Raw genomic sequence first — 118,003 nt, forward strand, 5'->3', positions numbered from 1 at the left:
TTTATCTAACAAAATTAAAATAAAAAATTATTAAAATTTATCAAATTAATTTCATATCAATACATTGCTCATTTTTTTCAAAATAAATCTTTCCTCTCAGCGTAATGAAGAAGAAAAAAAAAACTTGAACGGCCGTGGCTGGAGGACCCAGTTCTGGCTAAAGCTGGGATAATCATTGGTTCATCCAAGGCTTGGTTGCCCAGCCTTTGCCCAAGGATGAGTTCTTTTGCCTCACCCATTCTATCGCGAATCAGTCTTGGCTCAGACTCGGGCAATCATTGGGTTAGCCGAGGCTGATTTTCCCGTCTTGGTCCAACGAAGAGCTCATAAACATCATTAGTGCAATTTTAAGCGCCTAGGTATGGAATTAGCGGGAAGTTGCAGGGATGGCCTTCAGGGTCAACCGTTTTCCTAATTTTTTTTATTTTATTTCCAGCATGTTGAGATATTCAACACAGTAAAAAAATTTTATGTTAAATATTTAACATTTTTTTGTGTTAATTTAACACAATAAGTGTTAAATTTACACATAAAATATTTAACACAAAAATTTTTAACGCGAAGACTCAAAATTGTTTACTGTGTATTTTATCCGAACAAAAACAGTTTCACTGTAAAAAAATTGCGCCAAGTCCACGTTCATAAAACTCATCTCAATAAAGTTTGCACTTTACAAAAAAAATAAGACTCGATATGGCACAGAGTCAGCTTAACTCAGAATTTCTTTACTCCAACCGAAACGTTACACCTTTATTCAGAGCCATCTATACTTCAAATTGACTTTACTCAAATTGTATGACATGCTTATTCAATGAGAACTGTACCCAATAACAGCTTTACTCCATTTATCGCAAGGTAACAAACATTGTCGGTAATAAAGGAATGTATATAGGTTAGAGTTATGTTGATGATAAATTTAAATTTAAAATAGAAAATATTAGTTTGCCAGCGGAATTATAAGAAAATATCTAAGTCGTATTATTAATTATAATATCTAAATCGTATAATTAACTATACTTAAATGGAACAAAAATAAAAATAAAAATAAAAATTTGATTTAAGACATTTTTTATATTATTAAGTTATTTATTTTATTCATTTATAAATAATTACTATAAAAATGAATGATTTTCATATCACATCAATATGATTGTAAACTTACTAACATTGTAATTTATTATTAATAAAATATTATGACATGTTTATAAAAAAAAAAAAGGAATGTTATAATGATGATTATAAAAAATTACCCTCAACAATAAATAAAAACTTCAAATCTTCAATAATCTTGGGTATTTAAAATTTATTATAGATAGCACTCTCACAAAGCTTCCTCATCAACCGTGTTTAACTGTGAATTCTGGCAATGTTTTGACTTGGAGCACGGCAGATGATACAATATATTATGTAATTAGCCCGGTGACGATTCTCAATTCGATATTTTTCTCTTAATTTAAACAAACATTCGTCGCATATGCAATGATGCCCACAGGGAAAGAAAGCATTTTTTTTAGCATTTAAGTGACACACAGAACATAAATCCAAGTCCCGCTTGGCTTCGTTGTCATCAAACACTTGCTGAAGAGCTGAATCGTGGATATAATTATTTTCATACGGCTCATCCAATAGCTCTAACTCCCCAACATAAAAGAGCTCGTCTTTATCGACTAAAACTTGTTAATTATGAGCAATTAAAGCAACAGGTACTGGAGCAGCCATTCCTGCTGCTTCAGCATCATCGTTTCTTCCTTCATGAGCAGGTCCAACTGAATTATCTCGAACGATTGCCATGCCAGGAATTTCAGCATCATCGTTTCTTCCTTCATGAGCAGGTCCAACTGAATTATCTCGAACGATTGCCATGCCAGGAATTTCAGCATCATCGTTTCTTCCTTCATGAGCAGGTCCAACTGAATTATCTCGAACGATTGCCATGCCAGGAATTTCAGAGTCATCGTTTATTGCTTCATAAGCAGGTCCAACTGAATTATCTCCAACGATTGCCATGCCAGGAATTTCAGCGTCATTGTTTATTGCTTCATGAACAGGTCCAACGGAGTTGTGTTCAACGATTGCCGTACCTGCTACTTCGGCGTGTTCTCTCGGCGCTTTGTCGACTACTTCAATTGGATTGAAATGTGGCAATTCATCAAGATCAGGGATCGGTCCCATCGGGTTTCTGTCTACCATCATACGATACCCATCAGTGAAGTCGTCATAGAAATCTTAAAAAAAATTGAATTTAATAATAATAATTATTATTATTTTTAATCATTGTTAATTGAAAATTTAAATGTAAATACTTACTTAATCGCCGATCAATTGCTTCGATGATAAAAGCATTTATTAGAGGACGGGTATAACCCATAATTTGAAGGAATTCTCGCATACAAGAGTTATTTAATAATAATCTCTTGTGTAACATTTCTGCAACCTGGGAAATATTAGTCATTTTCTTAAATTCTTTTTCCATTAATGACGAACCTTTTTCGATGAATGCTGGTAATTTTTCTAGAATTATATAAATATTTATTTAATTAATAATTTAATTTATTTTTTTTTATTTACTTATTTTTGATAAAAACTCACCAATAAATGTTTTCATGGAAGGATGGTTTTCTTTAAAATGAGTTAATAAGGCGAAATTAAAAATTTCTCCTGGACATCTATCCTTCCAAGGTACTGTCCAGATTGAAAAATTGTTGGCTTGTGGTACTATATCGGTTCTTATAAATTAACTCATTTCTCTGAACTGACAATGATTCTCCTCGTGAGCAGCAAACATTCCCTCGATGACAGTTGTTGCACGCTCCATCATCCCAGGAGGTACGAAGGGTAGTGCACTTGTGTAAAACAGCATCTTGTTTAGCGCGCTACCACGCTTTGGGAGATCTAAACTATTCCACCTCCTGTGTATAGCCTGAAATATAAGTTAGTTAATAAATTTAACCAAAAATTGATTGAACAAAAAAAACTAATTATAATTATAATAAAAATATGACTGAAAATATACAAAGACATAGCAGCTAAAGAAAATCACAAGAAAATTATGAAATCCACTTTTAGCCCGATTTTCAAATTTGTAAGAACATGTGATAAAGTTGAGTCCTACTGGCATGATAAAACAGTTGAAGGCTAGATGAAAGAAATCTGGACCAAGATCAGATGCGGATATTTTGGAAAGAACAACAAAAAAGGTTATAACAACCAGTACTGCAGAGTCTGAGAAAGCGAACCTGAAACCTTGAATCATCTCATTTCCTGCAGGCAAGCCCTAAAATTATGCTCCGAAAAAATCCAGTCTGAGATTCTAACAATAACAGACAGAAAGTATGATGCAGATCTAGATGCACTTTGGAGAACACTCCTTAGAGGCCCACCAGTAAGTGCCATCTGTGTCCTCTTTAAAAAAATCAGCACGAAAGAAAATCAGCTGGTAGCTGAAAGAAGCAACATCTGAACGAGCGAGGTATGCGGTGCAATCTGGGTGACAGGGAGGACTGTGATATTTTTATATTTACTAAGAAAAGTGTTACACTATAAACAAATTATTATCCTTTACTGTGTTCTTAATAACTATATGAAATTTTCTATTTAAACAAAAACGTAACAAGGTTTGTGAAACAGACTGTACATCTAGTAATTAATAAATAAATAATAATATAATAAAAATATTTCAACGAAATAGAATATTACCCGAACTACAATAATCCATGTTCTTTTTATTTCTGCTCGTGGAATCGACGCACGTATTGAATGTTCCAATGCATCATCGCTATCACACACGATTGTCTTCAAGTTGGAATAAACATTGGGGACTTTTGCACCAATCCACTGCCATAAATTGCTGAACAGCCCTGCTGACTTCTCGCTGCATAAAACAAATAACATTGGCACCACCTGTAAATAAAATTAATAAATAGTATATTACACACCGAGGGAAGTAAAGTAAGAAATGTCTCAGATCACATGTAATTGTTGGCCGAGGCGAAGCCGAGGTCAACAAACATGTGATCTGAGGCTTTCTTATTTACTTCCCGAGGAGTGTATACTATTTTTTTCCCTGACGAAGGTGTAAAGCGGAAACTTTGTTTAGCGCAGCGGGGCTAAAGTTGACGCTTTACACCCGGAGGGGAAAAAAATTATTTATGACACTTTGATTGAAAAAAATAAAAAAATATTTATGGTAATAATATTTCTATCAGTAACTGCTTACCTCTGCTCCTCGGCGTATCATAACCGTGAGCAACAGCGAAGATTTCGGAATCATAGGAGTGCACTGTAATTAATTAATTCAATATAACATTTTTTTATGATTACTTTTTTTTTATTTTGACAATGGAAAAAAATTTACCTGAAAAGTCATATCAATATGCCACTCCTCGATATCTCTAATTTGAAGAATCAGTTGTGGATCACCAAATAAATATGCAATTGAAAAATCACAACTCTCAACTTGGCCTAAGTATGTTTTTTCAGTACTGGAATGAAACAAAAAATATTCATGCAGTTGGTTAAAAAACATTGGCGTTGGTTCGTTCCGTCTTCGACGCGAACCGCTGCTTCCATTGCTAAAATAAAAGGTTATTTATTGAGAATTGTGAAACTTAAATACTGGACAATATCTAAGTGTCGGCCATTAAAGTTTTCCCTCCATCACTGAATTAAAGGCACCTTGTTCCAATATCTAATCTTCTATAAAATCAATCCATTCAAGAAAGTTTGATTAACTGAACTATAATTAACATAAAATACCGTTTAATAATTAGTATCACTTAAGTACTTAAAAAAAATTCTACTAACTATTTATCAACATTTACTACTGAATTTGTGAAAATAAAAATTATTAGTTAAATTATTGATAAATTCACTGTCAAAAAAAAATTTGTTTACTTTTTTATTCCAAATTATTAAAATTTAATGAAAAAATTTTTAATTTAATTTGTAAATAATACTTTTATGTGTGTGAAACGAATCAAAGAAATTAAACTTTTTTTTCTATTTTTAACTTTGTTTTTTCAAATTATCAATAATTAATTGTTTTTAAAACTATAATTTAAAGCTTGCAAAAAATAATATTGAATTACCTGGATTGGCGACTTGAAGATGCTGCCATTCTAGAAGACGTAGGTAAATGATTAGATGACATTGCTGTTGTTGCTGGATCATTGTGATCTCCTATTTCTAATATTGTACCAGAGTTCATACGCCACAATTTAGCAAAACACCGTTGACCGTTATCAATGTACGTACAAACGTATCTTTGGCCAGCATCATTATTATGCCTTAGATCTTTCATAAATCTAAAGCCGTTATTCTGTAGATACAGAGGATTCATTTTGTAAGTTTAAATTTCTGAAATTAAAAAAAAAAATGATTTATTATAAATATTTTAATCAAATCAATAAAAATAAAAACCATGTAGTTACTATTTCAGTATAATTAACAAGTAGTCAAAAATGTATTGAAAAATTTATCATGTAATTTGATGAAAGAGAACGCTACGGATATAACAAACAATTCACTAACAGCCGATCCCCTCTTTTTATCGCGTCGCACTCATTGCGAGAAATGGTACAGTCCTTATTGCACTCATGATTATAAAGCTATTGCAGTTTTGTACTTTTTTTTTTTTTTTTTTTTAATAAATGAGAATTTTGAAAAAAAAAAAAATGCTCTGCTACGAAATAGATAATTAAAAAATCTATTACATAGCAGAGCATTATTTTCAAAGTCTTCTTTGTCTAGGTGAAAAGTTTACAGTTGCAATTGTAGAGACCGGCTGTTAAACTAGCCTTAGCGCTGTACTGTCTACTGTCTAAACACGTGAAGCTTATTTTGAATAAATCTTAAATTGATTAAATTATTATACCAATTTTTATTAAACTAATGAAAATATCAAGTAAGCGCGTCTTTTAAAAAGCTACTAATGAATTTTCTTAATGCAATTTTCCTTCTTTTATTTTTCAATATTTTATTTATGTTAATATAATAGGAAAGTGAACAAAATTGAAAATAAATAATTCATCACTGGTTACCGTTTCGATAGGTACCTAGTAGTCAGTAATAACTCGAAAAATTTAATTGGTGCATGGACAAAAGAAAAATAAAACAAATGACTGAGACTATAGTTCTAGTGCGCCTCAACACTGTCTACTGTCAAAATACATTTTTTTTTTTTTTTTTTTTTTTTCAGCACATTTTATTTACTAATGTTTTCTCGGAAACAATGAATCAGTAATACTATTGTTGTTATTTTCTTCAATCGTTATAATACGCTAATTCGATTAATTTCATGTGTAAAAAATTAATTTTTAATATTAAAACAATATCTTGAACTATTGTAGATAGTAAAAATTCCGTACACGACTGAACTACTTATAACAAAATTAAAAAATAACATCTGATTTCCAGCATGACAATTAACACAATGTTAATTATAATAATTTAATCCACAAAATTACATTCATTATATTATAATATTAAGTACGAAAATCATTTAATAAAAAATATTTAGACTGTTTGAATTAAAAGATTTATCAACTAAACAATAATATATTAATAAAAATTAGAAATGTAAGCGCATCTTATAAACAACAGTTTATTAGCTTTCTCAATGCAATTTTTGTTTTCTTATTTCTCTTATCTACTGATATTTATTTTTTTAGATGGTTATACTTTTTTATTTAAAAATAATAACTTTTTTTTACCTTGTAAGCACGATGTTTGTCTGCAATATGAAGCCGATTTGAATAAAACCTTTCGTAAGAAAGTCGACTGAACGAATGGACTAATAACTCAAGGCATGTGTCTCAAACTACTGGATTTTCCGTCGCTCTTGAAGTTCACAGCGTAGGACTATTTTACCCCACCTAATGATAAAAGAACTATTGTAACACCCTCTTTTATTGCGGTGGGAGAATTTTTTGGCGGGAAAAATAAATCAACATTCAGATGGTCCAAGCGGTACAAAATGAAATTAAATTTTGATCAAATTATTTTTATCAAAAAATCAACAATAACTTATTTTTAACTTAAAGTTCATAAAATTTTAAACAAAATTTTTTAACAGAAGATATTTGTCTTCTGTTCAGTGAAGAAGTTCTATGGTTGGCTGATTCACCGTGGGCAGGACTAATACAGTCTTGCGCAGTCGAACTTAATTTTTCTACATTAAATGGAATTATGTTTGTGCTACAGACAGTTTAGCTTGATATATCTTAACCACCTTAACCGTTGGTCCATTCGAAGATGGAAACTCCTGGACAACGGGGGAACACTTGTCGTCTAGATCAAGGTGGCTTCACTTTTCATTTTGACTCGAGATACGTAACTAAAGTTAGGAAACGCTATGTTTGCTCGTCTCGAATAACTACTTATTGCTACCGAGCAAAGCTATGGAAAAATGCCGATGGTACTATTGAACTAAATGGTGAGCACAACCATCCAAGACCTGAAATTCAAAATCGGGAACCGGTCATAAGAGAGCTTCAAAATCGAGCAATTATCGATGATAATTTTCCGAATGATATAATCAATAACGTTATCAGAAAGTAAGATGGAATTTTTTTTGTTGAATATTTAATTCAACTGTGGTTACTCGCACGTCGGCACGGGCTGCACAATAAACATGGGCGGCACGGGTCAGACGGTTGACACGAGGAAATGAATAGTTGCAGTCTATTAATTTTGATAATCACATGTGCCATGATTATTTTGCATAATGGTTTTGAAATTTATAATCAACAGTATGCCAAACGGTGTCAATAATTCAATGTCAGCATCCCGACAAGTAATTCATAGAGCACGGCGCCGTCATCGTCCTCCACTGCCGTTGAATTTTGATGATCTGGGACCAATGCTGCTTGGTTATCAGCGGATTTCTAATATTTACCTGTATGAAGTGATAGCTGAGGACGGTTCAAGAGCATACATTTTTGGTAACAATTATATGCTACAGAGACTCTGTCAAACGAATGAATGGCATGTAGATGGCACTTTTCAGGTAAATTTATTTTACATATATATATATACTTCTGCTATACGCTCGCTTCATAAACAAAGAAAAAATGTAAAGAAAATTATGACAGTTATATATCATAACTCTGGATGTAACTATTTATTTTAGTTAATTTAATATTCAAACATTTGTGTGTATAGTAATAAACTTTGAAGTATAATACATTATAAAAGTCAAAAAACAACATCGAAAGTTTGTTTCTGGATTACAATAATCAGATTATCAAATTTTTAGTAAAATATTTCATTGTACGTATCATTTATAACTATGCACAAATAAATTAGACATTTTGATTTAAGTGTGTGCCACAACGTCCCCGAGCAGCGCAACTGTTTATGATTCATATGCGTCGAATGGATGTGGTAAGTAAATTGCATAATAAATAACAAAATATATTTGAAAGCATTAGAAGATTATGTACATACTTTTATTTATAAAAAACGAACTCAATTTCTAAGAAATAATTACTAATTGTGATTAACGTATGTAAATACCAACTTAATTGTAATATTTAAATAGGGAGACAGTTAAAACAAAATTTGAGTTCATAATATTAATATTTTATTGAAAATTTTGCGGTTTATTTATATTTCTTAACACTAATACTAAATAAATAATTTCAGGGAATTCCAGCGTTATATATATTGTGCAGTCGTCGAACTACTGAAATGTATAATGGAATTTTTCGATGGATCTTAAGTCATAATCAAGAACAAGTAAGACAAAATTTGCGCACTGTAGTATCAGATTTTGAGGCGGCTATTTTAAGTTCTGTCGAAACCTGCATGCCGTGGGCTTCTAGACGAGGTTGCTGGTTCCACTTCGCAAGAGTGAGTAATTTATTCAATGAGCTAGAAAAAAATTAAATTTTATAAAAGTTATTTAAATGCTTATATTTGCACAGGCAGTTACAAGAAAATGGAATTCACTGGCACTCGGTGATCGTGACATGCCAGAATACAGGATTTTGTGTTTAACTTGGGCATTACCACTCGTTCCAGCTAATCGTTTTCAAGAAGCTTTAGATGTTATTGTCAATTTAATTTTACCGTTAGAAATGGACCATGATAATTATTATTTATTTCGTCGATATTTGGAACGGTATTGGTTACTGCATGCCAATGTAGTTTCAGTATATAATTCACCGTGGCGAACTAATAATATTTCTGAAGCTTTCAATCGCCATTTAATATCGAAACTAGGAGAACATCCTAATCTGTTTAGTTTTTTACGTAAGTATAAAATTCTTGTCTATAAAATATTTTTATTTTTCGTTTTCATGAAGCATTGATATTCAACTATTGATTGTATATTTTCAGATCGTCTAACTGAAATGATCAAAGATGATAATAATTTATGGACTCTTCTAGACAATGGAAACGATCTTGGACGAAACAGACGTCATAGGCAATATTATATGGATCGATTCATTCAGGGGATACAAGAAGCTTTAGAAACTAGAAGGTAGGAGTTATTTTCAAATATTAATTATTGCAATAATCTTTACGGGAGTATAGACTGGGCAATTTCCGGAGACAATATTTGGTCAGGTTTAACTTAGATGATCATTAAGAATATTACATGAATATATAAGAGTACATAAAACGTAAGTGTATGTACTTTTCAAGGTTTTATAATACGTTTTGTGTTTAATTTTATCTAGCGCTCATATATAGCTAATGCCACGATTCATCTTATAGCTTATTTCTTAAAAATTATACCAAGTACTCTTATTCAGAACACTAACTCCAAATTATTTTGTTAAAAGATTTATGAATACAGAAACTATTAAGAGATAGAGGCTTGATTGTTTATTTTTTATTGATAGTTTAAAATGTATACAGCTTATATATTCTAATAATATGGAGAGAATTTTGCTGAATGTTTTATTGATTAATTTTTAAAAGTTTATATTTTTCATATAGGACAATAAAGAGGGAGATAAGAAAAAAACACTACAATTGTAAGACATTATTTTATGAAATTTCAGCATAATTGATAAAAAAATTTTGAAAAATGACATTACTAATTTTTTTTTTAATATTATGTTAAATAAAGTAAGATATGAAAATCTTTTTGGATATTTTTCACAAAGATTAGCTTCTTGTAGTTTTTAGTAAAACCTCAGGTGTGTATACACCTCAGTAGTAAACACACATAGTGTGTATACGAGTTAAGGTTCATGATAATTTTGACAAAAATAAGAAAATTTAAATAAAAATGCATAATATATTCATAAATATCTTGATTATCTGCCTAGGTATACTATGGCTGAATTTCTGGAAATGGCCGCGATTCGGCGTAATGAAGTTCGGTTTCAACTGGATGTGGCCATTGCGAGACGACAATGTAAGTTTATAAACCATATTTCTCATGTTTATTGAACAATAGAATATCAAAATTTTTAATGAAATTTAAATTTATGAGTCTGTTCGCATTATCAAATTTTTCATTAATTAAATTTTAAAATAAGCAATTAACAATTGTTATCAAAATTCATCTAATTGCATGTGTTATATGTATACAAAATAGGAGAAAGGATAATTTAAAATTTACTATCATTATTAATCTCTTACGAAAAGTGATTAATTTTTTTTGTTAAGATTTCGGTGATAATTTGCAAATAGAAGAGGAGTAATTACTTTTACAATATTTGCCAAAGTTAGGACCAGTAATAAATGCTGCTAATGAAGATGAAATTCAATATTATGGTGAGAGTATGAAAAGTATTTTTTAAAAAACAAAGAAAATAATTTAATAACATGTTTTAAAATCCTATTGTTTTTTCAGCAAATGAAGTCTTCATAGAAGATGCACCAGAAGATGAAGCATGGATCCAAGATTCAGGAGACGGGATGGTATTTGACGATCAACCTGCACCTGAAAACATTAATCCATGCTATGTTTGCCATGACAACAAGCCTCAAGCAATTTTCTTACCTTGTGGGGATTTGTGTTTATGCTTAATGTGCAAGCATAAAGCGGAAAGGGCGGTTCGTGACCGAAGATATATTTGTTATGTTTGTCTACATCCAAGTACAGGAATATTTCGAGTTTATTGATATAACAACATTACACGTCACAACTTTTTCAGTTATAATTGCCACCCAATGAATAGCATAAAACAGACCTAATAATGATTAAATCATAATTATCATAATAACTTTTATATATTGTATCATCTGCCGTGCTCCAAGTCAAAACATTGCGAGAATTCACGGTTAAACACGGTTGATGAGGAAGCTTTGTGAGAGTGCTATCTATAAAAAATTTTAAATACCCAAGATTATTGAAGATTTGAAGTTTTTATTTATTGTTGAGGGTAATTTTTTATAATCATCATTATAACATTCCTTTTTTTTTTTTATAAACATGTCATAATATTTTATTAATAATAAATTACAATGTTAGTAAGTTTACAATCACATTGATGTGATATGAAAATCATTCGTTTTTATAGTAATCTATATATATATAAGAGATTCTCACGTATGTAGTCACTCATCACGATATCTCTGGAACCATGAGACCTAGAGACTTGAAATTTGGTATGCATATTCCTTTCCCCGAGTCTAGGTCAGCTAAGAACGGATTTTTCGAAATTCCACCCACAAGGGGGGTTGCGGGGGTGTTAACCTAAAAAAATTAAATTTTTCAAATATTGCTCCTACGGTCTTGAAATTTGGTATGCATATTCCTTTCCCCGAGTCCAGGTCAGCTAAGAATGGATTTTTCGAAATTCCACCCAGAAGGAGGGTTGCGGGGGTGTTAACCTAAAGAAATTAAATACACTGACATAACACGAGATCTCTGAAACTATAAGACCTAGAGACTTGAAATTTGGTATGCATATTCTTTTCCCCGAGTCCAGGTCAGCTAAGAATGGATTTTTCGAAATTCCACCCAGAAGGAGGGTTGCGGGGGTGTTAACCTTTAAAAAATTAAATACACTGACATAACACGAGATCTCTGAAACTATAAGACCTAGAGACTTGAAATTTGGTATGCATATTCTTTTCCCCGAGTTCAGGTCAGCTAAGAATGGATTTTTCGAAATTCCACCCAGAAGGAGGGTTGCGGGGGTGTTAACCTTTAAAAAATTAAATACACTGACATAACACGAGATCTCTGAAACTATAAGACCTAGAGACTTGAAATTTGGTATGCATATTCTTTTCCCCGAGTCCAAGTCAGCTGAGAACGGATTTTTCGAAATTCGACCCACAAGGGGGGTTGCGGGGGTGTTAACCTTTAAAAAATTAAATACACTGACATAACACGAGATCTCTGAAACTATAAGACCTAGAGACTTGAAATTTGGTATACATATTTTTTTCCCGAAGTCCAGGTAAGCTAAGAATGGATTTTTCGAAATTCCACCCAGAAGGAGGGTTGCGGGGGTGTTAACCTAAAGAAATTAAATACACTGACATAACACGAGATCTCGGAAATTATAAGACCTAGAGACTTGAAATTTGGTATATATATTCTTTTCCCCGAGTCCAAGTCAGCTAAGAACGGATTTCACAAAATTCCACCCACAAGGGGGGTTGCGGGGGCGTTAACAATGAAAAATTTCCGTTTTTAAACTATAACTTATATCGACTTCAAATTTGGTAGGCATCTTCTGTAAGAGATGTAGAAATAATCTATAAACGAATTTTACGATATCTCACCTCACAGAGGGTTGCGGGGGTAGGTATTAACAATCAAAATTTTTAATTTATAAGCTATAACTCTTACAGACTCCAAATTTTGTAGGAATTTTCTGTAAGTGATGAAAAAATAATTTATGAACGAATTTTACGATATTCTAGCCCAATGAGGATTGCGGGGGCGTTAATAATGAAAAATTCCCGTTTTTAAGCTATAGCTTCTATCGACTCTAAATTTGGTAGGAATCTTCTGTAAGAGATATAGAAAAAGTCTATGGGCAAATTTTACGATAACTCATGTCATAGGGGTTTGCGAAGGTGGGTGTTAACATTAAAAATTTTTGATTTCCAAGTTATAGCTCCTATAGACTCCATATTCTCATTTCAAATTTTTTTCTTCGAGTCAATTATTATTCATTTTTGAAAAAAGCCACGCAAACATTATAATGATTGCACATTGAAAGTTACAATGAATATTAGCTGGAATAATTCCATGGATAAAAGGTATATGCTAATTCGATGAAATTTAGAATTTGTGAAAGTCAAAACAATACTTTAATTAACTTTCAAGTTTAAATCTAAAAATACAATTTTATAAAATGCCCAGCGAAGCGGGCGGGTAACAGCTAGTTATTTATAAATGAATAAAATAAATAACTTAATAATATAAAAAATGTCTTAAATCAAATTTTTATTTTTATTTTTGTTCCATTTAAGTATAGTTAATTATACGATTTAGATATTATAATTAATAATACGACTTAGATATTTTCTTATAATTCCGCTGGCAAACTAATATTTTCTATTTTAAATTTAAATTTATCATCAACATAACTCTAACCTATATACATTCCTTTATTACCGACAATGTTTGTTACCTTGCGATAAATGGAGTAAAGCTGTTAGGACGTGGCTAAAGGTACGGCGACTGGGAGATACGGATCCGTTCACATACGGCTCCGTACGCATACGGACAACCTTAAAGACCCGGGGAAATTCAAATTTTTAAGTCGTACGCATACGGAGACGTACACAAACGGACTCGTATTTAAACGGAGCCGCGTATATACGGAGTGTTATACATACGGACTTGAAAAATTACGTGCCCGGGAAATTTAAATTTTTTCAAGTCGTACGCATACGGAGTCGTATGCATACGGAGCCGTATAATTACGGCGTTATTTTTGTAAACTTATCAGAGTTTCAGTTTTGTATGTACGACTCCGTGTTTATACGGAGATTTACGAATTTTTATTGGTTTTGACAACACTCATAATACAATAACTTTCTTCGTTCCGTCCATTAATTATGGGAACACTAAAAACTAATATTTTTCTTTTAATGATTAAAAGAAAAACTTTTTACGTCCAAGTACACACAAATAATATCTTCTAGTTATAAATAGTTTTTAAAACAACAAACTATTTGTTCATTCAAATTGATTTAGAAAATTAAACTCGCAGCATTAGAACTCAAATTAGCACAACCAGAGTACAAAACAATACCCAGAAATTGAAAAATAAAATAACAGAAGAAAAAAATTGTTAATGATTATTTTTTTTTCAGCATATTACTTTGTGATTATTTTTGCTGCAATTATTTAAGAGTTTTGTGTAAATTACAATTGCTTGTTTTTTTTTTTTTTTTTTTTTTTTAATTCCATACGGTATATCTCAAAATTATGAAGAAATATAAATTTTTTAACTAATAGTATATGAAGCTGCATGACCTGTTTAGAAATAGTTACATTAGCTATATTCAGTGAAATTTCGCACTGACATGTAAAAAAAGTAATAACAATACAGTATGAAGATCCTGTAAAATAAAATAAGATTTAACGTAGTTATATGTATATGTCGAAATTATTATTTTGTATTAAATATTCTTTTTATTTCAATGTTCATTATTAATCTCAACTTTTTTGTTTAAATTTTTCCTCACATTTAGCACAAAACCAAGAACGTTGAAGATTTCTTTTTAAGAAGACACAATTAGAATGATAATAGTTTAAGCAATTATCACAGCATACAAATTTTACCTTAGTATCTTTTAAAAATGTTCCTTTACAACTGTTACAATAGCTAACATTACTTTTTTTCTTATTTTCGACTGTTTGCACAAGAGTTTCGAAACTTGTTTCATCAAAATAGTTTTTAAGAACATTGAAATTCACAGATGTATGTGTGAAGCCATTTTCGAGGTTTTCAACTGTACAAATTTTAGAGATATCTTCATATTTAATAATGTACTCATTTCTCAAGACGTTATCAATAACTATATCAGGTAATTGCAACCAATTTAATAAAACAGTGGCTTGTTCATAATTACTTTTTTCCGAAAAAGTACTTAACTTACGTTTCTTCTTTGGAACTCCTATAACAGTTAACAATGCTCCTTTTGGGCGACCTCGAGTGTTTACTTTCACAGGTATATTTACGTCAGAAACTTTACAATCATAATCAAGTTTGATTGCTTGCCCACCATTGTTAATTTTTTTAGAATTAGAGTTTTCAATAGCAGCTGCAGCTATTTTGTTTTGTTTTTCAAGTACTTCTACTTCAATAGATTGTCTCCAAAAATTATCTATTTCTTTTAAAGTTTGTAATTTAGACTTCCAATTATTTAATAACCAGTTATTTGATGACTCAAAAATTTTATCGGTTAATGATTTGATTATTTTTCGTTTTTGAAAAACTGACTTTACTTTTGATTCTGTTACCATCGTACCTCGCAACTTATTTTTAATAGTAGTCAAAGATGGAACTACCTTTCTAATTTCAATATCTGATCCTTTTATAAAAGAAGAACTTATGTCACTGAGAATTTTCATTTTATTTTCAAAATTTTGAGCACAATTTAAGCTCATGGTATGAGTTATATCATTTATTATATATTTCAACTGCTTTTGTAATTCTACCCTGCTATCGATATTCTCTCCGGATGTAACAACCTGAGAAACTTGAGTTTCTGTGACTTCAACAGTTTCCTCTTTTAATCTTCGAAATGATCTCTGAGTTGATCGGTAATAACTTTTTGTCCATCGTGTCGCACACAATTCTTCCGAAAATAATGAAATACCATAATTCTTTCTGATCAAAAAAATATGTCGACAAGGTAAAGACAATGTTAACCAGTGAGGACATTGACAACTTTTGCATGCGGTAGTTATCACGAGTGATTTACACATCATAATATATTTACACATTATAATATATTTCTCTTCGATATTATCTGGATTAATAGTATTTTCTACATTATTTTCATTCCAAAACGTAATGTGATTATGATACTTAAGCTCAGTCTGAACATACTCAAAAGCTTTTATTGTCAAATAATTCAAATACAGTTTTTCCCACTCAGTAAAGTTATTTGCAGGAAGTTGTATTTTAATAAAATTTTTGGAAGCTTTGAAGTCATTATTACGGTTATGACTAGAAAGCCATTTGAAAAAAGCTACTATAAAACTACTTATGTAATTATTCAAACCAATCTCATCTTTAACTTTTCCATTGAGTGACTCTAATCTATTATTCGAATAATTGCCCAAATTTTTTTCCATTAAATAAGTGCACCATTCTTTTCTATTAATATGCCAATTATCGTTAAAATATTTAACAACCTGAAGAGGTGCTTCTTTTGATAACATAACGTAATAATCATTATATTCGGCTTCTGATGTACTGTATACAATTTTAGTGAGTAGGGACAGACAAAAATCTTTTTGATCACTGGTAATGTTCATATTTTTGGTTGTTATTTGAGTTGAAAATATTTTTAAAACGTGAAATCGACATATTTGTAAAAGTGAGTTAGGGAATAATTCTTTTAATACTTTTCGCTCTGTCATATCTTTATCTGTCATAAAACATTTGATATTATTGCAAGCCTCTTCATTTTCATTTTTCACCGTATTCAAAAACCACTTCATCGATAAATAGTCCTCATGTGCTAATAAACCAATCCCAGCTACTTCACTAAGTCCATTCGAATCTTCTACAAGTAATATCATTAAAGATAAATTAGTATTAAAAACTTTATACGTTCCATCAAGAAATACAATATCTGGCCATGCTTTCAGTGATGACCTCATATCAGCGGTAGAAAAGTATAAACCTTGATATTCATTATTCTTATGAAGAATATGAACATCTGCACCTAGAAAAAATGAATGATATTAAATTTTTGATACAAAAAAAAAAAAAAAAAAAAACCATCGAAAAGTTAATGAATGATTAGATACGACATTAAGGGGGTATTCTAGTCTAGAAGCATGAATTTCAGGTAATTTTTGACGTGCCGTAAAAAAGGCAATCAATATTTTTACTACACATTTTTGTATAAGTTATTTATTAACATTACAAGTGTACAGAAAAAAATTAAAAAAGTTGAAAATTCAAAAAATTAGCAGCTGATGAAGTGTCGAGGAGGGGGGGGGGGTAAGATCTCAAGAAATTGGTACGTGAACATGACCTCAATTCCAACCCTCCTACACGCAAAAAAAAATTGGGGCTGCCACAAGATTTTCATGTGACTGCCACATGATATTTTCTTGTGGCTGCCACATAATTTTCCTGTAGCAGCCACATGATATTTTCATGGAATAAGAAAAATTTTATAGCCCGTGTATTTATATGATAAAATGGATTAATATGGTTGAATTTTGTATCATTGGAAGAGTTTTGACCTGGAGTTGTGCCTTTTCAAGGTTTCATATAATTCTCATCAATAGTCAACAGTGTTTATTACGATAAGAATTAAGGATGCATTCGAAAATGCTCTATCTCTAAATACATAATCAAGCAATGACCTTGCATCTGGTGAACTATTGCCATTTTTAACGATATACGCTCATCCTGACTTTACACTTATCGAGATCTTTCATTTAAGTACCCACATCAACTTTTTATATATATATTATATATATGCATATATGAAAATATATTGAAATGCATGTGAGTACTCAAATAAAAGCTCTCAATGAGTGTAATGTCGGAATGAGCTTATATCTTTAAAAATGTCAATAATTCACTAGATACAAGGTAATTTGTTAATTATTGACATTTTTGAAGATATAAGCTCATCCCGATGTTACACTCATTAAGAGCTTTCATTTGAGTACCCACATGCATTTTTGATATATTTTTCATATGTACATATATATAATATATAATATATATAAATATATGAAAAGTTGATGTGAGTACTCAAATGAAAGGTCTCGATGAGTGTAATGTCGGAGTGAGCTTGTATCTTTAAAATTGTCAATAATTCACTAGATACAAGGTAATTTCTTAATTATTGACATTTTTAAGATATAAGCGCATCCCGGTGTTACACTCATCAAGAGCTTTTATTTGAGTACCCACATGCATTTTTGATATATTTTTCATATATACATAATATGTATTACGTATATATAATGTATATAAATATATGAAAAGTTGATGTGGGTACTCAAATGAAAGATCTCAATGAGTGTAAAGTTAGAATCAGCTTATATTGTTAAAAATGGCAACAGTTCACCAGATGCGAGGTCATTGCTTGATTATGTATCGAGAGATAGAGCATTTTCGAATGCAGTCTTTATTCTTATCATAATAAATACTATTGACTATTGGTAAGAATGATATGAAAGCTTGAATAGGGACAACTCCAGGTCAAGACTTTTCTAATGATACTAAATTTAACCATAAACCCATTTTATCATATAAATACTCTGGCGACTAAATTTTTTTTATTCTCTTAATAATATAGATTATTATTGTTATGATAATTATTGTTGCTGAGTTTAAATATTATTGCCTGCCACATGAAAGCCATGTCGCTGTCACATGAAAATATCATGTGGCTGCCACAGGAATGTATCATGTGGCAGCCCCAATTTTTTTTTTGCGTGTAGACTAGAATACCCCCTTAATATGCCAAGAAAAATCGTGGCATATAAACAGTAATAATAAATAGTTTACCTTTAGATTTCAGTATTCTTTCTACAACTTGTAGATCATTAGTCATCAAATCCTTATGTTTTCGGTGCATATTGGATAAATCTTTAGTTCGAATATTAATCTTTTTATCATCCATTATTTTATTTTGTAACAATTTTTTGGAGCAATTTAAATCCATGGCGTTTAATGCCATTTCATAGGTTCCTGGAGACAATCGTCTGTTTTCAGGTACATCCCCAATAAACGCCTGAAATTAAAAATAATATATGTTATGTAAATTATTTTTTATATACCTATTAATACAGAATCATCTAAAAACCACTTCGTTCTAATAAATGTAGTACATTTAAAATAAATATTCGTTACTCTGAATATTTAAATTTAATAATACTAGGGTAAAAGATCTCATTAGTGGCGGGGAAGTATCAATTACTGATACTTTCTTCAATTTTGGTACTGATTCAATTAGTGAAATCATCAATTTCTATAATGAATATATTATTTCTAATCTTTAAGACCGTTAAATCAAAAAAATTTTTAATTTTTGTTCCAAGTAGAACATTTTTTCATTAAAAGAAAAAGTACCACTAATAAAGCTTAGATCGAGGTACAACAATTGAATAATACATCAAAATATGGGTTCATATTAAAAATATTGTGTTTAGGGATCAACTTTTCATCACTTGAAGTAAAATAAAATGCAGATGTTGTATAGAAAACAAAAAATTTTAATTTAATGTAGTTTTTTAAGTATTCAATAGAGGAAGGGGAGGGGGCAAAATAAGCCCCTAAAATTTTTATGCCTAAAAATATTTGGGGGCAGAATGAACCCTCGACATTTTTCACTTCCAAAGTATTTGGGAGGTAAAATGGGCTGATTAGACTTTGAAAACCAATGAATATTTTTCATTTAAACGCGTTTTTAGAATTTGTGTATTATACAAAGAACGAACTCGGTCACGAGTTAATAAATAACTGCATTATTAACTATATTTTTTGATAGAAAACTATCTTCACATTTATTTTACAGAAGCTTTCCTGATTATTTTTACGATGGTGTGTGTGTGTGTGCGTGTGTGTGTGTATGTGGTTGTATGAAGGTAAACCTTTCATCACTTTTGAACGGCTTGACTGATTTGAACGGGATTGACAGCAATCGAAAGAGTCTCTTTGGCCCTAGATATTTTACAATATTTAAAGTAATTCAGGCTGGTAAATTTTGAATAATCGCGAAAATAAAATTTTCGAAAAATCGTTTTTTTGCAATTACTCTTAATCTGTTAAATCCATCGATTCCAAATTCTAATCAGCTCTTAAGCATAATTTAAAATACTGCGTCGATTGCCGTTAACGTGCACGTGTTAATGTCCACGTTTTAATCATGATTAAAAACGGTTGATTCGTTCGGGAGATATCGTGAATGAAATATTTGGGATTAAGTGTTTTTCTTACATAACTCTGACACTTATTCCTGGATCGTTTCTGATTCAATAAGATGATTTTTAGAGCTCAACAAAAACTACGTTAATTGCTGCCAATGATGTCTAAATCGGTTGAATGGTTCGAGAGAGAAAAAAAAGAGAAAGAAACTGAAAATTCTCTTATTATAAAAATTTTCTGAATGTGGCCCATTTTGCCTCACATTTTCAATTTTTTATTTTCAATGAATATAGCAAATTGAGGTCAAATACTTGGCAAGGGACTCAAAAAAAGTAAAACCACACAAAAACAATAAGGATTTAAAAATATTTTTCTTAAGGGGCCCATTTTGCCCCCCCTCCCTCCCTTCCTCTATAAATACAATGTTTACCTCAATGTCTTCATGATTAATGTGCTCCAAATTCACTTTTGTTATTTCCAATAAATTTTTGTCTTTAGTTATATGTGCATAAATATAAAATTCACATCCTAGTTTGTATGAACTGCAAAAAATTTTGACAAATTACTTTAGACATAATGATTTAGGTCAAATAGTGACTTTTTTAAAAGTAAATTTACTAAATTAACTGGAAAAGTATGTATATACGAATGTATTTGTTTATACTATCCTAGTTATTTCTGTAAGTTATATAGAGAATTTAAAAATTATATATATTTACCTTGTATTTCGCACTTTATCTATTTTGGGAGTATGAGTTGCTTTACCAAATTTACAACCAAATTTTACATAAATATATTCTAAATCAGCATTGTATGTAGGATCTTGTGTGTTATCACTTGTTAGTTTTCGACTATCTCGAGTAATATAAACGTCATTTTCTTCTTTTTGGAACTGTTTTACGAACGTTAATAATGATTGAAAACTGTTGAATGTTGATCCAATCAATTTTTGGCTTTTGTCATCAACTTTCAATTTTTTAGTTTCTACGGTTGCAATTGAAGAAGGCTATTAAATAGTATAAAGGTTAACAACTTTTTTTCATGAAATTAATAAAAATATACGCCTTAAATATCCCGTACAAAAAAATTTTGTTTCAGATGAACTTCAGATAGTGAAACAAATATGAACTTTCGCTGGGAATCCAGCGAACTTTCAGAGGAATTTGAAAATTTTATTTTGCATATTGAGTTCTCCTACTCCAAAAATATATCCCCACAAAATTTTGAGAATCTTAAATGATAAGTCATGACTTATTTTAGTAAAACTCACAGTGACTTATCATTTAAGATCTTTAAAATTTTATGGTAATATATTTTTGGAGTAGAAGAACTCAATATGCAAATTAAAATTTTCAAATTCCTCCGGAAAGTCCGCTGGATTTCCAGCGGAAGTTCATATTTGTTTCACTATCTGAAGTTCATCTGGAAACAAAATTTTTTTTTGTACGGGTAGTTACCTCGAAACTTCTGCAGTTGTGATTATCATTCCAAACGTCAATTAGTAAGCTATCAGAATGCATGTGAGCTGTGAAACCTGCTTGACACTTGGTTCCTGAGATATAGCTAAAAAAAGGAAATTAATGATTAATTAACTTCAGTATATACACTAGAGAAAAGTTATGTTTATATCACTAAAAATAGTTGATTTATTTAATAAAATTTAATCGATATTAAAGAACAATCTTTGATAAGCAGTAATTCTGAATATTATTTACTGAAATTGAAGTAGATACATGGAAACTGAAATTAATAAGATATGAACTTTTTTTGTATTCCTCTGTTTGTGCTTATATTTACGATCAAATGAAAACAATGGCAAACTGAGAAAAGTTATTTTTAAATCAATTTTTGGTATTTTTGCTGATTAGGGATTAGAAATCAAACGATGCTATCAGAAATAAGTTATAAAAAATCAGTATTATGTACTCGTACATTTAGCAATTTGCAAAAGTTTGATTCACACTAAGTTTTTTCATCAAACATCCTGATTTATTATATTTTTTTCACTAGTGGAAACAATCAATTTTAACAAATTTGCATATGTTAATTAGCATATTTTTTTTACTCACTCTCGTCTTCTTTTTCGATTAGCAGGCAAAGGTTCAGGCTCTTTATAGCAAACACATTTATATTCTACTCTTCGGAACAATAATTTGGTTCTAATTGATTTCTCTGTGGAAGATTCATCTAAATAATTGAATGAAAATCTAGTAAATTTAAAGCCTGTGCTTGTTTCATAAAATTCCACTGCGGCTCTCAATTTTTCTTCAGATTTAAAACGTTGATGCAAAAATAAACCCTGTGTTAGTTAGGTTAAAAAAAATATAAATTGAATATAACTATTTATTTAAAAAATACAATAAAACAATAATTAATTATTATTAAAAATATCAACTTACATCCATGTTTGATATTGGAGTATTAGTGCATGCTTCTACATGTTTAGGATTCATCAACATTCATTTATTGTTAATTTAATCACTACTTATTAAGCAAATACACCTTGCAAGCTTATAAACAATCATAATCTTCATGATATGTAATACACTAATATGTATGGATCCGAACCGCACCGGCTCCGTTGTTGTACGGATCCGTAAAAATACTGCTGATCTTATGTCTTAGGAACCAATCATTAACTTGTTTGATAAGGTAAAAGACCCAGTACTTGAATACATTTGATAGTGTATTGTATTTGACCACAATTTTAGAACGTTAATTTCATCATAACTGACCAAATCAAAGTGACTTAATAAAATATCTTCAATTCTAAATATATTAAAGAAAAGAAATTTGTATCACGTTAAGAAAATAAATTTTTTTAATTATTTAAAAAAATTCTTCAAGTGGCCTAGTAGTTGAACATTAAACTGTGATGCGCTGCAGTACTTGAACACCTCTGTACCAGAACTTGAACAATCATTTAACATGGCTTTAGATACTTTGTGTTAAAATAAAAATAAAAATAACAATTTATTATATATGACTTTCAAGTTAGTAGTCACTTGACTATTTTTAATTTTTTTTTAACAAATAAATTTGTTCCAAAAAATATTTTAAAAAATTGTATTTTTAATTTTTTTAAATTTCTAAATGTCAATTTTTTTTTCTAATTTATTTTACCATTATTTACTTGTTAAAAAAATTCATAAAATTATCAAATGTCTGCTCAATTATATTATAAAATTAACAATAATCATACATTTAAGTCCTCTACTTTAAAAAACATTCAAATGTATTTTTGCCTGTTGTTTACAGAGTCAGATTAGAATGATTAATAATTTTTTTTTATTTCACAAACACTAATATTCGTTCTAAAAATAGTAAATTTTGTTTATAGTTTTTTTTTATTTACTTCATTTGTATAATTTTTTTGTAACTATACAATTTAATGTATTTTTTAAAACATTTTAAAATATTTGTTTAACATAGAGTTAGACTGTTCAAGTACTACAGCAATGTAAAAATGAGAGACGGTATACTTGAACATACGGCGCTGTCTCGTTCAACTTTTGGGTCCTACGCGCCAAAGGCTCTAACCAAAAGATCCAGGTTCGACTCCTGGTCTGGGCCGTCCGAATTATTTTTTCAGTTAAAATTATAAAAATGACAAACTCAAAAAATAATAATTGAAATAAATTGTTTATGCCTGAAGGTATCGGGCTAACGTAATTTTAATAATAATTAAATAATCTAGTTAGATAAACTAGTAAAAATTGCTAACGACTGTACGCCGCTAAAAATCTATTCAATAAATTAATTTAACGCAGTCATCAATAAAATCCTGTAATAATTTAGCTTTAACATTAAAAAATATTTCTTGTATCATTAACTAAGATTTGAAGATCTTAATATACATTAAATATTAATGTTTACGGCTGGAGTTTTTTAATAATACAAGAATTTCCAAACTGTTCAAGTACTAGGACCATTTTTAAAACTGTTCAAGTACTGGGTACTTTACTTTAATTAATTCTCGAGTCGGTTAGAATTATTTCTTTTCATTTAATGGTAGAAATAATTGAAGATACAAGACAATTTTGAATTTATTGTTAGAATAAAACTAAAAATCATTATAAATTAATGAAGAAATATTGAAATTATAATATGATTGAATATTTTTATTATTCATGACAGTATTGAAAAAAACAGATTTATGGAAATTAAAGATATAAAAAAGCTCTAAATATTTTAATATTGATAACACATCATCTTATTCAACTAGTGAATCTTCAGGTGTTGAAACTTTAAAGTAGCCTCCTAGAAGTACTTGCAGGATTTCGTTGTTTTCATCCTCTGCTATAACAGGTAAATTTTCATCAAAGACGATAGAATTTTCTGAGAGACTGTACGTCGCGTCTGCATTATTTCCATCGGGTTGTTTTACAGGTGAAGATAAAGGAGAGAAAGGTGGAGACTGAACAGATGTTCCGTCATCATCTTTCTCGGAAATATCTTCATCTGTATTTTCCTCCGAATTAAATGGCAGGTTGGCATGTTTTTGAGGCACTACGATAGGAGACAGAGGGAGTCGCTTCTTTTTTGACGGACATCTGGAACGGGACGTTGACTGTGACGGTGAATTCGCGAATTCATCGCCACTCGATGAATCTGGCTCATGAGAACGTTTTTGCTGACAATTCTTTGCTGGCATTGTTTTGCTCACTAGTTGTTGTTGTTTCTGTTGTTGTGAAACGCTGGATGAAGAGGCAATAGAAGCAGGCATGGTCTCACAATTGTGCTCTTCATTCCATTGATAAATTCTCAGCGTTTCATTATTATGAATGGTCATCCTAAAATATGCTGGACAATTGGTCCTGACGATAGGCCTTCAAAAGTAAATAAAGACAAAAATTAACATCTTGAAGTAACCAACGCAAGCTGGTAAAAGGTGAATACTTACTCTTTTACTTTTTTTTTCAATTCCTTAGGAGCTCCATGATGAATACACCTAGCAACACAATGATAAATCTCAAGTTTAGAATTGATTGTTTTTTTAAATGACGCGTGTCAACATAATTGGATGAAAAGGCAAATTTTCGCCCAGTTTCGAGCTGGTATTGTTTACAAGCCTCTTCAAATTCCACTTTTGAGTTAAACTCTTTACCCAGGAATAAACTCATCTGTAAGTAATAACCTTAGATTAGATTAGTTGAAATGAATAAATTAAAAAGTATCATGTTTATTACAATAAAATTGTACGATAATTACTTTAAAACTTAAAAGTGCAATGATATACTTTGAATCGGTTTAATGCCAACAGTCACTGTACTTCACAATAAAATAACAGGTACCGAAGAATACTGATTTTCACAAGGAATCACCAATCCACGAACAAGCTCGAACAGGTAGATCAGAGCGAGAGGGGTATAATGCATATTCTCAGAACCAAAAAAATTAAGGCATACACACACTGCAAATTACTGAGAAGTTTACATCGTAATGTGACAGAAACTAAAAGCAATCATAATTTTATTAAGCCTGTCGATGCATGTAGTATTACCTAAATTATAGAGTACTATATACTACTCTATAGAACTATATGAATTATGGAATACGTAGCATTCCACAGCCTAAACCAACAAAAATTCGTAAATCTCCGTATAAACACGGAGTCGTACATACAAAACTGAAACTCTGATAAGTTTACAAAAATAACGCCGTAATTATACGGCTCCGTATGCATACGACTCCGTATGCGTACGACTTGAAAAAATTTAAATTTCCCGGGCACGTAATTTTTCAAGTCCGTATGTATAACACTCCGTATATACGCGGCTCCGTTTAAATACGAGTCCGTTTGTGTACGTCTCCGTATGCGTACGACTTAAAAATTTGAATTTCCCCGGGTCTTTAAGGTTGTCCGTATGCGTACGGAGCCGTATGTGAACGGATCCGTATCTCCCAGTTGCCGTACCTTTAGCCACGTCCCAGCTGTTATTGGGTACAGTTCTCATTGAATAAGCATGTCATACAATTTGAGTAAAGTCAATTTGAAGTATAGATGGCTCTGAATAAAGGTGTAACTTTTCGGTTGGAGTAAAGAAATTCTGAGTTAAGCTGACTCTGTGCCGGGAAATATATGACGTCATGAATCGCCGCCATTTTTGCACTGTGAGCACTGGCATTTTCGAGGTAAGGTACTCGCAGTGCTTTGGTCACGTGATCACAAAGGTGTCGAGAGTTGTATAGTTTATACCACTTATTTATTTACAAATAGGAGTTTGTCGTTAAAAAAAGAATACAAAAATGGAAAAGTTAGTAGTGTTACATTTATTAGAATGTGAATCTAATAAAACATACTCGCTCAAAGTTACGCCCGAAATATATGATCGTGCAAAGATTGGTAAATATTTCAATTATTATCAACAATTCTACTCATAGCCTTACTTATTCTTATATTCATTACGTTTTTATTTTGCAGATACATTGTTTGCTACCAAACTTTTGATGCGGCATATAAATGATGGTGAAATGACAGAAAAGGATTAATAATTTTTATGTTATGCATAAAAATAATATTTTAAAACAATTAGTTGATTAATTTTATAATAATTTATCAATGATTGTTATTTGCAACAATGTTTTGATTTCTTTGTAGTAATTTAAATTTATCATTTTACAGGAATATCAGTATTTGCTGGTTCTTTAAGCAGTTGTGATTTACTGGAAAGTAATACTACTGACGACTTACTAGAAAATAATAGAAGTTACGATCATTTAGCGAAAAAGCAATTTTCAAATCCGAATGCAGGTACGTCGACTGCTGGAACATCCTCGGGATCAAGGCCAACGGCTACATCATCTGTTGCAAAATCATCACGTTCAAAAGAAACAGCTTCGGTAGATATCGATAAAAGAAGTGGTGAGTTGAAGTGAAATATAGAAAATTAAAGTTTCGATATATTTTAATAGAAGGAAAACTTAAATATATTATATTATACTGAAATATACAGACAGATAACAGTTCATTCAGTTTTTTAAAAATAAATTTCTACAAAAATAGTTACTGTAAGAAACTGCATACACAAAATTCTTATATAAATCAGTACATCTTTTTAAACTTTTCTTTATATCGATTAATCTGTTGAAAATAACGTTTGCATGAGATAAATATTATTTTTAAATTAAAGAAGTACACAATTGGACCAAGTCGGAGGTTTTACTTCTAATTGCGAGTTATAAAGAATACCAATTGGAATTTTTGGATGACAATGCTTGCAACGCAGATGTATGATCAAAAGTAATTAATCATATGACGGTTACACTTGCTGAGTACGATTTATCACCAATTGACATCAAAAAATGTAAAACAAAAATGGAAGCACTGAAACGGCATTATAAAGGTCTTAAAGATAGTAATAAAAAGTCTGGGAACCAAAAAATTACTTGGCCTTTCTATGATGTAATTATAAAAATTATTAAATATTTTTTTAAGTTTAATATTTATAGTCAAAAATTGAATGAAATTCACTTATAGGAAATGGAAGAACTATTTGGTGAGCAGCCGTGGATTAAACCGTTATCTACTGCAGGTTCTAACATTGAAAACAAAATGGGTATTTGAAGAATTACATAAACTTATTATTATTATTTTTATTATTGTTACTATTATTGTGTTTTTTGATAGATATTAATTCTACTTAACTCTCCTTATACTTTATGAACTCGCTTCAGAATGTATAAAATTTAAAATAAATTTTTTGACTTACTCTTCGGAGATTGATGGTAAATAATAAAAAATGTAAAATTTTTATATTTTACAGACTCTGAAGTTTTAAACCCACCCTCGAAACGCCACAAAAAGTTAGCAGATTATTGTGAACAATTATTGGAAGAAAAAAAAGAGAATCGTGCAATTCGCATGCAACATCACCAAGAAAAAATCGCTGCTATAAATCAATTAACGGATGTTCTCAGAGAGCTTATGGGTCACGCAGCACAAAAACGGCAAAGTTGATTATATTTAAAACTAAGTAACTTTAGTGCACATATTTATTATGATTATTTTTATATGATTAAAAATGTTACAGATCTGATTTATATTTGTAGAACGTGCATGCTTCAAATCTAAGTAATACCAAAAATTAAGCTTTTAAGGTTTAATTAAAAAAATATGTTAATTATTAATATTTTATAAAAAAGAAAGATTTTTATTTTTGTACTGTTCAATAGTATAAAAAATATAATTATTAGCGTTTCCGCTTGTGATATTAAAAGTAATCTTAAGTCCTTTATTAAACTGTTTATCAATGTTCATAAATTAATGAAAGTTCAAATTAAAAATAAAAACCGTACGATTACGTCAAAAACAATTTCATTTTTTATTCACATTGAGTTTTTTTTATACAATTGTTGAGGTAAAGGCTCAAAACTTACAAATTATTTAGAAAATTTTTCAGCTGTTCTCTTTTCGATTCCGGCGATTTTCATATCATTGTTTGCTTCAATATCTACATCAAATGCTGGAATTTCATGATTCACTAGAATTGGGATATCCATTAAATCATTTTTCAAAATACAAATGTTATGCAAAATACAACAAGCAATTACATAATATGGTATTAAGTCAGTTCTTTTGAAAGGCAATTTGTCTAATAAACTTCGAAATCTTCCTTTCAACAAAGCATTTGCTCGTTCTATCATCATACGAGAGCTAGAGTGAATGGTGTTATATCGAAACGTTTCTTGATTCATGTTACCATTATTTCGATAAGGTACCATTACACATGGATGGATACTGTAAGCCTTATCCCCTAATAAATGGCTGTCATTCGGGAAAAATTCAGGTGTGCAATAATTCTGCAAATTTGATAAGCGGAAAACACGAGCATCATGAACCGAGCCTGCTTCACCGCAGTATGCATGAATAAATTTTAGCTTGTGATCGCAAACTAGCTAAAATTACAAAATTAATCTTTTCATTAATACATAATAATATATATTAGCAATATTAAAAATAACATTTTTTCAAAAATCTGAGTTTGAATAGAATGAAATCCTTTGCGATTAATATAGCTGGCATGGTGTTCTTTGGGCTGAGCGATTCTTATATGTGTTCCATCGACTGCTCCTAAAACATTTGGAAATCCGTACCTTCGTAATACATGATTAGATGTTATTCTTGCTTCTTCATGAGTAGGCCATTTGATGTAAATAGGTAAATAAGTATAAATTGATTTAACAACTTTCCAAACAGTTCTCCATCCTGTTGCTTTTCCAACATTAAAGCGATCACAAACGGATCTGTTAAAATGTAATAAAATGTTTTGTACATTAACATTCCGACAGCTATTTAGAACGTGTAAAATCGCATTAGATAATAAGCACTTTATATTATACCTGTATGAATCTGGTGTTGACATAGTCCAAATACTCAAAAGAAGTTGTTTTTCGACAGAAATAGGATTTCTACCGTAACGTACAGATTGTTTTTGCAATTCAGGTCCAAGTAGATTTATAAGAAATTCTAAAGTATCTCTTCTCATACTATAATTGAAAAGTATATTATAACACAATAATCAACAGCTAACAATAACTCCAGTTCTTACTATAAAATTAAAAAAAAAAATACTTCAATGTGTGAAAATGCATGACTTACCGAAAATGACTTTTAAAGGTATCATCAGTCATTCGAAAAACAGTGGTCTCCACATAATTTTCTATCCTTGGAATAATGTTCTGATCATCGCGATTGCCAAAACAATATACGAGATCTTCATCATCACTGGAATCATCGTCTGAGGATTCTAATAAATCTTTAACTGTACCAGCTAATACGATCCCGATTATTGTGTAATCCATTAGCTGTATATTTTTTAAAATTCAATTAATATACTATTATTGTTTGCTAACAAAATTTTAACTTTAACTATACATAACCTTTTTTATAGGTTTACAAGCATTTGTAAAAAAATACTTTTTGAAATATAAAAAGCATACTTACTGATATCAGAAATTTATTTAAATTATAATTAAATATTTTATTTTTTAAATATTCAAATAATAACTTTTATTATTTAATAGAGAACGTTTCAGCAAACATTAAATTAAAAAACATTAGTTTGAAAATGGCGTAAAAAAACAAGAACTATAGTATACTGGACGGCGTTCCGTTTTAAATAGTAACTAGTATAACTGACTATAAAGAAACGACTTCACAGTATACTAAATTGCCGTTATACTGCGCAGTGCTCACAGTGTATATCGGAACATAGCCATAGGGTGCATTCGCGTTGGACGCTTACGCGCTGTGAGTACTCACGCTTATAAGCACAAATTTTTAGTGTTCGAGTTGGCCTATAAGCGCTTAGAATCAATAACTAAATTTCGTTCATTTTGGATGTTGTGAGCGTCAATGAACATCAACATGGCAAATGTGGTAACTGTTTATCAAATAATAAATAATTTATTAGAAATTATCGATGATGAGTCTGATGATAGTGATGAGTTTGATATGATTGAAGATAGTGATAATGATATAGAATGAGAGTATTGCAATACTCATTTGAATTTATCTTTCAAAAAAGAACCTATACCAAGAATTAAAAATTTTGTTGAAGAGGTTATACCAGCATTTTCTGATAAAGAATTCAAATCTCATTTTAGGTAAATATTTATTACAATTTGAGGATTTACTTAACAACAAATTATCTTAACCCTTCAGTTTAATTTTGAATTGTATTAATTACACGTAAATAAATTTTTTAATAACTTTAGGGTGTCTCGATCAACATTTGATTTTGTTCGTGAAAAAATTGAACCATCGTTAATGAGAAAAATCCCAGGATCTAAAATGATATCACTAGACAAACAATTATTCATCGCTTTATGGAAAATGGCAACTCCAGATTCGTATCGGTATAATAGAAAAATATTACTCATATTTTGAATAACTTCAATTATTATAAATTAAATATTAACTTAATATATTGTTTTTAAAGCTCGGTTTACCAAAAGTTTGGCGTTAGTTTTGCAGCAGCGTGGTGGAGTGTACGAAGGGTCACATCAGCTCTAGTCGAAATAGCTTCGAATTTTATTACCTGGCCTGAAAATGAAAAGTTTGCTGAAATTTCTAATGAGTTTGAAGCTACGTGCGGCTTTCCCAATGTTATCGGTGCAATTGATGGAACACATATAAATATACCCGCACCTCGGGAACATCCGGAATGTTATGTCAACAGAAAAGGACATCATTCAATTCAATTACAAGTAAGTAAGCTGTCGCGTGAATTAACAATGTTTGAATATATTCATTTTGACTGTTTGTTCAAAAATAGGCTATTTGTGATGCTCAATGTAAATTTATCCATTGTTATGCCGGGAATGTTGGTTCTGTACATGACACACGAGTATTACGTCCGTTAGAAGTGAATGATTACCTCAACGATGAACAGAAATTTCTCAACGATTATCATTTTGTCGGAGATGCAGCTTACCCTCTTCACAAACATTTACTCACTCCATATCGAGATAATGGGCACTTATCAGCGAGACAAAAAAATTATAATTTTTATCATTCATCAGCACGCATAGCAATTGAACGTGCATTTGGATTACTAAAAAAAAGATTTCGCAGTTTACTGACAGTTCTCGACATGAATCGAACTGATTTAATTCCTGAGTTCATAATCGCTTGTTGTGTCATGCATAATATATGCTTGTTAAAAAACGATGAATTTCCCGTGGAGGAAGTAATAGAAGAAAATGGAAACATAAATGAAATGAATAATAATAGAATTTTACCTGCTGATGGTGTTGACAAACGGAATCGCATATGTCAGCAATTAAATATAACAAATGTGTAATGAAAGCAACTATAATAGTCATTTCAATAGCTAAAAATTACAAGTAATTATGAGAAATGAGTATGAACAAACTATATATTTTTAGATTTACATCACTATATACACAAGAAAATTGTAAATTTTTTTATAGGTTACGATCCATTTTTTAAATCAAATAATATTGTATATTTAATTAACAATTGTACATAAGTGTTCAAGTGAATTTATTATTGGATGAGATGAAATGAAATAAAACAAATTTTTCTTAGTTTATAATGTTTAATAGCATAAAATTTATTTTAACTTATTTTAATTTTATTCAGAACAATAAAAATATATGTCATTTAGAGTATTGTAAGTCCTTATCTTATTAAAATTTGAATAATACGTTTGTAACACTTAAAAATTACATTCTTAAAGTAGTCACTGAGTTCTGTAGAAAAAAAAATATTTCTAATTTTCTAGAATTTAAGTATAAAAATAGTCATATAAATATAATATTAAGTAATGAAACTAGTCAGTCCGACTTAATCAAGTATAGTCTTTAGCATAATTACATTAAAAAGAATTGTTAGATTTGACAAGCTTTTCTAATAAATCTAAAGCTCGTTTTTTGTACTGATTAGCCTCTTCGGCTTTTTTGGCTTTAAAAACCATGAATTCTTTGAACCGACGTTCCTTATTTTCTTCGCTTTTCATCGATCTTTCTTCAAACGCAGCAATTAAATGACTCGCAGGGGTACTTTTTGCTTTTTTTTCTGCCAACGAAAATATTATATTGTCATTAGTATACATAAATTCTTAAAACAAATGAAATATCCTTACGGTTTGCTTCATTATCCAAATCATTACTACTGCTACTTCCACAACTACTTTCGGATAAAGTCCTTTTTTCCCGGTAGAAGAGCAAGTTGCGACAGGTGTAATGAAAGGCTTATCACCCATCAGATCATCCATTAACTGAAAAATTAAAAATTTGAAAATTTATTTTCTTCTGGAAATGTAATCAGTTACACTTACAGTCAAATACGGCCAATGTTTTACAGAGTTTCCAGAGTTATTGTTATGGTCTTTTGTTTTTTTATAAGTTTTTTCATTCCTGAAAATTTAGATAAGCATTGAGGTCCTGTAATGTTATTGCCGTGAGATTTCAGTTTAGCACTAATGTCCAGCCACAATTTTTTTTGAGAAATTTTTCCACTACTGAAATCAGTTTGTTGCTTTTGTTATTCGTCAAGAAGCAAAAGAATAGCGTCACGAGGCCATTTAAATGCTGTTATAAACAATTGGTTGTTAAATTACATGCATATTAATCGATTTTGAATTATCTTGTTTAAAATTACCTGAATCTTCACTTGGACTTCTCACGGGTAAATCAATGCTTCCATCGCCATTTAAATTAGATTCCGAACCTTCAACTTCTTCTGCGTCAGTTTCTAAATATTTACAATTATGTAGGTAAAAATTGAATTAATAATACAAATTTAAACTTATCATGCCAATAAAATTCTTTTCTGAGTATGTAAAAAGTTTCATGTACATTAAAACCCAAAATATTTATGAAACCTACCGCTAATAAATTGAGCATATTCTAAATCTTTAGCCTCTTGTAATTTGAAGCTTGCAAAAGTTGCATCTGAAATAAATATAAGACATTTCACCCAAAAAAAAATAAGATTTTTAAATAGTATAACAATTGACGGAATCCATTCAGTCCCTCATTACTTCAAGAATCAAAACGAAATAGACTTAGTAATAGATGATGAACTATCCTTCTAGCCTTTTAAGGGTGTAGAAAAGCAAACTAGAAACAAAACTTCATCCTCAACCAAACGTAATGAAAAACTTGAATATTTCTTTTTAATTAATAATTTGATATATATACCTGTTTCTAGTCGCTCTAATTCATCGTCCGTAACAGTAATTGTGTATGTTTTATGACTTTCTGGATCAGTTAGCTCAATAGAAAATAATTGTGTTCTAGAGCTTGCCATTTTTGCGGGATTGTAAAGAATTTAACAATTAATATTTAGAAATAAATAGAATTTGGTTAGCTTATGCTTAAGTTGCATTCGTTTTGACAGATAGTAAAGACTGGCGCTCACGCTTTTGCTGCCCTACCTCTGTGGCATGAGCATCTATGAGCGCGAAGTCTGTGCTACGAACTCAGCCATGAGCGTACTTATTTGACGCTCACAGCACCAAGTCGAACGATGAAAACGACATGTAAGCGCGCTCACAGCGCGTAAGCGTCCAACACGAATGCACTCATAGTCTCGATGATTTTCGAACTTTAAACAGTTGTTATTATTATTGCTGTTGAAGATATCGAAGTTATTTTCATCCCTATGTTTTATGTAGGTGAGGTTTGTTCGTCCGTTTCACTCGACGACTTCTTATGATTTCACGCTAGTGTGTCTAAAGTATTCGAAGAAAAAATTCGAGCCATTAAAATAAAACTCGAAAAAAAAAAAATTCTACCAATTTCAACTCATTAGAAAAAATGACCAGTAAAATTTGCGTTTTGGTTTTTTTTGCAATTTTGCATGGAACGACAATAACGTACGGCTCGATCATTTATGATCAGATAATAAGATCTAATCAATTGAAACAGACTTGTAGTACTGACATGGATTGCTCGAAAATACACTTCGCTAAATGCGGTACAGACGGATTTTGTAGCTGTATAGATAATTTTTTTTCGTTTAATGATAATCAGTGTTTTGCGAGGGTCAATGGAATATGTTTTGAAAATCAGGACTGTTTCATTGACAACTCGATTTGCGTTGATGAAAAGTGCAAGTGTAAGCCGCAATATGCTCTTCAATCTTATCACTGTTTACCATGTAAGTTCACTTTTATAATGAATTAAACTTTAATGATTTTTTACTATAATTTTATCATCTTTCAGCAATATTAGAAAATTTTTGTCACAACCACTGGGATTGCCAATTCACACATAATACAGAATGTGTCAACCACACATGCGTTTGTAAAAATAACTACACCCCTGTAGATTGGGCATGTCTTCCTCTTTTAGGAAGCCATTGTCTCGAAGGTGAACCTTGTGGAACGCCTTATTCTGTCTGTAAAGAGGGTAAATGTCAATGTCAGGATAGTCATATTGCTGTGTCAAACTACGAATGCGTACCGAGTGAGTATATATCTTTTTTATATTATTTATTTGAGACTGTAACATTAGATATATGATGATGTATCTTGAAAATAACAAATTTTTTTAATTTTTACACGCTTTTTATTTTATTATTAGCTTCACTTGTAAGTTTGTATGTTTGTAACCGACTTCTTTGGGCGCGATTTTGACGCACTTTAAACGGCCAGATTTCGTTCAAACTTTGTAGATTTATCGAGGACCGATGACAATACACTAATTTGATAAAATTATTCCATTTTTCAATTTGCAAAATAAGATTTTTGTTAATTTATATAATTTTTATCTATAGTCGATAAGGCAGCAATTTTAATTTTCCAACCATTGTTTTTAGACGATTTATCTAATATTAACAAAGTGCATGCTGGTAAGTTAGTTGCCAAATAATAGTTTAAAATTAAAAAAACAAGTTTTTATAAATAAATCAAACTAAAAAGTAGAAAATAAATAATAGTTTAAAAAAACTAAAAAACACGCTTTTTACCCTTGTGTTAGTAACCGGGTACCCGGGTACCCACAATGGAAAGTATAGAAAAAAAATTGAAAATAGTTGCAACTAAATTTTATTGAAAAAATAAAGAAATATTACATTTTTTTTATAATTAATGACATTAAATATGACATTTAATACATTGTATGAGATTAATTGAGTGCTCATCACATACTGGCTGGTGACAATTGGCACAGCTCTTACGAGTCTTTCGTCGTCTTTTTATTGGCAAGGCATTGCACACATGACAAGATCCTGTCACTTTTTTTCTTCCGGTTTTATCTTTTGGAACCACTAGACCAGGATTTATCTCGATTGTTTCTGCTAGTGCAATACCTAAAATACTTTCAACAGCAATCTTTGTTGAGAAGTGACGCATTACTTGCGGATTCGCCGTACGGTGTTCAATCATCGGAAATGCTAGTTCTTCACTTAGCTTCCGCATAAATTGACAACGTTCTGTCGTTTTTTTGACAATAATTTTATTATTTTCGTAATAAATTATATATGATGCAAGTGAAGAAATATCTAACATGTTGAAGAATAATGCCATTGGCCATCTCGAAGATCGTCGTTGACTTGTGTACCTCCGGACCATTTGGTCCATTATATCAACGCGAGCTTTATATTTATTATAAAAATTTATAATTTCAGGTTTTTGCTTAGCGTCATCACCAACTGATGCATCTGAATGCATTGTAGATAACAGAATGACAGCTTTATTTTTTTTAGGAACATAAGAACACATGGTAACCTTTTCGTGAAATCCAAAAACTGTCGAATACTGCTTCCGTATCTTATTTGCTCCCATAACACTAGGGATGTAAGGTTTATTTTTTTTTATCGTGCCAACAATGGTAATATTCCACGATAACAAATGTTTAGCAACGGGTAGGATAGTAAAGAAGTTATCCATGCAGACGTTTCTACCACTACCTCGATACGGAGACGTCAATTCTTTCACTACTCTTTCACCCTGATTTTTTTCCCGAGTGCCATCTGTTTTACCAGTGTAAATAATCCCTTGCAAAGGATATGCATTTTCCACATCACAAATCCACCAGATCTTTATACCATACTTAGCTGGTTTCGATGGTATATATTGAGTGAATCCAGTACGGCCACGGTATGAGTAAAGCTGTTCATCGATTATCAAGTTTGCGGTTGGTTTGTACATCTGAGCTAAATTTGAATTCAACATTGTCCACACATCACGAATTGGAGCTGCCTTGTCTTTTTTTTTACGTTGACTTCGAGTATTACTATCGTCAAATCTCAAAAAACGCAGAATATTATGAAATCTCTTCAATCCCATCGTCGCGCGATACAGCGGATAAGAATTGGAGTGCCACATATCAAAAGTATGGTCCGTATTTGAATTATTTGCGCCAGACAAATCAATATACCGAAGAATGAATAAGTTTCGGGTATCGTAATGGGCTTCCATTGATGTAGAGAGTCTGGATGGTTAACATTATAATGTTGATAAGTAGCTTCGGCTTTCTTGTTAGTATGACGAACGATTATATCAACCATTTCGTAGGTGAAAATTTTCTTGAAAGTCTCGCTTATTGACAACATTTCCGTACTGCGATGAGGCCCACTTCGCTGACGTACAATATTATGAGTTGCGGTCTGGTGCTGAGTCAGTGGAGTTTTGCTCCACACTGTTTTATCCTTCGCAATAAAACTCCCAGATGGTTCTCGAGCTCCTCCTAAAATAAATAACAATAACAACATACATGAATTATTTAAGAAAAAAATTATTATTTCAACCATTGTTAGGAACAAATATCTTACTACCTTCAGGCTCAGCAGTTTCTACTTCTTCGTCGTCTTCCTCACTCTCGCTATTCTCAACCTCTTCTTCTACTTCTAAATTCTCTTCAGAAATTTCTCCTGTATCTTCAGAATCTTCAGGTTCATCATGCTCTGAATTATCTTCGTGATTGGCAATTTGATGACGTCTAGCTGTATTCGCTGAAATCCAGTTGTCGTCATCACTGTCAGACGGCGCGCTCGAATCACTGTCATTTTCTCCCAGTATTTTTTTCAAGTATGCATTTCTTTCGGTTGCACTTAAGCTAATGAATTAATTATTATATTATTAAACAATTCCTTTATAATATTACTAAAAATTACAATTAAAACATTTACAAATGTTAAATATATGTAAACTTTACTTACCTAGAAAATTCAGCTCTTGATAGTTGTTCCATAGTTTTATTTTTCACTCTAAAGAAAACATCATAAATAAAACACGTCTAATCTCACCAAAAATCTAATACGTACTAAAAAATACTCGGCGCTTGCTCTAGCTCTAGATAGAAAAGAAATAAATAACCTTGAGTTTTTTTCTCTCTCTAACGGCATCTGTTCAGTTCCGAAAAATGAAAACGGGCTGACTACCTGGAGTGCCCCAAAGCGTGGGGTGCATGGGTCAATAGATATAAATATTCTATCGACAGATATGAGTAGAGTAATTATCATTTTTAGAATATCTCAAAAAGCACCCCAAGCTTTTTTTAAAATAAAATACATTTTTTTTTTTATTTACACTGTTATTTATCACATTTATTGAAATTTTTAACACTATTCTTAATTTAAATTTATTAAAACATTTTCTATTTTTTTAGTTCGGTTTTCTATAAAAAGCATGTTTTTTATTTTTTTTAAACTATTATTTATCGAGTAACGGAGTTTATTTTTTATGTAAAACTACAATAACTACTCAATCCGTTTTGCACACCTGAAATTAATTCAGTGTAGTTTATTTATAATTGTTAATAAACTAAAAAATCATTAATTGTTTGCATATCTATACCTACGTAAGTACAGTTCGTTTACAATAAATACGCAGTACCTTTTCTTTTCTGGGTGGACAATGGCGAAAAAGATTTAAAATTATTTTTTGTATTTTATTTTCATCAATTTTATTATGGAAAATGAGATTATGAGGGGTGTCCTTTGGATTTTCCAAACTTTTTAGCTGTTCTTTTTTCATGAACCATGGATACATTCCAATTGATGAATTTTCTTTTTTTTTTAGATTATTTGGGAAAGAAATGTGATCATGATAGAGATTGCATAAGAATCAAGCTCGCGCAATGTTCAGAAAATAAAACCTGTGTTTGTAAAACACAAAAAATTTCTCATAATTATCGAATATGCTTGAACGTATTAGGTGAAAATTGCTCATTTGACAACGACTGTGCATCTAAGAACTCTATGTGTCTTGATAATAAGTGCCAATGCCAGCCCAAATATGTAGCCATTTCTGATTATGAATGCTTCCTCGGTTTGTCAATCTAAATTATATATACTTAAATTGCCTGGAAAGAATAATCACACAGTAAAATTTTGCGTTATTGCGTTAAAAAAATTTTAAGTGTTGAATATCTAACACTTTTCGGCCTTGATTATAAATAATTTACTCAATAAAGTAATAAATTAAACTAGAAAAGTGTTGAATATTTAACACTAAATTTTTCAGTGTGTATTCCATATTTAAAAATTATATTTTACAGTATTAGAAAGCGAAACTATTATCATTTTTTTGTTACAGAATTACATTTAGAAGTCTAAAGAAGTCACCAATTCTTAAAATCGTTACTAGAAATATAAATTGACCATGTGTAAAAGCAAAAATTGCAATAATTGGATTAAACAATGAAAAACAAAAAAAAAAATATTTCTAAATTTTTCTGACCTTATACCTACTAATTTTTATTTTTTTTTATTTTTACTTTATATTGAGGATAGAGAATACAGAAAAAAAAGGGTTTATTTGATAGATTCTTACATTGCGATAATTGCATCGTTGCGTGGCTTTAATCATTTGATCAGTAATTTATTGAATTGATACCGGAGAAGGGGGTCAATTGAACCACGGGGCAATTAAACCATTCGAATTAAAAAATCGAAAAAATTGAGAAAACGCTTTATGCTCTTAGAATTAGATTCTAATATTTTAATTGATTTCGCGACTATCAAATTAAAGAGGATTTAATTATCTGACAGAGCTTCGTGGTAGTGTATTACAAAACACAATCTATTTCGAAGAACGTACAATTCTGATTGTATAATCATCAAAAATTGAGTTTATTATAGACAATTTTGTGTATAGCTCCATAATTTATTTATTAATCCTTTTTTAAAAAGTTGATTTCTTACATTTTGTCCTTTCACGTCTCTTCTTGCACGCATGATGTGTATAGTTTTGGTAATATTAAAAAGTCTACAATAATAATTTCGATAAAAATAAAAGAACTGACAATTTAGGGTGTCAGTTTTAATGTGAAATAACTTTTAAACAGTAAATTTAGCAGAAAATGAAAAAAAACCTTTTTTTGTAGAGAGTTCTATTTCTTATGGTGGTTTTCGGTACATATGTATTTTATTAATAAAATACTTGGTAACAATAAAAAAGATAGACAGGTTATTATAATTTTTAATATTCTTACGAACGATGCATCTTTTTCATATGAAAAATTGATTTCTTGACAATGTCATGTTGAAAAAACGACTCGGATCTAACGAAATTGTACTAAAATTACAAGATAAGTTACTATCGTGCCAGTCATCTGAAAAGTTAAATTCGTCAACTGTTTTCTGCATTATCAATACAACCAGATTTATACTTGAAGTAGTAAAAATTTATACTCACCGCCTCAAGAAGAGAACCATCGAATGATATAATCCCAAATGCACTGAATTCCATTTTTTGATGCAGAAGTTCGATAGAAAATTCTACTAGCTAAAAAAAAAAAACCAACAAAATGACTCAAAATAAAAAATTTTAAAACCAATAAAATCCTACAAATTAAAAAAAAAAAAAAATTACTTCCTTACATTTTCGTAAGTTCGCTAATCCAAGGTGCATCGATCCAAAAGAAGATGAACTGCATGTGCTGTCTTTTCTGTCTGAAAATAAGGTAGCGTACAAATTTTATGTGCACTGATAGAAAAATTTACTAAATGTTCATGAATTCATCTATTTGGAGACAACTTTTTACTTTTCAGATAAAATTAATTGTTTCTTAATGGATTGAAAAATACTATTAGAGTCTTGTGGTGTAACTGTGCGCAGTGTGTAAGTGTGTGTAAGATATGTGTAGGCAAATTAAAGGTTTGTTGGCGAAAAATTAGCTTATGCAAGAAAAACCTATATGGAATCATTCGTTTATTTAAAAATGAAAACATTAAGAATCGTGTGCCATATAGGTGAAATTTGCTGTCATGTCAAAGATTTTCACACTGTACTGCAGATAGTAACTAAAGTAAATTAATTTTTTTTTCCATCAATAATTCACATCAAATTTTCCCATTTTGGTAGGCCATATGTTTTATTTTTTTAGTAAACAGAGTTCTTACAGCGACGCTGCGACCGAGCCAACATATGTATGCATATTGACTTGTAAGTAGTTGATACAACCGAACACGTGAGGGGGTTTTATTCGCATCATAAATAATTACCGTATGCGTAAAATTAAAGAAATTCAAATAATATGCGTATGACATGTGCTTACGGCATGCAAATTTGGTTTTATCTATTTTTATTTTTCTTTCATGCTTATCGTCTAATTTCGACACTAGTTCGAATACTTAAGTGCGCACACTTGCCCCACACGACTCTATACATTACCTGTGCAATGGCTCGGCCAACCTTGGAAGTCAAAACAACAAATCCATAAACCATAATCAAAATCCAAGAACTAAAACTGTAATAATTCACAGTAATTTCTCCCTTGTTATTTGCAAAAAGTGAAAGAATAATAAAGTACAAATAACATACACTCGAAACGCCAAAGTACATAATGGTCACCAAAATCGGTGATCCATAAAAATTTGAAATCATCTCGGTGATGTTGAACATTTTTCGGTGAACATCTCTAATCTTGGTGATTTCATGTGTAATTTGTTTCCGTAGCGGCACATTAGTGACAAATAACGTATGTAACTTTATATCACTGTCTACATCACCTAACTTCAGAATGGTTGATTGAATGCTTTCGAATTGTTTGATCACAATATCTAACAAAAGTGAGTACTGCATCAAAACCCAGGAGTGTATCAGAGCAGGAATAAGCCTGATAGGAACCAAAATTGGCTTGTACACAAGTATTTCCAAGACCACCAGGTAAGTGGTCACTAAAAAATTGCTAAGAAGTATCCAGTAGATAGCATGGTTGTCTCTGAAGTTGTAAAGCTCACACCTTTGCAACATGCTGCTTGAAATTTCTAACTTATTGATAATTCTGATCATCAATTTTTGACGCACCATGAAAAAGAGCCATATTGAAGTTGTAGCGACTATCCCTAAGATGTGCACGTTGTCTCCGACTGTTGTTGCAAAAGCGGAATCAGCTTGATCTTTTCGCGGCATTAGATCTTCATATGACCACCCAAGATATGAACAGTAAGCGATGATCAAAGCAAGATTGTAAAGTGTTCCGAAAAGTGAGTGTTGAATTATATAACTTTTTTTTTGTGTACGTTGAAAGTTCGTCCACGGTGATAGTCCAACAATTTTAAAAATCCCTGCTGAAAGATCCACATAGATCCAAATAAAAAACAATGATTGATTGGAAGTTATTGTTAGCTATTGTGTTTTTGAAACAGGAATTCCAAATACTGTCTGATAAACGAAAAAAATAATAAATTTATTGGATTTTATGTGGTACGAGTAAGACCAACTAAATTCTATTAGTATTTCCAAGTGGCTATGGATTGAGAATGGATTTTGTTGATAGAAGCTTACGAGGCTGAATCAGTACAGAATAGGGTATCAGTACAGAATAAGGTACTTGCATCGTAGTTTTCTACGAAATTATTATCGAAAATACCCATAAAGAAATATGATAATCTATTTGCAAAGACAGTTGTATATCTTTAGTAGCTTCAAGTGAGGACTATCATTCTGATGTGGTAATTGCAGATGAATTTCAAATTTTTATTATTAGACTTTGCCAGTGATATGCACGTAGATTTTTATTGTATTATCTCACATTAAAATGAACGACATTTTTATAAGATAATTCAAGTGAGAATACAATTAGTTTTTATAGGATTTGTTCTTGATAAATATACGCCTTATGTGAATTGTTTCGAAACAGTAATTGCCTATAAGTTTGATAGTTGCTTTTATGATAATGAATCGGAGTTTTATCAAACCAAGAATTGTTATTCCCTAATGGAATTCAAAATAATTTACTTGTAATGCTTTTATAGTTCTCTATCGTTTTTCCAATTTTGACAATAGATGACATTTTATAAAGTAATCCGAGTAAGGATACAATTAGTTGTTATAGGGCTTGTACCTGATAAATATGATTCTTTCACGTATCGTTTCGAAACAGTAATTACAATGAATTTGATTTCCGCTTTTCTGATTACTTATCAGTATTACGTTAAACTAACCATATATTTCGCTATAACAGAATCTAAGAGAATTTTCATTAATTTATTTATCGTTATTAACTATTTTTTTTTTCAACGTAGAACGTGACTTGTTACCAAGTGTCTATAGTTCTGAACAGATCTCAATGAAACGTAGCTTACTTATTCCATGGACGATCACTTTAATCAAACTCGGTCAATTAATTTAAAAATTCGACCAAATAAAACATTTTTAAATTAAAAAAAGCATACTTTTACCATGGATAACTTTTAATTCGGATAACTTATTTCATTCATGTAATTTACATCAGAAAGCTTATTGAATAAGCTTCAATTATATACTTAACCATTGTTTTAGTTTAAGAATTACTTAATTTATCTGTGTACTCAAAAAATTTTTATCGTGAAACTTTACAAAATCTTCAATCATTTCGGCTGCTAAATGACCCTCTTCCCCGCCGCAAACGGTCCATGCGATAATGGAATATCTTTTTGGCCAAAAGTTGTCTGATTATTTAATTATTCATGTGTTATGAACATCATTAGATCGTTATATCTTTAAGTTAAAACAAAATTAAAATATTTATGTAGTATATATCATTTTATTTTTTCTTGAACATGATACCTTTATTATAGTATTTTTGTACTGTATTATATATTACTTAATTTTATTAACTAAAAATGAAGAAGTTTGAAAATAGAAAAAATTTATCTGATTAAATATTTAAAAAAGTAAAGTTAATGCAATGACTTAATTGGTATTATCTTCACTGTCTGAAGCTTCACCGTCTGAAGCTTCACTGTCTTCACCGGAGTCGCTACTTTCACTGGAGCTCGAAACATCTTGTTTACCCTTTCGAGCTTTCGGCAGTTTTTTTTTATTTTTTTTATCATCCTTTGTTGCTTCAGCTGCTAAAATATATAAGTAACAATTTATTTTAGATTAAAATTGAAAAAATATTGTGAACTATGGCGTGCAAAGGTAGTCGTTTTAATTTTGACTTTATTACGTTCGAATTGGTGTTAGAATAAACATTAGTTACCTTCTGATGGCGTCTTCTTCGGAGGTCTAATTAAGTCCGCAATTTTTGCCGGATATATTCCACGTACTCATCGACTTTAACATTAATTACTTTTTCTGGAAGTTTTCTGTGCTCCGCTAAATAATATCTATAAATATCTGCAGAAACGTATGATTAGCTTAGGGGAATTTTACTTTTTTAATAAGTAGACAACTTATTCACCTCTTACGGCAAGCATTTTAGTCGGATCCAGTTTCGGCTTTGCAGGTCCTTTGGTCCGATTACTACTATTGCCCGTTATACTACTATTTTTAAGAACTTCTCTTGTAAATATATTCATCGCTATATTTTTGACAAACATAGACTCTGATGACGATGCAGCTTTTGCATTGGTGTAATCTTGCGTAGTAATCCAAATATTTTGTCCACAATGAATCTACAAAGAGAAAAATCCAAGAATAGTTATTTTATCAGACCAATTCTAAAATTTTTATTATTTTTTGATAACTAAAAAAAAAAATGCACTTATCAAAAAAAAAAAATAAACATTTTTTTCTAGTTAAAAAATCACACATTAAAGCTCATATTTAATTAATTAAAATTTTATACAAAACTTATGGAGATAATTGACTACGAAGTAGAGTTAGGAATATTTAGAAATTATTAGAAAGATATATATTAGCAATCAAACAGTTAATTATAGCAAATTCAATTTTTTGACGTTATTCTTCTAATCATTAACTCTTCATTTTCAAATCAACAATAAATTATTGATTGTAATGGAGCTACCTAATTATATTGAAGACTTACCATTCCAGTGTCCGATCGAATAAAACCTACTAGTGGAGGTACTTGGATATTTTCAAAATCAATTGCCTTGACTGCTGATGGTATTGCTGCCCGCGTACCTAAACATCGAAAAGTCGATTAACGTTCTTTTCAATATAATATAAGATAATTTTTTTCAAACCATCATTTATAAAATAATAAGTTGAAATATTTGCAATTGCAGAATAAAAATATATTTTAATATTACTCTGAAATTGCTGCCAGTTAGATAAGAGTGTCTGGAATGCTGTTGAGGCTAATTGTTGAAAATTTTCGACACTTTTTTTCATTTCTTCTACTTGTTCAATTACATATTGCAATTTTTCATGACGAGATTCAGCTTTATCGGATTTTTTCTTAGTCTTCACCTAAAATAAAAAGTTAAATTATATAGATTTATATACATATATTTATAATATATATTTATTTATACTTTGAATTGTAATTTTTTAGTTTCACGGTCACAAAAATTGTGAATATAAAATCTCTAGTAACACTAAACAATCACTTCTTTTAACTTTTTATAATTTTATTTTTTGTACCTTTGAAACTGTTCCACTCTTGGTCTTTTTGGGCTTCAATGATTGTTGACTAGTCTTAATATTTTTCTTTGATTTATCTTTAATAGTTTGAGTATTAGAACACGAGGCTTCATCGAATACCTGTAGATTAATTGTAACTTTAATAATACCTATAGTTCTATTAATTATACTAAATGTACTGTGAGTTGCAATTGCATTGACGTAAAAAAATACAATAAAATGTTATGTTACTTTTTACGCTTTTTACTACTGTCTGACTATTTCGAAATTTCCGTAAACTAAATAAGTCGATATTCATAGTTGCAAAATTTCAATTTATTTTATTACTAAGAAACTTGTAAGTTACTTTTAGATTTTTAAAAATAAAACGCTTTAATAAACTTGATATGATTTTCATCAAAAGAAAAAGATGTCGTTCAAACCCTTGTAACAAACTATCGTATTGGCTCATGATTATCTAATTTTGAGTGATTTAGAAGACATATGAAAACTTATAATTTCGGAGCAAACAACATGAAAAATAATACGTTTATTAAAGTTTACTTCTTAATAATTATATTTAAATTCTATCCATGTTTATTTTGTGTTTTTATTTTTAACCTATTTTGTAATTTTACTGTTGAATCAATAAACATTATACTATATTTCATAATATCACTGAAAAAGTGCCGATATTTAAAATGTAATTTTACAAAGCACTATTGGAAAGCTTGTCATATGTTAGAGGCTAATAAGCGTCTATCTATTAAGACACATTTAATTTTCTTTATCTATAAAAAAAATGTTGAAGTGATGCTTCACGATGGTATAAATGTTTTAATTAAATATCAGCTGATATTTGTAATGTTTACATTTTTTTCTCATTTAAACAAAATTTTCTTCATTTCTTCTAAATCTAATAAAGCCTTTATTCAACTCAATTTTCTTGTATTTTTCTAAAGAATTATTGTAAAAATTAGAATATTCATAATTGACTAATTCAAAATTGATGATTTACAAATTTTACACAATCTTTCAATCGAAAAAAAAAAAATTTCACTATTTTAATTGTAATTATATTGTTTCAATTGTACATACGTTATGTTGTTGCTGAATATTTCCTTTATCAATAACCTTGACTGTTGGTGGGTCATTCAGATATTTGTTGATGTCATTCAATAAATTTGTATTATAATCGGCTGTTTCATCAATTGTTTGTGATGTGCCATCTTCATTCTAAAAAAGTATATAAAAGTATAATTATAATTTAGAAAAAAATTTCAAGTATACATAGTCTGAAAAGATATTAATTGAGGTTTCTGCTCTTTACAAATGTTAAAAACTTGGAAATATTAGTTTTTATATTTCAAACAACTATTGATATTTTAATTTACAATTGAAATACTCACTTTCGATTGTTGTTGACTGGAATTTTCATGTACAATCTTCTTTGTATTCTCTTTAGATTCATTTTCAGTCTGATCCTTGCCCTGCGAAAAATTTCGCATACCAACTTCCGCAATTTCTGTCGGTTCATCATTATGTTCGCGTTTTATTCCTTTAGTTGCAGTAGAATGATTCGGTTTTTCCTAAAAATATCAATAAAAATTTAACTAATTTAGTTTTTCAAATTGAATTTCAATGTCAGCGAACTACATTCTTCTTATGATAAAAGACATGCATATTAAAATTGAATTATTTAAAAAATGTTAGTTACTATAATGAAATATATCTTTAATAATTGTTATAACTTTTAAAATTATTTTTAATCATACTTACATCTGATCCCTGTTTACTGTCATTTCCATGATTAGCGTGACTGATAGTCAAAGTCTTTTCACTCGTTATTTTTTGCGTTTTACTAGAAACTGATTTATCCTGAGCAAAAAAAAATTAATGAAAACTTATATTAATATATATATATATATTAATTAACACAAATAGATTGTTTTGAACTTCTGTATATAAATCTACTTTTATAAAATATAGACGCAGAATATCCTAAAATCATTTACTTTTAAGCAAGTAACATATTATTGTTAATTAATAACTTGCTACCCAACTCTTCGAAATATTTGTTATAAAATACTTGATTTCCGATCTTTAGTTATCTTTTATATTTTAATATTTTAATAATGTTTCAATTAATAATTAAATACATAACTGTAACTTTTACCTGTTGCAATTTTTGTCAATCATGGTCTTTCGAAATTTTTTCTTTTTGGATTTAGTCTCTGTCGGTAAACCTGTATCACCTTTTCTTTTCTGTAACATAATATATGTAATGCATTTCAATATTTTTTCTTACCAACTAATGTTTTTCTATAATACAAGTTGTTATACATATTTTGTTTAATCAACATAGTATTAAAATACAATTATATAATTTATAACAAAATAAATTTGACTAACCTTGCTTTTTTTTAATTTCTTTTCTTTTACAGTTTCAGTTTTTGCTAAAGATGAATCAAACTTCATTGTCGGTTCTCTTTTCGGAGGAGTGATGATTTTTGAAAGATTATCATCATTCTGATTATCTGCATTCGTAATCGGTTTTAAATTTTCTTTGCCATCACTGTCATGATTTCCAGTCTTATTATCAATAATCTGTAAAAACATTGAAGTAAATCAAGTACACGAATGTTGGTTGAGTCGACAAATACAATCATTTGAAAATTTTTTTACCATTATTATCATGCATTACTTATAATTGATTAAAAAATATTTCTAATTTTTTACAATGAATAAAAGCAGGATTTCCTACAATTTACATATTTTTATAATAAGATATGTTTAGCAAGCAGATCAAGTAATTATTCTATCGCCCTAAACTTTTAGGGAATAAACAGATGTAATAATCGATTCCGGTTGAAAAAAAAAAATAACTTTTTTCTATGGATTGAATATCGATGATTATACTGTCTTTATCCATGTTCGTTACTTTTAGGATATGACATAATTGAACATTTGGCAGAGAAATGATTGGAACAGTTGATATTTGGTTACCGTAAAGATAACAGATATTGTTCAAAGTAAAGAAACCATGAATTTGTATGAATTCTTTTGTACGAAGCTGGACAACTGTGTCATTCGTTTTTTTGGGACGAATATAAGCTATACTGCGAAGTACCATCTGATTAAAAATACATCTGTCAAAAACTTCTACAGAAAGAGCAGTGTTAAAGTGTTGGCTTATCAATTGAAGTAGTTGATCACTTGGTGATTTAGTACTGCCGATAAGAATGACATTATCATTACTTCGTGTAAAATTCTTCAGTCGCTGTGGCTTAAACAAATCTTTACAATAATTTCGACATTTAATGGACTCAGTATTGTGTTCGATATTGCATTGAATATTTTTCTCTTTAAGCACTGAATTAATAATTTGGTTTGATACACCACTGACTCCTGTAATGCAACGCTTGATGAGAAAAATCATGCTTTCAAATGGAAAAGCTGAACTTGCCCACAATGGCCCACTTTGCCGGACAGATTCTACAATGTGCAGCAATGAGTGTAAATTAAACGTGATTGAACTAACACCGTAAAGAATTTGACAATCTCGTACAAATTGGAGTATGTTTATTTCACAGATTATGAGATCTCTTTCAGTTATGTTATCAGTCATCAACATATAGATGCTTGAAACTAACAAAATATAAGATTGAAAACATTTTTCGTTGAGAATACCGGCTAGGCACGGAATGCTATCGAATAATAGCCACGATTCCCATTCCGAGGCTTTCCATTTGGCGACATGATCAACCGTTCGAACCAGTCTATGAATTTCTTGAGGTCTCTCAATCTTTAGCTGATGAGCAGCAATTTCTTTTCGTTGCTGCGGCTTTAAATAATATTCTGTTCCTGGCTTAGTCCACACTGCCCACAATTGTCGTGATACACCCAACAGAACGCCGTGCATATAGTCAATAGGAAAACCCCAAACACAATCAAAATGTTCTAATTGTTGCATTGCACAATCACCTTTAACACCGTTTATCGGCTTTCCCAATTTTTTAACATCTTCGACATCTTTCTTGTGACTTTGTTTTGTCCGTAGTACAGGATGTTGTTCTGTGATTGGATACCTAACCGCTGAACTATCATAAAGTCCATTAGCATAACACCAGCTACAGCCCGAATATCCGTTGAATTGAAACCGATTCTGAATAACAGGTCTTGCAACGGAGTCCACACATAACAAAAGACAGAAAAATTTCAAATTTCTTCTATTGCCGATATTATCAATAATGTTTATACCTTTTTTCATAATCTTATTAGCATTTTTATAAATTCAGACATATAAGTTTGCATTAATTGTGGAGATGGTTCTGCTGATGTTATGTATAGACCACCAAGAATCACATTACGAAATCGCAATGCTGGTGATAATTCATTTATATATAGTTGTATTGGCCACATACTTCGTTTGGAGCTCTTTGTCAGTGGTGCCCCATCTGTATTGACATTATACGTCAATGCACCCGGTGACATTTCTTGTACAACTTTATACAATCGACCGTCATATACATCACGAATCAATGCATCATTTTGAGGTTGTTTTAATTTTTCAATAGTATTCAATAAGTCATCTTTTATTTCCGAGTCCTTAAGTAATAATTTTAATTGATATTTTAAATCAATCATTATAAATTGATTCTTACTTGCTGATGAAAGCTTATATTTTGCTTTACAGTGGCTGCATTTTACTTTTATTTTCTTTTTTTATCAGATAATTTTTGTGTATGTAATATACGTTGACATTTTTCTGTTTCACAGTAATAATTTAATTTAATTTTGTCTCTTGGAGGATTAAATGCTTTTGATCGTGAATAATCAGTAGCCTTCCAAGATTCAAAGTTTGGGCCAGCTAAAAGTTTGATTAAATTTATCAAATCATCTTGATCGTTCCTTGTCAAATGTTTAGAAACAGCAAATGCAGTAACCATTAATAATACATCAGATACAGTAACATTCGACTGCGGAAACATGACTGTATTACCATTCATTGAATCACAATTAAATCGTGATGAATCATTAATCGATGAATCATCCGAATCCGTCTCTGTAAACGAATCATTCTCATTTGAGCTACCATCACTTTCAGAATGTAATTCTTCAGCTGAATTTGAGCTACCATCTGAACCTGAGCTACCATTTGAATTTAAGCTACCGTCTGAATCTGAGCTACCATCTGTATCTGAGTTACCATCTGTATCTGAGTTACCATCTGAATCTGAGCTACCATCTTTTTCCAAACATAATTCTTCACCTGAATCATTATCATTATCATTGTAGTGGGATGAAACTTCATATTGATTGCTTATAGATTGTTGCACTTCATAATCCATATAATCAGTAATATTTCCTGTAGTATTATGAACTGAGTCTTCGAAACAAGTACTACAATTTATGCCAAAACTTTCTTCTTTAGAATTATCGTATAATTTTAATGCGACAGAACTAGTGCTGATAGATGATTCAGGGACATCTATCTGATGATGTATTAATGTCTCTGTTGTTAAAATTTTATTTTTTGGTTCAAAAATGTTACGAGGATTTGTTTCTGTAAATAAAACAAAATCATAGATATGTTTTATCCATAAGAAGATAACGAAGAGATGCATAGAAGCTTCTTTCCGCCGTAGACTGATTATATATATTACCTGTATCTAAATTTTGCTGTTGAAGCTCTTTTATTTTCTTTTTATGACGGATTCGAGTTGCTCTACTAATTTGATAAGGGTTGTAGTCACTAAATAAATATCGTTTGTTTGTTCGTCGATTTTTTTGCTGTGTTAAAAATATAGATGAGAAAAACTCATTAATTAGCCAAGGGAATGTAACTTTTGATGGAACACATAGATCATCAAACGTCGATTGTAATAAACAAATTAAACTGTCAACTCATTTTTTGTTACGGAATTGTTTATAAATGTTTTTATGGTACTAGTAATGGACGATATCACAATAATAAATTATATTTTATAACGGTAGTTCATGGAATTAAAATTAAAATAACATTAACAGAAAGAAATATTAAACGATTTTATTTCAAACTGGAATTATAATTTCAAACCGGAATAGTGTGCAATTTTAAAAGTCAAAGTTTTTATAATGATAAATATATAATACTCAGAAAACGAGTGCAGAAAACTTAGTCAAGTATAGACCGCTATCGATAAGGAACTTCAAAAGTACACAAATTTAGTTTTTTGAAAAACGTAAAAAGCTGAAAACTCAGGTAGTTAGAAAAAGAATCCTACTATATTTCTGAAAACATTTAATCAAATATTTTTAGATGTGCTAAATATAATTATCACTTTTATATATAAAATAAATCAAATCGAGTTCGTAAAAATATTACCAAGTAATCATACATATAAAATAAAAAGCAATTTCAATGTTGGCTTATAAACCCCCATTTCTTAATAAATTTTTCATACATGGAAAAAAAAATATTGACTCAACGATGGATGTTCTTTAAAAACTTACCGCCAATTTTTCATGTAGCTGATTTAATTGTTGATCGACAATTGGAGTAATATCAATAACAGGGTCGGATTTATTTCTTAATATACCTTCATTGGCATCACTCAATTCGGAAGCAGTTTCTTGATTTCGAGGTGCTGGTACAATTGGCCTTTTTGATGAAATCAGTTTTTCAAGTGCTTCCTTTGTTTCTAAAAGAACAGATAAAAAAATTATTAACAACACACTGTCGATACAGCAGTAAATGGCCTTTTATCATAAGAACAAATATAGTATAAAAATATTTTATATATATTTAGTGAAATAAAAAATTTTTTTTACAATATTACAAATGTTTGTATAGAATTTGGTAAAATACATACCCTCAACATATATCAGTAAGCCTTTCTTAGGTGAGTTATTCTCATACATAATCCAATGTTGTTTACTTTTATTGTATGGTGGCTTTAACTGCTCATGATTATATACCAATGACAATGGGATCGTGTCGTATTTATCATCATCTATTAATTTAATATAAGCGAACATGCTTATAATTTTTGTAATGCTGAAACATCATGAATAAATAATTAATTATCACATTCAAATGAAGTACTTAATATAACTTATAAAGGAAACTAGTATATGCATGCTACAAAATTCTCAATTTTCTCGAGTTTTTGTCAAACGTAATAAATAAAACAAAATTTATTTTAAAACTTTAGTGCGAATGGGGGCAAAAATTTTTGACTTCTTGTAGATAAAGATTAAATGGAAAATTTAATTTCTCGAAAATAATAATCTGAATTAAAAATTTTCTTATTTTTGTGAGTAATAAATGAAGCTAAATTTGTTAGTGGTTTAATTCTTAGATATTATTTTTTATATAAATTCATCTCAAGTATAGTGAATAATTAGGCACTTGTTAATTGTTAAACGATGACGTACAGAAGTCCAGAAGAAAAGATGGAAATTTATTGTGCTTTAGTGGAAGAACAGAATATTCTTATAAATTTCTATATAATCAAATATTTTTAAATTGTTTTTACACGGAGACTATAATCAGCAATAATTAATGTGACTACAAAATTCACTTAAAGTATCAATGCTCAAGTACACTACAGCTGAAAAATTACTTATGAAAATATAAAATTACAAGTTACATTCTTTTAAACCGTTAATACTCATTAAACTATTGTTTTCCTCATTAGGAAAGAATTTAATTTTTTTTATTTGAAATTTTCAGCTAAATTTCAGCTATTGTTACTTTTTCTTTCAATATGGATTGTACATATTGATAATTATAAATATTTGAGTTGAAGATTTTTTTAACGGAACCTATCTAATGCTATTGGTCTATTCGGAGAAACTTGTAAGACTATGTAACTTAATAATTTCTAATTGCTTCAATTAGTTATTTTTAGAATTATAAAATACAATACATTTTAGACAGAAGCGAATATTATTAATGCGAATAGAAATAATTTTTTATTTCTTCGTTAAAAAATGTATTTAAAAATTTAATTTCACTACACATTTACGCATATTAAAAAAAAAAAAAAAACTCGTTATTTCTTAAAATAACATAATTTAAAAAATTTTCTTACCGATTGTAATTTATTAAAATATTAATGATCTTACATTAAATTTCAACCGCTTTTTTTTAAGGACATGGAGAGTATACTTACCAACAAATAATCCTAAAATTATTCAATAAGAAAATAACAGAAGATTTTTAATGGGATCTATTGGATTATACCGGTAAAATAGGAGTTTTGGATAAAATTTATAGCAACCTATTGCTATTAAAATCTTTCCACAGTTATTCATGAAAATTAAAAAATGTTATAAAACATTTTAATGACATATCTAACAATTAGAAACTTTTAACTTTTGAAATATCATGATACTAAAGTCAGCAGACACCTGTCAAGTTTAAGGTTTTATTTTAGAAATAAATGAGTGGAAAAAAATATTTAAAAATTTGTACTTATATTTTTTCAAATTATCTACAAACGCAATTTTTTTTTATTCTTTTAAAATAATTTTTTCAATTATAAAAATCATAAAAATTGTTACATGTGTGCTAATTTCAGTATCATGAGATATCTAACACATAAATTTAATATATTGATAAAAGCTTTCTATTGGTGTTTATTAAATTGTATAGGTAAAACTGGAAATCCATACAAGAAAAAATTTCAACGAAAACTTAGTTTTAATGCAGTTATTTGAAACAAAGAGAAGGTAGTTACATCACACTTTCGCGAAATTGAATGCACTTTATAAAAAACATTTTTTCAGAAGCTTAGTCATGCACTGGTTAATTATTCTAAAATCATCAATTTTAACTACAATCACAATGGAACAAAAGGTAACACTTTTTTACAATTAGTTAAAAACAGTACTTACATATTTTATCTAAGTCAATTTGTAGATAAATTTAAATCTGTTTCTCAAAACACAGAAAATTTTTAATTATATAAGTTCATTTATAAGGTCACGCAATAATTAAGTTAAAGACAATAGAATTGTAGAGGAGTTAAACACGTTACAAGTTAGACGGTCAACGAACAAGTGACTAGCTAAGTAACTTTTAGCGGGCTACCGGGTTGTAGCGCTTTGTCCCCACCACCTGTGGTATGCACTTGTCGCAATTCTGGCAACAATAAAGGCAAACGGTCGAGTACACGTTGGAAGTCTCTCGGTTTCTTTCTCGGATTAGCGCGATGATTCTTCAAAAAAGAAGACGACAATAGAGGCTTATAGCGGGTACTCGCTTGGACAGTGATTCCAAACGAAACAGTATTTATTGTTTGTAGCCAAGGATTTTTAATTAAATAATGATATAGTACAAAGAAGAGACCTATATAGAACAGAAATTGTTAAAAAATTAAATTAGCCGATATCTAAAAATTTTTATAATTTTTTTATTAAAAAAATAATTACAAAAAAATTTTTTTCATTTGTTGAAAAATTTAAAAACTGTAAATGCAATTTTTAAAAATATTTTTAATTCTAATTTAATCAATGATGCAAAATCGAAAAATCAAAAATTCCGGCAAACTTTATTATTATAAATTGTTTTTAATTGTACTTACAGTTTATATAGATATGGATAGTGCTTACTTTCTAAAAGTATAAATTATTTTATTGATTTAAGTAAATTGTAGCAATTGAATATATTATATACATATAAAGTGTCAATTTAGCTGACGTGCCATAATTTTTAAAATATGCACTTGTAAATTTTAAAATTTTCTACAAGTGCATTTTTGAAAAATTATTATTTTTCAAATATTAATTTATTTATTTACAAAACCAAAATTATTAAATATCGTCGGTTGAATTTACACCCGTATGTATATGAAACCGTAAAATTTATAAGTGTATCAAATATTAAAGATTATAAATATATGGTAGTTATATCCGATAGAAATCGATCTGTTAAATTCTAGAAAATCCTTATTTCAAATTACCATAATTATTTCCATGATTTACTTGTTGTAACTGATAGAGAAAAAAAATGCAATTCCTCATTATCCCAAATACAATTAAATTAACGGAATATCAGATTCGGTAACTGGAATCTATTGTGTTTTTGCAACTGCAATTACTTATGAAAAATCATAAATAATTATAGTTTTTATGTTGCAAATACTTTATAAATACCAATACATATCCCAAAAGTAGGTTAGTTATTACAATTAAAGTCCGATAGAAAAGTCATTGGCATAAACTTATAAATACTTTTATGTTCATAAAAACGAAAACCAGGTATATACATAATTTGTACAACCAACATGAAGTTACAATTAGAAAAATTTAACCACTTAAAATTGTAAATACTGATAAAATTTACCATTTTGGTTTTTCCTTATTGAATCAAATAAATAACTTACTCGAAGCACCAGATAAAATCCAATCAAATTAAAAAATTATTACAATCGTATAGATTACAATATGGAAAGACCGTATAAATCTCAAATTTTCGTATCGACTGATAAGTAACAATACAATTCTTATCTGGACATTTTTTAATCCAGATAGATCTATCAGGATTTCTATGGAAATCAATCATTTTTTAACGGTTTTTTTCCACAGGGATTATGTATTGAATTGTTAGCGCGATGCGGTATGAGTGATAATAAAACTTGGTCTTGTATTTTAAAGTTTTTGGCTGTTGGATAGTCATGGTGTAAGCTATTTGCAAAGTGTTACGGATTTTGCACGATGGACATAATGGAGAGGATCAATTGGATTAGATGTGACGATAAGATTGATGGGTTGTAGTTGAATGTTTAATATTCATGAGAATGGATGCGGAAAATAATTTATTGAGCTATCGTGAGCATAATCGGATAGAAATATAGAAAGTTATTACGTTAACATTAGTTTGTGTGCTGATAAAAAAATAAGTGTTGTATTTCAATGAACAAATTCGATATATTAATCAGGAAGAGATAGACGCAGTCGGTTTTTTTTTTTTAACGATTTAACGATTTTTAAGAATTAAAAAAAAAAAAAATTGAAACTTTGCCAGAATTCAAAAATTTGACTTATTTTCTCTCTAAAATTTAACTGTTTCCTTGAATTACATTGAATTTTAAACTTTCCGCTAATAAAATTAAAAATTAAAAAAAAAATCAGAAATTGAGTTTTCATCCCCGGGTGAAAAAAATTACAAATAATTGTATACAATTATGTAAAAAAATGGCAATATTTAATTATAAATGACTAGATGAAATTAGATAATTATAATTATTTCAACAAAAATAAAAAAACTAAAAACTTATTTTATTTTTGAAGTCGCCTTATTTTTCTGACAGAAAAAACTGAATTAAATGTAACCAAGCGAATCAACATTGATTAATTTGTTGCGGAGATATCGATAAATAATTTTCAAATTTCCAATATGGCTGTCAATAACAAAAGAAATTTTATTTTAATTCTTAAATATATAGTACAGAATTAAGATGACAAAATTTAAAAGAATATTTAATCGTATAGTAATAGGAACATATGATATTGTTAATTTGGGGGGAACGTCTGTAATTTTTCAGGGGGATTCGAATTTCCACCTCTATAAAATTGTATAAGTATAGCAAGATAGGTTACAATAGTACCCAAAACCTATTAAATAGAAAAATTATTTATTGTAAGTACGACAATAGACGATAAGCATAAGAATTTTCAGGCTTACAGATTGAAGAAGAGAACCATCTAATGATATAATTCCGCAAGCAGTAAATTCGACTTTTCGATAGAGAAGACCAAGTGAAAATTCAATTAACTGAAACATAAATTGATCATTGCGATAAACCAAAGATCTGCATTGATATAATTTAAAGTGAAAGATAAGGAATGATTACCTGATTTTCTAATTTATCATCCATTGTACAGCGATCCAAAAGTGAGTGTACCATAAAACTTGTTTTTTTACTCTAAAAAAAAAAATATTCCAACTTGGTGGATTGGCAATGATTAAAATAATTATAACAATGATTATAAGAATTTTGGTGATGAAAAATAATGAAGAACATAAGGGTCATTCCATGCCTAATCGATCTTACGCAAACTTGCCCGCGAGGCCAATCTTTTAATTGTCCTGCTGATTCCGTCACAAGGCCCTTTTCCGAACACTGTTGCGAAAAAATTCCATTCAACGATTACACCAAATTCTTTATCAAATTTAGATCATACCTTCCTTACTAATAATAGAAAGTTCGTGAATTATTACGTTATATCAACTGGAAGTAACTTTTAAGCCCAAATCATTTTTGAAGTTCTCACATTTCAGTGCAAGAAAAAGAACGTTCATAAGGGCGAAAAAATTACGTCAATAAGGTAAAGAAATTAGTTTTTTTTTTACTTTTTTGAAAAAAATAACGATTTCTTAGATGATAATCACTAATCACTTAAAATTCTAAAAAAAAAATTTGATTCTTTAACTTTTGAGGTTATACGAGAAAATAAAAAAAAAAACTTAATTGTAAAATTATATAAAATATGCCAAAATTGAAAAAAAATTTTTTTTAGCAAAAAAAAATTAGAAACCATTGTCGACGCATCTTCAAATTGGCAAGGATCATTGTAGAATTAGTTAAGGTTTTTTTAGAGCAAAAAAAAAGAAAACGGTCAGACTTTGAGAAATTTACGGTTTTTTCGAAAAAACCAAAATATTTCACATATCTGAGTTTTTGAAAATTAAAAAAAATTTTTTTTTAAACTACATTAGAAAACAAAAATTAAAAAAAAAAAGGTCCGAACTGGTCAATTTTTCGAATTTTAAAATATCTTAAAGAATTCTTAACCAATCAATATGGACATATATGTTTTCTTTTTGTGCTTTAAAAAGTGCGTTGAATGCTTCTTTAAAAATGAAAATCGAACGATGTATTCAAAAGTTATAGATATTTTAAAATTTACAAAATTTTGTTTTTCGGTATTTTTTTAAGGTAGTACTACCGTTACCACAGGAGTCAAATCCCAAAGCCTAACCTTATTTGATTAACGTAGTAGATTTCCCTATACTCAATCACGTTGAAGAAAGAGAGACAGAGATAAATTTTGAATGTTTTTTATCAATAAATATTCTCATATGCTCGGAAACCACACTGATTGTTATAAAATATGTTCTAGATGTTATTTTCTCTGGTTGTCTTAATTTTTATTAGAATCTGAACGTCCAGTTTTGTGAAATAAAATAAAGTCTGTGATTTTCCATAAGGATCAATGGTAAAGGCAAAAATATGTAAATATTGATATCTTTTTTTCAGGACTCGCCAGGCTTCCAAAAATTTTACTGCTTAATTATGATATTATAAAGTACCAATTTGCCAAATTTTATTAAATTCTGAACGTTAATTCTAAAACCGGTAGTACTACCTTAGAATGTAAAAAATGTTGCTTCCAGCTTAAAACGCTTAAATATTAATCGAAAAGCACATTTTAAAGTGCTTCAAATTCAAACATCGGAAAGTTCTAGGGTTGGCCCACGCGTTCAACTGATTTCCAGATTTTTTATCATCATGTATTACAAATATTTCAATCACCAATTTTAATCATTAGATCATCATCATCATCATCATGCAATAATTATTCACTGTCATGATGCTGACCAACATTTTACCTCATAATTCAGCATCATCATTATCATGCTAATCACCGATTGAATCATTATTGATGATCATCATGCCAATTATCGTAATCTTATAAATGAAATAAATTACCTCTTTAATAACTCTATTTACACTGAAAGTCATTACAATAAAACCAAAAATCACAATTGAAAACCACGCTGCATCACTAAAGTATATAAAGATCTGAAACCGATTCAACGGACTTGACAAAAATATAAAAATAAAATACAAAACAAATATACTCGATACACTAAAGTATAATATCGTCAACAAAACAGGCAATTCATAAAACTTTGAAACATTTTCACACATATCACACAACTCAGCATGAAATCTGTTAAGATGATCAATATCACTTCCAATAGGTTTACGTAACGGCACTTTTGAAACAAAAAGCTTCTGTAATTCAATGTTGGAGTCTACGCCAGATAATTGCAAAATAATCAAATTAATATTATTAAACCGTTTGTAAAATATGTCCAAGATCATTGAATACTGCATCAGTATCAAACTGCTTATCAATGATGGTACAGATCTTATTGGTACTACTATCACTGGGTAATAGCACATTAAAGAAATAATAAAACAGTTATACAGCACGAAATTGGTTAAAAGTATTAAAAAAATAACATTGCTGTTTGTAGACAAATATGCAGAGTATCTGCGAAGTGTCTTGTCTATGCGCATTAATTTGTTAATCACAGTGATTATTATTCTTTGATGCACTGGATAGAAAATCCAAATGAAAATTGGCGATACTATGCTATAAAAAATAAGGTTCATCATGACTGTTGTAGTTAGTAATGAGTCAAATTTTTTTTTTCGATAGATCACAACTACCGATGAATAAAAATTGTAAATGATCCAGATTATGATTAACAAAATATTATAAGCCGCACCGAAAAGAGATGAATCAAGAATTAAATCATTCTGAAAAGTAATTGGAATATTTTTTCCAATGATTTTTGAGACTTTTGTTGACCACGGTGCTAAACCAAACAGTTTGAAGAAAATTAATTGGAAAATTAATAAAGCACGATAAATTGTGCTTGATGAATTGTTACGTTTTTTAGTTTTGTAGCTATAAAATGAGTTTGGTTGCATTTTACACTGAGCAATGGAAGTGTGAGATGTTATATAAGTAACAATAAATTTTGGTCTGATAAAAAGTTATAACGGAAATAAAACGTTCATTAATCCGGAAAATATGGTGTTTTTATTAAGTTTGCCAGTTGACATACGTTTCATTAATTTGGTAACCTTCGTGTTAATCGATAATGAATTATGAAAAGTGCTAGTCGCGCTGTTACAGAGCTTTTTATTGTATTAAGCTTTTATTTTCATTAGGAGGGAAACTAATTTCATTAGTTATGAATGATTGAGTATAATTTTGATGAATTAAAAATACAAGTATTTGAAATCGTATAAAAATTCAACGTTTCAATGAAATTAATAAGAAAAACTAATTTTTCATGACCAATAGCAAAATTAAAAATGCAAATGGAAAGATTTTTCGGGAAATTTTTTTCTTATAAATTTACAAATAAAAAATAAGTAAATGAGAAAATTTCGGACATTTTAAACGTTTGTAAAAAAATTTGTTAATAATTGAAGAAACATGTTCCTTTAAAGTTTTGATCGAAAAAATAAAAAAAAAATTTTAGATTGGTAAATATGTGAGAATAGATTAAAGAATAAATAACTCATGACTAAATAAGTACTGAATCAAACATAAATAATTGATTTTTTGTTATCTTTTTTCATTATAAAAATAATCATGTTGTCTTCAAAATATATTTTTATCGAATTTGCTTAACTAATTTTTTTCGAAAAAAGATCATAAATTGTTTGAAAATATTTTTTAATTCCGTATAAAAATCATGTTTTCGTATTACTTGATATTTTTAGTTTCATTACAGTAATAGAAGAAACGATAACCTCATTACTTGTTCTTTTATCATGAAAACAACAAGATAAAATTCGAAAAAAAATAAAGCTATTAAAAAATAATTAAAAGTATCACTAACACAAAGCTAATAAATTTTTAACTTTCCGCTAAGAAAATTAAAAATTTTCAAAAATCGGGAAGTTATTGGTTTTACCCCGTTTTGCAAAAATCGAGTTTTCAACAGATCTCGACGTTTTAAGGTCCTAGGAAGCCATTTTAAGGGTTCCCGGGAGGGTGCCACTATGTCTGTATGTATGTGTGTAAGAATGTGACCCTCTCATAACTTTTGAACGGCTCGACCGATCGAAACGCGGTTAGTAGCATTCGATTAGGTTCCACCAAACTTAGATTTGCTGAAAATTTGAACCGATTCGAACAGATAGATTCCAAGAAGTCTCAAAAAAACTGCAAAAAAAAATTTTTTTTTAAACATTCGGAAGATATCGTGAACAAAAGAAATCGAAAAAATTGAATTTTTTAACAAAAAACTCTAAAATTTTACATCTGATCAATTTATGTTACCATATTGTCTATAGTACTTAAAAAACTGCATCGATTGCTGCAAACTGCGTGAAAATCGGTTTACTAAATTAAAAGTTATAGCAATTTGAAAATGAAAAAAATCGTTTTCATCAACTTTTATTAGATTTTTGGGCTCGAAGAGCTCAAAAGTATCAAACAGCTTATTTTTGAGCTTGTAGAGCTCAAAATATGACAGTAAATTTTTGAATTCGAAGAGCTCAAAAACATCGCAAAAGCGACAATATTGCAAGCGTGTAATATGCTTATATTGCCGCTTAATAATACGATTATATTAATATTATTTTAATTATAATTTATTATTATATATAGCCATATATAATAGCTAAATTTGTCATTAAAGACAAATTTGGGAATTAGGGAAATAAAGGATAAGGGGGAAGGGGAGGACCTTTACGCAGTAGGAATTTTCGGTAACTGAAAAAAGTAATTCGGACAGCCCAGACCGGGACTCGAACCCGGATCGTTTGGTTACGCGCCAAAGGCTCTACCAGTTAAGCTACCCGAGACACTGTCCGTAATTACTATTCAGTCACCTAATAAGACCTATCGAGTAATAAACGCCACCGTCCATCTTACGGTAAAGAGCCATATATATAAATATATATATATATATATATATATATATATATATATATATATATATATATATATATATATATATATATATATTTGTATCGAAATGGGTTTTTCCTGTGGTTTCCCCATGTCACTGTTCTTAGAGCCTAAAGAAAGGTGAGGAACAGGGCAAATGCGATACAAAAGGCACAAGTCGGACCACAACCGCAACACTAAAAACATATAAAGAAATATTATAATCTAACTTTGTTAATATTTAATAAGCAATAATACATGCAATTATAATACTATAATAATAATAGTAAAATACTGACTAAGAATAATATTATAATAAATAATAAGGGTAGAAATAATTAGTTAAACACCATGTAACAGGGTAAAATTACCCTTAATCGATAAGTCACCGAATATCGATAATTATTCGACATAGCACTGGCGCGTCTCGATCTTCGGGCCTAAAGGGAGAATAGGAGGGGGTGAGTTTGGGTTAAAATAGGTGAGCCGTGCAGTGGAACAGAGAGAAGTAGTGTGACCGCCAGACTGAGTGCCACGGAAATCGAAAAGGACCGTTCCCGAGAGTAGTGACGAGACGAAGGAAGCCAACTACAACTAGGACTTCATCCTCAACGAGTGAGTTAGACCATCGTTTTGTTCGTCAAGGTGTCAATTATTGCTCTGTGGAAAGGAAGTGGACCGCGGTTTATCCAATGCCCAGTTACTTCTCCTAATTGTTTATCAATTGGATCGTTGATCGACGAAAATTTTATTCAATAATTAAATCGTAGAACATTTGCTAGTTTTTGGATTAGTGATTTTCATGGGGGTTTATACCCGAGGATCACTTAATCGACCTTGCGGGGGAAAGTTTTAATATCTAAAAGTTTTCAATCAATTAACTAACATCTAAGAAAATTCATTAAACTAATTTTTCAATAATTAACTGAGTAAAATTGATTGATCTTTGTCATTGAGAAAATTAGACAAATTTTTATTCGTGGAATTTTCGTCAAGCGTCAGTTGTGTGTCGCATAAATTCCAATACCCAAGGTCAAGCAAAGACTTGACTAGCGAATGTTCTAGCAATTAAATTTGACTATTTCGACTCGTGTCGAATTTTTATAATTGATAAAACAATCAGAAAATTGTTGATAATATTTCATATTAAGAATTAATTACTGGGATTGTTATAATTAGAATTTATTATTGAAAATAAGATAGATCGGAAAATTATTAAGTATTAATTGATAAGAATACTATAGTAAGAATTTATTATTGAAAAACAATACCGATCGAAAAATATATTAAGAAAATTATTAATTGAGAATGTTATAGAGTAGAAAATTATTAAGAAAATTTTGTTAGGAGTTTTTATTGAAATTATTGTATTATAAATTATTTTAACAACTATAAATTAAGTAAATTTTGGGGATTAAGTCCGTAAAGTAATTAAATTAAAATAAATGACACTTGATAATTGTCAGCGTGGATATTAAGTCCAAGTAATCAGTGATATTGAGTCAAGGTCAACACGAAAAAAAAAGTTTAGTAAGAAATTGGTCATTATATAGGAATTTTCGTTTCACCGATAGCCAATGATTGAGTAAAATAAAAATAAAATTAAAATTGTAAAATCAATTAAGCGAAGTGTGGGTTATGTGTGTGAAGAATTGAACGGGTTATGCGTGATAGAGAGTGTTAATAGCGTTAAGTTCGGTAGTCCTGTGGACTTAATTTTAAGTTGTAAAGTGTGGAGTTAGTTTTGGTCGTCCGGTGGACGTTAAATTTTAAGCTTAGTTTTAGGTCAGGTGTGGGAGACCGTTCGTTAGAAAAAGCCCAGTAGTTTTAAGCAGGTGTGGGAGACCGTTCGTTCAAAAAAGCCCATTAGTTTTAGGTCAGGTGTGGGAGACCGTTCGTTAAGAAAAGCCCATCTAGTTTTAAGCAGGTGTGGGAGACCGTTCGTTCAAAAAAGCCCGTCTAGTCATCGTATCGTCGTTGGAAGGTTCGTTGTAAATATCGTTTATTTCGCAGTTGTTCTCCGCTTCGTTAGATTATAAGTGTGTGAGTGAGCGCTTAAATATGTTAAGTTTGTTAAAATTTTATTGTTAATAAATATCGATATATTGTTAATTAAGATTTTATTATTCAACAGCACCTTCCTCCACTCTCTCTACCCTAAGATAAGTTTCCTCAGCTCTGGACCGGTTCCAGGAACCGTGATTAATAATCCTGGTGGCGCCCTGATAATTTTTATTGTTGTTAGTTTTGTTAGTTAATTTTAAAATTGATTAGGGGCTAACCTGAGCAGGTAAAACTGTTACAACCAAAAGTAATAACTATTGTAACTAACAAATATAATAATCTAAAGTATAAGAATAATATAAGATAGCATGACAGCCCTCACGTATGTCTGTGTGTGGGTACCTAGCTAGTATATAGTAAACCTACATATAAAAGTTATAAGTATTAGTGTGTATTTGAATATATGTTATTGTATGCGTACTGTAAACGTTAGATGAAGACATGTATATGTTAAGTGAATTGGTGTGAACCGGAGAGGGAGGAAGTGAAACTGGAAAACTTGGACTTAAAACCGAGACTCCTTGTAATGACACTTCTCCCTGAGAGCTGTAACCGAGCGCTTGCTGTAGCTGAAACCACTGAATAAAATCAAGCTCTCTGATAATTATTATTTATCATTTAAAACAGTCCCCCTAACTAAAGTTTTCCCCTTTTCTTAATTTAATCTAACAAATCCCATTATCAAAAAACTGAATTAATAAACAACAATAAATTTACATTGATCCCGCGTGACTACAACTCACACTTTAGTCCAGAAGAGGCGTTACGAGCAATCTAGTGTTATGCTTCCATCTAGTTGCGAATTGTTTTATTGACTTGAGCGTTACCTACCGTCGTTTTTTCGCCCGGAAGTATTGAAATACTCGGTTCCAGTGCGGGAAAAGGAAATTTGAATTTAAATTAATTATACTGAACGACTTGTTATTTGGTTATTAAATCGTGTAAAATGAACTTATTTCATTTATTGAATAAACATTTAAATATAAGATTATGATTTGAATTACAGAGGGTAGATTATACAGTTCTGGGCTCTCAAGGAGAAGTGAGTTACAAAAATGTCGGCTCGAAACCTCCGACCTCACGTCTCCCCTCCGTACGTCACACATATATACTCAAACTATTACAATTCGGACTTCGCTTGACGCTTACACTAATCCATACAACTCTAATTATCTCGAAATACACTTATACTTATTGCTTTTTACATGCATATCTACAATATAAGAAACTGAAAATATATATATATATATATATATATATATATATATATATATATATATATATATATATATATATATATATATATATATTAGGGTGGGTCAAAAAAATCAACTATTTTTTTTACAATTAATACGGAAAAATGGGTTACTAGGCACCTTAAAAAAATTCTCACCAAATATGAACTCTTAATTTTAATAGGAAGATCCTCCGCGTCGCAGTTTTTCATTTTTTTCTCAGCCCAATAGAAAAAAATTCATTCCTCATCATTAATTGGTCGTACAGAAAAAATTTTTTTAAGAATTTTGTAGGAAATTTAATGCTCTACAAAAAAGGTATCTTATGTTTTTTCCGTAAACCTCACCATTTCACTAATATTGAAGATTTAAGATTGATTATTTTAAGTCAAATGTCACTTTTGTTTATGAATTTTATAACTCGACAAGAAATGGCTATTATTGAATGGGCAATAGAAATTTTTGTAGCAAATTAACTCTCTATAAAAATGGTATCTTATGTTTTGGCGATTAAATTAATCGTTCAAAAGATATTCATCATCAAACTTTCATGTATATCGATTTTAAGAGTTTTTGATTAAATAATCGAAAAATTTCAATTTAATCTATCAGTTTTGAGAAAATTTACACGAAAAAAATTTTTTTCATCAACTGAGAAACTTCAAAATGTTTTTCAAGCTTTTTTTATGTGTAAGTATTTTTATCTACATTTAAAAAAATAAATTGTACATTATTTATCGCTTAGTTAATCATTTATCAATAAAAAAGCAAAGTTTTCATTATAAATATATTATGATTTCAGTTTTAGAGAAAAAATGTCCAATTAGTTATAAGAAAGTTTCTTATTTCAATTTTCAACTGAGCTATTTATTTTCAAACAATTTTTTGTTGCAAGTAGGGTAGTTTTTTTGATGCTCTTTCACAACTTGCAATAAAAATTGAAATTGCTCTTCGTCTTTCGTTAAGCATTGGTTATATTCACTTACTAATGCGACACCTCGCTCTGCCACATCATTAACAACTTTCAATTGTGCGAAAAATTCTTTATTTTCATTATAACTCTCATCAGTAGACCATAAATCAATATTTTTGTCAAGAAAATCATACGGCAGATCAAAGATCTCAAAAAGTTTTAATGACTTCTTAGAAACAAAGTCACTTATATTTTTTTGCAGAATTAAATGTAAATTTTTTCTATCAATAATAAATCTTCTTGCTTTAGAATCTGTACCTTCGCGAGTCTTAACAGCTTCGACAATATTCTTCTTTATGTTTAATGGAACGGTATCATCAAAAAGTGATAAAATCCCTGTTGAAAAACTCCAATAAGATCCCATCAAAAGCGACAAAAGTCACTTAGAAACCAATAAAATTTATGGGTTTCTAAGTGGCTTTTGTCGCTTTTGATGGGATCCTATTGGAAATTTTAAACAGGGATAGCAAGTTCATCACTTAAGTACCATAAATGTGAAGTCATTTTTTCACATGTAGCCAAGGAAATTAAAGAATTAATTTTACTGTACTCAATTAAATTTTTCATAAACTCTAAGTCGTGATTAGCAGCAGAAGTCGCAGAAGTTGATGAAACCCAAGCTTTTACATACACCATAACTATGAAAATACAAAATTGTCGAAGACCATCCAATTCTTTCTTAGAAAGGTCAAATTCATCTCTAAAAATAAACATTTTTAGGCAATAAATTGCCTTTGCCATCCATCTTGCATGATGAACTGCACCAGGACGCTTGAAGAAAACTTGCTTTCGTGGCATTTCTCCCAGAAAAATTAATGACAATTCCAATATTTCTTTATAGTCATCTCGGGGTTGCGATAACTACCAAAAGTAATCAATTATTCGTAAAAATCAAAAATTATCCTCTACACTTAAAATTGTATTTAAATAATACCTGTAAGTATCGCTTAATAAATGAAGATAGATTATTTTTTCATTCGGAATAATATTAGCAACAATACTATCTTCAACACCAGATTTATACTTCGTTTTATCGAATGTGTCCCAAAATTTTTGAATCTGCCAAATATTGGAACATTTGGTTCGGATGATACTGGCCAATAGACTTCGAATGCACTCCTTAAAATGATCTCATAAATATGATAGCGACATGGTAACCAAATTAATTCTTTTCCTAAGGCCTTTTCAATTTCTTTACATGTACCATGATGGATTCCTGTATAGTAAAAATAGATAATTACACTTTAAGTTCTGTATTTAATAAAAATTGTAACGCATATTTAAAATCTATAAATAAATAAAGAATTATAACTAATGGGCACGTGTCGAAAATTTAATTAATGTATGAAAACAATTCAACTAGAACGATGAAAATAAAATTTTCTTTTAAATATTTTATCATTGATTAGTTACCCGTATTAACCGCAGTCGTGTCAAAACACATCGCCTTGATGTAACTAATAATACCCCATTGATTTAACGTTGACAAGATGGTTGCTGTTTGATTTTCTGCCGATCCACTATTCATTTTTGGAACTCCAAGTAACTGCTCAGTACCAAAAGCAGTCAAAATAATCGGTAATCGATCCACAAATTTCGATTCAGAAATGTCATTCAGTATTTTCCCATCCCAATGCACGACATATTTATCATGAGCTTTGAAGTTATCTTTTAGTCCTATAGCAATGTCTTTTCGTAAGAGCATGCGAGTTCGTTGAATTGTTCGATAACTAAGAGTTGTATCTTCTACATTAACACCAACACTTGATATATTTATTTTTGCTCGTGTTGTCGGTATTTGAGGCACATACTCTAAATCTGAACCGAAATTTGTAGCTTGACTTAATGTAAGGGTTGAAGATGACTCTGATTCCTCACTTCGAACAATCTCATGGCTGGTTGAGGGTTGATTCAAATCTAAAATAAGCGTTGTTATTTAATTAATGGAAGCAAAAATATGGAACTCATTCATTTTGACATCAAATAAGGAACACAAAGAGTTTTTTATTTATCATCTACGAACATATTGACATTTATGATATAATTAATTAGAAAAACAATAATATACTTTATTATTCATAATTTATAATCAATTTAATTTATTTTCAATTCTGATTAAAATTTATAATAATTAAATGTTGTAAATACTCACGACTTTCATCTACTTCCATCGTATTCATAGTACTGTTTAATTTATTTGGGTTATTTGAAAGAATTTCTTTCCGGGTATCACTTTTTTGATTTGAATATAGTTCACGAATATCATTATCAAGCAGTTTTATTGATTTATGATCTACAATATCAAATAATGCTTTGATTTCATTCTGAAATATTATTACATTTTTGTTTTGGGCTGATGATTTTTTCGCACAAAAGATTTTTGCAATTTCAACCATCGGTTATGATAGCGAAGAATTTTTGTATTACATTAGTTGATCCACTAGTCGGAATCTGGTTGTTTTTCCATAGTTCAATAACTTGATCAGTTGCATTTTTAGCACTTTGTTTGATAGAACATTTTAACTCTTTGAGCTGATAAAAAAAACACTCATAACCTCTTTCACTGTTGGCAACTTACGTTCTGAAATTTTTTGCATGGGTTTTCCGATCAAATGAATTTCCTTATCCATATTTTCGATAAATATATAAATTTATGTAGTGACCGCAAAATTTGTAAATATTTAATCGTTTTATCACATATACAAGATCATAACTTGTGGAAACACTAGAAATGCTGTAGAAAATGTAAACAAATCAAAACAATATAACTATAAAGAAAAATGTAGGTGGCGCTAGTTCACAAGGGAAACAGAGTAAATCGAATACAAAACAAAAATTCTCTACAGAAGAAATTTTCCCAAGGACAATATACAGCGGTAGTGGAAAAATTTTTTAAGTCGTTTTGAAGACGTTATAAAAAAACAACATGATCGTGATTTCTAATGATGAAAAATAAAAAGTTTGGAATTATTGAATAAAAATTTTGAAAACAAAATTCAAATAATACTTACATTAAAGACAAAAAATGAAATTTTCTCAAAACTGATAGATTAAATTGAAATTTTTCGATTATTTAATCAAAAACTCTTAAAATCGATATACATGAAAGTTTGATGATGAATATCTTTTGAACGATTAATTTAATCGCCAAAACATAAGATACCATTTTTATAGAGCAGTTAATTTGCTACAAAAATTTCTATTGCCCATTCAATAATAGCCATTTCTTGTCGAGTTATAAAATTCATAAACAAAAGTGACATTTGACTTAAAATAATCAATCTTAAATCTTCAATATTAGTGAAATGGTGAGGTTTACGGAAAAAACATAAGATACCTTTTTTGTAGAGCATTAAATTTCCTACAAAATTCTTAAAAAAATTTTTTCTGTACGACCAATTAATGATGAGGAATGAATTTTTTTCTATTGGGCTGAGAAAAAAATGAAAAACTGCGACGCGGAGGATCTTCCTATTAAAATTAAGAGTTCATATTTGGTGAGAATTTTTTTAAGGTGCCTAGTAACCCATTTTTCCGTATTAATTGTAAAAAAAATAGTTGATTTTTTTGACCCACCCTAATATATATATATATATATATATATATATATATATATATATATATATATATATTATGATGGGTTTTTCTTCACGGGCTGGCGTCGACAGCGCCGGGGAGCTCCACCTAAATGATGGCTTACCTGGTTCGGAAACTGTTGGGCGCCAGGAACTTACGTTGCACGGTTCGGAGTCAGTAATTGATCGTAGTCGGGCGGCAGGTCAACGTCGAAGAGATTCTAGAATTGGTAGAGCGAGCAAAGAAATCGATGCGGACTAGTTTTGTCGCCAGAGAATAATAATAAAAAAAAATTGAGACAGCAAAAAAAACAAGTAATACGCCGGGACTGTTCAATGATAAAAAAAAAACAATCTGAATACGATCGAAATTATAATTAATGAGTTCTTATTTATTCGGTTAACAATCAAAATGTCGAATTAAGGAAAATAAGTGACTTCGCTTTATGATCGCCACAATAAATAAAAAAAAATTAACAAAAAAAAGAAAAAAAAATAATCGTTTCACGTATCGTATCGTAACAACAAATTTCGAATTTCTCCACAAAACAAATTAAATGTCGCCGCTTCGTATTAACAAATTCTGAAAAAAAAATTAACAAAGAGAAAAAAAATGTTCTAGGTCGCGTTTATTTTCCTAACAACAAAAATTTCGACTTCATCAATATAATTAATTATCGTCACTTTCTTCGTAACAAATAAATTTGAATTTTCAAAAAAAAAAAAGAAATTAATGAATCAAAAGAAACTTAAAATGAACTGTTTCGCTTTTCTTCGTAATAAACAAATAATAAAATTTAGAAACAAATTACAACCAGAAAGTATAACTGTTTCGTAGATCTTTCTTAACAGCGAAGTTCGAAGTTATCAGTAGCATCGATTTGTCGTATGTTGATTATCGATGTCACAACCGATCGATCAGTTATCAGTCGCGGCGGGTAAGGGGACTGTCGGTAACTATTGTTACCAATCGGGTAATACGCGGGACAAAGCTCGAGGTATGGTTCCTAGTTTCGCTCGCAGATGGTCCTTGCTTCGCGCCAATTTTATTCAGCATGCAATCTCAAAACTTGGTCAATTAAATTGACACAGTACACAACATTCCTCACAACGGATTAACATAATCTTTGGCACCGAATACCTGGCTGACGTCACAAAACGGAATTGCGTCTCGAAAGTGCGCAATTACCCAAATTTCTCAATAACTAAATAAAATCCATAATTAATTGTAATTCGAACTCGAATTAACACGGCCTCGGTGAAGTCAACCAGGTGTATCAATAACTGCGACCGCACTTACCCCAGTTCAATAGACTTCTCGGTGAAGGTGTGACTCCAGGCAGAAGGTGACGGCGGCTGAAGGTTCTCGGCGATGGCGTCTCGGAAATTCCGTGGTTGGAAAAGGACCAAAACGTAAGTCGAAGTCTCGACTCTTGTCGGTTGACAGTACACTAATCCCCGAGAGAATTTCTACCCTCGATTCGATCGACTCACAAAATATAAAATCTCGGTTAATTTATTCGTAGCGTAACTATTAATCAATTCACCAAGGAGCGGCTGAATTTGCGTAGAAAAACTTATTAAGACAATCGGTTAATTTATTCGTAGCGTGACAATGAAAAATTAATTGGTTCCACAATCGTGTCGTCGGCCGGCTCAGAATTGCTGGCTTTTCCATTTTTCCAGCAACATGTGGTGGTTTCGCTAGCGCAGCTACAAAGCTGCGCGTCCAATCAGCCGTTGTGGGATAAGTTTCCATATTCGATGGTTGGTCGATTCCCAATTCAGTGTGCCAGTCAGCGTTCAGATGGAGCCCTGGTGTGCTCCCGGTGATTCAACGTCCTGTCATTGGTCAATTCTGATGCCGGGTTTTCCCTTGTTGAGCGTTGATACCCCCAGATGTCTCCCTGGTCGGTGATTGTGACTGAACTGCGGGTTCGCCCGGTCGCTTTTCTCATTCGCTCTCTCTCTCGCTCACACACTCTTAATTACATAGTAAATTTAAATTATTTTGGCGCGGTTCGGCTTAATTGTAATCTACCTCGAGCTTCGCATTCTGACCGGAAACCACTTGGGGCGACACAGGCGCGTCGAATCTCAGCAGTCCATCAGCCTAGCCAACTTTATAGACTAATTAATACGTAAAAAAAATAATCTCTATTATTAAATATCGATGGGGAAAATTCCCACGTCACAATATATATATATATATATATATATATATATATATATATATATATATATATATATATATATATATATATATTATATCTTATCAGCTCTAATTATATAATATATGATTTCATACATTGTTATGTTTATAGATTCACATCAGTGAAGTATACTCAACGAATTAAAAACACTGCTTACTGGATTAATATCAGTTTCAGTGAAAAAATCCGTTTCGAAATTTTTTTTCAGATTTTTAGTGAAAATAACTGTCAATATGGTAGTCTGGTGAAGATATCTGAAATAACACAAAATTTTTTAATTCAATTTTTTTCAGTTCCGTCATTAAGCTTTCATGAAGAAACTTGATCGTGCTTCGTTTAATTGTAATTAACACATTTTGATTGGCAATCACACCGCATTTTCTCAATTTAGTCAGCCATATGTTTTATTTTTTAGTCAACTCAATTTTCGCAGTGATTCCACTACAGAGTCAACGTATGCAGGTGTATTCACTTGTAAGCAAATTGCATAACCGAACAGGAGAGAACGTTTTATTGAAATCATAAACGATGTGCGGAGAATTTAAAAATTTCAAATAAAATACGTATGCCATGTTGATTTTACCTAACTTTTGTTAAACGTATCATAAAATGATATTTCATTAATTACATTTATGCATTTTATAGGTTGACTTACTTATAAATGTTGAAACATTAAAAGGATGTTCATGTATCCTAAAAAAATTTGGGGTACTCAATGACGCGCGCCAAGTACGATAAAAAAATTTTTTCTTAATTTTTAAATTTTCAACAAATTTTTTTCAATTTTTTCAACATTATGACGGTTTCTTGGTACTTTTTGGTATTTAACTTTTTTTTGTATAGAACGAAAATTATTGTAACGAGTCTTATTTTTTTTTTGCAAAGTGCAGATGTTATTGAGATGAGTTTTATGAACGTAGACTTGGCGCAATTTTTAACAGTGAAACTGTTTTTGTTCGGATATCACATACGCCAGGAAATCCAATTTTCTGGCTTAGGGGCGTAATATACTATTTAATTGCGTATAAAAGTTATTTTTTCTGGTGACTCGATTCTTCAAGTTTGATTACAAAGATAATAGAAACAATAGCCCCATTTCTTGATTTTTTTCATCATAAAAACATTAAAAGTGTCAGTACTATGAAATATACAAATTTTTGTTTCCATGGAAAATGGTATCCATTTTGTAAAATATAGTATCAAGTTAAGGTCCGCATTATGTCCCATAATTACGGTGAATTTAACTGTAATTTTTTCCCGTGCAACAGTAGAGAAACTTATCTATTTTTCATAAGATAGTATTTCGTATGGCTTATTAATATAACGTTAATTGGAAAACAAAGAAGCAAAACTCATTAGTTTATAATTATATTTGACTGATACATAATTTCTTACCTTAACCATATTTTTAAAAACATAAAACAATAACTTTTTTCAGTATCCATTTTTTCTTTGATGATGTATTTTGGAGTATATTTCCAGACACTTTTGTAAGAAGTATTTCTTGTTATCTAGATGAAAATTTTGTTGAACAACTCAATAAAAATTTATAAAAATTACTCTGTACATTTTTTTAAATTTAAATTTAAATTTATTGTATTTTTTATTAACACATCAAATAAATGGTCTTCATTACAGATTAGTAATACTGTTTTAAAAATATCTTATATGGACGGTAAGTTCTCGATCTTCAAATGGACATAGGTTAACCAAGTGAACACATAATCTATGTCGGCTTGTACATTTTTATTCAATTATTGTTATTTCTGTTTTAAAGTTTATACACAGAAAGAAAAACTTATTCAAAATTACGATAAATATTTACAAGTGGGGTCAACCATTTTAATTTTCATTTTTTTGAATGAAATTTCTATTTGATTTTATTGATACATTTTTTTTTTAAATACATAAAAAAATGAACAATTAAAAAAAAAAAAAGTTGATCGTCACAATTTTAAGAAATTTTACAGATTTTCAAAAAAGTTTATAAATTTTTCTTAAAATAATTACTCGTAAATAATCATAAAAATTACTATAGAAACATTGTAATTTTTAGTATAGGACATTGAAGTGCTAGACCAGAGCTCAAACATACGAATTTATATGATGCAACATCGTAAATTTTTCTGAAAGAATTTGATGTAAATATTACCGAAAAAAATCCACATCTAAGAAATTTTAAGAAATATAAATATCAATTTAAAATCACTTATGTGCTTATTTGTTGAATGAATACTAAAGAATTGTGAGATATTATCAATCTGCTGATTTCAATATTATCGGACAATAAATATTACACATCCACTGAAAATGCTAACAATTAATTAACATCGAACATTATAAATTTCAGGAGTTAATGCATTAATAACTTCACTAAATTGAAGATATGCAGGTAAGTAAATTCATTAGTTATCACAAAATCGTTTGGAACATCACAATCTTTCAAGTAATCATTAAACTAATGCTAACTTGTAGTAAAAAGTTTTTCCTTATTAAACAAAATGATTTGATTTATGATTAATTTTTAATCCTGTCAAATTGTGTAAATCATTTTAAATAATATCTCTAATGCGCGTTTGAAACGTAAAATCATAAAAAAAATTTTTTTTTTCTTTTTTTGACGTGATAACGTCTTATAAATTGATGAACACCGGCAGCGCGCACAAAAAAGTGTCCCGTTCCGTCTGAGTCTGCGCGTGCAAGCGAGAGCGCGCAACAAGCTATAGAAAACACAATTGGCCGAAGCAGTGAGATACCCATACGAAGTTTGGAAATCGGCCCTAGACTGGGCCATTGCTGGGCGAAGAATGTCGATTAATGGCACAGTAATGGCAATTTTCAATGGCCAATAATTGGCTTACAGTTGGCATGATAACCACGGCCCATTAATGGCATTAAACTGTTGGGCCATTGATGGCAACCAGCAATGGGCCAGGCATAATTTAATTATCGGCCCATTGATGGCAACCAGCAATGGGCCAGACATCATTTAAACTATCGGCCCATTAACGGCAAACAGTAATGCGTCAAATATTTTTTTTACTATTGGTCTATTAATTTCAAGCTGTTTTGCACCAATTATGATTTTAATCGTTTGTCCTTCAATCGCTGATTGCTGTAATAACAGTTATTATTATAATTAATCATTTACATGTTATATTTCACTTTAAAATTATTATTATCGCTTCATTATTTTTATAAGGATTATTATGTATTAATAATTTTGATGTTAATTTTATATTAATTATAATTAATAAGTATAATTAATAATTATAATTATATTAAGTATAATTAATAATTATAATTATATTAATATTAATTATTTTAATAATAATGTTATTATAATATTAAAATATTAAACAGATTATAAAGAAAAGGATTATTATATTAAAAATAAATTATAAAGATAAGGAAGGATCTTTGTTTTCGACCCTGTTCTCGATCTCCTTGCCCTGATAACCACCTTTCGCTGTTTTTTCGCCAAAAATTTTGATCCGGAAAAATGCTAGCTGGAAATAATTATAATAGTTAATTTATGTAGATTTAATTTAAATGTTACTATAATAAAATAGTATAACGATATATATAATATTTACCAATGTCTCTCTTTTTGATTCTTTCTCTGTTAAGTCAGTATCAAACTTCTGAAAGTCCTCCAGATTTTTTATTGGAAGCTCAACATTCAATGTTTCAATCGCACTTGATGCACTTTGTTGAGGATCTGTAGCTACTTTGTTAGCTATCAATGTATTTTTGATTTCATCAACATATTTTTTCATATCGTACTGCAAGCTTTTCTTCTCATTTATTAAATAACGCTTAACTGACTCAGTTCGTTCTCTCATTTTAGTCATAAATTCTTTCAAGGCTTCTATAGAAATATAAAATTATTTAAGTAAGTTTTAATGCAATTAAAATAATTATTGTTCATATAAAAATCAATTTACCTAAGTCAATTCCTTCCCTCGTTTCAGAAATTATTGTTATTGTGTCAGTCGAGTTTTTTTTCTGTAAAATCAATTTATTTTTTATAAAATCAACTTTTTTTCAATTATATAACATATCATAGTCCGATATTTTTTTTATAAACAACTGAGAATATTTACCATTAGTTTGCTTTATATTTTTTATTTTTAATTTATTTTTCTCTATGAAGCTACTTGATGAACCTTCATCGTGCATTGGTACTATATCATGCATTTCGTTGAGAACACATGCTTCTGACATCATCAAAGGCTTTCCAATTGGTCTGCTGGACTCGTCAGTACTTTTAACGTTAATCGTGGTAAAAGAACGTTTTAAACGTCTTTTGGCTTGCGAATAATTTTCTATTCAAACAATAATTAAGAAAAGTATAGTAATATGGTCTTATTTAAATCATTAATCACTTAAAAAAAAAAATGATACATATATAATTACCTGCAAAAGAAATGATTTGGACTGAATATTTTGACCAAGAATTTTTCGCATTTCGCAATTCTTGCACATACTTGTCAAGCTTGTGATAATTATCAGGGTCTGGATAGTACGAATATGAGTCTTCATCAACTTGTGTGAGCCAGCTTGATGGAACGATGTCAACTTCTTTGTTTCCATCAGTTGAGGGCGGTAAAAATTCCACAATAGCATAAATGTCATCTGTATCATTATCCCCCATCTATAAATATGTATTAATCATACTAATTAAATAATTGAAAATAAATCTTTTTTTTTTTTTTTTTTTTGAAAAATCAGCACTTCTAATAATTTTTTATATTTAAATTAGAAAATAATTGATGACGAGAGAAACAGATCAGGCAATTTTCATTATTTTTTTAATTTTATGCAAAATAACTGAATTTAATTTGAATTATGCTTATTTAGAAATCTACACATTCATGTTAAATTATCTCCCAATATTTAAATCATTTTCATTAGAACAAAAGTTTGAATCAATTTTATCAACCTTTTGTCTTTGTACATTTTTTAAATGATTGTATGTTTTATTTTGTAAAATATTTGCAATTGTTAGGTACCTGTTATTTTTGATTTAACTATTAGTATTAAAATTATTTTTTTTAATTTACTTACTTTTTTTACTTTATCAGTTTATTCAATGAACAAAGTTTTACTTTCACACTTAATAATAATGTATATAATAAAAATAATAATTATTGTAATGACAATTATTTATTACACTTATTATAATAGTCAATATTTAAACAAACGAATTTAATTACGTACGAACCCGTCAGTCACAATGTCACAAATAAACTGAAATAAGAAAACACACACACACACACACACACACACACACACACACACACACACACACACACACACACACACACACACACACACACACACACACATGATACGCGTGGCGCTGCTTTATTGTTTTCTGTAGCTAGGCATAGTACCCGAAAATCGGGCGAATACGACTCATACACATATGTTTACTAAGAAACTTGGTGCACGCGGATTTTTGTTTCTCAAGTGTCTTATACTTTTTTCTCTTTCATTCTTTCACAGATAAACGAAAATATTTCTGTAATACGTTTACATTCAGCGGAACTTTTAAACGCATTTTATTCTTAAATAAAAAAAAAATTTCAGCAAAAGTTCAGTTATTAAAAAATAAATATTAACATAAATTTAAAGACTATTTAAAAAATATACACAAGGTTTTTATGGTTGAATTTTTATGAATCAATTGATTCATGAAGTAAAGATACGACACACACTTTATCAACATAACTTAAACAAACACATTTATATTTTACTCTTGTTATTGAGAATAACTCTTGTAAATTAGAAAATTTGTCTCCCAGAATTATTCCAACATCAATCGATGATGTAGGATAATTAAACAAACTAACAGGGTTTATTATTTTACGGCCGAAAATATAAAAGTTATTAAGATTAGATAATATTCTCTTTTCATTTTTCACTGACAAAATCTTATCAAATATAACAACGGTATTATCTTCAAGCATTACTACATTGTCGGGTCGTACTGAGCTTAAATAAACGTTGTTTATAATAACACTCACTACACTTAAGTACTGTACATTTTCGTAAACAAAAATATCTGAAGTATCACTTATAACACACTTTTTAACAATAATTTGCTTTTTAATTTTGAGTTTATCTTCGTTTTCAATCTCAGATAATCGATTAACAATTTGAGTTAGAGGCTTAAAAGGTGATTTTACTAAATTTTTTATTTTTCCAATAAAATTTTCACCCCAAAATGCCGAAATGTCACTTAGTGGTAGGTTCAAATTTATTACATCATCTGGTAAATGAATTAGACAGTGATAATTAAGAGTTTGAGATTTTTCTCCATACAACGATGGTAATAATAAAAAAATTTTCTTAATAAGTTCCTAGCATAATCAATGTAAGTAGGTAAACACGGGGATTATACTCAGTCGGTAAAACAGATTTGCGGGTTCGTGTCACTACTAAGGGATCTACATTACCGTCCACAGACTCATATCCGTGATAAATGTCCTCTGTAGATATGGGCGGTCTGTTTTTACCGACAGTAGGTGTTGTCGGTGGTAGATATGTATGACATTTTGCGGCTATGAATGAGGTTTTTATCGGTTGTTTCCATAGGTGGTGCTGGTGCTGAATTCTGTAATTTAAATCTATCCGTCATTTTCCCGCCATTTTAAAAATTTATCCGCTATTTTCCTACCATTTTGAATCCGCCATCTGGTGGCTGCTATCCGCCATTTTGAGTCTGCTATCTGAAATCTGCCATTTTGAATCTGACTTCAGCCATTTTATGTTATGAATCCGCCATTTTGAATCTGATTTCCACCATTTTTATATCGCGCCGTCATTTTAAGTATAATATCCGCCATTTCAAATTTTGATTCTGATTTCCTGCATTTTTGTTAAAAATTGCACCTGTGATCTCAGCATCAATAATAGTTGCTTAGATCACAGGTGCATTTCATTGTTTATATTCTGAAAAGATTAATATATTCAAACTGTACGTATGAGGAGTACATGCGAGAAGATACGCCATCTGTCGAGGTTTCTGTCTACTTCTAAACAGGTCTGAACCTGTTCAAGGTCACGGTAACTGCGTAGTTCTCTATGCTTTATTCCTAACTGCGTAGTAGATGACTCATTCTGTGATAGAATTTTCTAACTGCGTAGTAGATGACGTCATCATACAGGTCTGAGCCTGTTCAAGGTCATGTAACTGCGCAGTTTTCTTTGTTCTATTTCTAACTGCGTAGTAGATGACGTCATCAAACCGTTTTTGAGGTAGAGGAGTGGGGGTAACTGCGTAGTATCCTCTGACTATAAAGCAGCGCGCTCAAGCCGTACTTCACAAAAACGAAGTACATCTCTCGTGATTAAACAGTATTCAGTGTTATAAAATATAGTGAAGTTCAGTGTTGTGAAGTACGCGAGTATAGTCCAGTGTGCAAAAACTATTGTGTAGTGTACATCATCTATAAACAGTAACATAACCTTTAAAAGTGTACATAACCTATAAACAGTGTACATAACCTATAAACAGTGTATATAACCTATAAACAGTGTACATAACCTATAATATTGTGTAAGACAGTAGTGATTCTCGTTCCAAAATGGCACAACATAACCTCATCGAGGCTCTCAAGAACTTGGTGGACACTATTGCAGTCTCATATGCTGATCTGTTGGGAAAGTAGCTCACTGATGAACATCGTCAAAGGTGTTTACGAGTGTGTGCGGAGACCATTGAATACTTCAACACAATATTACTGGATCCTGGAACAACAATTCAAGTGAGACGAAGTATTCAAGCGCACATCAACCAACTCAACTGGTTTGCCGATCAGTTCTTCAGACTCGGTAACCAAGTTGTTGGTGGAGATCTTAACCAAGGAGTCAAATGGAAGGACTTGGAGAATGCTTTTGCTGGTAACATCCAGACTGGATGTGTTATCAACCAACGTCACATAGATCCAGCATCATTTCTCCAGGCCTCACGGGACATCATCATCAACAAGGTACAGAGTGTCTTGAGAGATCTGGCAGGGTTGAAAGTGAATGTTGAACTCTTTTGTACATTCCGGAAACAAGAAGATGTAGAAGAGCGAAAGTCTTTCATCACCAAAAGCCGTGAGATTCTCCCTGCCACATCTCTTCAGGATTGGTTTAGTCAACATGTCTACGAAAAATTACTTCAAAGAATTGAAGATTTTGAGCATGAGGGTTCTGGATGGAGTCTGCTTGGACCGAACAGCATGATGGTAACCATGTCACGATTCACACCAAACCAAGTTGGAAACTCCACCTTCGTCAGATTGCCAAAGGATATTGTCAAGAAGAATGCGGTTACGAACATCCAGAACAATGATGAGTTCTGCTTCCTGTGGTGTGTCAACGCTGCCTTGCATCTACCAGTATTGGTTCCGGGTGATCCTACAAGTTATCGACACTTCAACGTCAGATTAAATTATGAAGGTATTCAATTTCCAATCAAACTTAATGATGTACCAAAATTTGAAAAAATGAATGACCTTAGCATTAATGTATATGGTATAGAGTCAGAATTCACAGGTAAAAAGTCTGAAAAAAGTACTATTATCCCATTATATTTAAGTAACTTCGAGTCAGAAATACCAACAATTCATCTATTAATGATTAAAAAAAGTGTAAATTATACTGAAAATTTAGATAATATTGAGTCAGTCTATCACTTTGCATTGATACATAATCTTTCCAGACTAATTAAAAGTCAAATATCTTTAGGTAGACATAGATTATACTTTTGTGATCGTTGTTTGAATCATTTCAAATTACAAAAATGTTATTTAGAGCACCGAGTAGATTGTTTTAAATCTAACAAAGTCCGCATGGAATTTCCCAGTGAAAAAAATCAAATTTTGAAATTCAAAGATTTTAAGTCTAAAGATACTGTGCCGTTTGTAGTTTACGCGGATCTAGAATGCACACTCGAACCCCCAGGAGATGATGAAAAGACAATTAATAAACATGTTCCACACAGTATTGGTTACTATGTACATTGCAGCTATGATAACGCACTCTCCAAATTTGAATTAAACCGTTCTCCTGATTGCATAAACTGGTTTGTTAAACAATTAGAGTCATTAGCTCTGGACTTTGAAAAAATTCTAAAGAATCCCATTAAAATAAAACCTTTAACGAAAGAGCAACAAGATAGACACAATCAGGCAACTGAGTGTCACATCTGTGAAAAATCAATCACTTCTACAACAGATAAAGTCTATGATCATTGTCACTTCACGGGTAACTATAGAAACGTAGCTCATAAATCATGTAACGTTAATTATCTGAAATCTACCATTATCCCAGTTGTCTTTCATAATTTATCCGGCTATGACTCACACTTTATAATTAAATCCTTAGCTACAGTATTTGAGGGTGAAATTTCATTATTACTAATCAATAAAGAGCGTTACATTTCTTTCACAAAATCAGTTAAAAATACTTTAGTCTCTCTAAGATTTATTGACTCTTTTAGATTCATGGCCTCCAGTTTAGAGAAATTAGCTTCATACCTTGATGACAAAGACAAACAGATTACGCGACTACATTACCCTGACCCTAACGCTACCCGCTGCTGGAATCTGCTATCATCACCAGGATGTACGGGTGCCCTCTACCATTCAGGCGAATGCATGAATTGGAAACTGGGTATAATTATGAGATCACAAACATCAGAATAGTTAGAACACAATTTGGATTCAACGTTGAAATATGCTTGGACAACACTTGATCAACGTTTCTCCCTGCTGCATGCAACCAGAAGTTTTTGAATAAGCCGCATCTACTTGCAAAGATGAAGAATATTATCAATAATGGTGAAAAGATTTATTTGTATTACATCGGTACATCATACAATAAATTTAAATTCATTTACACACCATCTATACCAACTGCGCAATTAATGAAAAAGTTTAAATCTATGTAATGTTACTAATATATTTCGTATTTATTATAGTAAGGTTTATAATTAGAAACCCAAAATTATAAAAAAGTTTTTCTTTATTTACTATTTTTAATTACATCATGTTTATTTACTATTTTTAATTACATTAAGTTTATTGATTAGTACAGGATCAATAATTTTATTGATTTGTTGTATTCGTCGGTGAAATCGTTCTCCGTCTCTTGCTGCTTGTTCCCATGATCCTTTCCTCGCTTGTCTGGATGCAAAGTCCCATACATACATGTAATGTATGGTGGGTTTGGGATCAAACTGCACCATTAAGTAAGTTTTCTCACAGTGCTGCTGATGGGATTGTACTCAATTATTCGATCGTGAATTATCAAGCAGTAAGCAGCAGTTTGATTTGGAAACTGTACTGATGATTCAAATTCCAGGCGTATATCCACAGGTCCAGACTTGATTGACTCGTTCTGCTTGGAACAGTCAATTATATACAGAGGTGCTTTATTCAGAAAATTTTTTTTAGCCAATAGCGGTTCAGCTTCTTTTCCATAGTAAGCACTTTGAAAATTTGTGTACATATCATACATCAAGGCATACTGATTATGCACAATGTTGAGGTTCAAATTTCCATATGGATAACTCTGAGAGTTCAAGAACAGCTTAATGTCTCTTATGCTGCAGTGATCAAACTCGCTTGCGTTTTTGAGTCGATTGATTCTTTCTTGCTGTTTGGAATCCAAGGATAACAAAACGAGGTTTCTCAAGCTGATTTGTTGTTTTGATTACCCAAATATGCTTGTTGGTAGCTGGTAGCAGTGGATACTCATACAATTCCCAAGTCCGGAAACTGATTGGGATAGCTGGATCAGAGGTTATGTAATTCAACACCTCGATTTTTTGCTTGTCAGACATTGTTATATACGGTACAATCCACTCAATTTTTTGAATCGTAATTGAAACATTTTCATTCTCAACGGTAACAATATAAACATTTTGATCAGTATTTGATCTGATCAGTATCAATTCATGCTTGGCATTCACGATAATTCGTTGATAATCTTCAGCAAATCCAAGAATGAAACTCAGCGGTACTGAGACATCAAAGTAACCGCTATTATCAGTCAGCTTGTTGTCATCTTCATTAACAATCCAACCAGCATTTTCCAGAATATTTTGTTGTCCCGGACTCAGAGAAGCGTATCCTTTCATAACACTGGTGATACCAACATTCTTACATCTATCGATTTCTACGACATTGAGCTCATAACGTATCTCTTCAAACATATGACAAACAGCCATATTGACCATCTTCGTAGTAGCACTTACAGCAGTACCATCAGCTTTCCTCAGTCTTCCATAAAAATGTAATGTGCTCTTGCGTGGGAGCAAGCACAGATCTTGATGTTGAACAGCAATCCTGATTTCATCACTGTTGTTGAATGTTGATGATGCATATGGCAAGTGTGAATGAGCTTCACAGTGTGCAATAGACTCATCGAAAATAATTGATTTTTTTATATCTAAGATTTCCGCCATGGTATCACACAAGCTAGACAACAAAAATTTATTTTTATCTTGTGAATTTTTCACGTAATTTTAGTCCTAGACTTTTTAGGAACTCTGCGTTTTGACGTGTCAACACTTTCAAAGCTCGATGATGATTGATGATCTTTGGGCATCCTGCAATCCTTTTATACCCGTTACCAGTCTTTGTCTCATATACGATACCCATTACAGGCTTTTTATATGCAGTCTTATCGTGATAGTCTCGCCACGGAAATTTGCTATTCCCCCGTTCTGATCAACAATGTGGAGCCTCAAGTTGTGTATTGCTCGTACGGCGACTGGCAGGTAAATGATGTTTGTTGGCACTTTCACTATTTTATATCCTGCTGGAACCCTTGGAAAAAATTCATGGATTGTATGATTCTTCTCACCATTGATGTACGATCCAGTAGTTATATTGCACTCGATTCTCAGAGCATTGATTTTTAATATTTTCACTGGTAAATCAGATTTATGAGTTATGTTAGGTTCAAGAATCCGATTGGTAAATCCAAGTAATGACCCAATGGAATCTTCAGGTTCAAAATTTATATATTGATCACATTTTATTTCACTTCTCAACTCATTGTTGTTTGCTTTTAAAGTGAAACTTAGTTCAGGTAATGTCTTGTTTATATAAGTTTCAATATCTTTAATTTCATAACTCCCTGTTGGTATAGTTATTTCTTGAAATCTCTTGATTATACTTCTTTTGGATCTTTTTGATGACACATAAAATTTATTAGCACCAACATCAATATTTGGTATTGAATTGAATGTTAGAAGCTTAACGAGTCCAAGTACATAATCTTTTGTTGATGATAACTCAATCGGTGGAAAATAATTTGCCTCCAGTATGGAGGAGTTTCCAGATAGTGTCAAGGTGAATGACTCTGCCATGACTGACGCTTGTTGTCTCGACTCACTTCAATTTATAGTTGTCTAGCCAGGAATTTTAAGCACAAATGTCTACATATGATTGTATCAAAGTCTTGATATCTTTTATGATTGTACTTTACGCTACCTACATCGAGATATTTCATCAAGTCTTGTGGGGGTTGTAGATTACCAAAACTGTCAAAGTAAATTACTTGATTATGATTCTTCTTGTATGCAACCCAGTGAGTTCCAGGTCCAAGTTTATCATCTAAATTTATTATTGCTGATTCGTTTGTCTTTGGTCCAGATTTTGGTAAATCATTTCTTATGAAAACTCCACGAAAATTTGGAATTTTAAGCAGCTTGACATATTTTAATAAGTCGATGTTAGTCAATGCTCGATGTGGTAGCTCTACTGGTTTTTTGACTTCTTGCAGCCAGCTCCTTCTGGGTATGGTTTCAGATAAAGTCCCATACCACTGCGGTAAGGTTTGAGGTATAATCATCTACCTACAGCTATTTCCTCCATCTTCAAGTTGTGACGTTTCTTTTCAGCTAATTGATTTTTGGCTGCGCTGGCATCGTTCACAGCTTTTGCAACACCTGCAGCTCCACCTGTTAGAGCACCAACCGCTGATAACCCTGCAAACAGGGGAATCAAGAATGGAAGTACTCCACCAATCTTTGATGGAACTGGTAGAATACGAGGCAATCGAACGTTTTTCTTCCCACCAACTTTCTTGACAGCTTTGCGGGCACCTCCAAGAGCTGTTTTAACTGGATCTCCACCAGGCTGCATGGACTTTTTAGCTTCATCAACAATCTGTCTCAGAGCAACATCCTTCTTCTTGGAAGTCTTTCTTTTGACTGTCTTACGCTTCATTGTTTTTCTTTTAATTGTCTTACGCTTGGTAATAGGTTTTTCTTTTTTAAGACCCATACCGAAATGTCTTTTCAACTTCATGATTTTATTCACACTCCAAGCAGCAGCTTTTTCACCAATAGCAGCGTCTCTTGCTTGAAATCGTTGCCACGCTTTCTCAGCAAGGATTTTATCAGCCTCGTGACGGGCTTCTAAATTTTCACGATTTTTCGAGTAAGCTATATCGTGTTCCTTAGACGCAGCGTCCAGAGGATTTATACCTGGATCACCTCGAGCTAACCTCTTAGCTAACTTTGTATCTGGACCGCAGTACTGGTACCCAGGGATATGGAGTTCAAGTGGGAGCTTATTGATTATATTGTTGAACAAACCTTTACCACGTCTGCTCTCAGACATGTCAGTCATAAGACTGACTCGCTTATCTATATAAGCCGGTATATATACCTCTTGAGCTCAGAATACAATCAGCAGTCATGGACAACAAACCAAGAGCTCAGTTGCCAGTTATCAATTTTGATCAAATTGTTCAAGGAACCGGTGTGAAACTCAAACGATATGGTGCTTTACTTCCCAACAGTATCCGTGCAGTGTTTTGCGGACCATCAAACTGTGGAAAGACCAACGCTCTACTGTCTCTTATTGTACATCCAAACGGTTTGAGGTTTGAGAATATATATCTTTACTCAAAGTCTCTTAACCAACCAAAGTATCAGTTCCTGGAGACGCTGCTTAAACAGATTGATGGTATTGGATTCTTCACATTCAGTGAACATGAAGCTGTAATCAAGCCTAAAGATGCTAAACCTAACTCCCTGATGATATATGATGATGTGGCTTGTGAAAAACAGGTTCACATCAAGGCTTTCTTCTGCATGGGTCGACACAAGGATGTAGACAGCTTCTATCTCTGTCAAACTTATACACGAATACCTAAGCATCTGATTAGAGATAACGCAAACTTTCTCGTGCTATTCCGTCAAGATGAAATGAATCTGAAGCATATTTATAATGATCATGTCAATACAGACATGTCGTACAACTCATTCAGAGATTTATGCTCGGCATGTTGGAATAAGTATGGGTTTGTGGTAATAGATAAAGACAGTGAATTGAACAGTGGTAGGTATCGCAAAGGATTCGACTGCTTCATTAGTATAAATTGAGGTACTTTAGAGTGTGATAGTCATACATGCTGTAGACGTTAACCTGTCAACATGAAGCCTGAAGAAATATCAAAGCAGAAAGATATTCTGCATCAGATATCTCAAGCCAGTGATGCCATCCGACGGAAGCACAAGATGTTGAAGTTGGGTAAAGATACAGCTAAGAAAGCTATGGAGGAAATGTTCAAGCCTATTGTGACACCACTCCAGAGTATAGTTGAATCTTCAAAGTTGAAAGGGGAAAATATTAAAAAAGAAGAAAAACCACAGGTTGAAAAACAAGAGGTTGAAAAATCTTTATATGATGATCCAGAAGTATACAACAGTTTAATAACAGATGATGAAAGTTCATTTGATAATACAGCACTTGCTATTACTCAGCCACCATCAACAAGTACTCCAGCTCGTAGAAATCCTCTTCTCACTAATTATCTACAACGTTTAAGTAAAAAACATAAAGATAATGATATGAGATATGGTGTACGCAGAAAACGTGGTGAAATGAATATGGGTGATTCACCTATTTCATTTGCAAATGATACAATAACTGTCAAAGAAAAAAATTATCCAATAACTCCTGGGTTGTTGGAATTATTATTTAGAAAATCACCAGAGGATGCACTCATCACCCCAGATGATAAGAAAAAGTACTTGGACATAATTCAACATACCAACGCTCATAGGAAAAATTATGATCCAAATCGTACCATTTATGAAGATACAACAATCAAGTTCAATAAATACATTGCTGATTTTATCACCAAGTTCGGTAAAGGGTTACCAAAATATATGATTGCAAGAAAACAGAGGTTACCAATGGACAATGTTTACTGGGATGATCCAAATGAACTAGTTGATCGTTTGCGACTACTTATGGCATCTCAAGCTGCTGGAAATCCAAGTCACACGAATGAAATCATGTCAATTATTGAAGAGCTTAGGGAGGCTGGAGTTATATATTAAAAGCTTCTGGAAAATTAAAGCATCCATATGTGAACGTTTCAATAGAACACTTAAGACGAGAGTTTACAGCTCATGGCAGCTACAAGTGGATCGATATACTTGATGACTTGGTGAATACTTACAACAACACCAAACACAGTACCATCAAAATGAAACCTGTCGATGTTACCGCTCCCTGATTAAAAAAATGAATTAAAAAGTAAAATTGGAAATAACGAAATTTGAATTCTTTCCAATACTTCTGAATACTTTAAATACTTTTGAATTCTTTATCTTATGGAAAATTAACATTGTCAATCGGTTTGAATTCTTTTTTTTAATCAGGGCTGCTCAGGAGAAACAACTGTTGAAAAATATATATCAACCACTGAAAACCAAATCGAAGCAGAAGTTCAAAGTTGGAGACAAAGTCCGAATCAGCAAGTACAAGCATGTTTTTGACAAAGGATACACACCAAACTGGACAACAGAAATCTTCACGATCAAGTCGGTGCAGAATACGAATCCAACGACGTACAAGCTCGTGGACTATCAGGATCAACCAATTGAAGGAGGATTTTACAATGAAGAACTCAGCAAAGTCAAATATCCAGATGTATATCTTGTTGAAAAAGTAATTAGAAAACGTGGAAATAAATATTATGTTAAATGATTAGGTTTTGATACTAAACATAATAGTTGGATCAATAAATCTGATATGTAAAACACAAATTATATTTACATTGTTTTTATTTACAAAACATTACTACATAAATCCTAAAAACTATACTTACATAGTTTTTTAATATTACTAATTTTTTGTCTTTTATTATTATTATTTTCATCGTTATCTTCTACAAGTTTTCGTTTCTTAAAATCTAAGGAGCCTTTATAACCCCAAGGCACAGTATCCGTGCTTGTCTCAATGAGTTGACCTTTATCATCAGTCCAACTGAGAGCAAGATTTTCCAGTTTAATTCTATGTACTTGATGTTTTTTACTTACCCTTGCGACTGCGAGTCCACTCTGGAACCACTCTGTTTCCAGAGTCAGAGTGGAATCATACTAGATCCAGAGTGTTTCTAGAGTGGTTTTGTGCCTTTTTTTCAGAGTGAAACCAGATTGAAACCAGACTGTATTCAGAGTGAATACAGAGTGAATACATAGTGAATACAGAGTGAATACAAATTGAATACATAGTGGACCCATAGTGAACACATAGAAAATTCAAGATCGATACAGAATGGAATCAACGTGAAGCCAAAGTGGAGCCAGATTGGTTATCGAGTGAGACCAGAGTGGATGCGGAGTGGAGCCAGAATAAAACCAAAGTGGCGTCGGAGTTGAATCAGAATGCAACCTGAATAAAATTCGATTGGAATCAAAATGGAATGAGAGTAGATAAAGAATAAAACCAGAGTAGAACCAAAGTGAATACAAATTGTTGCAGAGTGAACTTTAATTATTTTCTTAGCAAATCCTTTATGAATTTTGAGTTACTCCAAAGTATTTTTAGATTAAATCCAAAGAATTTTTAGAACGGACCTGTCATGTTTACACTTCAGTATACCTACTGTGAATTTATATCGATCTTGTTTCGTCTGATCAAAATACATATGGTTCAAAACGTTCGTATTGCTACATAATTTTTAGTAGATTTCATAAAAATCTAACTATTGCAGCCGTCCTCATGGCGCAACTTTTAAAAAATTTAGCCATTTTCTGACTCAGTTTTTCGAGCTGATTCAGAAAATGTAGTTTGTTCAAAAGTTTATATATATATATATATATATATATATATATATATATATATATATATATTGGCCACGTCTAATCATATATAATCAGATTTACTTATGCATTATTATATATGATCATATATAATTATTTTTACTCATATATGTCTGATAAAAAAATGCTTTCGAGAATAACAAATTCATTTCATAAATACATAGAGAAATGGAATAGTACGGTAATGGTTCGTTACAATATTAGGATAATCAATTCATGACAATATTAAATAAAAAAATCGCAGGCGTATGGAGGGCTCGAACTCAAATCTTTTTAGCTGGAAGCCGTCTGGAACGCTGCTCACTCGTCCAAGTCACCAGCATTAATATTGAAAGACATAAATTTATTAGACTTTTAACAACAGAAAGTACTGGTTTTTATAAAAATTTTTGCAATTTCATCAAATTCCGGAATTCAATAGATTTTTGTAAAGTTTAAGAACTTATTAAATTTGATCAAATTCGCAAAGTACAATAAAATTACAAAAAAATTATGTCATTATTAAAAAAAATTAGAAAATAGTCACTGTCCAATAAATTTTTCGGTAATTATTGACAGGCTGTATGTCAGTGTCAAAACAATCGTATTGCCAGTCTAAAAAAAAACTTTTTAAAGTCCCAAGAGTATTATCACAAGATGTTTTGATCATATATGTTTGATCATTCCAAACCTCATGTATAATCATATATGATCAGACAAAAATTTTTTTTCATCGTGTATACGATACTACTTGACGTACAAGTTCATAGAAATTGACGTGATAATTAATTTGGATATCTAAATCGAAACATTGTCAAGTTTGGTAACTAAATAAAATTGTGTAATATCGTTATAATATTCTGATCGTTTCATTTTGTTTATAATTATTGGACCTACTAATTCTTGAATTTCATTTTTTCACTGGAAACCGACGAACGAAATGCTACTACGTTGGTCATCATTAATTTTTGACTTCTTTAAACCATTAAATTTGAAAGTAAAGTAACAATGAAAGTGAACTTTGAAGTATTACGACAAATTTATTTTTTACTTTAAATAAAAGTCATTGGAAAATTAATTTTTTCAAGTTGTATATTTTTTTCCTGTGATTTTTAATGCACAATTATAGACTGTATACATATAGTGAATAGGTTCATGTACGAAAAGCATTTTAAAAACAGCTGTAGTAAAAACTATGTCATGATTGATATGTAATTTTTTTAATAGAATTTAGGAGAAAAATTGAAGCATACATTTTTACCGACATATATTACGTATGACTTTATTTTCTTCACCAGATATATTATATATAGACATTTACAATTTTCTGAAACTTACGTTCTATATGATAGGAATTTTATATTTTCTATTTTTGATTTTAAATACAATTTTCGATGCTGATCAACTCATAATTGATATAATAAAGTTTTTATTAAAATAGTTTTAGTGTACGTAAGATTGGGAGAAATCTTTAAATTTGTCAAAGATGAGATGAATAACAACTTTGATTATAAAAACTGATTGAGAAGAATTAATTTTTAATACTCTTTAATCAACATTTTTAAATAGAGATGTGACTAAATAAACAAACTGTTAATGTTGATTAATATATTAATATACACTACTGGAAAAAATTAAGGGATCAAAAAAAAATTCCAAATTTTTCGGTAGTTTTCAACCGGCCGTAACTTTGAGAGAAATGGTCGTACAGGAAATAAAAAAAAAGGAAATTGTAGCTCCAAGTGTCTAGTTTTTGGATTAGAACTTCAAAATTTTGTAGCCTCCGCGGTTTCTGAGTAATCGTAGAAAAACCAGCAACAAAAAAATTCTCAAAATTTTTTTAGTTTTTTTTTTTTTGGTCTACGGGCGTGGAAAAAATTTTTTTAGCTTAACCACCATAAGGATCGGATACTTTGTTCATTTAGCTTTAATTTCTTTTTTTAAACACCCTGATACGTCCACTCCTCGCTGAGATATCGGTCTTCAAATGGAAAAGGATCTTTTTGTCTTTGATTATCGATATCTCAGCAACCAATGATCGCACAGAAAGTTAAAGATGGGTTTCAAGAACTTGAATGAATTCCCCTTAACGAGTGTCCATTGTTTTTTCGAAAAAAAATTTTTTCTTTCCGTCACATGAATTTGAAAATGCAACAAAAAAAGGGCTTTTAGTGGTTTTTTGGAAAATCAAGCGCTGGATCGAAAATATTGAGGAAACCACTAATGTTAAGTGTGCCTTTTACAGTTCAATATGTCCACAAAAACCCTACAAAGAATTAAATTAATCCAGCCAGCCGTTTTTTTGTTTCACTTGATCGAATTTTTGAAAAAATTAAAGGATCACGTTTTTTGCTCTGAAAAGCTCATAATTTTTAAAAATGAGAAAAAAAATTGTTTTTTCGAGCTTTTTCCACATTTTTGTTCCAGAAAGTGCTTAAATTGAAAAAAAAAAAAAAAATTTTTTTAAAAATTTTTTTTGAAATTTTTTCTCTTGAAAAGTTTAAGAAAACAATTACCGCCGGCATTAGCGTTATCCAAAGCGTACCACGTGGAGGTCGCGCGGTCAGATTTACGCTTGTGTGTGTGTGTGTGTGTGTGTGTGTGTGTGTATGTGTGTGTGTGTGTGTGTGTGTGTGTGTGTGTGTGTGTGTGTGTGTGTGTGTGTGTGTGTGTGTGTGTGTGTGTGTGTGTGTGTGTGTGTGTGTGTGTGTGGTATTTCAGGAGAATTGAGACCCGGTGGCTCGTCAGTTCCACCGTATTTAATGACTCCAAACTCATTCTCTGAAGGTTTTTGTTGGTTCAATACCGGGTATTACCACCCCTGTTTTCAATAACGGCTCTCAAACGTTCAGCCATGTTTATGCAGACGGTAATTTGAGGCTGCGGAATGGTATTCCAAATGTGCTGAAGCGCGCGCTCCAAAGCAGCTAAGTTCTGCAAATTTGGATACTCTCTGCGCAACCGACTGCCCATTATGTCCCAAACGTGCTCTATGGGGTTGAGATCTGGACTCATTGCTGGGTGTCGCAACAATGTGATGTCATGCCGCTCAAAGAAGCGCCGGGTAATGTTGGCTGTGTGTGGACGTGCATTATCTTGCATCAATATGAACGACCTCAGATGTTGTCGTCTGCGCAGAACAATGGGCCTTAAAATTTGGTCGATGTAACGTCTAGCTGTCAAATTTTCGCGTACAATTACCAAAGGTGTTCTCCAATTTCGTGAAACGCCGCCCCACACCATAACTGATCCACCGCCGTAGGCAACGACTGGACGGACAAAGTTCTGGCGAAAACGTTCTCCACGACGGCGCCAAACGAGAGGATGTCGATCGTTGCCATACAGATTAAAACGAGACTCATCAGTGAATAAAACATTTGTCCATTCCCTCAAGTTCCAATTTCGATGATCGTAAGCATACGCTAAACGAGCTCGACGATGTCTTGCTGTCAACAGGGGTACACGATTAGGATGTGTCGTGTAACCCAGTTTCACGAAGACGGTTGATGATTGTTCGAGAGCAAATGTTTCGCACTTGATGCCGTCGTCGCTGTTGCTGTTGTTGTTGCTGTTGTCTGCGATTGGGGAAGTTTCGAGCGACAATATTCGCATTGACGAAAGGTTGTCGTCGAACTTCTCTAACAATTGTTCGATCATCGCGGGCATTAGTGACTCGATGGCGACCTTGTCCGGGGCGACGATGATATTGATTCGTCTCTTGGTATCTGGTATAAGCTCGAGATACGACAGATTGACTTACACCCATCCGGATAGCAACTGCATGTTGAGTGTAACCTTCGTCGATAAGAGTCACTAACCGAGCGACTTCCACCTCCGATAAATGTCGTCTAACCATGATTAAGAATCAAAAGTCAGAAATTTTCAATTTTGACCAAAAAATTAAAAAAAAATTTTTTTAGCGCAGAGGGATTAGTTTTGAAAAAAACTGTTGAATGAAGCAATTTGCTAAGGATTCACAAAAAGAAAAGAAAAAAAAAACTCCGAAAAGCGTATGAAAAAAATCGAAATTCGATTGGGGGTATTAAGGGGCACACCTAGTGTAACGGCCTAAAAAAAACGTGATTTTTGGGAATTTTTATTAAAAAAAATACTTTATCAATTATTTTAAAATTTTAAGAATATATTTATACATGTTTTAAGAATACATAATGAAATTTTTGTAGAAAAAAATTAAATATTTTTTAAGTTATCGTCGATCTCTAACGGCGCGAAAAAAAAAGGTCCTTCACTGCTGCAGTGATTCCGGCCTTCTCCGTGGATGAAATCTAAAAAAAAAATATCTCGTTAAACTAGATAATATTGTCTGTACAATGACCTACGATAAAAAAAAAAATCAAAAATTGACAATATGGCGGCGTTTTAAAAAAATAGTCGAATTTTACCTAAAATTTTGGTCGTTTGTGGCCTGCGAAAATTCGATTTTTGATCAGATCAAAAAATCGATAGGTCATTGTACGGAGAACTATATATAGAACATGTAAAAAAATTCGATAGTGATCGGATCATTTGTTTTTGAGTAATCACTGCAGCAAATTCGGAAAATGCTGTTTCGAGAAAAACGCGTTTAAAGATAAAATGATCGTTTCCACTGTTATAAGTGGTTTAAAATCATATTTACAGCTAATCTGCTATTCCAGGGCCATATAATACACCTTCCTCTTCTTCGAAAAGGGCTTGTTCAGCTGAAGAAGCTTTTCTTCGAGATGATCGACCTTCTTTTGAAGAAGCCCTTTGGCGATAATCAGCGATTCGTATTCTCGTGTCGTCCTTAAGAGCCGCAAAATCTCTTGCTGCAGGTCCAACTATCACTCCCATTACATTGAATATCTTCAAAATTGACGAATAACCGTCATTAAATATTGCAGTTGCAAAATTATTTGACAATTCAATAGTTTTGAAGCCATTATGAAGATGCTTGGGTGAAAAGTGCCAAAGTAAACCGTTGTAGCTTTCATTGTTGTTTTGAGTATTGTTACCTTTACATCTATCAAGCAATTCATATCGAGATAAGTCTTCATAAATAGGTTTTATAGCTTCTTGTACTTCTGGATCCAGTGGGAGGTAATCGTGTTTAAATGTACTAGTGATTCCTTCAGCTTCCGCGCGGCGATAAGCGCACCAACTTTCAGCGCCTTCTGGACAATTTTTATGATTTGGGTTTTTGTCAGTTGAACAGAAATGATAAAATGTTGCCCAGATTGCTTTATACATTTCATCTACATTATCTTGATTCCTCATAATTGCTAAACCATAATATTTTTGGAGTTTATTTATAAAATTTACAGTTAACTTTTGTGATGTGTTACTTTTTCCTCCTAATTTCTTATTAATGTTCTTTACACTTCGGCAACGTGTTCCCATTCTTTTTTCACATGTAGATAGCATTCCAATTTAGCAACAGGAATATCATAAGGATTCAAATCTATAAGTCCTTTGTGGGTAGCGCTATCACCATCACCAATATAGCGGGTATATTTTACACCATATTTACTAATGGAACGACCAAACATGTCTTTTACACTATCCACTTCCATTTTTGAGGCAGATCCTTTATGATTGGCATCACATTCTTCATCGTGTAATGATAGCCATTCCTCATAATCTTCAGGTTCGCTATCTTTTTTTTTCTTCCAAAAACACAACTCAATATGTAGATTTTACGCATGAATCAAGAATTTTCTTGCTGTATTTTCCTGCCAGCGTAACTACTCCAAAACGGGAAGTATGGCCACGTTTTTTCAGGTACCGTCGCCGCTAACAGTCAAATTTGTCTCCGAATTTTCTTTCTTTAATGTAAGCTCTTTTTCTTCATTTATAGCTTGCTGCATACTGAGCTTACAAACAGTTTCGGCTGCAATCTGTAAATTCGTAAAACATCCCGCAAAAGTTTGGTCGTAAAATTTGCATGCTAAATCCATTAATCCACAGAAAAGATTTATCCCATTTATTCCGATGCCCAATAGACGCATCACAGCAACAATACGTTTATTTATTTTAAATGCGTTATTAATCATTGGTCCAGAATTAATATACGAATTGCCACATTCACAAATAATAGCAATTTTGAACCCTAGGCCTCTTGAACTTGCTTGATTGAAAGTAACTTTTTTTTGACAGGTTTTACACACCACTAAATTACTAATTGCACTAAAAACTGATAAAAATTGCAAAATACAATATCCATGAGATGGGTCAATCACAACATTATTGTCATTATTTTGTAATAACTTTTCTGCGGACGTACTGGTATTCGCAGTAGATTGCTCAAATGTAAATCTATTTCCGGTAAACTTGCGTTTTTTCGCAATTGATCGATGCTTAGGAACATTGTGAGTTCCTTTTTTATTTGAATATGAAGATTGATCACTCATTTTCAAGAAAATAGCACGTGTAAAATTATGATGCGCTCGATACAACGATCACAATGAGACTAAATGTGTCTGGCTCCGAAAATAATTTACGTGGCAGTAAACGAAAAATTTCTAGAAATTTGTAGAAATTATTATAATGATATATTTTTGTATACCTGAGAGCCAACAATAGAAACTGGAATCGTGTTATAGGGGCTAGAAGAGACAGTAGACTCTGAACAATACTTCAGGTACGTCTCGCAGCTAATGACACTCTAGCTGCCGAGCGGCTGCTCTTTAAAATGTTATAACTCAAAAACTATTTGATATATCGATTTGAAATTTTAATATGTTATTTTTAAAGGTGTAATCTACCGAAATATGAAAAAAAAAAAAATCGACTTTTTCGAAATTTCACACTAGGTGTGCCCCTTAACTTTTTTTATTAATTTAATTAAAAGGAGATCAGGAGAATCAAGGAATGCAGCGGTGGAAAGGTGATAAAAATCATTGGGCGATGATTTTTTGAGTTTCCTTAACTTGTTAAAAAAAAAATTTTTCCAAAAAAATTTTTTTTTCGAAAAAATTTTTTTTTTTTGAAAAATTTTTTTTTTTGAATTTTTTTTTTTTTGAAAATTTAAGCACTTTCTGGAACAAAAATGTGGAAAAAGCTCGAAAAAACAATTTTTTTCCTCATTTTTTAAAATTATGAGCTTTTCAGAGCAAAAAATGTGAACCTTTAATTTTTTCAAAAATTCGATCAAGTGAAACAAAAAAACGGCTGGCTGGATTAATTTGATTCTTTGTAGGGTTTTTGTGGACATATTGAACTGTAAAAGGCACACTTAACATTAGTGGTTTCCTCAATATTTTTGATCCAGCGCCTGATTTTACAAAAACCACTAAAAGCCCTTTTTTGTTGCATTTTCAAATTCATGTGACGGAAAGAAAAAATTTTTTTCGAAAAAACAATGGACAGTCGTTAAGGGAATTCATTCAAGTTCTTGAAACCCACCTTTAACTTTCTGTGCGATCATTGGTTGCTGAGATATCGATAATCAAAGACAAAAAGATCCTTTTCCATTTGAAGACCGATATCTCAGCGAGGAGTGGACGTATCAGGGTGTTTAAAAAAGAAATTAAAGCTAAATGAACATAGTATCCGATCCTTATGGTGGTTAAGCTAAAAAAATTTTTTCCACGCCCGTAGACCAAAAAAAAACTAAAAAATTTTGAGAATTTTTTTGTTGCTGGTTTTTCTACGATTACTCAGAAACCGCGGAGGCTACAAAATTTTGAAGTTCTAATCCAAAAACTAGACACTTGGAGCTACAATTTCCTTTTTTTTTATTTCCTGTACGACCATTTCTCTCAAAGTTACGGCCTGTTGAAAACTACCGAAAAATTTGGAATTTTTTTTTGATCCCTTAATTTTTTCCAGTAGTGTATATCATTGAAATTATAAAAGGATACGTTTTCCACTATGTAACATCTTATTATGTACATTTATATAATAAAGATGGAAAAAACTTTAAGAAGTATATTAATAATTGATTAATTTTTTCCAAGGAAGGTAATTTATTATTTATATTAAATTATTTACACATTCAGATCCCTATGAAGTTTTATCGGATCTGACTTTAGTTTTGCTGTAGTTTTATCTTAATTCATTTCGATTTTATTCGAACTTATTCTAAATTTACTGACAGTTTAATCTAATTTTTAATAACTCCATTGTGACTCATGCAAATTTCACGTTGACTTCACGCTAGTTTAAATCTGAATGAATTCTGATTTGATTATTATTTTACTCTGATTTCATTTTAATTTCATGTTGATTCCACTTTGAAGCCATCTTGATTTTATGTAAAATTCACTTTGATTCTAATCTGGTTCCATTCTGGTATCACTCTGGTTCCACTTCGGTTTCATTCTGGATTCACTTTGATTCCACTCTGGTTACACTTTAATTACATTCTGAGTCCAATTTGATTCCACTCTGGCTTTAGTCCGGGTTCACTTTGGTTTCACTTTAGTTTCATTCGGAGTTCACTTTGATTCCACTCTGGCTTTAGTCCGGGTTCACTTTGGTTTCACTTTAGTTTCATTCGGAGTTCACTTTGATTCCACTCTGGCTTTAGTCTGGGTGCACTCTGGTTTCATGCTGGAAAATAGGCACAAAACCACTCTGGAAACACTCTGGAACCATCATGATTCCATAATGTTTCCAGAATTTTTTCAGACTGATTTCAGAATGATTTGAAAGTCGCAAGGGTTTTGATCATGTACTGCTTTTTCTTCAGCAGCTGATTTTCAAAAAGACATCTTTTGAAGTCATCAAACGTGATGGTCTTCGAGGTTGATCCTCCGATACCCTTTGCCCGTTTCTTGATTCTATCCTTTTCCCTCTCAGGATCATGGATTTCGAAGGCGTACAGCTTGGCTCTGAGACCCACGAACTCGGACATGATTTTTCCATTGTTCTCAACCTTCATGAGCCCCAGAACCTTTTTATTGACAAGAGGTATGTTGAAGACATTTTCAGGTTGAGAATGAAAATGTTTCAATTACGATTCAAAAAATTGAGTGGATTGTACCGTATATAACAATGTCTGACAAGCAAAAAATCGAGGTGTTGAATTACATAACCTCCGATCCAGCTATCCCAATCAGTTTCCGGACTTGGGAATTGTATGAGTATCCACTGCTACCAGCTACCAACAAGCATATTTGGGTAATCAAAACAACAAATCAGCTTGAGAAACCTCGTTTTGTTATCCTTGGATTCCAAACAGCAAGAAAGAATCAATCGACTCAAAACGCAAGCGAGTTTGATCACTGCAGCATAAGAGACATTAAGCTGTTCTTGAACTCTCAGACTTATCCATATGGAAATTTGAACCTCAACATTGTGCATAATCAGTATGCCTTGATGTATGATATGTACACAAATTTTCAAAGTGCTTACTATGGAAAAGAAGCTGAACCGCTATTGGCTAAAAAAAATTTTCTGAATAAAGCACCTCTGTATATAATTGACTGTTCCAAGCAGAACGAGTCAATCAAGTCTGGACCTGTGGATATACGTCTGGAATTTGAATCATCAGCACAGTCTCCAAATCAAACTGCTGCTTACTGCTTGATAATTCACGATCGAATAATTGAGTACAATTCCATCAGCAGCACTGTGAGAAAACTTACTTAATGGTGCAGTTTGATCCCAAACCCACCATACATTACATGTATGTATGGGACTTTGCATCCAGACAAGCGAGGAAAGGACCATGGGAATAAGCAGCAAGAGACGGAGAACGATTTCGCCGACGAATACACCAAATAAATAAAATTATTGATCCTGTACTAATCAATAAACTTAATGTAATTAAACATAGTAAATAAACATGATGTAATTAAAAATAGTAAATAAAGAAAAACTTTTTTATAATTTTGGGTTTCTAATTATAAACCTTACTATAATAAATACGAAATATATTAGTAACATTACATAGATTTAAACTTTTTCATTAATTGCGCAGTTGGTATAGATGGTGTGTAAATGAATTTAAATTTATTGTATGATGTACCGATGTAATACAAATAAATCTTTTCACCATTATTGATAATATTCTTCATCTTTGCAAGTAGATGCGGCTTATTCAAAAACTTCTGGTTGCATGCAGCAGGGAGAAACGTTGATCAAGTGTTGTCCAAGCATATTTCAACGTTGAATCCAAATTGTGTTCTAACTATTCTGATGTTTGTGATCTCATAATTATACCCAGTTTCCAATTCATGCATTCGCCTGAATGGTAGAGGGCACCCGTACATCCTGGTGATGATAGCAGATTCCAGCAGCGGGTAGCGTTAGGGTCAGGGTAATGTAGTCGCGTAATCTGTTTGTCTTTGTCATCAAGGTATGAAGCTAATTTCTCTAAACTGGAGGCCATGAATCTAAAAGAGTCAATAAATCTTAGAGAGACTAAAGTATTTTTACCTGATTTTGTGAAAGAAATGTAACGCTCTTTATTGATTAGTAATAATGAAATTTCACCCTCAAATACTGTAGCTAAGGATTTAATTATAAAGTGTGAGTCATAGCCGGATAAATTATGAAAGACAACTGGGATAATGGTAGATTTCAGATAATTAACGTTACATGATTTATGAGCTACGTTTCTATAGTTACCCGTGAAGTGACAATGATCATAGACTTTATCTGTTGTAGAAGTGATTGATTTTTCACAGATGTGACACTCAGTTGCCTGATTGTGTCTATCTTGTTGCTCTTTCGTTAAAGGTTTTATTTTAATGGGATTCTTTAGAATTTTTCAAAGTCCAGAGCTAATGACTCTAATTGTTTAACAAACCAGTTTATGCAATCAGGAGAACGGTTTAATTCAAATTTGGAGAGTGCGTTATCATAGCTGCAATGTACATAGTAACCAATACTGTGTGGAACATGTTTATTAATTGTCTTTTCATCATCTCCTGGGGTTCGAGTGTGCATTCTAGATCCGCGTAAACTACAAACGGCACAGTATCTTTAGACTTAAAATCTTTGAATTTCAAAATTTGATTTTTTCACTGGGAAATTCCATGCGGACTTTGTTAGATTTAAAACAATCTACTCGGTGCTCTAAATAACATTTTTGTAATTTGAAATGATTCAAACAACGATCACAAAAGTATAATCTATGTCTACCTAAAGATATTTGACTTTTAATTAGTCTGGAAAGATTATGTATCAATGCAAAGTGATAGACTGACTCAATATTATCTAAATTTTCAGTATAATTTACACTTTTTTTAATCATTAATAGATGAATTGTTGGTATTTCTGACTCGAAGTTACTTAAATATAATGGGATAATAGTACTTTTTTCAGACTTTTTACCTGTGAATTCTGACTCTATACCATATACATTAATGCTAAGGTCATTCATTTTTTCAAATTTTGGTACATCATTAAGTTTGATTGGAAATTGAATACCTTCATAATTTAATCTGACGTTGAAGTGTCGATAACTTGTAGGATCACCCGGAACCAATACTGGTAGATGCAAGGCAGCGTTGACACACCACAGGAAGCAGAACTCATCATTGTTCTGGATGTTCGTAACCGCATTCTTCTTGACAATATCCTTTGGCAATCTGACGAAGGTGGAGTTTCCAACTTGGTTTGGTGTGAATCGTGACATGGTTACCATCATGCTGTTCGGTCCAAGCAGACTCCATCCAGAACCCTCATGCTCAAAATCTTCAATTCTTTGAAGTAATTTTTCGTAGACATGTTGACTAAACCAATCCTGAAGAGATGTGGCAGGGAGAATCTCACGGCTTTTGGTGATGAAAGACTTTCGCTCTTCTACATCTTCTTGTTTCCGGAATGTACAAAAGAGTTCAACATTCACTTTCAACCCTGCCAGATCTCTCAAGACACTCTGTACCTTGTTGATGATGATGTCCCGTGAGGCTTGGAGAAATGATGCTGGATCTATGTGACGTTGGTTGATAACACATCCAGTCTGGATGTTACCAGCAAAAGCATTCTCCAAGTCCTTCCATTTGACTCCTTGGTTAAGATCTCCACCAACAACTTGGTTACCGAGTCTGAAGAACTGATCGGCAAACCAGTTGAGTTGGTTGATGTGCGCTTGAATACTTCGTCTCACTTGAATTGTTGTTCCAGGATCCAGTAATATTGTGTTGAAGTATTCAATGGTCTCCGCACACACTCGTAAACACCTTTGACGATGTTCATCAGTGAGCTACTTTCCCAACAGATCAGCATATGAGACTGCAATAGTGTCCACCAAGTTCTTGAGAGCCTCGATGAGGTTATGTTGTGCCATTTTGGAACGAGAATCACTACTGTCTTACACAATATTATAGGTTATGTACACTGTTTATAGGTTATATACACTGTTTATAGGTTATGTACACTGTTTATAGGTTATGTACACTTTTAAAGGTTATGTTACTGTTTATAGATGATGTACACTACACAATAGTTTTTGCACACTGGACTATACTCGCGTACTTCACAACACTGAACTTCACTATATTTTATAACACTGAATACTGTTTAATCACGAGAGATGTACTTCGTTTTTGTGAAGTACGGCTTGAGCGCGCTGCTTTTATAGTCAGAGGATACTACGCAGTTACCCCCCACTCCTCTACCTCAAAAACGGTTTGATGACGTCATCTACTACGCAGTTAGAAATAGAACAAAGAAAACTGCGCAGTTACATGACCTTGAACAGGCTCAGACCTGTATGATGACGTCATCTACTACGCAGTTAGAAAATTCTATCACAGAATGAGTCATCTACTACGCAGTTAGGAATAAAGCATAGAGAACTACGCAGTTACCGTGACCTTGAACAGGTTCAGACCTGTTTAGAAGTAGACAGAAACCTCGACAGATGGCGTATCTTCTCGCATGTACTCCTCATACGTACAGTTTGAATATATTAATCTTTTCAGAATATAAACAATGAAATGCACCTGTGATCTAAGCAACTATTATTGATGCTGTGAGATCACAGGTGCAATTTTTAACAAAAATGCAGGAAATCAGAATCAAAATTTGAAATGGCGGATATTATACTTAAAATGACGGCGCGATATAAAAATGGTGGAAATCAGATTCAAAATGGCGGATTCATAACATAAAATGGCTGAAGTCAGATTCAAAATGGCAGATTTCAGATAGCAGACTCAAAATGGCGGATAGCAGCCACCAGATGGCGGATTCAAAATGGTAGGAAAATAGCGGATAAAATTTTTAAAATGGCGGGAAAATGACGGATAGATTTAAATTACAGAATTCAGCACCAGCACCACCTATGGAAACAACCGATAAAAACCTCATTCATAGCCGCAAAATGTCATACATATCTACCACCGACAACACCTACTGTCGGTAAAAACAGACCGCCCATATCTACAGAGGACATTTATCACGGATATGAGTCTGTGGACGGTAATGTAGATCCCTTAGTAGTGACACGAGCCCGCAAATCTGTTTTACCGACTGAGTATAATCCCCGTGTTTACCTACTTACATTGATTATGCTAGGAACTTATTAAGAAAATTTTTTTATTATTACCATCGTTGTATGGAGAAAAATCTCAAACTCTTAATTATCACTGTCTAATTCATTTACCAGATGATGTAATAAATTTGAACCTACCACTAAGTGACATTTCGGCATTTTGGGGTGAAAATTTTATTGGAAAAATAAAAATTTAGTAAAATCACCTTTTAAGCCTCTAACTCAAATTGTTAATCGATTATCTGAGATTGAAAACGAAGATAAACTCAAAATTAAAAAGCAAATTATTGTTAAAAAGTGTGTTATAAGTGATACTTCAGATATTTTTGTTTACGAAAATGTACAGTACTTAAGTGTAGTGAGTGTTATTATAAACAACGTTTATTTAAGCTCAGTACGACCCGACAATGTGGTAATGCTTGAAGATAATACCGTTGTTATATTTGATAAGATTTTGTCAGTGAAAAATGAAAAGAGAATATTATCTAATCTTAATAACTTTTATATTTTCGGCCGTAAAATAATAAACCCTGTTAGCTTGTTTAATTATCCTACATCATCGATTGATGTTGGAATAATTCTGGGAGACAAATTTTCTAATTTACAAGAGTTATTCTCAATAACAAGAGTAAAATATAAATGTGTTTGTTTAAGTTATGTTGATAAAGTGTGTGTCGTATCTTTACTTCATGAATCAATTGATTCATAAAAATTCAACCATAAAAACCTTGTGTATATTTTTTAAATAGTCTTTAAATTTATGTTAATATTTATTTTTTAATAACTGAACTTTTGCTGAAATTTTTTTTTTATTTAAGAATAAAATGCGTTTAAAAGTTCCGCTGAATGTAAACGTATGACCGAAATATTTTCGATTATCTGTGAAAGAATGAAAGACAAAAAAGTATAAGACACTTGAGAAACAAAAATCCGCGTGCACCAAGTTTCTTAGTAAACATATGACACACCTTCCGTAGTGCATCCTTCACATGCATAGAATGTACCAGCTGCTTTACAGCCTTTGATATAAGTTCGAGCTTGTGAATCAGCAACAATTGCTCTCATTTTAAATGCATATTCTCTTCCACCTACAGAGACATCCGATTGAATCAAATTCTTGCACTCGTCGACAAAGTCACTAAGATATTCACTCACATCAGCTGGTTTTGAATCACCACAATATATAGCAGCTATAAATGGACGACTTACATATTTTTTATTAATTATCTTTACACAAATTGGCCAAACTTGTACTTGTGAATTATTATAAATTTGCATTCCATCAATATAAACCAGCACGTCAATAGTATCTTCAATAAATATTGTTGGAATAATAATTTTTTTTTAGGTTATTTACAATACCTAAGTATTTATAATCACAATAAGACCCTTTAAGACTCAAAATTGATTGATCAATGCAGTGTTTTTTGGTCTTTAACAAAGCTTGTGTTGTTTTTGGTAACTCATGATGTCCTTCTTCTCTTAGTAGTAATAAAAGTTCAGCAATTACATTTAATTGAAGACTGTTTAAATTTTTTAAGGCCCACTGTCGAAGTTTTTCTTGAAAACTTTCATTTGAACCAGTTTTATCTTCGATGTCATCACTTTCATTATTTTTGTCACTTAATTTATTACTTGTATCATTCTCATCATTATCAATATCATTGTCACAATTAATATCAGAATTAATGCAAATGTCATCACTATTTACACTGTTATCATTTGCACTATTATTGACACTTAGGTTACTTGAGTTATGTACAGAAATATTTGCATCGCATTGTTCATCGTTATTTACATTTGTTTTTTAATTCTCTAAATTTTTTTAATCGCTGATATGCTTGTGACATTGTGAAAACAAAATTAATTGGTCTATATAACCTACAACATAAGACATGTAAATGAAATAAATGTGTTCTGAGACTGAGAAACAGATTTTTGGCACATGCGCAAGGACGTATGGATTTGATTATCGGCCGATGAACGGTTGTTGATCGCATGCTATTTTTATTTACGATTGAATGGCTTATGACAGTTTGCCAGATATGGGCCATTAAAAATTGCCAACGCTTGGGCGACCGTTCGTCGCCTAACATCGGCCGATGTATGGCTTTGTCGCCATGAACGGCAACTTTGTATGGGTATCTCTCTTAATATCTCTCTTTTCGTGTGACGTCAAAGCTAGCAGTTCGAATATTGTTCTATAACTAATTGTTCGTTATTAAATTTGAACAAATTACTTAAATTAAAATTGCAAAAACTGTAAATAATGTTTGAAAATTAAAAATTAATGTTTTTTACCATTTTTTAAAATATTTATGTCAAATTATATCAAAGTATTATCATTGACAATATTAATAATTATAAAAAATTAACATTAACTTATATGCAAATTATTATATCAATTTTTAATTATCAATATATCAATAAGTATTTTTTTTTGTTAAAATAATTTTTAAATATTCAAAATTTTTCAATTTGTACATTTCAAATTTTTAAATGAAACAATGATAATTCAGTGATAATAATTCAATTCAATTCTTAAAAGTATACAATTTTTCATCAATGAATCTTTATGACATTATCACGAAAAAATATCTTCCGTAAACCGACTTTACACGAAATCGATTTTTTTTTATAAGAATTGCCTTTTAATTCGATTGTTTAAGCTTATTTGAAGAAGAATTATTGTCTTGACAACATAGACTCTCTAAAATAACCACAAATGGCATTTCGTCAAAATAATAATCCGTTTATCTGATTCAAAATTTCGTTTGTCTAATTTGAAAATACACCCTGATAAAAAATTTAACTTAATTCAAGAAAAACAATCTTGAACCGCAAGAATACCATTTTAAAGAGAATGATTTTTTTAAGACAAGAGAATAAATTCTTAGCACAAAACTAATTTATTAGCTCAAAAATTTACTTTCTTAACTTGAGAAAATAATTTTTTTTAAATGCTCTTCTTGGTTTAAGATTGTTTTTCTTGAATCAAATTAATTTCTTTATCAGTGCAGCTAATAGCTTTCGTAAGCAAATCCAGTTTCGTTAAAACAGGCAGCTGTTTTGTGAACGCCATGATCTGTGTACAGTAAAATTTAATCAAATAAATTTGAGGACTAAAATAATCATAGAATTGTCACATTGACGATCCATCGATAGGAAACTAAGAAAACGTTGTATAGCTATATAGCATATATTAAAAATAGCGATGTGTATGCTTATTCTCACGGTACATTCTGCGCCGTCTAGTTCGCGAATTGTTAGTATTGATGTTTGAAATTCGTTCTGACGACGCTGTTGAAAGCCGATCTGTAAAATAAACTATTTATTATGGCGTGTTTGAATGGAATATACTTGAATTTTAGAAGATTAAATGCATACTTTTACACTAAAAAAAAATAGATATTTATGTCATAAGGCCGTAAAGTGGTGGTTTTCTGGCAGCGACGATATTCCGATACGAGCTTGAGGTTTGCGGTGGGAAGGTTCGAAACGGGCGTAATTTTAACGTCCGAGGCGTAGCCGAGAACGGAAATTTACGCTCGTTTTCGAACATTCGCGTCACAATCATTGAAACGAATATCGAAAAAAAGTCGTAGTCAAAATCGCCACTTAACGGCCGAATGACATACAATATTTTTTGTTATTATCGCTCCATAAGTTTAACTTTTGAGGGATAGGAGGTAAACAATGACATATTTAAATTTTATAAAGTTTCACAGGGGCAAAAAAAACTTAATTTTATATTAATTATCTTTTAATTAATATTTATTTACGGCGTGGTTGTTATTTTATTAACATTAGGTCCGTTTTATAATAAACTGCCAGCAGAGAAATAACTAGCGCCATTCAATAGTAACTGTTTAAAATTTACTTACAATCATTGGTCGGTACAATAGAATATGACTTTTTTTTTTACAATCTCTTTCAATTTCGTCTGGGTGTACTCGAAAAGTTTATAAAAAAAAGGAGGGGGTAAAACTTCACGGCCTAGGCCGTGAAAAAAAGACGGTATGGTAGAGTCTCTAGAAAAGAGTCCCTTTACGGACGCCGACCAGCGCTCAAAAGTTGAACTTTTAGAGCGAATATAACAAAAAAGTGTTTTTCCTTCAAATAATGTTTTTGTTCGATTAATAAAACTGGACTGACAAAATGTTTATTGTGAAATTGATCCAAATAATTTTCTTATAAATTAATAACATACCTCACATGTCAATAGTGCTGTATAACAACGATGATTCATCTCGATGTACTTCTACTTGATGATATTCTGAATCCTCATTTAAGTTCTCCAGTTGCTACAAAAAAGAGAACAGCAAGCTTAGTAGAAATCTAGCGTCATGAGTCCAAATTACCGAACTCTAATTAGCGCCAAAATTTAAATGAAAAAATAAAAATTGAAATAGTTTACCTTAGCTTCGACTTTTGTTTTAGTATAGAATCTTTTCATCACCAAACTCAGATTACTTCTTGCTTGTTTCACCTAAAAAATCATTATTTCTAGATTTAAATACGAAAAAAAAAAAAAAACAATAATTATTATTTCACAGAAAAACAACGTCCGCATAAAAATTTTTTTTCAAGTAAATTATCTAGAGAAAAAAATATTTATTTAAATAAAGTAATGAAAACTGATAACTACAAAAAATTACATTTAAAAAATGAGTTACCTCTTTCTGGACAGTAAAATAGTAAAATGTCAATAAAAGAACCTCGATGATCACCATCGAGAGGCATAGTTGATAAATGATAAGCTCTGATGATTCAATATCTATATCTCCCTGATTCCACGAATGAATGTAATAGATAATGAAGATAGCAATTCCCAAAGCATTTAAAGCCGCAAGAAATAGCGGTAGCGCATAGAACGTAGCCAAGCCAGCTACCATATCAGTTAACTCATCACACACTTGAGTAATACTCTCAATTTCATCATTAATTGTTTTTGTCTGGTCTGATAGTTTGATGACCGTTCCGAAGCTCAGCTTGTCACCGTAATTGGCATTTTTTGCGATTATATTGGTCACTTGAATCCGATTGAGAAGGAAATTAAGCGATAGAATGTATTGCAATACCATCCAACTGTAGAAAACACTTGGCATGACAGTAACGAACCATTGCTCGTATGGTTTATCGTATAAATCAACCGCTTTCAGCACCATCAACGCAATGGTCATGGAAAAGTGGAAGAGAAATATAAAATAAATCAGGAAGCCGTTTTTGACTTCGTGACCCGAGACTTCAAGCAATTTGGCGTCAATGCCTGTCATTTTATTGAGGATATTCACGTGGACATGTTGCTTGAACATGTAGGTCATCAGCACGATCCAGTATGACTGGAGGGATATACCCTGGCAGTATTTAACCGCGCCGTCTGCCATCAGTCCTATGTTTTTTGGAAAATACCCCGATTCGTAGAAGAAGTAATTGTAGCTAACGTAAGTCATGTAAACGCCTAAAATAACGTTGTAGTACATTTGGTTGAATGTTATCTCGTATCCCAGGTTGTAGAAGTTCACGTCCAATTCCAACTCTATCAGTTTGGTTAATTTGCACCACCACGTTGACATTCCTAATGCTTTGAATATACCGTAATACAAAAATGCGAACGCTCGAGAACTCAGATTGTAAACCGAAGGATTTTCATCCAAATTACGTAGCTGCATTTTGATTGTTTTTTACGCGTATTGAGAGAAGAACAAAAGCCACGGGTTTATATTGTTGGTTGGTAATAAATACTGACATTGAAAGCGGACTAGTGCAAGCATATCGATTTCAAAATTGTCTGATGGTGTTTCTTGCGTGATTGTTGATTGGTTTTTGCTATTTACGCCTGTTTGTCCGGGAAAACAATCTACGTAAATGCATAATATTGATGGACGGGCTGGTTTTCAGGTGTTAGTTATGCGGAAACTCATATATGAACAAAGAAAGTATGTATTTACGTAAGTATCGTTGAATAGCTTTTTTTTTTTTTTTTATAAAAAACATGGAAAAAATATTTTTGTAAAATTTAATTGGATTCTACAAAATTTGATAAGAATTCATGGAATTACTTAAAATTTGTAACGAATTTATGAAATTTCTTCGACTTATAATTTTATTTATTTATTTAATTTATATGCCAAGGTAATGAGCCTAATGGCAAGTACGTAAGTATTATAATATAAATTTAGAACTTTAAGAGGAATAATTCTATGTTCAGTGAAATGACAGAAGAAAAATAACGTAATACATAAAGATACATAGTCTAAACGATGTCATGCAAAGTAAATATAAAATTATCCAGAGAAAAAATAGTTTATGTAATAATTTAAATAGTAAGAGGTTGCAAACATGATAAACTTTCAAGAATTTGCTTCTTTGTTCATAAAAAATTCATAAGTTTTATTTTTGAAGATTTGAAGTGACGATGAGTTTGTAATTTCTGTTGGTAATTCCTGCTACAGACGAATAGCTCTAAAAATTGGTTTTGGAAATAATAAGAATTTTTTATAAGTAGATGTAAGATTCAATGATATTTTTTCGTACAAATGGTTGACAAAATTTAGTTTCGAAGGAATTCTGATAGACATAAATATATAAAAAATATAGATATCAGATTCTTTTGAAAAATATAGATATCAGATAAAACATTCTTTTGAATGCATCATCCATTGACTAAGACTTCAAAATCCGTGCGCTTGTGAATCGTTCCTTTGTTAACAAACTTGCACTTGTTATAACTTGGCGGAGAAAGTCGTCCGGACCATTGACCGTAAACTTTTGGTAAGTATTCATAAAGCCAAGCTCGACAAATTAGAGTAGGCTTTCCGTCTTCAGAAAAACCTCCAAGAATAGCTTTGTCCATTGTGTAGCCTACACTTTTCCAGCGAGTGCCAGTGTCACCAAGGAGCTATAGAAAATTGTGATTTTTATTAAAAAAAAAATTTTTGAATTCATAGTCACTATAAAAATGACCAAAAAAAAAACTACACAGAAAAAAAAATTTACTTAAATCAAGTAAAAAATACCAGTGTAAAAAAATCATCTTAAAAGTGTCTCAAAAATGTCGTTTGTTTAAGATCTTAAACGCGACATAAACCAAGACTATTTTAAGACTCTTTCAAGACGCAAAAAAAATTCCAAGAGCAGATTTTTGAAATTTGGCTCTTGAATTTGTTATGAAAATTAATTTTTAGATATTTTTTATGCGATTTTGGGAGTTTTTGATGTACGCTCTTTTTAAATTGAATTTGAAATTGTTAAAAAATTATTATCCGACAATTTTAAGAGTTTTTTAAGACGCTCCGTTTTAATGTTTCGAAGCTCTGTCATTGTGAGCTTATCTTAAAATAATGTCTAAGTTTTTTTTTTTAAGATTTTTTGAGACAGTTTTAAAATCATTATAAGACTGTTTAAAGACGCTCTATAATAATTTTTCGGAGCTGTCACTGTGATATCATCTTAAAATAGTCTTGAAAGGATCTTAAAATAGTCTTACAAAAATTATAAAATAGTCTTAAAAAAATTTTTAAATAGTTTTAAAAAATCATTGAAAAATTTTCAGACTATTTTAAGATGATATCACAGCGACAGCTCCAGAACATTATTATAGAGCGTTTTTAAATAGTCTTGAAAAGAATCTTAAAAAAAATTTAGAGACTATTTTAAGATGAGCTCACAGTGACAGAGCTCAGGAACATTAAAACGGAGCGTCTTAAAAAAGTCTTAAAATTGTCGAATAATAATTTTTCAACAATTTTAATATCAATTTGAAAAGAGCGTACTCAAAAATTTTGCAGTCAAAAACTCGCAAAATCGTCTAAAAATTAGTTTATAACAAATTCGAGATCTAAATTTCAAAAATCTGCTCTTGGAATTTTTTTTTACATCTTAAAAGTGTCTTGGTTTGTGTCACGTTTAAGATCTTAAACAAACGACAATTTTAAGTCACTTTTAAGACAATTTTTTTTACACGGGTATTGAATTTCATCTTCTTGATTTGAGTAGAAAATTTCTTAAACTAAGAAATTTTTCTTAGTTTAAATAAATTTTACTTGATTGAAGACAATGAAACTTTTCAAAATTATTTTTTTGGTTCAAGAATTTTTCTTATAATTTAAGTTACTTCGACTTTTAGTATACTAAAATGTATATTTAATGAAAAAATATGATCAATGTCAATATCATTATTATTTAATTTTTTCAAATTAAAATGTAAGAACATACGTCGTAATCAGATGATGAATAGGCTTCTCCATTCCAAATATACTTGCAAGTATTTGAGTGGAACAATGCCTTCACTACTTTACCAAGTACTGTCACGCCATTTTTGTGAACACGACACACGTATTCAACAGGTCCTAGAAGGAATTTGTAAGCTTCAAGTGCATACCGCCTGTTATTAATTGTACCCGGCACCCAACATACTGTCTCTGGTAAAAAATAATCATCAATTAGATGCTGCTTTGATTTAAAAAAAAAAAGAAGAAGTGAGACTTACTGTCATATTTAACAGATCACTCAACACCGTTGAGTATAACATTCCGAGCTTCTTGACAAGTTCCTGATCGGCATTCGTAGGCTGTGGAGAGACACTCGGATGAATCGTTACATTCAGAGTCCTTGTAACCGTAGCACTTGTTGTCACGTTGATGATATTTTTCCTTCAAGAAATTAAAAGTTTAGTAAATCAAAATATGTATAATTTTATTAAATTTAAGCACTCGTTACAAAGGAAAAAAATTTCTTGAACCAAGAAAATATTGTAAGAAAGACCGAAGTTATTTTGGGGCAAGAAGAAATTTTCTTGGCTTAAAAAAATTTAACTTCGTTCAAGAAATTTTCAATTTTCCTTAAGATTTTCTTGACTCAAAAATTTCTATCTTTCTCTGTAATTTTTCTTATTCAATAATAAGACTTACTTGTAATTTTTCCGTAGAACATGTGATGTTTAATGCAGTTGAACATCTGATGTAAGTAAAGCAAAGAAGACCGAGTAAGAAAAACGCCTTCATTTTAATTACTTTGAATTAGAGTGAAAAATTTTTTTTACTGTAGTTACAAATCACGCCAGATAAACAATGAAGTAACGATGTAATTTTGTCGATATTTATACTTTGGGAGTTTTGGGAGCAAACCATAGATAGTGCTATTATTTTTTTATCTGTACAGGTCACAATGTGACGTTCATAAAGAAGAAATCATGAATATTGATAATAAAGTTGATGAAAGTCAGCATTGAAGACGTAATTAACAACTTTAATAGTACTTTTATTTATTAAGGACAGTAATTAATAAATTAGAGCAAGTAGACGCAAGTATGTTTAATGTCAATGTCACAATCAATAATTATGTTAATCACTCCATTAAGGTAGTACGAGCGCTAGGCGGGGTAGGAATAGATATTGACTCTAGCGCGGTACGGAGAGAGCAGTAACCATATGATTTTTCTCAATATATAGAAATACATTTAACATTGGCTAATGGCGGCATTTATATTTCTTTTAATCAATACTTTTTAATTAGTCGGGCAAGTTAAAATTTTTTTGAATTAAATTTATCACTAATATTTTTACTTTCATCCACAACCTTTTAAAAATATTCACCGACAATTTTACCGGAAAAATACAGAAATGTATCAATGTTTGGAGGTTACCCCATAAGACCAATGTTGAATTGCTCAACTTTGAAGTTAATTATTTATTCAAATAATCGGGCAATCTCTTTCAAATTTTCGGAGTTCATTGAAATATATTTAAACTTCATATTAAAAAAAAAATCAAGCCTTTGATCCAATGTTGACTTGGTGCTCGTACTACCTTAAATACAATGGAAAAAGTAACAATTTTGGTATTTATAGAAAAGAAGAGCTCCACTTATCTTTGACCATAATAAATTGAATAATAAATTTTTTTTTTACTTAACAGCGAAAAAATTTTGATTTTTTTTAACCTTTTTTATCGTGAAAATCATTGTGACATTTAATGTTTCTACAATTAACAGGGTTATTGATTATAAAGACCATAATAAATTCTGCGCCGAATAAAACAAATTGAAAAATAGAAGTTGACGCTTATCTATACATTGATAGAAAATTAATGTTGACTCAAGAGATATTTTCTTGATCTAAGAATTTATTTTGAAAGACAAATGATTATTTTGCTTCAAGAATTTCTTGTCTTGATTTAGATTTTCTTGGCTTAAGAGCTACATTATTTTCAATCGATACATTTAATTTTTCCACCAAATAATATTATTGTTTAAAAAACTTAAAATATTTCATCAAATTATATTTCAAAAACGAAATAGTCTTTAATTGTTATACCGAAAAAAAATTATTTCTTGGAAATAAGTAAATTAATGATTCAAAAAAAATTCCATTCTTAACAAGTCGGTAACATCTTGAATCAATGTTATCGCCTATCTTGAACGAAGAGACAAAAATTCTTGAAAGAAATATATCTATATCTAGTTTCAAGAGTTCAAATTTTGTAGAAAAAAAGTTTCTTGAATCAAGATTGTTTTTCTATCAGTGTATCTTAATTTCTAATTGTTTATGGTCAAATGACAATGAAACCCATCTTATATACAACTAGCCTAACATTTAATACATTTCATATAATTTCACTTAATTTATAACATTTATAAAATTACTATTTATGTTGCAATCTAAAATTAAAAAACTTGAATTAAATTTTGTAACACATTACATAGACTTCTTTCGAATTTTATAAAATTAGAAAAAGTTTAATAAAATTACAATCAAATATTTAAGTACATAACAGCAACCCGCAACCAGATTTTGTGAACTCCAGTGTTGATCGATTGATGACATCAAACAATTTTCCAGTGCAAGTTCTTGAAAAATTCAACTTTCAATCAAAAACAATGCCCCACACTTGAAGCGTCCATGTTGACATTTGAGCAAAAATTTGTCACAATAAACACTAAAAGTAAAATGATTAATTACTGTTTATGATTAATTAATATCCGTGAAAAAATTTTCTGATATGGCCAGACATGGATCCATGTGAAAATGTTAAATCCGGCTAATAATTGCTAATTATACGCTCTTTTGGTTATGCAGAATAAAAATGTCGTAAGAAAAATAGAATGTTTTGCTACACACCTTTCTGGCTTTAACAGCCGGTCCCATCTTTTTCTCGCGTCGCACTCACGGCGACAAACAGTACTATCTTTGTTGCACTCGTGCTGATAAAGTTAATTGCAGTTTTATGTTTTTCTTTTAAACAAATGAAAATTTCGAAAAAAACGCTCTGATATAAAATAGATAATGAAAAATTCTTTTACGTAGCAGAGCATTTTTTTCAAAAATCTTCTTTTTTTTAGAAGAGAAATGAAAACCTGTAATCAAAGGGACCGGCTCTTGAGAAAAAAACATTCTTAATTTTGAAAAGGCGTGCATAAAAAAAATTGATTTTAATTTTCTAATTTCCCACTTCAGAAATTAAACGTTTTTAACTTCCGGCTATGAAAATTGAAAATGTTCGGAAAATGAAGAAATTAGTAAAGTCACTTAAATTTTTAAAAATCAAGCTTGAATTAAATCCGGACCTTTTGACGTCCTATAAGTTTATTTCAGAAAATTTTTAATTTTCATAGTAAAAAATTCAAAAACTATCTTTAAAAATTTTATCTTTAAAAGATTTCGATAGCTTTTTCGCCTTTAGAAGTTGGAAAAAATTTTGGCTTCTATATTTTTCAATAAAATTTATATTTTATCTTTTTTTGTTGTTTTTGATGTTTTTTTTTTTTTTTTTTTTTTTTTTTTTTTGAAAAATACATAAAAACAAACAATTCAAAAAAAATTGTTTAATTGAATGAAAAAAAAATACCATATCTTTTTTTGCTTTAAGATTTTTTCTCTCAAAACAATACGGGCGCAAAAAATTTTTTTTTCCATGATTTCAGTAAATTTTTACATTCCCCATATCCCTCAATCAAAAAAAAAAAGAAATAATTTCGTTATTATCTAATTCAATAAACTGCAATATCAATTTTTGTTTGATACGACATGTTAATTTAAGTTCAAATTACTGGAAAGTATAAAATGATTGTAAATTATTTTTTCATTCGTCATACATGACTAAACTCGAAAATTTTCTCACGATTTGCATTAATTGAGTGAATCAATCTTAAGAAAAAAAAAAAAAAAAAAATTTACTTACAAATTACAGAAAAGTAACATCCAAAGATTGTAAGTCCCCACCATCTTCTAACCGTTCTTGCGCTTGATTCGTAAGACCCTCTTCGATCTTAGAAAATAAAATCCCAACAGTATACCATTTCATAGAAGAAACAAAATTACTAATTAGCACAATCAACTTTAACTTGCAATACAATTAATAAATACTATTTACCTTAACTCCTTCAATTAATGCTAGCTGACTAAAATCTGTAATCAGCCATAATTTGTACCTGGTCCACCTTTCCTGAAAAACAATATCCGCTTTCGATCCATTGTCGAAAAATAATACCATCAAGGTCAAAAATTAATTACCACTAGTTTGGCTATAGTATAATAGATTATCAACACAAGAAGCACGAGGATTACCGACGCATACCACAGTCCGTACATAAAAAGCTCCATTGGCTGGAGAGCCGTATTTCCTTTCCACATTTGGTTGATGTCATACCCGACAATAGCAGCTATGCCCGTCATATTAATAATAGAGATTCCCAGTTGTGGTGAAAAGAACCAGAGTACGTCTAAACGTATGTCATCTAGGTCTTGTAGAATGTTACTAACAAACGAAATTTTCTGTTGGCGTGATGCGTTGTTCATCGTCGGTTCCTTTTGTCGTAGGACCCTGAAGCTACCAATATCGTCGGTATCGACCTTGACAATCGCGTAGTGAAGATGTATGAAGCGTTTAATGACAACATCAAGCGACATGACATATTGCAAGACTAAAAAGTTTGAGAAGACGCACGGAAAGACAGTCATGAAAAATTGGAAAAATGGTTTGCCTTCCAATTCAATATACTTTGCTACCAGCACACCGGCACAAAGTGCCAAGTTAGCAATGAACACAATATAGGCACTGCAGCCGTTTTTCACTTTGCGACCTGTGATTTGCATCAATCTATCATCAATTTCTTGCACTTCGTTCAAAGCGTTTATTAATGTGCTCTGTCTGCACCCATAGATGATCTGGATGAGGCCCACTATTCCGCATGAAGCGCCCTGCAGGAATTTCTGTTCCCGCACTATCATCACTCCAATTCTCTTCGGCAGAACTTTCGGAAAATAAACTATGTAACAGTAATTTACATAGGCTATGCCAAGGCTGTAGAGTACGTTCCAATAGGTTCCTAGAAGGGATGTGGAAAATCCGTAATTGTAATAGTAAAGAGCAGGGTTCCATTTGAATAGCTTCATGTAATTAAATTGCCAGGGAAGCAATCCTATAGATTTGAACAAGATGAAGTACAGTAGCCCTAAAATTCCAACGCTGATATTCGATAAACTTTTAGTCAATGCACTTCGATTGATGAAACCTTGAGCCATCTTGGATTGTTTTAAGAGGACAGTAAAAATTTAGGTGTTTTTATTGTCGCTGAACAATGAAGACTGACAACTAGTGAAGTTTAGTGCGAATATATCGATTTCAACATGGTGTTGCGTGAATGTTGAGTAAGTTTTTGTAATTTACTTAGCTTCGTAATGGAAAATGTTACACGTTAGTGCACAAAGTTAAGTGTGGTGGTACATTGATGTGCAGGAATGAATTTGTGGTGGATTTTATGACTGCTTATGAAGGTTGAATACATATTTACATTTTTTTATGTTTGTAAAACATACTTTAAGGCATAAATTTTATTAACGGGTGGTAAAATCGATTATCATGCTACTGTCTGTTTAAAATACCTAATGTATCTTACCCTTATTAAAAAAAAAAAAAAAAGATTCAAAACGATTCAACCCATGCGAAATGTATACCCTTGCAACCTTCACCTCACTCTGGAATCACTCTGTATTCAGAGTCAGAGTGAAATCATATTGAAACCAGTGTGGATCCAGAGTGGTTTTGTGCCTTTTTTCCAGAGTCAAATCACAGTGAATCCAGAGTGATCCCAGAGTGAATTCAGTGATCCCAGAGTGAATTCAGAGTAATCTCAGAGTGAATTCAAAATGAAACTAGAGTGTTTTCAGAATGTCTTGAAAATGTTTTCAACGTGGGTTTAGCGCTTTTCAGAGTAAATTCGAATAATTCTCAATTTTGTCCTTAGTATATTTATGATAACTTTAACACGAGTGTAGTGCATTGAGTTTTCATAATTTACCTAATTATATTAACAGTTAGACGACAAATGGTTAATAAATTGATAATCATATAGCATTTTTCAACTACATAATTAACAATCATTTCATTCTACAAAATAAGAGATAACAAATTTTGTAATTTGAAAATACTTTCAATTAGTTAAAGGTCTATTTTTATCTTTATTATATTAAATTATGAAGTCAACAGGTGAATTTAGTATTATACATTATTAATTGGTTCCCTATTTAAAAATTTTTAAATGTTATGAATTTTTGTATGACTTAAAAAGATTTTATTTTGAAAATACTAGAAATTCACATAGGGATCCGTTTGATCCGGGAAAAAAATTATATATAATTCTATAGAACCATATATAATCTATATATAATTTCATATAATTTATATATAACTATATGTCTTTACATATGTTTGTTTTTAAGATTATATGTAATTATATAAAGCTATATATAATTGCAAATAATTTATATATAACTGTACGTCACTACATACATTCGTTTTTAAGATTATATATAATTTTTATATAACTACATATAATTACATATAATTTATATATAACTATATGTCATTACATGTATTTGTTTTTAATATTTGATCGAGCTAAATTTTAAATTATTTTAATTTTAAATTATTAAAATTTAACCAATTAAATAATTGTCTTCGAATAAATTAATTTATTAATAGTTAATAAATCTTTCTATCAGTGTATATTGATAATTAATAATTTACAAACGAAATAAAAAATTTTGTTCATTACGCATTGATCATGTATACGATTTGCATTACTTGTAGTTGTTAAAAACCCTGATATTCAAGTAATTCTCATCGGTAAACTGGTAAAGAATTAGTCTTTCAAGCGTCAGGTCCCAGATTCGATTCCCGAGCGTAACGGTTGTTTTTTATTTGATTCCACTCTGGCTTTAGTCTGGGTTCACTCTGGTTCCACTTTAATTTAATTCTGAGTTCACTTTGATTCCACTCTGGCTTTAGTCTGGGTTCACTCTGGTTTCATGCTGGAAAATAGGCACAAAACCACTCTGGAACCATCATGATTCCATAACGTTTCCAGAATTTTTTCAGATTGATTTCAGAATGATTTGAAAGTCGCAAGGGATATCTATATGTTAGTCAAGTTGAATCGTTTTTAATCATTTTGAGTCATTTCGAATCGTTTCAAATCTTTTTTCTA

General features: G+C 30.9%; 20 protein-coding genes across 32 annotated transcripts; 4 read left to right on the forward strand and 16 right to left on the reverse strand.

Annotated features, from left to right (window-relative positions):
• Positions 1–1,172: 1,172 nt before the first annotated feature.
• On the reverse strand, positions 1,173–2,722 carry LOC141538392 (uncharacterized). The gene is made up of 3 exons (XM_074259823.1): positions 2,590–2,722; positions 2,308–2,511; positions 1,173–2,225 (listed from the first exon to the last, which is right to left on the reverse strand). Exons 1-3 carry the CDS (start codon positions 2,603–2,605, stop codon positions 1,678–1,680), a joined length of 768 nt encoding a protein of 255 aa, XP_074115924.1. The 5' UTR covers positions 2,606–2,722; the 3' UTR covers positions 1,173–1,677.
• LOC141538391 (uncharacterized) lies at positions 2,590–6,855 on the reverse strand. Its single transcript, XM_074259822.1, has 6 exons — positions 6,711–6,855; positions 5,088–5,355; positions 4,355–4,481; positions 4,217–4,279; positions 3,697–3,900; positions 2,590–2,920 (listed from the first exon to the last, which is right to left on the reverse strand). Exons 2-6 carry the CDS (start codon positions 5,336–5,338, stop codon positions 2,735–2,737), a joined length of 831 nt encoding a protein of 276 aa, XP_074115923.1. The 5' UTR covers positions 5,339–5,355; positions 6,711–6,855; the 3' UTR covers positions 2,590–2,734.
• A 76-nt stretch (positions 6,856–6,931) lies between these two features.
• LOC141538387 (uncharacterized) lies at positions 6,932–10,675 on the forward strand. Its single transcript, XM_074259819.1, has 8 exons — positions 6,932–7,553; positions 7,750–8,005; positions 8,320–8,382; positions 8,644–8,850; positions 8,925–9,252; positions 9,340–9,484; positions 10,281–10,369; positions 10,624–10,675. Exons 1-8 carry the CDS (start codon positions 7,252–7,254, stop codon positions 10,656–10,658), a joined length of 1,425 nt encoding a protein of 474 aa, XP_074115920.1. The 5' UTR covers positions 6,932–7,251; the 3' UTR covers positions 10,659–10,675.
• A 3,700-nt stretch (positions 10,676–14,375) lies between these two features.
• On the reverse strand, positions 14,376–22,405 carry LOC141538273 (uncharacterized). The gene is made up of 9 exons (XM_074259652.1): positions 22,400–22,405; positions 22,070–22,299; positions 21,458–21,563; positions 20,720–21,006; positions 20,431–20,542; positions 18,642–18,867; positions 15,031–16,830; positions 14,479–14,490; positions 14,376–14,404 (listed from the first exon to the last, which is right to left on the reverse strand). The coding sequence occupies exons 1-9, from the start codon at positions 22,403–22,405 to the stop codon at positions 14,376–14,378; spliced, it is 2,808 nt and encodes a 935-aa protein (XP_074115753.1).
• A 3,623-nt stretch (positions 22,406–26,028) lies between these two features.
• On the forward strand, positions 26,029–27,960 carry LOC141538394 (uncharacterized). 2 transcript variants are annotated; one of them, XM_074259826.1, is made up of 4 exons: positions 26,029–26,346; positions 26,425–26,469; positions 26,626–26,865; positions 27,767–27,960. In XM_074259826.1, exons 1-4 carry the CDS (start codon positions 26,250–26,252, stop codon positions 27,958–27,960), a joined length of 576 nt encoding a protein of 191 aa, XP_074115927.1. In that variant the 5' UTR covers positions 26,029–26,249. The 2 variants fall into 2 exon arrangements, with proteins under 2 accessions (XP_074115927.1, XP_074115928.1); XM_074259827.1 differs by lacking the exon at positions 27,767–27,960 and adding an exon at positions 27,134–27,379 and having other exon boundaries at positions 26,064–26,346.
• Positions 27,961–32,211: 4,251 nt separating this feature from the next.
• LOC141538395 (uncharacterized) lies at positions 32,212–33,801 on the reverse strand. Of its 2 annotated transcripts, XM_074259829.1 has the most exons (6): positions 33,672–33,801; positions 33,357–33,422; positions 33,130–33,222; positions 32,807–33,059; positions 32,612–32,746; positions 32,212–32,544 (listed from the first exon to the last, which is right to left on the reverse strand). In XM_074259829.1, the coding sequence occupies exons 1-4, from the start codon at positions 33,778–33,780 to the stop codon at positions 33,013–33,015; spliced, it is 315 nt and encodes a 104-aa protein (XP_074115930.1). In that variant the 5' UTR covers positions 33,781–33,801; the 3' UTR covers positions 32,212–32,544; positions 32,612–32,746; positions 32,807–33,012. The 2 variants fall into 2 exon arrangements, with proteins under 2 accessions (XP_074115930.1, XP_074115929.1); XM_074259828.1 differs by having other exon boundaries at positions 32,807–33,222.
• Positions 33,802–34,016: 215 nt separating this feature from the next.
• LOC141538390 (uncharacterized) lies at positions 34,017–39,456 on the forward strand. The gene is made up of 4 exons (XM_074259821.1): positions 34,017–34,632; positions 34,698–34,940; positions 38,498–38,746; positions 39,014–39,456. The coding sequence occupies exons 1-4, from the start codon at positions 34,290–34,292 to the stop codon at positions 39,031–39,033; spliced, it is 855 nt and encodes a 284-aa protein (XP_074115922.1). The 5' UTR covers positions 34,017–34,289; the 3' UTR covers positions 39,034–39,456.
• On the reverse strand, positions 36,738–37,667 carry LOC141538227 (uncharacterized). The gene is made up of 3 exons (XM_074259605.1): positions 37,636–37,667; positions 37,252–37,532; positions 36,738–37,163 (listed from the first exon to the last, which is right to left on the reverse strand). Exons 1-3 carry the CDS (start codon positions 37,665–37,667, stop codon positions 36,754–36,756), a joined length of 723 nt encoding a protein of 240 aa, XP_074115706.1. The 3' UTR covers positions 36,738–36,753.
• A 180-nt stretch (positions 39,457–39,636) lies between the features above and the next one.
• LOC141538096 (uncharacterized) lies at positions 39,637–42,781 on the reverse strand. 2 transcript variants are annotated; one of them, XM_074259394.1, is made up of 4 exons: positions 41,093–42,781; positions 40,300–40,367; positions 40,115–40,204; positions 39,637–40,031 (listed from the first exon to the last, which is right to left on the reverse strand). In XM_074259394.1, exons 1-3 carry the CDS (start codon positions 41,831–41,833, stop codon positions 40,201–40,203), a joined length of 813 nt encoding a protein of 270 aa, XP_074115495.1. In that variant the 5' UTR covers positions 41,834–42,781; the 3' UTR covers positions 39,637–40,031; positions 40,115–40,200. The 2 variants fall into 2 exon arrangements, with proteins under 2 accessions (XP_074115495.1, XP_074115496.1); XM_074259395.1 differs by having other exon boundaries at positions 40,300–40,371.
• Positions 42,782–43,426: 645 nt separating this feature from the next.
• Positions 43,427–47,836, reverse strand: LOC141538274 (uncharacterized). Its single transcript, XM_074259653.1, has 10 exons — positions 47,660–47,836; positions 46,997–47,095; positions 46,627–46,806; positions 46,316–46,453; positions 45,239–45,358; positions 44,905–45,064; positions 44,679–44,776; positions 44,091–44,304; positions 43,890–44,026; positions 43,427–43,758 (listed from the first exon to the last, which is right to left on the reverse strand). The coding sequence occupies exons 1-9, from the start codon at positions 47,834–47,836 to the stop codon at positions 43,920–43,922; spliced, it is 1,293 nt and encodes a 430-aa protein (XP_074115754.1). The 3' UTR covers positions 43,427–43,758; positions 43,890–43,919.
• On the reverse strand, positions 47,630–49,498 carry LOC141538094 (uncharacterized). The gene is made up of 2 exons (XM_074259390.1): positions 47,903–49,498; positions 47,630–47,824 (listed from the first exon to the last, which is right to left on the reverse strand). Exon 1 carries the CDS (start codon positions 49,485–49,487, stop codon positions 48,036–48,038), a length of 1,452 nt encoding a protein of 483 aa, XP_074115491.1. The 5' UTR covers positions 49,488–49,498; the 3' UTR covers positions 47,630–47,824; positions 47,903–48,035.
• Positions 49,499–49,929: 431 nt separating this feature from the next.
• Positions 49,930–54,257, reverse strand: LOC141538275 (uncharacterized). Its single transcript, XM_074259654.1, has 5 exons — positions 54,101–54,257; positions 52,072–52,256; positions 51,713–51,900; positions 50,884–51,010; positions 49,930–50,783 (listed from the first exon to the last, which is right to left on the reverse strand). The coding sequence occupies exons 2-5, from the start codon at positions 52,235–52,237 to the stop codon at positions 49,930–49,932; spliced, it is 1,335 nt and encodes a 444-aa protein (XP_074115755.1). The 5' UTR covers positions 52,238–52,256; positions 54,101–54,257.
• A 2,371-nt stretch (positions 54,258–56,628) lies between these two features.
• On the reverse strand, positions 56,629–71,397 carry LOC141538095 (putative gustatory receptor 28b). 3 transcript variants are annotated; one of them, XM_074259393.1, is made up of 4 exons: positions 71,060–71,397; positions 57,061–57,132; positions 56,892–56,981; positions 56,629–56,821 (listed from the first exon to the last, which is right to left on the reverse strand). In XM_074259393.1, exons 2-4 carry the CDS (start codon positions 57,112–57,114, stop codon positions 56,720–56,722), a joined length of 246 nt encoding a protein of 81 aa, XP_074115494.1. In that variant the 5' UTR covers positions 57,115–57,132; positions 71,060–71,397; the 3' UTR covers positions 56,629–56,719. The 3 variants fall into 3 exon arrangements, with proteins under 3 accessions (XP_074115494.1, XP_074115492.1, XP_074115493.1); XM_074259391.1 differs by lacking the exon at positions 71,060–71,397 and adding an exon at positions 58,921–60,365; XM_074259392.1 differs by lacking the exon at positions 71,060–71,397 and adding an exon at positions 58,921–60,365 and having other exon boundaries at positions 56,693–56,981.
• On the reverse strand, positions 62,037–68,544 carry LOC141538276 (uncharacterized). Its single transcript, XM_074259655.1, has 4 exons — positions 68,337–68,544; positions 67,598–68,101; positions 67,283–67,400; positions 62,037–62,109 (listed from the first exon to the last, which is right to left on the reverse strand). Exons 1-4 carry the CDS (start codon positions 68,362–68,364, stop codon positions 62,037–62,039), a joined length of 723 nt encoding a protein of 240 aa, XP_074115756.1. The 5' UTR covers positions 68,365–68,544.
• A 2,237-nt stretch (positions 71,398–73,634) lies between the features above and the next one.
• Positions 73,635–104,686, reverse strand: LOC141537965 (uncharacterized). 6 transcript variants are annotated; one of them, XM_074259185.1, is made up of 8 exons: positions 103,673–104,683; positions 103,486–103,605; positions 77,043–77,225; positions 76,392–76,629; positions 76,079–76,300; positions 75,920–75,980; positions 75,569–75,843; positions 73,635–75,481 (listed from the first exon to the last, which is right to left on the reverse strand). In XM_074259185.1, exons 4-6 carry the CDS (start codon positions 76,627–76,629, stop codon positions 75,964–75,966), a joined length of 477 nt encoding a protein of 158 aa, XP_074115286.1. In that variant the 5' UTR covers positions 77,043–77,225; positions 103,486–103,605; positions 103,673–104,683; the 3' UTR covers positions 73,635–75,481; positions 75,569–75,843; positions 75,920–75,963. The 6 variants fall into 6 exon arrangements, with proteins under 6 accessions (XP_074115286.1, XP_074115285.1, XP_074115284.1 ...); XM_074259184.1 differs by having other exon boundaries at positions 77,043–77,149; positions 103,486–104,683; XM_074259183.1 differs by having other exon boundaries at positions 103,486–104,683.
• LOC141538228 (uncharacterized) lies at positions 78,478–81,955 on the forward strand. Its single transcript, XM_074259606.1, has 3 exons — positions 78,478–78,525; positions 79,652–80,429; positions 81,472–81,955. The coding sequence occupies exons 1-3, from the start codon at positions 78,478–78,480 to the stop codon at positions 81,489–81,491; spliced, it is 846 nt and encodes a 281-aa protein (XP_074115707.1). The 3' UTR covers positions 81,492–81,955.
• Positions 93,134–94,432, reverse strand: LOC141538198 (uncharacterized). 3 transcript variants are annotated; one of them, XR_012481027.1, is made up of 2 exons: positions 93,489–94,432; positions 93,134–93,371 (listed from the first exon to the last, which is right to left on the reverse strand). XR_012481027.1 is itself a non-coding variant. In XM_074259558.1 (2 exons), exon 1 carries the CDS (start codon positions 94,342–94,344, stop codon positions 93,727–93,729), a length of 618 nt encoding a protein of 205 aa, XP_074115659.1. In that variant the 5' UTR covers positions 94,345–94,432; the 3' UTR covers positions 93,134–93,371; positions 93,725–93,726. The 3 variants fall into 3 exon arrangements, 2 of the variants coding, with proteins under 2 accessions (XP_074115659.1, XP_074115660.1); XM_074259558.1 differs by having other exon boundaries at positions 93,725–94,432; XM_074259559.1 differs by having other exon boundaries at positions 93,134–93,386; positions 93,725–94,432.
• Positions 98,353–102,403, reverse strand: LOC141538230 (uncharacterized). The gene is made up of 3 exons (XM_074259607.1): positions 102,356–102,403; positions 100,447–101,224; positions 98,353–99,407 (listed from the first exon to the last, which is right to left on the reverse strand). The coding sequence occupies exons 1-3, from the start codon at positions 102,401–102,403 to the stop codon at positions 99,388–99,390; spliced, it is 846 nt and encodes a 281-aa protein (XP_074115708.1). The 3' UTR covers positions 98,353–99,387.
• A 4,486-nt stretch (positions 104,687–109,172) lies between the features above and the next one.
• On the reverse strand, positions 109,173–111,014 carry LOC141538277 (uncharacterized). The gene is made up of 3 exons (XM_074259656.1): positions 111,009–111,014; positions 110,735–110,938; positions 109,173–109,418 (listed from the first exon to the last, which is right to left on the reverse strand). Exons 1-3 carry the CDS (start codon positions 111,012–111,014, stop codon positions 109,173–109,175), a joined length of 456 nt encoding a protein of 151 aa, XP_074115757.1.
• A 3,856-nt stretch (positions 111,015–114,870) lies between these two features.
• LOC141538278 (uncharacterized) lies at positions 114,871–115,745 on the reverse strand. Its single transcript, XM_074259658.1, has 2 exons — positions 115,029–115,745; positions 114,871–114,960 (listed from the first exon to the last, which is right to left on the reverse strand). Exons 1-2 carry the CDS (start codon positions 115,743–115,745, stop codon positions 114,871–114,873), a joined length of 807 nt encoding a protein of 268 aa, XP_074115759.1.
• Positions 115,746–118,003: the final 2,258 nt, after the last annotated feature.

The sequence above is a fragment of the Cotesia typhae genome, unplaced genomic scaffold (assembly GCF_013202065.1).
Source record: "Cotesia typhae breed Kobodo isofemale line unplaced genomic scaffold, CoteBio_Ctyphae contig_20, whole genome shotgun sequence".
NCBI lineage: Eukaryota > Metazoa > Arthropoda > Insecta > Hymenoptera > Braconidae > Cotesia > Cotesia typhae.

Excerpts from the sequence above, each read along its gene's own strand:
- LOC141538392 (XM_074259823.1), bottom strand. Across the intron at positions 2,226-2,307 it reads AGCAATTGATCGGCGATTAA|ATTTCTATGACGACTTCACT; the intron begins GTAAGTATTTAC and ends ATTTTTTTTAAG.
- LOC141538391 (XM_074259822.1), bottom strand. The coding sequence starts at position 5,338 with ATGAATCCTCTGTATCTACAGAATAACGGCTTTAGATTTATGAAAGAT. Across the intron at positions 4,482-5,087 it reads TCTTCAAGTCGCCAATCCAG|TACTGAAAAAACATACTTAG; the intron begins GTAATTCAATAT and ends GTTTCATTCCAG. Across the intron at positions 4,280-4,354 it reads ATATTGATATGACTTTTCAG|TGCACTCCTATGATTCCGAA; the intron begins GTAAATTTTTTT and ends AATTAATTACAG.
- LOC141538387 (XM_074259819.1), top strand. The coding sequence starts at position 7,252 with ATGGAAACTCCTGGACAACGGGGGAACACTTGTCGTCTAGATCAAGGT. Across the intron at positions 8,006-8,319 it reads ATGTAGATGGCACTTTTCAG|TGTGTGCCACAACGTCCCCG; the intron begins GTAAATTTATTT and ends TTTTGATTTAAG. Across the intron at positions 9,485-10,280 it reads GAAGCTTTAGAAACTAGAAG|GTATACTATGGCTGAATTTC; the intron begins GTAGGAGTTATT and ends TTATCTGCCTAG.
- LOC141538273 (XM_074259652.1), bottom strand. Across the intron at positions 20,543-20,719 it reads GATAAAGTGCGAAATACAAG|TTCATACAAACTAGGATGTG; the intron begins GTAAATATATAT and ends AATTTTTTGCAG. Across the intron at positions 16,831-18,641 it reads AAGAATACTGAAATCTAAAG|GTGCAGATGTTCATATTCTT; the intron begins GTAAACTATTTA and ends CATTTTTTCTAG.
- LOC141538394 (XM_074259826.1), top strand. The coding sequence starts at position 26,250 with ATGGAAAAGTTAGTAGTGTTACATTTATTAGAATGTGAATCTAATAAA. Across the intron at positions 26,347-26,424 it reads ATATGATCGTGCAAAGATTG|ATACATTGTTTGCTACCAAA; the intron begins GTAAATATTTCA and ends TTTATTTTGCAG. Across the intron at positions 26,866-27,766 it reads AGATATCGATAAAAGAAGTG|ACTCTGAAGTTTTAAACCCA; the intron begins GTGAGTTGAAGT and ends TATATTTTACAG.
- LOC141538395 (XM_074259828.1), bottom strand. The coding sequence starts at position 33,780 with ATGGCAAGCTCTAGAACACAATTATTTTCTATTGAGCTAACTGATCCA. Across the intron at positions 33,423-33,671 it reads ATTAGAGCGACTAGAAACAG|ATGCAACTTTTGCAAGCTTC; the intron begins GTATATATATCA and ends TATTTATTTCAG. Across the intron at positions 33,223-33,356 it reads ATATGCTCAATTTATTAGCG|AAACTGACGCAGAAGAAGTT; the intron begins GTAGGTTTCATA and ends GTAAATATTTAG.
- LOC141538390 (XM_074259821.1), top strand. The coding sequence starts at position 34,290 with ATGACCAGTAAAATTTGCGTTTTGGTTTTTTTTGCAATTTTGCATGGA. Across the intron at positions 34,941-38,497 it reads AAACTACGAATGCGTACCGA|ATTATTTGGGAAAGAAATGT; the intron begins GTGAGTATATAT and ends TTTTTTTTTTAG. Across the intron at positions 38,747-39,013 it reads TGATTATGAATGCTTCCTCG|AATTACATTTAGAAGTCTAA; the intron begins GTTTGTCAATCT and ends TTTTTGTTACAG.
- LOC141538227 (XM_074259605.1), bottom strand. The coding sequence starts at position 37,667 with ATGGAACAACTATCAAGAGCTGAATTTTCTAG. Across the intron at positions 37,533-37,635 it reads TCAAGAGCTGAATTTTCTAG|CTTAAGTGCAACCGAAAGAA; the intron begins GTAAGTAAAGTT and ends TTAATTCATTAG. Across the intron at positions 37,164-37,251 it reads AGAAACTGCTGAGCCTGAAG|GAGGAGCTCGAGAACCATCT; the intron begins GTAGTAAGATAT and ends TATTTATTTTAG.
- LOC141538096 (XM_074259394.1), bottom strand. The coding sequence starts at position 41,833 with ATGCCGCGAAAAGATCAAGCTGATTCCGCTTTTGCAACAACAGTCGGA. Across the intron at positions 40,368-41,092 it reads TTGGCCGAGCCATTGCACAG|AAAAGACAGCACATGCAGTT; the intron begins GTAATGTATAGA and ends ATTTTCAGACAG.
- LOC141538274 (XM_074259653.1), bottom strand. The coding sequence starts at position 47,836 with ATGTTTTTACAGATTATTGATAATAAGACTGGAAATCATGACAGTGAT. Across the intron at positions 47,096-47,659 it reads CTTTAGCAAAAACTGAAACT|GATAAATCAGTTTCTAGTAA; the intron begins GTAAAAGAAAAG and ends TTTTTTGCTCAG. Across the intron at positions 45,065-45,238 it reads AGAGTGGAACAGTTTCAAAG|GTGAAGACTAAGAAAAAATC; the intron begins GTACAAAAAATA and ends TTTTTATTTTAG.
- LOC141538094 (XM_074259390.1), bottom strand. The coding sequence starts at position 49,487 with ATGAAAAAAGGTATAAACATTATTGATAATATCGGCAATAGAAGAAAT.
- LOC141538275 (XM_074259654.1), bottom strand. The coding sequence starts at position 52,237 with ATGTTCGCTTATATTAAATTAATAGATGATGATAAATACGACACGATC. Across the intron at positions 51,011-51,712 it reads AGCTACATGAAAAATTGGCG|CAAAAAAATCGACGAACAAA; the intron begins GTAAGTTTTTAA and ends TTTTTAACACAG. Across the intron at positions 50,784-50,883 it reads ACAGCAAAATTTAGATACAG|AAACAAATCCTCGTAACATT; the intron begins GTAATATATATA and ends TTTTATTTACAG.
- LOC141538095 (XM_074259391.1), bottom strand. The coding sequence starts at position 59,934 with ATGCAACCAAACTCATTTTATAGCTACAAAACTAAAAAACGTAACAAT. Across the intron at positions 57,133-58,920 it reads TAAATAGAGTTATTAAAGAG|AGTAAAAAAACAAGTTTTAT; the intron begins GTAATTTATTTC and ends TTTTTTTTTTAG. Across the intron at positions 56,822-56,891 it reads ATGGTTCTCTTCTTCAATCT|GTTTTGGGTACTATTGTAAC; the intron begins GTAAGCCTGAAA and ends TCTATTTAATAG.
- LOC141538276 (XM_074259655.1), bottom strand. The coding sequence starts at position 68,364 with ATGAATACGATGGAAGTAGATGAAAGTC. Across the intron at positions 68,102-68,336 it reads GATGGAAGTAGATGAAAGTC|ATTTGAATCAACCCTCAACC; the intron begins GTGAGTATTTAC and ends CGCTTATTTTAG. Across the intron at positions 67,401-67,597 it reads CACGACTGCGGTTAATACGG|GAATCCATCATGGTACATGT; the intron begins GTAACTAATCAA and ends TTTACTATACAG.
- LOC141538228 (XM_074259606.1), top strand. The coding sequence starts at position 78,478 with ATGGGCGGTCTGTTTTTACCGACAGTAGGTGTTGTCGGTGGTAGATAT. Across the intron at positions 78,526-79,651 it reads GTGTTGTCGGTGGTAGATAT|CTCACTGATGAACATCGTCA; the intron begins GTATGACATTTT and ends TTGGGAAAGTAG. Across the intron at positions 80,430-81,471 it reads CGTCAGATTAAATTATGAAG|ATTCATGGCCTCCAGTTTAG; the intron begins GTATTCAATTTC and ends TGACTCTTTTAG.
- LOC141538198 (XM_074259558.1), bottom strand. The coding sequence starts at position 94,344 with ATGAGGAATCAAGATAATGTAGATGAAATGTATAAAGCAATCTGGGCA.
- LOC141538230 (XM_074259607.1), bottom strand. The coding sequence starts at position 102,403 with ATGGGCGGTCTGTTTTTACCGACAGTAGGTGTTGTCGGTGGTAGATAT. Across the intron at positions 101,225-102,355 it reads GTGTTGTCGGTGGTAGATAT|CTCACTGATGAACATCGTCA; the intron begins GTATGACATTTT and ends TTGGGAAAGTAG. Across the intron at positions 99,408-100,446 it reads CGTCAGATTAAATTATGAAG|ATTCATGGCCTCCAGTTTAG; the intron begins GTATTCAATTTC and ends TGACTCTTTTAG.
- LOC141537965 (XM_074259182.1), bottom strand. The coding sequence starts at position 103,795 with ATGCAAATTTATAATAATTCACAAGTACAAGTTTGGCCAATTTGTGTA. Across the intron at positions 76,630-103,726 it reads AGATAATTAATAAAAAATAT|ATGGGGGATAATGATACAGA; the intron begins GTAAGTCGTCCA and ends ACATATTTATAG. Across the intron at positions 76,301-76,391 it reads CCAAATCATTTCTTTTGCAG|AAAATTATTCGCAAGCCAAA; the intron begins GTAATTATATAT and ends TTGTTTGAATAG.
- LOC141538277 (XM_074259656.1), bottom strand. Across the intron at positions 109,419-110,734 it reads ATTCATCATCTGATTACGAC|CTCCTTGGTGACACTGGCAC; the intron begins GTATGTTCTTAC and ends AATTTTCTATAG.
- LOC141538278 (XM_074259658.1), bottom strand. The coding sequence starts at position 115,745 with ATGATAGTGCGGGAACAGAAATTCCTGCAGGGCGCTTCATGCGGAATA. Across the intron at positions 114,961-115,028 it reads ATACTATAGCCAAACTAGTG|GAAAGGTGGACCAGGTACAA; the intron begins GTAATTAATTTT and ends ATTGTTTTTCAG.